Source organism: Megascapheus bottae, chromosome 21 (assembly GCF_031878675.1).
Source record: "Megascapheus bottae isolate mThoBot1 chromosome 21, mThoBot2.hap1, whole genome shotgun sequence".
In the NCBI taxonomy this organism is placed as follows: domain Eukaryota; kingdom Metazoa; phylum Chordata; class Mammalia; order Rodentia; family Geomyidae; genus Megascapheus; species Megascapheus bottae.
In genome coordinates, this window is record NC_143529.1 from 29,216,452 (window position 1) to 29,360,630 (window position 144,179).

The 144,179-nt window shown below is 37.7% G+C and overlaps 1 protein-coding gene and 2 non-coding genes across 5 annotated transcripts; 2 read left to right on the forward strand and 1 right to left on the reverse strand.

Annotated features, from left to right (window-relative positions):
• Positions 1-23,672: 23,672 nt before the first annotated feature.
• On the reverse strand, positions 23,673-107,068 carry Cul3 (cullin 3). Of its 3 annotated transcripts, none has more exons than XM_090354912.1 (16): positions 106,915-107,068; positions 84,060-84,257; positions 62,878-62,991; positions 50,343-50,503; positions 48,631-48,745; positions 46,471-46,699; positions 45,366-45,511; positions 43,241-43,417; positions 41,733-41,903; positions 40,513-40,620; positions 37,299-37,423; positions 36,719-36,815; positions 34,933-35,067; positions 32,416-32,602; positions 27,629-27,774; positions 23,673-25,346 (listed from the first exon to the last, which is right to left on the reverse strand). In XM_090354912.1, the coding sequence occupies exons 1-16, from the start codon at positions 106,978-106,980 to the stop codon at positions 25,215-25,217; spliced, it is 2,307 nt and encodes a 768-aa protein (XP_090211038.1). In that variant the 5' UTR covers positions 106,981-107,068; the 3' UTR covers positions 23,673-25,214. The 3 variants fall into 3 exon arrangements, with proteins under 3 accessions (XP_090211038.1, XP_090211037.1, XP_090211039.1); XM_090354911.1 differs by lacking the exon at positions 106,915-107,068 and adding an exon at positions 106,529-106,682; XM_090354913.1 differs by lacking the exons at positions 84,060-84,257; positions 106,915-107,068 and adding an exon at positions 83,032-83,094.
• On the forward strand, positions 79,152-79,276 carry LOC150048857 (small nucleolar RNA SNORA40). The gene has a single exon (XR_016539194.1). It is a non-coding gene; the product is annotated as a small nucleolar RNA SNORA40 (small nucleolar RNA).
• A 1,785-nt stretch (positions 107,069-108,853) lies between the features above and the next one.
• On the forward strand, positions 108,854-108,956 carry LOC150048858 (U6 spliceosomal RNA). The gene has a single exon (XR_016539176.1). It is a non-coding gene; the product is annotated as a U6 spliceosomal RNA (small nuclear RNA).
• The last annotated feature ends 35,223 nt before the right edge of the window (positions 108,957-144,179 follow it).

Genomic DNA, 144,179 nt, shown 5'->3' on the forward strand with positions numbered 1-144,179 from the left:
ATAAAATGAATGTCTTAAATGCATTGGGAAAACATAAACAGATGGGTGTAGCTCAGAGCCTGAGCTTGATTGGGCCATGCAGTTCTTGGTTCAGGGTCTCTATTAAAGTTACTAACAGAAGCGCTCCATTCCCATGGTTACATCCAAAGCTCATCTGTGAACAGATTGGCAAAATTCTTCCCACTCTGACTGTTCAAAATTTAGCAAACATACATTAAGACTACAATGGGCTTGTTAGATTTTTACTGGCAAAATTCAGTGTGAATTTGTTGGTATCATTTCTACATTTTCAGTTAAAAGAAAACTCTCTGCTCTATATAATTTAGATATCATATAGCCAAACTCATTACCTACTTTTCTTTTTGGCCCGTCCTAGTGCTCTGCCACTTGAGCCACAAAGCCACTTCTGGCTTTGTGGTACTGAGGAATCAAACCCAGGGCTTTGTGCATGCTAGACGAGCACTCTACCACTAGGCTATGCTGTCCACCCCATAACCTACCCTTTAGACCAGCTAAAAGTTGAGTAACTTCCATGGAGAAACCTATCCTGATAGTATATGTATGTATCTTATGCCAGTCCTAAGGATTGAACTCAAAGCCTGGGCACTGTCTCTGAGAGCTTCTTTTTGTTCAAGGCTAATGCTCAGTTACTTGAGTCACCATCATCACTTCCAGCTTTTTCTGAGGCGTTAATTGGAGAAAAGTCTCAGAAACTTTTCAAGATCCTCAGATCTCAGCCTCCTCAGGAGCTAGAGTTATAGGCATAAGCCCAGCCTAATAGTGGATATTTTTAAACAGAGAGCATAATTAGAATAAGAATGGATTGTATGAAATAAAAGGCAGTAATATTCTGGAATAAAATCCTATGTTTTAAAAAAATTCAAATTATGCTTTAAATTAATTATAATTAAGAGATATATAATCTTTCACTGTGGTTGAAAGGGATTCTGGTGTTTCTTCAAAACTTGAGTAGCTCCCTATCATCTACCCAAAACCAGTCCTAGCTAGTCCCCACCTCTGCTTTTGAAATGTCAGTCTTCTAGGCTTCTCCATATCACTCAAGAAAATGTGTCTTCTCATCTACTCCCAGCTCTAGGTCTTCCCCATGCTGCACAAGCCCACAGAGTAGAATATGGCATCCCAGAGGAAGCTTCCAATCCAGTCTTCACTCTGGGAAAAAATGGAGTCTTTGGCTCTTAGGTTTTTCCCATGTTCTCCTCCCTTCATATTCATTATTCTCTGTTATATAGCCCCAATCCTATATTTTGTTATACAGCCCATTATTTAGCCCCACTACCTGAACAGCTGACAAAATTTATGGTACAGTAGGAAACTTGAGAAACAGATGTTTTATGTATAAATGCACACGTCCATATATGTATATTTTGATGGGCTTGAAATTGTCTAAGAGAAATGACTATTTAAAATACATATACAAGCTAAGTACTGGTGGCTCCCACTGTCATCCTAACTACACAGAAACTGAGACCAGGAAGATTAAGGTTCCTGGGCAGCCGGGGCAAAGAAGTTCAGGCACCCCTAACTTCTGAAATAATGTCTGGATATGGTACCTGACACTTGTCAGCTACCTGGGAAGCTGAGACTAGGATTGTGGTTCTAAGGCCGTTTGGGCAGAAAGGGCTGTAAGTTGTCATCGCAGTGGAAGAAAACTGTTATGGTGGCATATGTCTGTCATTCCAGCTAAGACAGGAAGCCAAAAATAGGTCCAGACAGGAAGTGAGATCATATTTAAAATATAATTGGTACCTAAAAGAGAAGAAACGTGGCTCAACATTAGAATATCTACCTAGCAAGGACAAGGGTTTGGGTTCAAATGTCAATGCAACCAAAAATAAAATAAAATAATCAGATTCTTAGGTAGAATTCAAAAGATTCTCCATCAAAAAAATTACATATAAGCCAGGCACAGTGGCTCACACCTGTGATCCTAGCTACTCAGGAGGCTGAGATCTTGAGGATCAAGGTTCAAAGCCAGCCCAGCCACAAAAGGACCTGATACTCTCATCTCCAATTAACCTCTAGAAAATGGGAAGTGAGGCTTGGTTCAAGGGTAGGGTGGTAGCCTTGAGCTAAAGAGCTCAGGGACAGTGCCCAGGCATACATTAGAAGTTCTCTAATATAATATTGCCACATTTTAGCAAGCAATAGAAAACTTTGTGATGCTGGGTGCTGGTGGCTCACACCTGTAATCCTAGCTATTTAGGAGGATGAGATATGAGGATCATGATTCGAAGCCAGCCCGTGCAAGAATGTCTGTGAGCCAGGAGTTTGGGCTAGTGGTAGAGTGCTTGCCTAGCATGCACGAAGACCCGGGTTCAATTCCTCGATACCACATACTTGGAAAAAAGCCAGAAATGGTGCTGAGGCTCAAGTGGTAGAGCTATAACCTTGAGAAAGTCCAAGGACAATGCTCAGGCCCTGAGCTCAAGTCCACGACTGGCAAAAAAAAAAAAAAAGAGTGTCTGTGAGACTCTTACCTCCAGTGAACTACTCAGAAAAGCTGAAATGGCCGTGTGGCTTAAGTGGTAGAGCACTAGCCTTGAGCACAAAAAGGCTTAGGGATAGCAACCCCAGCCCTGAGTTCAATCCCCAGGACTAGATAAAAGTTAAAAAAAAGAAAAGAAAACTTGGTAAATATGGTTCAAATCGAAAAATCCTAGGTTCTAATTCAGTACTATGAGGAGTTCACACATTATAGTTGATTTTAACAAGTGTCTTTCTTTGATTTCTATCGCTATACCTCAACTAGTATAAATGAGCTTTATTTTGCTCATAGTTTCAGAAGATATGGCTGAACTCACACTCTTGTCCCTTTTAGGTCAACCTAGCCTACATAGTAAGACCCTAACTCAATAATAATAATAACCACTATTATTATTATTATAGGAAAAATAAAAAGAAAGAACAGTGTTAAAGTTTCTATATTTAAATAGTTTTTGGGTAGTGGCACTGTCACTGGAGTGATAGAGAGCTAGCCTTAAGCACAAACAGGCTCAAGGGATAGTGCCAAGGCTCCGAGTTCAAGCCTTACAATCAACAACAAAGAGAATTTGCTTTTGTTTTGCTTTTCTTTATTAATATTGAACTTAACTACTCAACAAGAGAAAGTAAGCTTATAAGAATTTTTCTATGTTTTCTTTGTTATAGTCTGTCAGTCCTATACTTAAACTTTTTGTTATTATAAAGGTAATGTACAGAGGGGGTTACATTTATATTAGTCTGGTAAACAGTATATTTCTTTTTGGACAATGCCATCTTACCTATCATTCTTATTTTTTAAATTCTGTTTTTACCACACATCAACTTCATAATCATCTTAGGAAAATCATTATTTACATTCCACAGTAAAATTTAAGTAGCAGAAAACAATATATTTTTTAAATGCATGTTCATTTCTTCTGCTTTTCCACATATGAGTCAAAGGTGTTCATTCATTATCCACCATCCAAAAATGCTGGATAATGAAGATTGTTAAGATTCCTCTATTGAAAAGAAATGCACAGATGAACAAAGAGTCTACAGTTTCTGACATTTAAATGGAATTTTGCAGTAAGAAAACAGGCAAATAAGTTCAAAGTAGAAAACAATGGCAATAAAAAAAAAATCCTGGGGCCGGGAGTTTGGCCTAGTGGTAGAGTGCTTGCCTAGCATGCACGAAGACCCAGGTTCAATTCCTTGGTACCACATACATAGAAAAAAGCCGGAAGTGGTGCTGAGGCTCAAATGGTAGAGCTCTAGCCTTGAGAAAGACCAAGGACAGTGCTCAGGGCCTGAGCTTAAGCCCAGGACTGGCAAAAAAAGGGGGGGCGGGAGTTTGGCCTAGTGGTAGAGTGCTTGCCTAGCATGCACAAAGACCCAGGTTCAATTCCTTGGTACCACATAAATAGACAAAAGTCGGAAGTGGTGCTGAGGCTCAAGTGGTAGAACTCTAGCCTTGAGAAAATCCAAGGACAGTGCTCAGGCCCTGAGCTGAAGCCCAGGACTGGCACCAAAAAAAAAAAAAAAATCCTTTCCTTCTCAATGAATCAAATGCTAAGCTTGTCCCAGAAAAATGAAGAATTTTCCAGAAAACAATCTTTTCTACCTTGTGGGATTAGCCTGGAAGGAAGTTTCTCCCATGGTGGGAAGAGGAAGACAAAATGCTAAGAATGGGTGCCAGGAGTTTGGCCTAGTGGTAGAGTGCTTGCCTAGCCTCACGAAGACCCAGATTCAATTCCTTGGTACCACATACATAGAAAAAGCCACAAGGGGTGCTGTGGCTCAAGTGGTAGAGCTCTAGCCTTGAGAAAACCCAAGGACAGTGCTCAAGCCCCAGGATTGGCAAACAAACAATCAAACAAACAAACATAAAGGCTGAGAATGAGGTAGAGGAGGAGGAAAGTAAATGGGATGTCTTGGTGAGGGAACCTTGTAAACTTGGTAAAGTTCCTGTTCAGGATGGAGACAAGCATGAGATGCAGGTCCAGTCCTATCCTCACCAAGAGGCCTCTGTGCGTAAAAGTGTATGTGTGCGTGGCGATGCGGGGAGGAGCAGGTAGTAATCTAACACTTGGAGTTAGGCCCCATCCTCGTTCAGCCCTGACAGTGGGGATGCTGGGCTGGCAAACCACAGGGAGGGATCAAGGCTGTAGTGTGGATTGCCAGGGCTCCTGCTGGGCTGAAGAGGGATCTACAGCCTCAGAGACAATTGAGCAAAGGTGAGAGGCAGTAAGAAGGGGTGGCCTTAACAGAGCTTAGAAAAACAGCCTATGGATGCATCTCTTCCAGAGGTCAAACACACCCAGGATACCCAGAATCAGGCAGATGCCGGCCAGTGCAGGCCCAAGGACCAATTCTCAGCTTCCTTTTTAAGGCATGAGATTCCATGGACCTTATAATACTGATATTCCAGATCACGCTGGGCAGAACAAAGAAAGATGGAATAATTCTACTGTAAGATGGTAAAGTCAGAAGTGGAGGTGGGCAACAGCAGTAGCGTGCTGGTCTTGAGTAAAAATGACAAATGATAGTAAGAGATTCTGAGTTCAAACTCCAATACTGGAATGCACAAAAAATGTCAAAACAATAACAAAAAAGTACAATCATGTATCAAGTTGAGTGAAGCCTGGCGATTGTATACCCGGAGGTGAACATACCTGGATACGAATCAAACTACAATTTAAATTTTTTTCCATCACTCAGCAAAAGGAGTTATGAGGGAGTTCAGACGTTTTCTGGGGGGGTCAGGGGTATGGTTTGGTCAGTTGTAGGGCTTGACCTCAGGGTCTGGGAACTGTCCCTAAGCCTCTTCGTGTTCAAGGCTAATGCCTTGAGCTACCACTGGAGAAACAGCACCAATTCAGAGATAAGAGTCTCACATGGACTTTTCTGCCCCCCTGTCTGCCAACCATGATCATCAGATCTCAGCCTCCTAAGTAGCTAGGATTACAGGCCTGAGCCATGGGCATCCAGTTCAAGCTTGTTTTAAGAATGGATCTTCTCAATCCCATATAGCAAAAACAACAGAAAGAACAGCACAGGAGGAATTTCAATACCAAACTTTAAACTCTATTATAGAGCTATAGTGACAAAAACAGCTTGGTATTGGCACAAGAACAGGCCCAAAGACCAATGGAATAGAACTGAGGACCCAGATACTAACCCACACACCTATGGCCACCTAATCTTTGATAAGGGAGCCAAAAAAATAGAATGAAGAAAGACAGCCTCTTCAACAAGTGGTGCTGGCAGAACTGGTTAAGCACCTGCAGAAAACTAAAGTTGGATCCTTCTTTGTCACCATGCACTAGAATAACTCCAAATGGATCAAAGACCTCAAGGTAAAAGCAGATACACTGAAAACTTTACAAGAAGGAAGAGGAGATACACTAGGTCTCCTTGGCACAGGTTGAAACTTTCTTAATAAGAACCGAGAAACACAACAAATCAAAGAAAGTCTGGATAAGTGGGACGGCATTAAACTGCAGAGCTTCTGTATGACAAAGGACATATCTAGCAAATTAACTAGAAAGCCTACAGAGTGGGAGAAGATCTTCACTAACCATACAACAAAGGCCTCATATCTAAAATAAATCAACAGCTCAAAAAATTGAATCACTCCAAAACTAATCTCCAAAGAAACAACATCCCATTAAAAGAGGGGCCAAAGACTTGAAGAGAGTCTTCTCTGAAGAAGAAACAAAAATGGCCTATAGACACATGAAGAAATGCTCGACATCTCTGGCCATAAAAGAAATGCAAATCAAAACAACTCTAAGATTCCACCTCACTCCACTTAGAATGGCCAGGATCAAGAAATCTAATAACAACAGATGCTGGAGGGGATGTGGCCAGGAGGGATCACTGCTACACTGTTGATGGGAGTGCAAACTCGTTCAACCATTATGGAAAGCAGTATGGCAGTTCCTCAAAAGGCTAAACATAGAGCTCCCCTATGACCCAGCAATTCCACTACTTGGCATTTATCCTATTGTCCACAAACAAGAACATACTAAATCCACTACCACAAAGATGTTCGTTGCAGCACTATTTACCATAGTAAAAATATGGAACCACCCAGATGTCCCTCAGTTGATGAGTGGATCAACAAGATGTGGTATTTATACACAGTGGAATTCTATGCTACTGTCAGAAAGAATGACATAGTCCCATTTGTTAGGAAATGAAAAGACTTAGAAAAAATCATATTAAGTGAAGTAAGCCAGACTCAAAGGAACAGAGGCTTAATGGTTTCCCTCATTTTTCATAATTAGGGAAACCTTGGGCTCTGCTAGCAGAGTTTTACAATAGAACAAACCTAGATACATAAAGCCATATAGGATGAAGCTAAATGAAAGGACCTCCAGGATATAGAAACAAAAGCCATATAATGAGTGATTGTTGTCCTTAATGTACTATGTTACCTCTCATCTCTTTTGCTGCCCCTTGGTTATCTCATAGTGTTACAGTATTTCACCTTAATATCTGATATATTGTACATATACATATTTAGTTATTTGAAGTCGGATACAGAAGGGAGGAAAATAAGATGAGGGGCAGGGGGGGTGGAGGGAAATGGGGACCAAGACATGAGAAAGGGTATCAATGTTTATGAGGTAATGTACTTTCTATCTGGTGAATATAATGTAACCCTTCTATTAGTTACAATAAAAAATATATGAAAAAAATGAATGAATCTTCTTATCTAGGAATCTGTCAAAATGAAGGTTCTTATTTAGTAGTTCTAGAGTAGCATACCAGCACCACCTTTCAGCATCACTAGCATATTTTGTCTTTCACTTCCCCACTCTTAAGAGAGAAAAATCTTGTTCCAGGAGTTTTACCTAGTTGGTAGAGTGCTTGCCTAGCATGCATGAAGCCCTGGGTTCAATTCCTCAGTATCACATACACAGAAAAAGCCAGAAGGGGTGCCTTGGCTCAAGAGGTAGAGTGCTATCCTTGAGAAAGCTGAAAGACAGTGCCCAGGCCCTGAGCTCAAGCCCCAGGATTGGCAAAAAAAAATCTCCAAGTGAAGGGAAAAGATCTTCCACACAGATGCAACCCACAAGAAAGCAGGAGTAGCCATATTGATATCTGATAAAATAGAGTTTTCATTAAAATCAGTACAAAGATACAAAGATCATTACATATTAATAAAGGGGATAGTCCATGAAGAAGAAATCACAGTGATAAATATCTATGCACAAAACAATTGTGCACCTAAATATGTTAAACCAATACTTTTGGACTTAAATAACAAGAAAGATTCAAATACAATAATACTGGGAGAATTTAATACCTTGCTCTCAACAAAAGACAAGTCAACCAAATAAAAGATAAGCAAAGAAACCTCTGAACTAAATGACACTATAATCCCAATGGACTTCAAAGACATCTCTAGAGTATTTCATCCAACAGTGACTCAGTTCACATTTTCAGCAGTCCATGGAACATTCTCCAAAATAGATCATATCATGGGTCACACAGAGAACCTAAGCAAATGAAAGAGGACTGGCGTAATCCCTAGCTTCCTATCTGTCCACAGCAGAATAAAACTAGTCCTCAACAACAAAACATGCTGCAGAAATCACCCAAATACAGGGAGGTTGCACAACACATTACTATATAACACCTGGTCACAGAAGAAATTAGGAAGTTCTTACAGTTCAATGAAAATGAAAACACATCATAATGGAACCTCTAGGATCTAGCAAAAGCAGCACTAAAGGAAAAATTCATAGCCCTAAGTGTACATATAAAGAAAACACGAGCTCAAATAAACAAACCTTATAATGCATCTAAAACTGCTAGAGAAACAAGAACAAAAATCAAATCTAAAACTGCTAGATGGAGAGGTAGCAGAGATTGGGGCAGAAAATAATGAAATGTTAATGAAAAATCATACATAAAATCAAATGAAACAAAAACCTGTTGTTTTTTTTTAATTAATGAAATCAACAGACACTTGCTAGACTAATGAAAAAAAGAAGAGGAAATTCAAGTCAGGAAGATGAGAGACCACACAGGCAACATTACAACAAACATTCAAGATATCCAAATAATTATAAAAGACTACTTTCAAAACCTATATACTCGCTAAAGAAGGAAAACCTAGTGGAAAGGGGCGAATTTTTAGAAACATGAAATTCCCTAAACTGAACCACAAAGATATAAACTAGCTAAACAAACCAATAATATGCAACAAGATTCAGGAAGTTATTAATAAGAAAAAGCCTAGGCCTAGATGGAGTCCCCACAGAATTCTCTAATACTTTTAAAGCTGAGCGAATACCAATACTCATCAAGCTTTTCCATGAAATGGAAACAGAGGGAGAAATTCCAAATTCCTTATATGAAGCCAACATTATAATCATCCAAAAATCAAGTAAGGATCCAACAACAACAACAAAAAAGAGAACTGCAGAAGACAATTTTTCAGATGAACACAGATGAAAAGTGCATTGATAAAGTATTAGCTGACAGAATCGAGAAACAAATTTTTAAAATCATACATTATGACCAAGTAGGCTTTCTCCCACAGATGCCAGTCTGGTTTAATACACACAAATCAATAAACGTAATTCATCACATCACCAGAGTCAAGAACAAGAACCACATGATCATCTCAACAGATGCAGAAAAAAAAGCCTTCAACAAAATACAACATCTACTCATATTAATAGCTTTGGAGAAACTAGGTATAGAAGGAATATTCCTTAAAATAATGAATGCTATATATGACAAGCCACAGCAACATCATACTAAATGAGAAAAAAAACCTAAAACCATTTCCCCTAAATTCACAAATAAGGCAAGGATGCACACTCTCTACTCCTCTTCAATAGAATTCTGGAATTCTTAGCCAGAGCAATAAGGCAAGAAAAGGACATCAAAAAGATTCACATAGAGAACAAAGAAACTAAATTATCCTTATTTGCAGATGACATGATGTTATACCTAAAGGCCCCAAAAAACTCCCCTAAACTCACAGAGCTAATCAATCACTTCAGCAAATTAGCAGGATACAAAATTAACCAAAAAAGTAACCTTTATGCAGCCAACAATGCTCAAGCAGAAAGGAAAATCGTGTAAAACAATCCCATTTACAATAGCCTTAAAAATGAGGAATTAACTTAACCAAAGATGTAAAAGATCAAAAAAATCAAAAGAAATGAAAAAAGAAATCAAATGATCTACAAATCCAATGCAATCACCATCAAAATCCCAATGACGTTCTTTACTGAAATAGAGAAAGTAATCCAAAAATTCATATGGAAGAACAAAAGACCTAGAATAGCCAAAGCAATTCTAGGCAGAAAAAAAAAAAAAAGGAATGCAGGTGGTGCAGCTGGTATCACAATACCAGACTTTAAACTACTACCATAATAACAAAAACAGCTTGGCTTGGTACAAAAGTAGACCTGAAGATCAATGGAACAGATTAGAATACCCAGAAATAAAGCCACATAGTTATAATCTAATATTTGACAAAGGAGCTGAAGACATACAGTGGAAAAATCATAGCTTCTTCAACAATTGGTGTTGGGAAAACTAAACGTGGTAATCTGCTTGTCACCATGCACCAATATCAACTCAAAATGGATAAAAGAACTCAGCATCATACCTGGAACTGAAACTACTGCAAAAGAGAGTAGGGGAAACATTAGAACTTACACGTCTTGGCAGGAACTTACTGAATAGAGTCCCATGGGCACAACAGGCAGGAAAGAGACTTGACAAATGGGACCACATTAAAATTCAAAGTTTCTGCACAGCTAAGGAGGTAGTTACTAAACTAGAAAGACAGCCAACCAACTGGGAAAAGATCTTTACCAACAATATATCAGATAAAGGCCAAATATCCAATGTATACAAGGAGCTCAAGAAACTAACTTCTCCCAAACTTATGGGAGAGACTTACACCAATTACTAAATAGGCAAGGGAGCTAAGGAGAGACTTCTCAGAAGAAGAAACAATGGCAAAGAAACACACGAGATACCATCTCACTCCAGTTAGACTGGCCAACATCTTGACATGTAGTAACAACAAACACTGGTGGGGATGTGGGGAAAGAGGAACTGTACTGCACTGTTGGTGGGAATGTAATCTAGTCCAGCCACCCTGGAAAGCAGTCTGGTGGTCCTTCCAAAACCTAAAAATAGACCTTCCCTACCAGCCATACCACTCCTGGGCATCTATCCTGAGCATCACAAGCCAGGATATGATAAGAACACTCTCACATCCATGTTTATTGCAGAACTTCTCACAATAGCCAGATATGGAAACAACCTAGATGCCCTGCAATTGATGAATAGATCCAAAAAATGTGGAATTTTACACAGCCATCAGAAAGAATAAAATAATGTCATCCGCAGGGAAATGGGTTGGAACTAGAACTGCATGTTAAGTGAACTAAGCCAAGATCAGAGAGACAAATGAGGCATGTTCTCCCTGATACTTGGATATTAAACTTAAAATGCAGTGAGATATGGCAAATGTCACAGAATTCCAGATACCCACACGAAGAGAGACCAAAAGAAGATAGTCTTAGGAGAGAATCAGAAAGGTCCAATACCCAAGAATCCCTTCATCGGTATGTAAAATAATATACATACTGAAATGAACTTCAAAGATATGGACACAAAGGACTTTTATCTTAGATTTGTTTTTTTTTTCTTTTTCGGTTCTCTGTGTTCTTTACCTTATATGTAATGTATTCATGTGCACGTCTGTGGGTGGGTGGGGAGAGGGCACAGTACACTGGCTTCAATAGTCACTGATGAAGGTGATCTATGCAATTTGTGGGTGGAGAAGGGAAGGGAATGGGAGAAGGAAGGAAAAGATGACACTATGTGAAAGGAAATATACTTAATTCTTGTATGTAAAGCTAGGCCTGCTGCATATCATCTCTAAAACAATAATAAAGTATTCTTTAAAAGAAGAGAATAGAAACACAGATCAATGGAACAAAACAGAAAGGCCAGAAATGTACTCATGCAAACATTCTCCACTGATTTCTAACAACAAAACAAATACAATTCAATATAAAAAAAAGTGGAGCTTGAAGTAGAATATGCTAAAAGCACAAAGAAAATAAAAAGAATCTAGACATAGACTTTGTATAAAAATTAGCTCAAATAGATTATATATGAAAACCTATAAAGCTTTTTGAAAATTACTTGGAAGGAAACCAATGTGATTATGGGTTTGGAAATGAGTTTTCAGACTTAACACCAAAACCACAATCCATGAGGGAAGCCAAAGCTGGACTTTACTAAAATATAAAGCTTCTGCTCTGTCAAACCCATTGTTAAAAGAATAAAAAGTTAGAGATAGCGGACTGGAAGTCAAGACTTGTAAAGCATTTATTTGATAAAGAACTTAAATTCAAAGTGTATGAAGAAAATTGAACACTTAACAAGAAAAACCCTATTTTTAAATGGGAGGGAAATCTGGAAATGTGCCTATGAGTAGATAGTCAACATCAGATGTCACGATGGGGCTGAACATTTTAGACTTGAGATTTTTAAACTTGAGTACTTTTTTATATATTTGATTCTTAACATTACACTATCACAGGTCTCTTAAAATAGAAATAACCACCCTCCTCCCAAATACCCATGAGTACATGGACCACAAGAACTCTCATTCAGCTGGGTGCACACCTGTAATCCCAGCAGAAGCAGGAGGGAGAGACTGAGGCTGTCCTGCATACACAGTGAGATTCTGCTTTGGAAACCCAAAACCAAAACAAGGCCTGTCACCCATTGCCGGTGGAAAGACCAATGGAGTAGCCACTCTGGAAGACAGCGAAGGCAGTTTCTTACCACAAGATCCACCTCTTTGGCATTTCCCAAATGACTTGAAAGCTTGATTCCATTCAAATCCATATACTAATATTTATAACAGTTTTACCCACTACAGTACAATCTGGACACAGCCAAGATAACCTAGTTGGAGAACACATGAACAAACTGTGATACTTGCATTAGGCAGAATCTAGTACCCTGGGGAAAGGGAAGAATGGGCTATCAGCCAGGCACAGAGGCTTATTCATGTTGTCTCAGCCACTTAGTGGTCTCAGGAAAGAAGATGGTGGTTTAAGGTCAGTTTGGTGGGGGGAAGCTAGAACGACCCCTCATCCTAAAGTCTAGCTGGCTATGATGAGGCATGCCGATGATCCCAGCTATAGGAAAGACACAGGTTGAAGGATCACTGTCCAAGGTAGTCAGGGGAAAAGCCTAAGACACTGGGAAAACCAAGTAAAGCAAAAAGTGCTCTAGGCATGTGGCTTACCTGGTGCAGCACTAAGGCCCCCAATTACGAAAACAAAACACAAAAAAAATCTAGTATGAGAAGCCTCATGCTATCTGGGTCCCAATCATAGGACTCTTGGGAGAACTAGAGAGGCAGTAAAAAGATTAGCATCTGTTTGTAAGCAAACAGGAAGCCAGGAAAAGATAGAGCATAAGGGACCGGGCCGCAGAATGGTGTTCCCTGGCACACACTTGTCCACACCTATAAAAGATGAACAAAGAGCAGTTTCCTGGATGTAGTAGGCAGGACAATGGCTACTATAACATGGCCATTATCTAACCCTCAGAACACATGACTATTAGCAGATGTGATTAAGAATCCTGAGTAGAAAGATAATCCTGAGCCATATATCCAGTGCAGCCACAGATAATCTTACAGTCCTGAAAAGGGAACTGAGAGGGGTCAGAACCAGACAGAAAGTGATGTGACATTGAAGCAGGGAGACAGGCATATAGACAAAACATGGAACCAACCTTAGTGCTGCCAAATGCACACTCAGGCAAAAAGAAGCCTTTGAGTAAGAATGTTCAACTTGAGACAAGACTCTAAAGTAACAACAGCAAGCAAGAGCAAATGTGTGTGTGTGTGTGAAAAGATATGTCTAGGAATTGGGAAGGACAAGCAGACATGTTTCCATAGGAAACAACTCATAGCTAGATCACAAGGAAATGATCTACAAGGGCTGGAAATCCATTACACCAGGGGAAAATGCCAATGTGACTCTGTGTAAGTCAGAACTTTTCAAGAAAATGCCAGTGCATAAACTGAAGGTGGCTAAAGTAGAGTCACATTCCATCGCTGAATTTGGCAATGCTCCTTAACTGTGTTTACATATGGTAAAGAAAATGTTTTAGTGTGTTTCAGTTGATATAAGCTTATCAACACAGAAAATTCTTTTTTTTTTCTGTCCTAGAGTATGAGAAGAACAAAGTCAGGTGCAAGCAGGTTTTTCTGGAGAGAGCTTGGTGTATGTATCATACCTGACCCTTTCTTGCTGTGCATTCTCATAAGGTCTAAGGAGCAGCCTTGCTCTTTTATGAGAGTACTAATTTCATTCATGACCTGCCTTAATCACTCCCCAAAAGTTCATCTATTACTAGCACCTTGGGTTCAACAGACGAATTTGGAGGAACACACAAGCAAACCATGGCAGGATACAGACATGCATTGAGAAGGCATGTTCTATAAGGCTCTTTTTTTATATATAAGAAGCTTTGGATTATCTGGAGACAGGGAAGGAATGATTACAAATTTGATAGGCAGGAAAATGAACAGTAATTTTGCTTTTGGTACTGGTACTGAGGCTTGAACTCAGGGCCCCTTGCTCTTGCTTGGCTTTTTCACTAAAAGCTGGCACTCTATCTCTTGAGCCAGACTTCCAAGTTTTAAGTCCAGAAGGAAATCATCATGGGACGGTAAAGCCAGCTGTGTCTGTGTGTGTATGTGAGAGAGAGAGAGAGAGACAGACAGACAGACAGACAGACAGACAGACAGAGACAGAAAGAGACAGAGATAGAGACAAAGACAGAGTAGTCTCAGGGGAGCAGGAACAAAGTGAGATAGAAGGACTGGACAGTATATTACATACATATATGGAAATATTACAGTAAAATGCTCCTGTGAAATTAATATGTAGTAATAAAAACTCAAAACAGTATCAGAAATGGCTTGGGATATTGGGGTATCATGTAGAAAAAAGGACACTAAAGGTAACTTGGCAAGGCAAAGTTGATTTCTACCAAAGGGTGCTCTATCAACCAAAACTTTAGCAGGCAAGCACACAGAGCCAGTAGGCAGCTTCCAATTTTTATCCCTAACATGGCAGGCCCAGCCCCTCTGCTCTCATTGGCTGAGCTCAGGTTCACAACCTGCAAAAGGATGTGGCTTAAATAACATGATGTAACTAAAATTTTAAAAGCGTTTAAAAGGATATCTTACAGTGCTGCAGGAAAAGGATGTAACAGATGCCAAGCTACCTAGCCAAAGCAGAAACTATTCAAAAAAATGATTCACACAAATTTAGCAGAAAGGAAGCTTTTGATAGAAAAGCAGCTTTTATTCACAGTAGGAATCTCATAACGGCCTGGATTTCTAGTGGTTTAAGGCAAAGAGGTTAATCTCATGGGGTCTGAATTGCATTCATCTCATAGTTAATTTCATGTGAGCTGAAGTCAAGCCTACGCTTTTCACCTTGGTCTTTTCTCCCAGATTCTATACTATTTCACTTATCTCCTCTTTTTGTTCATAGAATTTACAAAGCCTCTCCTTTTTATTTGCCAACCACTATACCCAAAAGGATCTTTGCCTCCTTTCTAGGCTACGTATTAATTCAATGCTCTGTGCTTAAACAAGACTTTCCTGACCCCTGGTACAAATATATACTAGCAGCCAAAAAAAAAAAAAAAAGAATCCCTCCAAAACTAGAAAAATATTTCTTTCCAAGTTTAATGCCTGTTTTCACCTTCAAAAATGTGACCTTGAAGACAAACTCTTACATTCCCTCCTTCAGCATCCCATCTTCTTAAAACAATGTCTTCCATAATAGATGATCAGTAAATACTACTTAAATTAATTCGTCTGAAATTACTGGGAGACATATTCTAATATTCTATGCTTTGTAAGTTTACATAACTGATGCTTTCATTGTTTTAAAACAGTATCAAGCTCTAAACTTAACAAGTAATTAGTGATATTCCAAACAAAGTTATGCATTCCACAGGTATACACGCCTGTGGTGGAAAGTGTGTCCCAGATGTCCTGTGTGCAGGGTGTGAGTGGGGCAGGCACTCTTCATATTCTGTGAATAGGAAAGATGATTTCACCATTACTGAATTCCACACTTAATTCTAAATTCTCATTGAGTTTTGATAGTTAGTCATGTTCTTTATAAGCCTTATTTTTTTTTAATTTTTTTAATTACAGAATTTATTAACATTGATTTTTACATCACATTTCAAATGTCATGTTTAGCAAGTAAGTATTCAAGAAGGGAATCTCTATATACAATCACTGGCACACAGAATTTAGAATATGATTAAAATTAAGCTGAGGGTTTGTATGTCATAGATACATATTAATCTATGTAATAAAACATATGTCTATAGAGTATATAGCCTATCATAGATTTTTTTTTTGCCAGTCCTGGGCTTGAGCTCAGGGCCTGAGCACTGTCCTTGGACTTTTTCTCAAGGCTAGAGCTCTACCACTTGAGCCTCAGCACCACTTCCGGCTTTTTTCTATGTATGTGGTACCAAGGAATCGAACCCGGGTCTTTGTGCATGCTAGGCAAGCACTTTAACCACTAGACCAAACTCCTGGCCCCCCCATCATAGATTTTTATGTCTATGTAGTTATGTTTATATCTCCAAGACCATGTCCATAACCTTGGGTACCCAAATGTTGAGTCATCGCTCTTGTACTGTTTGGATCTAATATCCACATATTAAGGACACCATGCACCTTTTGTTCCTTTGGTCTTATCTCTCTCACGTGATTTGCTCTATTTTCATCCACTTCCCAGAGAATGCCATTATTTCATCTTGTCTGTTGGCTGTGTAGAATTCCATTGTGTATACATATACACATATTTTGCAGTAGGGCATCTGGATTGTTTCCATCGATAAGTCTTATTTTTTATTAGTGTCCCTGAAAATGCCATGATAAAAATTTTGTGATATATTTTTTTAAATTGTTCTGGTTGATTTTAACTCCTCTATTACTAGAGGATCTTCTCAACTCTGACCAAGGAGTAATTATTCAATTATTTAAAGTGAAGTTTAAGCTACAGTTGGGGAGGAGGGAAGACATACAAATGGCAATAGCATTCTCTTGGGTACTTTAAGGCTAAGGCAGAGTACTTAAGGAAGAGCTTGGGAATTCAACCTTCAGTAAATAAGCCCCTCATTTGGAAACCAGGAATAACAAACAATCTGAGGCTTCAGAGTCAAGGCAGGTTAGCAGGTGTTAACGGGTTGACGCTGTGGGAGCAAGGGCCACATGGAGGTGCCCATGCTGAAAGATGTGGTGCCCCTCCTGTCAAGTCTAGGCATCTCTCTTTCAGGGTAGAGGCCAGGAGAAGCAGTGGGTGAACTAAGGAAGAGGCAGGGGTAAGCAGAAGGGATAAGCCCCAGCCCAACCCCAGACACTGCTGGAAAGAGAGCAGCCATGATCTGTGGAGCATGTGAGCAGGTGGGCACCTCACACAAGCAGGCGAGATGATTTTCAATACACATACTGCAGAGTGGCTCAGCAAGAAACTAGAACTCTTTGTGGGAGCCATCCAACCCTCTGTGGTCCTCCTTCAACATCTTTTTTCCTCCTCCTCCCCCTTTTTTGGGTCAGTTTTGGGGCTTGAACTCAGGGCCTGGGAGCTGTCCCTGAGCCATCTGGCTCAAGGCTAGTGCTCTACCATATTGAGCCACAGCATCACTTACTAGAGATGAGTCTCATGGACTTTCCTACTTAAGCTGATTTTGAATCATGATCCTCAGATCTCATCTTCCTGAGCAGCTAAATGTACAGGTGTGAGCCATCTGCACCTGACTTCTTTGTTCCTTTCTAAAGGAGTTTTTCCTAATAAACCTGGACTGAAACTTAATTACAGTCAACATGGAGAGGCAACTTTAAGTTGTAGTTACAGTTGCTAAAAATTGACACTAAAAATTAGGATGGGAATATAAGTTAATCTTTGGCCGCACTAGATACACCTAACTTGTACACATGTAAACATATGCATATAATGTAGCTTTATGCTTTTCTAGTACATTTAGTTTTTTTTTAGTAAAGGGAGATAGTCACAATATATTTAGTAATGATATATTTAACAATGGGAAATTAACATATAAATCCATTATTTCTTAGCAAATTTCCTAAACCTTCAGGTGTGTGGGTTTATTTGTACATGCCTATTCTTTTTGGCTAGTAGAACACAATCGATATTTAGTAATCAACGGTTTCCTAGCAAAGGTACTGAAATGAATCAGAGGCTTAAATCATTTTATTGCTGTGTGGTTTGACAACTCATGATCTTTATATGCACCCATGTATAACAGAAATTATCTCCCATCCAGCTATCTCCTAAATCCATTTCCCATTTCACGCATGGACACACATACACATGCAAAAACATTACAAAATCAAGATTTCAACGACAAGATTGCTTTGTACCCACCTCTATAACTTGTATGTTGGTCATGTTGACTGTAAAACATAAATCGTAAGAAAGACACAATTATTAAGGACTGTGGGAAGAAGGTAGTGAGATTTATTCCTAGCTAATAATTTTGGCCAGTTACATTGTATAAAATATCGTAGGTAATACTTTAATCTGGTTTTGTCTATAAATCAAAGTTTGCAGGCGATAAGGTCCGTTGATTAGAACATGCAAGAAGGCAGATCGGTAACTTGGTTCCATATACAGGAACACTGAAGGGGGCTGAGGGTTTTATTTTTAAATTGTGCATAAATGAATGCTGTTATTATTAGTGGGTCACAATGAAGTTAGCCATTTTTTAGAAAACACCAACATTGCTGGGAGTTTGGCCTGGTGATAGAATGCTTGCCTTGCACACACCAATGCCTGGGTTTGATTCCTCAGTACCAGGTATATAGAATACATGGAAGTGGTGCTGTGACTCAAGTGGTAGAATGCCAGCCTCGAGGAAAGCCCAAGAACAGTGCTCAGGCCCTGAGTTCAAAGCTCCAGGACTGGAAAAAAAAATTTGAAAAAACAATAAGGAAACCAACCTTACATGTGTGATGATAAGGGCCATTACAGTGCCAGCATGGTAACAACTGCAGCTCTACTCTTCCAGGGAGAAGTCTTATAGGGGAGGGGCGGCGCCTCCATCACTCAGACCTGCCACTGGATCCACAGCTGAATCCCATGGAGAATGTGCAGCTGGCAGAGAAGTAACTAATATTAGGCTGTGCATGTATCCATAGACTGCTTCATCAGCCTTGAGAACTGGAGATTGTAGAAGAGCTTTTATATTAGAACAGTCTAGTGGCTGTAACTAATGTTATCTATGACTGGCTTTGAACTGGCCCACTTGAATTGAACAAAGCCCTAAAGTTGAACAGGTTGCTTTAACCAGCTTACAACTTGCATTATCTTGCCAAATAAACAATCTTATCTAATTAGTGAAACTGAGTTTATAAACACTTTTGTCACAAATTTAGATGCCCAAAAGGGTCACCTCAGACTATAATCTAAAAAAAGGACACTGAAAACAACAACAAAAAACTTCCCTAAGAAAATTCTAATGTGCAAGTAGGTAAACAAAAAAAGAAAGAAAAAAGAAAAAAAAAGTAACTTTTACTGCCTTTTTGGAAAGGATGTTCAGTCTGGGCACACTACAACTATAAAGATTACAAACCTTCATGTCTTTGAAAATAACTATATCCTTCTTAATTAGCTCAAAGGAAATCTAATCAATATGCATCCACAAACTTGCATAATATTAACTCAGGCCAAAAAGGGTTTTTTTTTGTCAGTCCCAGAGCTTGAACTCAGGACCTACGCACTGTCCTTGAGCCTTCTCAAAGCTGATGCTTTACCACTTGAGCCACAGCACCACTTCTGGCTTTTTCTGTGTATGAGGTACCATGAAATTGAACCCAGGGCTTCATGCATGCTAGGCAAGCACTCTACCACTAGGCCACACTCTTGGCCTAAAAAGTAGTCTTTTTAAAAGGATATTGCAGGAAACCCCACATTTATTTTTTATTATGCTACTATGGATTAAATTAGCTGCACATTTGCTGAAATTGTATTGGAATAAAACGAAGACTTAGTCTTTTTTTCCCACTTCACACTCAAGTTTCTCAGTCTCCTTTTGTCTACCATGCCATTTTAAAGATCAGGCTAGTGATAATTTTCAAAATACAAACTATAGCATTCTATAGAAAGGGACACTAAAACAAGGTTAATTCTGAAGGTACTACAGCATGTCAATTATCTAGGCTTTTTTATATGCTATAGTTGACATACATGGTTAATGACCATCACCAACTTTTTCAGTGTAGGCCCCAGAAAAGTCACACATCAAAACCCACTAATGAGCCAATGTAAACTTTCCCAAGTATTTGCCATTGTAGTCTCCCTTAAGACTCAAATTCATAGAAAGTTCTGTCTCACTTGACCAAACCAGTAGGTATTAGTGACACTCCAACAGTCTTTAAAGTACCCCTATACTCCACTGTTACCAGGACCGTGCAGCAAGCATTTTTTTTCCATAGGAACCCATATCCATGTGTTTTCCATGAGAACAGGCTCCAGGAAGGCTGCTGAGGAGCTACTAAAATGCTCAGGAGGCGGATTTTAAACAACTCACTGGAACATGGGTGGTCAGACTGTTTTGCGTCAACTGAGCTGTATGTCACATTGGAATTTTAAAACAAAACAATATAGTTAAACCTTGTACAATGAAACACATTTAGACTAACTGTATTAGCAAAGTGCTTATCTCTACTGACACATCAGGAGAGTAGCTGCTTAACACTAGTGTTAACCTAGGTAAAAACCAAACATCAAGTGACATCAATTTACCAAAGTGGAAAATGCAGTCGTTAATACTATGATCATGATCATACCTGGTGTGGTCAGTGACATAAAATTAAGACATTTTAATTTATGAAATGCAGTTTTTTGAACTTAATACTGATTTTTAAGCACATTCGTCTGAGCTTTCCTGAATGCTTACATGCACCACAGCAGACACTGTGGGGAACCATTTACAAATCACAATTTTAGGAATTCTTCTCAAAGATGTTAGTCTTTTCTATGCTAACTGTATTTGACTATTTAAGTTGCTAGACAAGTAAGTACTACCTTGGAGTTCCTCATGTGTAATTTTAAAGCTATTTTTGCATAGCTCACTGAAGAACTTAAATACTGAGGATCAAATCACTTAACTGATATGTTTACAGACACTTCTAAAATTATTAAATGGCTTTTAAACATTCTGGCTGTTCATCTTTTCCTGAGAACTAGCTCCATGAACAATATAATTCCATTCATTGTTAGGGTCCTATAGCTTTTTGTTAAATAATTGACTTAGTATGGCTAAAACACACAATAAAGAACCCTACATAATCTGTGTACTAGAATGTAAGTGTCTACATATGTAGGACTCACTTAGGTATATAAAAACTTTTGTATAGGTAAGGAGTGGCTTTCTCTTAAGTAGATAATCCCACAATAGTAGACATCCACTGCTTCCTTTGCTGCAGGTTAGTACTAGTAAATGTGAAGCCAACAAAATAAATGCAGAATTCCTTGTTGAAATACTCACATTGTATCCTCTGTCATAGCACGTCATCTGGAATAACAGGAAAACATGTCCATCTGTAGCATAGAATTGGTTAACTTCGAGGGGCAGGATCTATTCCAGGTCCAAAATTATTTCAAAAACAGCAGTAACTTTGAGGGATGTTTGTGTAATGGCTGCCATATAGCTAATGTGATGCCCACATGAACTACAGAAAGTATTCGGTGACCTGGCACATGACAGCCTTTGTTTGTATGGCTCAGCATTACTGATTCTTTCTGCTCTTGGAAGAAGAAATTGTCATTTTGCTAACCTGAAATTTTTTTTGCATTATCAACAAAATGAGGGTGCTTATTGAAGGACTGTATGATCCACAATGTTATCAGGCATCAGCCTTGAAGAATATAACCCAGTAGCAAACATTTTATAACTTAGGAAAATTGACTGTTCCCAAAAGTACTATAGACAAAAGTAAATCCTGTTATTAGTCATTCAATACTAATATTCAAAAAAAACTCCAGAAACCAACAGTATAGCTTGGATTGACCGTATTTTCCAAGTTGAAGAACCCTATAGTATATAGTGGCAGGTATATCCTAAAGGTCATTGGTCCTTTCCTGCTATATAGCAAACCTGGTGAATAACCATGTCTCACTGTTTAATTCATTGTGGGGCTTGAATTCAGGGCCTGGGAGCTGTCCTAAGCTCCTTTTGCTCAAGGCTAGTGCTCTACCACTTTGAACCACAGTGACACTTATGGTTTTCTGGTGGTTAAATGGAGTCTCAACTGACTTTCCTGCCTGGGTTGACTTTGAACTATGATGCTCAGATTTCAGCTTGCTGAGTAGTCAGGATTACAGGCAGGCCTGAGCCACCAGCACCCTGCTGGTAAGGATTCTGACTAAAATGTTCCACACTGGGAAGCTGTAAGGTTTGCTCTCCAAGCTAACAACGCCATGCAGCATGTACTTTGTAGCACAGCATACACCTCTCCATTCCACTTTTTAAACTTACTGACTTAAAAGAATCACCTTGCAATAACAACCACGTTGTGCAAATATGTGTGTGTGCACCAGTACTGGGACTTGAATCAGGACCCGAGTTGTCCTGCTGTCTCCAAGTTTTTTCATTGGTGTTCTACCACTTGAGCTATACCTTCTCCTCCATCTTTTTGGCGGTTGACTGGAGATAAGAATCTCAACAAACTCCAGCCTAGGGTTGGAACTACATTCTTCAGATCTCAGCCTCCCGCACAGCTATGATTACAGACATTATTCACCAGTGGCTGGCTCACAACCACTTTTTACTTTGCCAGGCTGTTTCCTAACTACAATCAGCTTTCAATATTCAGATAACAAAAATAGGAAGTTGCATTGTGGCTCAAGGGGTAGGGCGGTACCTTGAGCTGAAGAGCTTAGGGACAGCGCCCAGGCAGAGTTCAGGCCCCATGACTACCAAAAAATCATCATCATCTTAGGATGAAAATGACTGCAATTATAATTTAGCGATTGCCGAGCAGAAATTGCATTTGTGCACTTGGAAAAATTTAAAACCCCTTCCTTAAAATTTAATTCATAATAATTCAGTCATACCAACCAGTTCAACTAGAACACCCAATTCTCTTCGAACTACTAAAACCCTAAGACTGGAGCACAGTATCATCAAGGCCCCAAAGAAACATCAGAACATTATGTAAGCTGAAATAATACTTAGGTTCTTGAAACAAGTGTTTTCAGTAAGCAGATTTTCCAAGGTAGCACAGCCAGCCTTCTAAGGCAACTCAGCTCTACTTCAGTTCTGTTTAAATATTCTTTGTAATTATCCACAAGCATGAACACTCATGCTGAGTCTTTGTGAACTCTTCACAAGTTTCCTACACTAAGATAATTTTAACTGTAATCATTTAAGATATTTTGTCAGTACTGGGGTTTAAGCTTAGGGACTCACACTTGTTCAGAGGCTGGTGTTTTACCACTTGAGGTAGGCCTCCAGCTCAGCTTTTTGATGGCTATTTTAGAAATAGAGTCTCACACTTCTTTGTTCAGGCTGGCTTTGAAACTGGGTATTTTGGATTTCAGTCTCTTGGTTAGCTCACACTATAGGTATGAGTCATTAGTATTTAGCAACTTACTGATTTTTAATGCTCTGCCTTGGGTCTTCAACAAAATTGTTTTAATGTCTCACTTAGGACATGTCAAATGCAGCAGTTAAAATTTTTGCATCTTCTGTGTTTGTTAACTTGATAGTCTGAACATGACCATTTCCCAACTGGGAATGGAGAACAATCAAAAGTTTCTCAATATACTCATGTTTAATATACACTCCCTTCAGGAAAATTTCAATTAGACCAGAGAGTGAAGTTCTTTACTGTTCCATGGTATTGCTCAGGCATGGCTAAGTGTCATGAGAATTAATGACTGACATTTTTCATTGGCACATCTTAATTGCATCATATAAATGTTGAAAATGCAGAGGCTGAGAGCATAAAGCTTATAATTTTTTATAATACAGATAAAAGCAAAGTTATACTCAATAAAAGCATATTTGCAAATCTAAAAGGAAAATTATAATCCAAGACGCAGGGGGGAAAATATTTATGTGGAGCTTTTAATCCATATTAGAATTCAGTTGTTGTAACTTTACCATAAATTTCAACAGAAACCATTGTCTGAAACATACATTCTAATAAATGTATCAACAGCATTGATAGTCAATGGAGGGTTGGCTATTTTAACTTATTAGTAACATTTCATTTTCTAACAGAAGACTATAGTGGTTTGCCCCAATTACATATCTGAAACATTGTCTTACAAGAACAAAAATGAAACAAAATTAAATAAAATTTAAGATAAAAATACTCTGAAGTGAAAGCAAACTATAATCCTTGGCAGATCAATCAGGTAAAAAAAACATTGGTGACAGTTGGAAGCACAGAACAACATGAGTCTTCAGCACAAAGCACATCTTTGCAAACATGAAATGATGACTCGTCAGAGGACAAGAATCATCAGGTCTGAAAATATTGCTCAATCATTTTCCAAAACACAGCTGCAAGAACTGAAGATTTCATTAAAACTATCAAGGTAATCATATTTATTGCATCTTTAGACTGCATTTTGAAACAAAATTAATGTACCACAGCTTCACCAAAATATATATTTAAACTGTGTATAGGGAGGGGCCTAAGATATTTATGGACAATGTGTAGACTACATGTGCTTTTCAAAGGGGCTGAATTAAATATAACCAGCTGCCAACTTGTGCTCTGACGTACTTGAATTAGTGGGTATGTGTATCCTAAATTCATTTATTCTTTGCTATAATAAATGAAAACACCACCCTATACAATCCACTATTAGCAGTTAAGTACAACAGCAAAAAATTATTGTACAATTTATACATACTAAAATATTTTCTTTCTCTAGAAATAACTCAGAACAAAACCTAATCATTATAAGACTTCATTTGGGAAATCTCAAATTACAATAGGGAAAAACCAAATCAGAGTATGTACTGAGCCCAAAACAAAAGTTCTTGGTCATAAGGCTATAAGATTAGTAAGTGCAAGTGGAGGATAAAGCATGCTCAAATTGAATGCTTGGGTCATTGTATATATTTAATCAAACCTTTAAATTAAACAAGACTAGCTAAAGAAATGTCATAAGCAGAGCAAGATAACTAGGAATTTGTATCTCTTTTGTCGTTTCTGTTACCCAACTTACACAATGCGCAAAGTGCTAATAAGCAACACTACAGAAACACATTTACGTCAACACTGAAGACCTGGGGAATGAAATCCAACAATTTTATTTTAATGAGCTGTATTTTCTAAATTTTTGTTTTATTTTTCCTGCTTTCACACAGTATTGAGAACAGAACGCGGCACATTCACATTTTCCCGAGGAACTGTAAAGATGATCTCTACAGGGATAAACGTTGAAAAGCCTGAAGCTCAATCAACTGATGTTGAAAACTCTCAAAGGGAGTAAAGGCTTGATCTGAATGGTCTAGAACATGTACTGCAATTTAATAGAAGAGATGGTCGTCTTAATATTAATGATTTAAAAGAACTTCCCAGTCCATGCGAAGAGTACAGTCCGAGAATAAACTGAATTTCTGAACGCATTTTATGCTACGTATGTGTATACTTTGCGATCCTCAGGTGTTCGTGCCAAATATTCTCTCTCAATAAGTCCTTCAATACGTTTCTTAATAACAACTGGACTTGGTAAGAATCGAGCCTTTAACTGCTGAGTTACCTACGAAAAGAAAAGGGCAAAAGATTCTTATCAGAAAAGTTTCATCATCTATAACAGCTCCATATAAACACAGAGCAATTCATATTGTCAAACTTTAAAGATATCATCGGTGACTTAAAAGTTTAGAAAATTTAAAGGTTTTGGTTGAATGTAATGAATGGCTAGAACAAACCCCTTTTTATCAGAATGTGAAATCACTCTGATAATACTATCTACTGACACCGTGGTTACTTTCTCAGTTCACAGAAATAAATATACAAATGGCCTATGCATTGTGTGTCAATCATTTTGTATTATTTAATTCTCTTTACTCCAAAGTAGGCTGTCCTATTTAATGAAGGAAGAAAATAAGGCAGAAGCAACATGAACAGAGCCATAAATGACAGAGCCAGCAGAGATGAATTTAAACCTTTGTGACCTCAAAATAACCCTACTTCTCTTGTATATCATCTACCCATCCATAAACTAGGTTGTTTATTTTTTTCCCTTTAATTGTGGACCATGTGTTCTCCCAAAGCCAGAGTGGATTGAAATTCCTTGAATTTCTAAAACTAAGTAGCACTTTAGCTTGTATCACCAAAGCTATCACCCTTCTAGAATTACTCTTCTCAGCCCCCTGGAATTCCCAGCTCCTTTAACATTTTTCTCCTTCCTTACAGGGAAAGTAGGTTGCATTCTAGACCATTTTAGTTGTAGTTAATGTAATTGATTCCTATGCTTCAAACATCTTTTGATCCAATCTATATTCTGTACCGACCATTTCATTTTCAATGTACTAGAGTCTCTGCTGAGTAAATCTGAGTAGGGTCTGTATAGGTCAGGAGTCAACACACTGCAGTCAGAGTCTAAACATCATCTAATGCTTAAGTTTTAAAAAATGTCACTGAAATATACAATGCACGTTTGTAACATGTTGTCTATCTGCTTTCATTCCACAGATGGCTATTTACGAAAAGTTTGGCCAAACTCTGGAAAAGGCTGCTTAATACAAATTTATAGATGTGTCGAATTCTTGAACACCACTCTCCAAGACATACTGCTTCCAATTTCTGACAAGCTTCTTAAGCTCTTTGCTTTAAGTGCTGTATCTGACATAATCTTACATCCTCTCTCTCTCTCTCTCTCTCTCTCTCTCTCTCTCTCCCTCCCTCCCCCCTCCCCCCTCTCCCCCTCTCCCTCCCCCTCCCCCCCCCCCCCCTCTCTCTCTCTCTCTCTCTCTCTCTCTCTCTCTCTCTCTTCCTACCCACCCACCCACCCACCTATCTATCTATCGCCAGTCCTGGGCTTTAGCTCAGGGCCTGAGCCCTGTCCTTGGACTTTCTCAAGGCTAGAGCTCTACCACTTGAGCCTAAGCACCACTTCCAGATTTTTTCTATGCATATGGTACCAAGGAATTAAACCCGGGTCTTCATGCATGCTAAGCAAGCACTCTACCAGTAGGCCAAACTCTTAGCCCCACATCCTATTTTTTTTTACACAAGGAAGAGACTAGTTTGAAATCCCTCTAATTCCCCTCCACTCCATATTTATGCATATCCACATTTTTTTTTTTGCCAGTCCTTGGGCTTGAACTCGGTACAATAAAGTCAACTACACAAGAAACTATTAACTGATATCCAGACTATAAACATATAACTCTCTTTGTGGTTAGAAACCAATCTTTAGTCACTTAGGCCAGAAATCTGAGTTGCTCAACGTCTGCCTCATTTTTTCTCTTCTATTCATCTTTGACTACGTCAATGGCTGTTCATGGTCTTCCCCCTCTTACATAATACAAAAATGAAGTACTTAATAAATGATAACTATCACTAATTTTCAGAAATACAAGCAACTTTAGTTTACAGATTTTTTTTTTTTTTTTTTTTGCCAGTCCTGGGCTTGGGCTCAGAGCTTGAACACTGTCCTTGGACTTTCTCAAGGCTAGAGCTCTACCACTTGGACCTCAGAACCACTTCTGGCTTTTTTCTATGTATGTGGTACCAAGGAATCAAACCCAGGTCTTTGTGCATGCTAGGCAAGCACTCTACCACTAGGCCAAACTCCCGGCCAAGTTTACAGATTTTTAACCATGAATTTTTTCTTTATTCTTCACACATTAGCAATTGCATTATGAATATCTTCAGTTCTCATAGTACACACAGACTGATGTTTGGGTCTGCTATCAAGTGAGTGTTTTTTAAATGTGAAATGTATATGATGAATCCCAATTAACTGAATACTTTCCTAACATCTGTAACGCTATTTTGCCTTTTCAGTACTAATCAGTCTCTCAGTGTGCTTACCTCTGCTACTAACACATTGTGTTGCATCTTCTTTCTAGATTTCATTATCCTCACTATAGCAGCTTCTATCTCATGCTTTCTGTCATCGTCTACTTTCTGCCTCGTTTCTTTCCTTTCTGGGTCAGATTCACCTTGTTTGGCAGCAACTAAAACAGAAATAAAGGTGTTTACCATAAGTATAATGGGCAAAATGGTTTACATGAAAACTTAATATAATTATTAATATACACACACATGTGCTTATTCAAGTATTCAGCAAACAGTCTATGTTCAGTTGTAAATTACTTTTTAAAAAATTATGATTATTAACTTTAGAGAAAAAACTTTTCTTTTTGCATTCATCATCTTTATTCTGAAATTATAATCTCCAGGAAGATAAAATTGTAAACCATGTATTAGATTTTCTTCTATAAAACACAAACACACACACACACACACACACACAAGTAAAAGAGCACCAGTCATTTTTTTGCACTTTCCCTTTTCCCCCCAAACAATATAAAAAAAGATCAAATGAAACAAAACAAAGCAATAACAACAAAAATGCAAAATTAACACTATCATCATTCTCATCATCACAACAAAAAACCCATGCTGTGATTTCCTGGAGTTTTTTTCAACAAATAGTAAAATGAACTTATTTTTAAATTCCTTCCATTGAAGAAAATGGTAGCTGGATATTTTCAGTAGTAAAATGAGCAATAAATATCCTTTTGCATTATTGTGACTTCTGCACTGCATTCCACTGATCACTGAGTATTTTACCATCATGACATGAAGTTATATTTCACCAAAAGTAGCTCAGAGAGGTGGGCATCTGTTTAATGCTAACTCTTAGACATCAAAGTGAAGAAGAACCAAGTACTGTCAAGAGTTTGTTAGATAAACAATTGAAAAGCACCACAAAGATTATAAACAGCAATAGGAAAGTAATTCACCTGCACCTCTTGCCAAAACCTTGGCATAGAGTCATTACCACACATATACACTATATTCTAATCTATAGGATAGTCTGCCCTTTAATCTGCAAAGCAACTGATGGGGGATGAAATATAGAAGACCCTTTCTTGTACAATTCTGCTCTAACTAAAGTAGCAGAAAAAGAAAACTGGTACCTTCTTTAATGAACAAATGACATACAGAAGTTATCTACAAAGAAGGTTTCCAAACTGGAAGATTACAACATAGTAGCTGGAACTTTGGTGACTTAGACCTGGGCACGTGTTGAAGCCATGAGATACAAGACTTAGAAATCATTCTGGTGTGCATCATCATTCAATGGTTTCCAATTACAATTCTTAAAAAAAAATATTATTAAGAATAGTACTTTTAGCTAGGTGCCAGTGCTTTATGCCTTTGAATCCAGCTACCCAGGAGGCGAAGAGATGAAGAATGGCCGGTCGAAGCCAGCCCGAACAGGGAAGTCCATAAAACCTTTTACCTCCAATTAACCACCCTGAAAGATGGAAATAGAACTGTGGCTAGCCTTGGGGGATGGGGGGGCGGGGAACCCAGGCCCTAGGTTGAGGCTCCAGTTGGGGATGAGGGTGGGGTGGATAGAATAGAACAGTACCTTTGCAAAGATACTATTTCAGAAAAAAGAATACACCAGCCCTAAGTTCAGACTCCTAGTAGGGTGGGGTGAAAGGGGGTGGTGGAGAGACAAACAGTACATTTAGTGACCTCTGATAAGATAATCTTAGGAAAAAGGAACCCATCAGATGAAAATAGTCTAAACAAAGACAAGAACACTTTTCTTGTAAACCATTAATATTCTGGGAAAAAGTTATAGATTTAATGGAAGAAAATAAATGTGGAAACCTTCATAGGATCATGGATCTATAAAGAAATACACAGAAGACTGAAACAGCTGAAAACAAATATTGGTGGCATATAGGTAATGAGAGACTGTTAATTCTCCTGACAGAATAAACATTACCACGGTATCTTAGTCAAAGGAGGTATGTGTTGAAATACTAGAAGTGTTAAGATGTGTATACTTCAGTACTGTCAACTGTGGTAACAAGCATATATCTACATACATGCCTACAAATACCAATAATTACACAGAGAGAGAGAGAGAAAGGAAAGAAGGCTAATGTGTAAATACTTTAATGATTGTTTAGGCGAACATATGTGATATCCAGGATGTCCATTAAAACACTAACTGTGTTTTTCACCTTTTTAATGGGTTTGAAATTAGGGAGAAGAAAACAGAAAGCTAGAGAGAAAAACTCTTAATTTTTAAATGATCTATTTGGTTCATTCAGACTTGGCCAACTAAGGAGGTGTACTTCTTAAATTCCCAAAGAAAAATGAACAGGAGGATACTGCACGACAGACAAGGCCAGTAGGGTATTTCTAAAACAGAGGGGCTCACTTGGAGCCAGGTAAGGCAGCCCTCTGCATCAAGAGCAGCGTAGGAGAAGGCATGGCCAGATGTGACACACCTGCATCCACATGTACTCTGTGGGGCAGGAGGCATGAAAGGGGAGTAGTCATGGAGATGATGGCCACGGCCAACTGTGTGAATGCTGATTACCAGGATTTTTGTGGGGGTCAGAAGCATGGCCTACTGGTAGACTACTTGCCTAGGATGGATGAAGCCCAGGGTTTGATTCCTTGGTACTACACGCACAGAAAAGGCCAGAAGTGATGCTGTAGCTAACCTTGAGAAAACCTAAGGTCAGGGCCCAGGCCCCAGGTCCTCCCTGAGTTCAAGCTCCAAGACAGGCCAAAATAAATAAATAAATAAAATAAATCCTTCTCGTTGCAATTCTACTACTAAGGTAATTATTATAAGGTAGAACAGTATAAATATGTATGAGTTATTTGCATATGTTGCTTCTTTAAGGAAAGTGGTTACAATATTTTCCAGCAAAGGAAAGTTACCACTTAAAATGTATGAGCCAAGATCTCCTTTAAAAAAAAAAAAGGCCAGGCACAGTGGCTCACGCTTGTAATCCTAGCTACTCAGGAGGCTGAGATCAGAGGATCAAGGTTCAAAGCCAGCCCAGGTACAATAGGACCAATAGGACCTTGAGACTCTTATCTGCAATTAACCTCTAGAAAATGGGAAGTGGGGCTTGGCTCAAGGGTAGGGTGGTAGCCTGCCTGGAGCTGAAGAGCTTAGAGACATCGCCCAGGCTAAGTTCTAGCCCTATGACCCCTCCCCCACAAACATCCCTCAAATGAAAAGCTATTTTTTGGGGGGGGGGTTGGGGGACAAAATTTTATCACTGAAAAGAACTTTTTTGGGGGTGGGTTTTAGGCTCTATTCCTGAGCTCAAGACAACTGCCTATTCTTGAGTCAAATCTCATTTCCTGTATTCTAGGGGTTAACTGGAGATAAGAGTCTCAGGTTCTTTTGTGCTCAGTCTGGCTTTGAACCCTGACCTTCATATCTCAGCCTCCTGAGTAGCTAGAATTATATATAGCCTTTCCTTCCCGGGCTGGGTTTAAACATTGATCCTCAGGATCTTAGCCACCTAAGTCCTAAGTTTAAGATAACAGGCATGAAGCCACCAATGCTGGACTTATATCTGAAACAAACTAAACTACCATAGACATATAAAATTCTCCCTCTCCCTTTCCCCCGCCCCCCCTCCCCCTCCCTCTCCCTCTCCCTCTCCCTCTCTCTCTCACACACACACACACACACACACACACACACACACACACACACACACACACACACACACACACACGATGTATGCTGCATTACAGTAAAAACTAAAACCATAGAGACTAATTTTTGGTAATATCAATCCTGATAATATTAATGTGGGACATGGCAATTCAGGTATTTACCCACTTATATTTCTTCCAAATGTAACATAAGTAAGCTCTGAAATCTAAAAAACATGCCCCAAATTTATGGTCCCAAAGTTTTGTACTAAACAGAAAAAAATGGGTTTAATTTCATCATACATTTAAGCAGTTTCACTGTTAACATTCAAGCATATCACAACAACATAATCCAATTTATAAGTTTAAAATGCTATGTTTTATATTTATGGGACAAAGAGGCAACACCTGAATAGTTATCACCCCAGTTCACTAAGCACACATAAAGAATTGGAGTCAGAAAGGAAAACAAATATAAGTGTACCCATAAAGTTCGAGTACATCGATAAACAATTGTGTACTTAACAATGAGAATTTTTACTCTTTCTTTAATGTACAAGTAAAATTTTAACATTTTAAAACATCATTTTATTACATACATGTATTAGCTGTAATGGAGGTATCTGTTAGCAGTACTAACACAAATTTTTTAAGCCAAGCAGCAAAATGTGTTAATATCTAGCATCTGCCTTCTTTACACAGAAAACACAAATCTTGCATTAGGTTATATATGTAATAGGATGTTCTGTGTCAAAAGGCCATACAAAAGCTGTTAAAAAAGAATAATCTTTTGTAGAACTGCTTTAGAAAGTAAGTTCTGCTGCTTTACAATCTTTTGTATAAGATCAAGTGTAGCAAAAGTTAGCTTCCATTAAGAACAATTTCTTGTAAGCCCTAACATTCTTAGTTGTGTTTCATTTGCTGAAGAACACATGGAGCACTATGGTCCCACTAGGAATCAGTTTTACCACGCCTGGACTCAGCGGCATGTGCCAGCAGCAACACCAAAGAAAGCTGCTTTACTTCTCTCAACTAAGGGCCAAGCAGCACCAGGGGCATTCATTCTCTTTATTACTTTTTAAAGAAAGAAATAGAACAGATCATTTCTTTCTACAGAGAAAAACATATAATTTTTCAGAGAGAAAAATAATTTCAGATACCTGTTTGAATCTTGACTCTGTGTAGTTTGGATGTGAATTGATCATTAACTGTGAATATATGACCATTTTCTATTTCCTTTGACTTAGGTTCTTTTGTAAGAACCCGTTGCGTTGGTTTACCACAGGCGAGGGATTGTAGGGCTCTAACAAGCTCTCTTTCAGGGATATCTGTCTCCTGTTGAATTTCCTGAAATATCATCAGATTGACAAAATTAAGGCTTTTTTTTTTTTGAAAGATTATAGTTAACTTGCGAGAAAAAAGATCAAGCAGTTACGAGAGGGGAATCACATTTTTATTTATTTATATTTTTTGGGTGGGTCATGGGGCTTGAACTTGCAGGGGTGCTGTCCTTGAGCTCTTTAGTTCAAGGCTACCTCCCTATCCCTGGGCCTGGGCGTTGTCCCTGAGCTCTACAGTTCAAGACTACCGCCCTACCCTTGACCCAAGTCCTACTTCCCAAGAGGTTAACTGGAGATAAAAGTCTCCAGTCCTTTTGTACCCTGGCTGCCTTTGAACCTAGATTCTCAGACATCAGCCTCCTGAGTAGCTAGGATTACAGGGTGAGCCACGATGCCCAGCGGAGACACAGTGATTTACAACTAAGAATACTCTAACTAAATATTAAGAGTTGTCACTAAAATCTGATTATCTCAATCGAGAAATGAAATATCACCCTGAAGACAATACTAGGAACTTGCTTCAGAATTAAGAAAAAATGCATTGTTAACCACAGGTTACTTTTAGAGGTATTTTTCTGTTTTCAAGTTTTTCCACACATTCACTTTGCTTAACAATGTGCTTTCATAGAAAGAAACAAAGTAAACATAAGCTCGGGCCTTCTATCATAAAATCAAAATTCAGAATCTAAGTTGACAATACCTACTGTCTGATGAAGTGAACAAGCTAAATACCTGAAAACTAAAAGCAAACCCTTAATGAATCTGCTCTGAAGTCCAGATGAAGAACTTTAGGGTGCGAATAATATCCACCAACAAAGAGAAAAAGGGAAGCAGTTTGGGATAGAATGGCATGCAGTTTTTAATTTTCTTCTCAGGTTGATGGGGCAAGTTGCATACTTGTATGATTTAGTCCTCTGTTACTTTAAAAGTCAGGACCTCAAGTAATATACATTTCACAGATCATGCACATTTCTTTGCCTCAAATAATCTCCGCATTTATAATTGTATGTATGTGTGCTTGTAGGTTAGTATGTATGGATTTTGCATACCAATATGGAGGCTTAAAATCAGGCTTACTCGTCTAGCTTTTTCACTTATACCTGGCACTCTACCACTTGGAATCATACTTAAATTTGGCCTTTTTGCTGGTTAATTGGAGATAAGAGTGTTGTGCACATTTCTGCCTGATTGGCTTTGAACTGTAATCCTTAGATCTCAGCCTCTGGAATATCTAGGGTTACAAATGTGAGCAAACAGAGCCTCACTTTAGTACTATGTTAAACACATGAAATAGAAGTTACTCTAAAAATATTAGTGTTAGTATTACAATATGATTATACTATGCACATAATAAAGTGATATCTATTTTATTCATATTCAAAGAACTAAAAATACTTAAGTGATATTAAAAAAATTACAATCGCTCGTAGAGCTAACTACAGCAATTCAAAAATGCAACCTTCTATGACTTTCTCCATTCATCTATATCTGGCACAAATTAGTATCTTAATTTTTATGCATGAACACACCCATTTACATTCCAATATTAAGTATAAAAGAATCATAAGCTGGACTCTTTTTCACTGATTTTTTCAGATTTCCCATGTTAGCAACAAGATTTAACTAGAGGAATTCCCTACTTTTGTTATGATAAAGAGAAGAATGAGACTCTTATCCTATTTTATTTTGATCCATATATTTCTGTACTTTTAGCATGATTAAAAAAATTTTTTTGCATTATTAAACTATTTAATGCAAACAAGAAAAAGCATCTTTGTAGAAAGAACAAACAAAAAATGAACTGAATGTCACTGAGAAAATTAATGGTGTTTATTTTATTTTTTATTGTTGGGGTAATGTATAGAGGGGTTACAGTGACATTCACCAGGTAGTAGGTGCATTACTTCTCACAGTGATACCCTTTATCATGTTTTTGCCCCTATTTCCCTCCCCTCAACCCCTCCCAATTATCTTATTTCTCCCCTTCCCTTTCTATTTCAAATAAACAAATAAACGTATATACAATATACCAGGTAACTGCAAATTTTTAACAAGGCCAGTATTCCAGATACATTCTTTCTCAATGCAGCATTTAATTGCTTTTCAAGTTGCTTAAAGTTAACTGAAACGGAAGATTATTAAACATACCTATAATAAAAATAGCTACTGAAGATAAAAACTCCATCTCAGTTTGAAAAGTCCTATAAATGATGTTTGAATAAGGTACTTAACACTTGGTTAATCAATATTCTTGGTACTCCATCACATAATTTGTGTATAGAAACAAAAGCTATTCCCTAGAGAAGATCCAATAATATATATAATAAAAATTCATACCTCAAATGTATATTTTTCTCTATTATTAAAGAGCATTAATATGGTCATCTGGAAAGTGGAGACTTGCAATATGTGCTTCCGTGTATTAGAGCCAGTAACTTGTGCACCTCCAACACCAACTTCAGATCCATCTTCCTGTTGGTTTTTTTTTTTTTAAAAGAAACAAAATACAATTATCTCAGGGTAAAAAGTGTTTCAGAAAAAAAGTTCTAAAAACTTCCTCCTACTACTCCCTGAAATAAAACTACTTTACTCACTCTTATATTAAAAGGAACCTATTATCATACACATACAGAGATTCTTAGGACTTTTTCATTTTCCCCTTTGTGAAAATTTTAATGCAGCTGAACAAGTAACTAATCAACAATTCCCATTCCTTTACATTTAAAGCTCAAATAATGTTAACAGTACACAGTGGGATGATAATCAAAATGCACTTATGTATGAAATGCGACTAACAATTTTGTTTCTTTTCTAGTCATAGCACTGAGAGACCAAAAATGTCAGTTTCTGCTTTATGACTTAAGAGGTTTAAAGTGTAGCCTTATGTCCTCAAATAATTAACAAGGGCATGTCTGAAAAATCCACTGTCAAAAACTTGACTTAGAAAGACCCCAGTTCTTTACTCTCTGTTTTTTGGACTTCCCATTCGTGGTTAAATATGTCAAATAATTTTCTACCAAGTAAATTGTTAGACTACACGCATTTCAAGTAAAAAAAATTATGGTACTTATATACTTCCAATGATACTAAAACATACTTTGTTCTTACACTAATATGCAAATATCAAAGCATTAATATTCTAAAGTTAAAATCTAAAATAAAATGTTATTGGATGCATATGTAACAACCAGGGAATTTTTTAAAATGGTTTTCTAGAACACTTTGTACTTCACTTTTATGGGAAACTTGAATCATACCACATTAATGATAATACTGATAATACCCAATTACTACAAACCCCAATAATTTAAGTATTAAAAATATTGCCAGGTGACAGTGGCTCATCCTGTAATCCTAGCTATGCAGGAGGTTGAGGATCTGAGGATTCCAATTAGAAGCCAGCCCAGGCAGCAAAGTCTGTGAGACTATTATCTCCAATAAACTACTCAGAAAAAGCGAGAAGTGGTGCTGTTGCTCAAGTGGTAGAGGACTAGCTAACCTGCCTTGAGCAAAAGAATTTCAAGGACAGTGCTCAGGTGCACAGTTCAAGCCCAGAAGCAGTAAACAGATTAGATTAACAGACAGACAGACAGACAGACAGATGGATAAAATAAGCCGCCAATGTGCATTATAATTTTTTAAAACTGCACTAATATTTATGCCTGACAAATCTCAATTATCATTCTCCTGGTTTTGATTCATTAAAAACAAAAATTTTTAAAGAATATTTTTAAAATTTTATGTTTTCAAATCAACTCTACATATTATTTTATGCAATATGATCTTGAGTTTTACCTCATCTATAAAATTCTCAATGAAATTCAAGCTTTTTTGAATAAGTTTACTCAGCTCGATATAAATCTCAGATCAGTTATACAGATTAATTTTTTTTTTTTTTTTTTTTGCCAGTCCTGGGCTTCAGCTCAGGGCCTGAGCACTGTCCTTGGACTTTCTCAAGGCTAGAGCTCTACCACTTGAGCCTCAGCACCACTTCCAGCTTTTTCTCTATGTATGTGGTACCGAGGAATCGAACCCGGGTCTTCATGCATGCTAGGCAAGCACTTTAACCACTAGGCCAAACTCCCGGCCCATACAGATTAATTTTAATTCACTTAGTATTTACCTTTTTTACTGGACCATAAAAGGTGGCATTAAGATCAGCAGAACCCATATGATGCTGGAGTGTGAGCTGTCGACCACTGTGTTTGGCTAAGTAGAACCTTTAGTGGATCAAAACAGGTTTAGAGAATCATGCAACTCATGTCTTTGATATAAAATTATAAGACAACAATCGTTTAACGAATATATTCATCATATCAAACCTCGGAATGAAGTTCACTCCCAACTCTTCACAGAGAGGAAACTGAGGGGCACTTAAGATTTTTAACTGTTGCTCCAACATACTAATTCATCCCTGTTGTGTGTAAGACCAGCTTCCTCCATGGTAATCCAATAATCAGTTTTATTTATAAGCCAGTGAAAGGCATTAACTCTAAAAAAAACTTTCTTACTAACCATGATTAGTGCTGTAAACAGAATATAAATAAAATAATCCTGACAAGATTTTACTGATTTTTACATACTAAAAGTATAATTTATTATGAATCGTGAAGTTAATAATGGGAGTATATTCATTTTTAATTAGGAACATCAAGAATGTTAAAGTCTGTTTTAGTTGTAGACAGTAATTTATGCAAGCTTACCTTCTAAATATCTCAAAAGCATGTCTTGGTGCTGGTGGGATGTTGCACTTTGGTGTGGCTGACTGAGTGGGCCAGTATCCTGTTGTGAGAACCCGTACTGTAAGATCAACACCACCTAAAGATACCTATGTAAAACAGAAAGGGGAAGTCCCCTAAAATTAACTAGGGTTTGTTTACCATTCCATGCTTGTGTTATAATTATCAAAGTATCTATAACACAATAATGATCTCCATGCCCAAAGTGTAGTAAATCAAACAAATTTGGGGGCTTTGACATATCTACAACTTCCTAAAGTTAAATAATCCCGGCAAAGAAACAATTACAAAACTTAGAATTTAAAAAAATTTAGGTAAACTGCAAAATCTGTAATATCTTTCATTTTAGTTTTTTATACCATACCAAACAAAAACATCCCTAACACCCAAAGTTCAACTACACTGATGAAAAGTTCTTATGTTTTAACAGTTAATGCAGCTCACATTCTAACAACCTAGCACAAGACACATTTATATAGCATGCTGGAAACATCATAAATAGGTATTTTGTTCAAAATAAATTTCTAAGGAATTTTTAAGCATTTCAAAATATGCTTTCATGGATAAAGTATGACTTATATTACAAATCTCTTTTTTAAATTTGGCAATACAGCAATTATTTTTAAAAGGTATAGATGAGTTTACAATATCAAGAAGCATCCATATTCATTTCTTCACGTTATCTATTAAATGATCATTCTATTTTAAAGAAATTGAAACTAAAAATCTTAGGTGGTGCTGAAAAAAGAGCATCAAACTAGAGACTCTGATTATCACAAGCTAAGATGGTAAACTGAAAATTTGCAAAAAGTTTGCAAAAAATTTGCAAACTGGAATGTGTGTTACTATTTGAACAATCCATTCACCCCTTATCAAGTACATATGACCTATCAAATTTCAAAGATGGAAACACTACAATTCCTTCTGAATATGTACGTATCTCGTTCCTTAATCTCCTTTAAGAAGTTATTTTCAAAATGTTACTTTTAAGCCAAGTGTTTCCTGTTTCCTTCTACAACTATTCACTTATGTTTATGATCAGAATTAAGAGTTCTCGCATGGCAAAGGCTTTTGTCCCATGGACTGCTATATCCCCAGTAAATAGTATAAATGCTTAGCTGCTGAACACTTGATGAATTATTCAATTATTAAATAGGGAACACACTATGATTCTTGCAGTGCTATTTTGAAACCACTTGAAAAATAACAAGTACACAGATAAAAGTACTAGTAATATCTGTCAGGATATTTTATGGCTCCTGGATATGTTAACAAGATGGCATGTAGATTTTCTGCCCTCTTTTATAGCTACGCGCAGTAGTAGCTCATGGCTATAATCCTAGCTACTCAGGAGACTGAGATCTGAAGATTGCGATTCAAAGCCAGCCCCAGCACTTTAGTCCATGAGATGGTGGCAGCATTGAGCTGAATAGCTCAGGGACAACGCTCAAGCCCAAAGTTCAAGACCCATCACTGAATTTTTCTGTTTATTTGGTGTGAGGAATCGAACCTAGAGCTTCATGCATGCTGGACAAGAACTCACCACTAAGCTACATTCCCAGCATATACTATTTTTTCAAATAAATTAATTTCAACACAAAACATAGAAAAACATGTAAATGCTCTTATTTTAAGTCTCAACTACCATAGACATATTTTAGACACTTCCTAAAACAACAGGTTCAGTATCTATCCAACACAATTTTCACAGAAAATTCATCCTTACAAGGTTGGCGTTCTCTAGCTTTCAATACTTATTTGTTTTGCCAGTCCTGGAGCTTGAACTCGGGGCCTGAGCACTGTCCTTGGGCATACTCAAGGCTAGATCTCTACACTTGAGCCAAAGCACCCCTTTTAGCTTTTTAAAAAATATGTATGTGGTATGTATGGAGGAATTGAACCCAAGTCTTTGTGCATGCTAAGCAAGCACTCTATCACTAGGCCAAATTCCCAGCCCCTAGCTTTCAATATTTATATATGTATAAGATTTAAGAAAAATTATTATAGAAAATAGAAAGGCCTAAGTGGATTAGAAAGGCCTATCAGTGGATGGATTCAAGTAAAACAATTGAAGAAGAATCGAGGATAATGCAATCACTCAGTTCCTCTCCACACACATTTCTGCTTTCCAGATTTCTATGCTATAGGTTCTTTTCTACTATTAAATCCCATTTATGAGGCAAAGTATACAACTATTCAGAAAGGACTCAGAATGCTTCTATCTATATACACATGCTTAGACACAAAGTTATATTCTCCTATCTTACATGTGATGGGCCAGTGATACCAGTAGAAATGAAGACTTCTCATTTAAATATTGAAAGAAAAGCCTCTAAATTTGTTAATGATTCTCAAGTTCTTTAACTGTCAAGTAGTAGGTGGTCACGTACAAAGAAAACTTTAAGTGACTATTTAATTGTCTAACTAAAAATAGAAGTTGCTCAGCATCTTATAAGGAACCATAACACAAAACACAATGATAACACAATGTGTTGATAACACAAAAAACTGATAACATTTTGTGTTGATAACACACAAATATCTGAATTTTCAGTTTATTGTTCTCCTGTCTTAGGATATGAGGAACTATTGAAGTAAAAACGCTTCCGTAACTATCCCAAAATAACTCAAGGATAAAGTAAGAAATGTTAGGTAGCTTTCCTAAGCTCTGTATTCTTTCTACAATTTATGATAACAACAAAAAAATTATTAAATTTTCAATGCATTCCTTCAAGCAGAAAAAATAAGCTTAAATTTTAGGAAAGTTAAATACATTTATTTGAGATAGGAAAAGGAAGGGGGGAAAATAAGATGAGGGGAAGAATTAAGGGGAGGGAAAAGGGGATAAAAACATGAGAAGACACTGCAGTGCACTTAAAGAAATGATTCCAAAAGACCAGCCATTTGATTATGAATAAAATTTCCATTATAGGGCTGAGAGTTTGCCTAGTGATAAGAGTGCTTGCTTAGCATGCACAAAGACCTGGGTTAGATTCCTTGGTACCATATATATATATAGAAAAGCTGGAAGTGGTGCTGTGGCTTCAGTGGTAGAGTTCTAGCCTTGAGAAAAGCCCAATGCTCAGACTCTGAGGTCAAGCCCCAGGATTGCCGCCCCCCCCCAAAAAGAAAAGTAAAAAAAAAAAGTTTTCACTACAAAGACTTTAAATAGCCTTACCCCAGTTGCTTGTAGATGTTGCCTGAATTCATCCATAGTTGTGTTTGAGATGCTCATATCCCTAAACATTCCTTCCAGTTTTGATGTGAACTGACATCCACATTCAGTCTGTGGAGGAAACACAGATATATACAAATGAATGGATTTTTCTTTAAAAACTATTGAAACATTTCCCCTATTGCCAACCTTCCTCTTAGCTGCTGTATGCATGTGGTTACTAAAATGAGTAGTTCGTGGTTTAGCCCATGAACCTCATGATCCTCCTGCCCCATCCTCCCATGGCTGGTGGGCCCAAAGGAGGATATTCTTAGGAAAGGATCAGAGATGTACAATGGCTATATGCATGTGGGAACTCCAAGAAATGGAAATAGGACGCTTTATTTATTTATTTTGGGGCCACAGGGCTTGAACTCTGACTCTGGGCCTGGGCGCTGTCCTTGAGCTCTTCAGCTCAAGTCTACTGCCCTACCTTACCCCTGGGCCTGGGTGTTGTCCCTGAGCTCTTCGGTTCAAGTCTACCTCCCTACCCTTGAGCCAAGCCCCATTTTGTGGAGACAAGAGTTTCAGATTCTCTGGCGCCCGGGCTGGCTTTGAACTTTGATCCTCAGATCTCAGCCTCCAGAGTAGCTAGGATTGCAGGCGGAGCCACTGCGCCTGGCTGCCTCTTGTAACTTCGCTTCTTGGTTTTTTCTCTTTGCTACTATTTCTGATTTATCTTCTGTCTTATATTTCAGTTTATCTGTTTGGAGAAGGTAAGGAGGAGCACAGAAATGGTGGGATAAAGGGTGAAAAAATGCAGTGGTGAAACTCACTAGACACTATGTTGAAAATGAACTATACAACTTCAGGGGATGAGGGGTCAGAACAGAAAAAAATGGGAGAAAAAGGTGACACTTTTCAAAAAGAAATGTATTCATTTATCTGACTTACATAACTGCAACCCCTCTGCAAATCACCATTATAATAAAATTGTAAAAAAAAATTAACTCAATCTACATTTAATATCTCAGAAACAAGCACTTAAAAATCATGGATGGAAATGTCACAATGAAACCTCTTTGTACAAGGAATGTAATTTTTATGTAAAAAAAGAATGTAATTTTTATGTAAAAAAAGAAGAAAAAAATCAAGTCAATGATTTCCAGTCCAAGCATTGGCGCGTCATAATGTAACAGATGTATGTTAAATGCAATCCATTCCCTCTTAAATATATACTTTACCTTTAATTTAGATATCATATTCTTCTCCGAGTCATCAGAAACACTTTTATTTGTGAGAAGTCTCCTTGCCAGGTGTTGTTTATAATAACGTTCAAATACATCTTTTTCTTGCATAAACCTAAAAAGGACCATTGCCTTATCCAATATGGTTTCTACTTCTTGTTCTGTTAGCTGCAAAATTCATTAAAACATGACTTAATAATTATATAGCGATAGTTATATGAAAGCATCACATCTCATGTACAAATAAAAGGGATTTGCTTTAGGAATATACCTTCTATACAGCTGTAATAAGGGATGACTGAGAGCGTAAGATTTTAGTCACAGAGAATATTTTAGAAACTTTTGTGTAATATATAGGCAGAACTATATAGACAAAAGGTAGTTCCCTTTAAACTAAAGAGAAAAATAAAAATGTTAAAATCCAAACAATAAAGACTCCTTGCCTAGCCCGGTATCTATGGCTCATGCCTGTCATCCTAGCTACTTAGGAGGTTGAGATCTGAGGATCAAGTTTCAAAGCCAGCCCAGGCACTAAAGACTGTGAAATTCTTATCTCCAATTAACCTCTAGAAAACTGGGAGTGGCACTGTGGCTCAAGGGGTAGGGCATTAAGCTTGAGTTGAAGAGCTCAAGGACAGTGCCCAGGACCAGAGTTCAAGCACCATGACTCAAAAAAAAGACTCCATTATCTCCCCCCCCCCCCATTTTTGCCAGTCCTGGGCTTCAGCACTGTCCTTGGACTTTCTCAAGGCTAGAGCTCTAGCACTTGAGCCTCAGCACCAATTCTGGCTTTTTTCTATGTATGTGGTACCGAGGAATTGAATCCAGGTCTTTGTGCATGCCAGGCAAGCCCTGAAGAGTAAGGTAATGTGTGATTTCTATGTATCCTTAGTAATCAAAACTTTCTTATAACTGCTGGCTGTATAATTGGTAGCCATTTGCTATTTTTTCCTTTGTCTCAAATTCCAAGATGAAGCCAAGAGAGAATAACTCAAATACGCTTAATCTGATGTTCTGTGCTCCCATATAACCTCAAGTTGCCAAACTAAACTTCTGAAACTAAACCTGCCAAACTAAACTTCTGAAACTAAACCTTAATACATAATTTCAAACTATTTTCAGTGGACTATTTTTCTAACTGTTCTCACAAATTCCCAGAATGCAAGTATTTCTAATATATGACCCTTAAGAACTGGATGGAAGCAAGCAACAGCCTGTTTTACCAGAGAGTTTTTCAGATTATTGTCATTTATGGTACATCTAACTTTCAGGCAAAAACTACATCTGTTTTTACTAACTACAGCTGTTCAGTTGATCTGTATGCCATTTATACACAAAGTAGCATCAACTGTCGTCTTGACAGTCAAATATACTTACTGTTCAATGGTTCACAGCTTAATTTTGCATTTATAAAATTCCCTCATTTTTAAATGTCCTATCCTAGCAACAAATAAAATCTACTTCCCATAATCTATAAATATATTTTCAAATACACTAATACTTACCCCTTTGACTCCCTTTTTCAGCTTATCATCAATAAATAATGAGAGGTATTCAGGAGACCTGGAGTTGAGGTTGAGAAAATACTCAAAGTCACCAGCAATAGTCTGTTTAAAGAGCCGGTCGTTATTGAACGATTCCTGGAGGAAGCGATCAAACCTACTCTTCAGATCCAATAAACCCTTACAAATAAAAACAAAGAAAAGTACAATGCATTATAAACTTTTCCCCTAAATGACAAATACACTTTTTTTTTTTTTTTTGGTGGGTCATGGGACTTGAACTCAGCCTGGACACCGTCCTTGATCTCTTCAGCTCAAGGCTACTGCCCTACCCCTGGGCCTGGGCGCTGTCCCTGTGCTCTTCAGCAGAAGGCCACTACCTTATTCTTGAGCCAAGCCCCACTTCCCGTTTTCTAGAGGTTAACTTGACATAAGAGACTCAGGTCTTTTTGTGCCAGAGCTGGTTTTGAACCCTGATCCTCAGATCTTAGCCTCCTGAGTAGCTACGATTACAGGCGTGAGCCACCATGCTCAGCACAAATATACTTTTGAGTGCATGTTCTGCCTTAATTTCCTTGGTAATAAACGTGGGTTCAGAGTTATGTATACAGTCTATTGGATTGCTGTCCAGACTATATCTAAGCCTACATTTAAAATGTCAGTGGTGATTGTTGGTGAGAGTACAAACTCGTTCAACTATTATGGAAAGCAGTATGGCAGTTCTTCAAGACTAAACAGAACTCCCCTATGAACTAGAAATTCCACTACTTGGCATTTATCCCATCGTCCAGAAACAAGGACATACTAAATCCACTAGCACAACAATGTTCATTGCAGCTCTATTTACCATAGCAAAGATATGGAACCAACCCAGATGCCCCTCAGTTGATGACTGGATCAAGATGTGGTATTTATACACAATGGAATTCTATGCTGCTATCAAAAAGAACGACATTGCCCTATTTGTAAAGAAATGGAAAGACTTAGAAAAAAATCATATTAAAGTGAAGTAAGCCAGACTCAAAGGAACATAGGCTCAATGGTTTCCCTCATTTGTCATAATTAGGGAAACCTTGGGCTCTCCTAGCAGAGGTTTACAATAGAACAAAACCTAGATACATATGGCTATATAGTATGAGGTTAAATGAAAGGACCTCCAGGACATCTGATATATTGTATATATGTTTATTTGGTTACTTGAAATCAGATAGGGAAGGGAGGAAAACAAGATGAAGGGCGGGGGTGAGCTTAGGGAAATGGGGACCAAGACATGAGAAAGGGTATTAATGTTTGTGAAGTAATGCACCTTCTATCTGGTGAATATAATGTAACCCTTCTATTACAATAAAAAATATATGGAAAAAAATGTCAGTGGTAACAGGCAGAGTCCATCCTCAAAAGATACTGTTATGAAAAGGCAGCACCAAAACCCCAAACTTTTTGCTCTCCTATCTTGACCAAATCGATCAACTGAAGAGACAATTAAGCTTAAATAAATGCATTAAAGAAACTGCATTAATACAAGAATAACATGGGACAAAATTTACTCACAAGACTATTCGAAAAATAACAGAGTGTGGAGACAAAAAGTATTTAGTTAATAGGCTATTTGGCTTTTTCCAAACACTTTAAGGCATTTTCAGCAGTAAACCACACATCAAACATGTTCACTTTAATTGACATTATATTATTATATTATATTATTATTATGATTATTTGCCAGTCCTGGGGCTTGAACTCAGGGCTTACACACTGTCTTTTGGCTTTTCTCAAAGACAGAGCTCTACCACTTGAGCCACAGAACCATTTCCAGCTTTTTTCTATGTATGTGGCACCAACGAATCAAACCAGGGTCTTTGTGCATGCTATGTGAGCATTTTACCAATAGGCCATGCTTACAGCCAAACTGACATTATTTTTCACAAGGTCTTGATAAGGTCAGCAACAAAAGGCAGCTGCTGCGTTTGGCACCATGATGTAAATATGTACTGAAAATTTCTGAAGTATTTAGGATATGTATTAGTTCACCAATGGTACAATAAAACTAAGTATATAGTACATGGCTTAGCCAAAGTACCTGTCCAAGTGACTTTTATCATCGACTTAAAGAGAATCTTTGCTTGTTTACCTGGATATAGTCTACAGGATTTTTTCCTTCTCCTTCTTCAGAAACAAGGGCTTTGCCTTGCTCCCTCAAATAGGAACTCATACATTCACACATTGTCTTCAAACCATTTGGCACACGACTAAATAACTTGTACATGCAAGCAAGGTCTGCAATCACAAAGAAAAAACAAATTAGCTAAACTTAAAGTGATAAAGATTCTATTATTACTATCCAATGACTACATGACTACTGAAATAAGCAATGTGAAAATTTAGGCTATATGTCTCTTTTATTAAAAGTAGATTTAATATTCCTAAAATCTGCCTAAAAAAACAGAAGAACGGCAGAGACATTTATTTTAAATAACTCATAAAAGTACAAATTAGGCTGGGAGTTTGGCTTAGTGGTAGAATGCTTGCCTAGCATGCATGGGTTCGATTCCTCAGTACCACATGCTTAGAAAATAGCCCAAAGGTGCTGAGGCTCAAGTGGTAGAGCTTTAGCCTTGAGAAAGTCCAAGGACAGTGCTCAGGCCTGAACTTAGGACTGGGGAAAAAAAAAAAAAGTACAAATTTTAAAGCATTAGAAGCTCAGTATTTTTCTAGGGTATTGATCAATTACCTAAATCATTTTCAGGAAAGAAAGTAAATAGCTATTATAAAAAAAGATGGACTGGGAATGTGGCTTGGTGGTAGCCTATTCCTCAGTGTCACATACACAGAAAAAGCCAGAAGTGGCACTGTGGCTCAAGTGGGAGAGCCCTAATCTTGAGCAAAAGCAGCTCAGAGACAGTGCCCAGGCCCCAAGTTCAAGAACCAGGTCTGGAGAGGAAAAAAAAAAAAAAGAGAGAGAGAGAGAGAGAGAAACAGGAAAAACAACAGCAAAAACACGAAAAAGATGAATTTAAGAGAACTTCAGATGAATGAAGTAGGGAAAAAGTTCAAGATTGAAATTTATTCATGTATAAGGATATAAAGTTTTAGCATTAAATCCTATCAACACAATCAGTAACAACTTAATAATAAATATCACAATTTCTAGAAAACATTCATAATCAACTTTAATTCTAAGAGAATTAAAAAACTGCTGGTAGAAAAGTAGTTATTTTTCAATAGATAACACTTACCTTCTGTCTTTCCATTTTTCAACATATGTACTAGACCAGAGTTCTCCATTTCTACTATAGTCTTCATGTGCTTAGAAATGAGTTCCCTCTCCACCACCTTTACAATGGGCTCTTCAGTTGATTTGTCAAGGCAGTGCATTACCCGTTCTATTTCTTCATTAATTCTAGCTTCTACTTTCTTTATATATACTGAAGCACTGTTTTCTGCTAAAAATTTCTGGCTTTCCATCTGCAATTAAAAAGCATGTTATTAAAAGAACAAAAATAGGGCCAGGAGTATGGCCTAACCTGCAGGAAGCCCTGGTTCGATTTTTCAGCCACACGCGCGCGCGCACACACACACACACACACACACGCCAGAAATGGTGCTGTGGCTCAAGTGGCAGAGCGCTAGCCTTGAGAAAGCCCAAGGGCAGTGTCCAGGCCCCGAATTCATGCCTCAGACTGGACAAACAAAAAGATGTGTTTTCTGGAATTTCTATAGTGTTCATCATATATCAGTATAAATAGCATGACTCATTTTCATGTTACATAATTTCTCACTAAACAAACTCCTATCATAGTCTGCCTTATAGTCCTTAAGCAGTTATTTACCTAAGACTAAATCTGTAAGCAGCATTTTTAAGCCTGGCTAAACATAGCTAAAATATTTCAAACAGAAGTATGTGACTCCAAATGGAAATGGGTATTTTTTAATGTTTTACAGTAAAATTATAATAAGGATTTTGTTTGGCAAAAGTTTTCCTGGCATACTGCTAGTTACCAAGTTCCATTCCCATCATAGTCCCACAATCAAAGGAGGATACATATGAAGTTTTGAAGAAGAATTTTCCCATCAGGATTAATCATATCTTTAACAGAAATCTCACTAGGTTATTCTAATTGATTTTATCCTATTTCATACCAGGACAAATGACTTAAGAATAAGACATACTGATATAAACATTTTCAGTCTTAGCAAATAGTTTTAATTAAAAAAAAATAAACAAATACCTAAGCATTAAGAACTGAACAAAACACTCACATACAATGCCATTAATTACTAAAAACAGTATGTGTAAGTGCTCACACAAATGCAGGCATGCATGCAAATTTTTACCACTGCAGCTATTATAGTAATGTATCAGAACTGAGAAATTTCCAAACTAGCTCCAATTAGGTGATACAGGGGGGAAAAAACCCACTTTGATATAGTAGAAACTAAGTTCACAAAGCAGTCCAAGTGCATAAGTGTGCCCACAAAATTCCTAGTGATTTGGGATAAGGCAGCAGCAGGTCTACCCTTTGCTCCTTCATGGGTAAACTGACACCTGAACTCCATCTTCACATTCATCTAATGGTTCCTATGAATGTTCTACTGATTACTAAGTTAATAGTTCTACATTCTTCTTTTTAACCAGTCCTGGGGCTTGAACTCAGGGCCTGAACACTGTCCTTGGGCTTTCTCAAGGCTAGCTTGAGCCACAGCACCGCTTTTTCTATATATGTGGTACTAAGGAATCAAACCCAAGGATCTGTACGTGTTAGACAAGCACTCTACCACTACTCCATGCTCTCGGCCTTTACATTCATTTCTAAAAATCTTTAACAAAGCTGTCAGGGTAACACTACAAAACTGTGAAAACACTCAGATAGTTGCAGATTTCAAAATGGATTTTGTTTTTCAACACTTTTTGTAAACAGTAGTCAATTATTGTTAATTACATTACTTCATTACAAATTGTTTCTAGTGTAGACAATTTTTTAATTTAGCTAGGACAAGTTATTTATACTTTTTAGTTATTTATCCATAATTCCACCATCATTAAAGGCAAATATGCACTACCAAACTGTACATATCTGCTTATTTTGTGAGGACCAGAGCTACTAAAAATGTACAACTTACTTCATTAGTGATATGTTGCCTATATTATGTAATTTGTAATTAAAAAGGCATTAAGACTATTTCCACGTTTATATGTCTTGCAATACATACTTTTAAAGCAACACAGGTAAGTTCAAATTCTTCAATTTGTTACCAACAAGTTTACTTAATGTGAGAATGTGGAACAGAATGCTTACATGGCTGTTTTTGTACTATCTATTCCAATGGGTTTCAGTCAAGAGGCTCAAATTATGAATTCGTAACTAATTAAATTTATTTACAGTGTCACTAATTACCTGGAAAAATTCTGCAGACATTTCCAAAAAAGGAGCCTCAAAATCTTCTTCATAGACTGATCTTCCTTCAAGACCTAAGATCATTAACATCTGGCAAGCATTTCTTATTGCGCCCCTGTTAAAAGAAGTTAAGCACATGATAATAAAAGTACATTAGTACATTACAGACTCAAAAGAAGATTTAAAAATGTGAAAGTGGATACACATACCTTTAGGACACCAAAATTTTTATCAGTGACCTATCTTCCGGTAGTCTATGATTTAAAGTTTTGTTTTTTTTTAAAACTGAAAACCAGATTTTGACAGTATAGTTATTTATCAAGTGTCTTATCCCATTGTAACTCACAAACTTTGAAGAAAATATATTAAGATGTCTAAATGTATTGTTTTGTTTTTGGTGCCAATCCCAGGGCTTGAACTAAGGGCCTGGTACTGTCCTTCAGCATTTTGCTCAAGTGCTCTATTACTGGAGCCACAGCTCTAGTTCCAGCTTTTCAGTGTTTAATTAGAGTTAACAAGTCTCACAAGCTGGGCACAGTGGCTCATGCCTATAATCTTAGCTACTCAGGAAGCTGAGATCTGAGGATCTTGGTTCAAAGCCAGCCTGAGCACAAAAGTCCATGAGACTCTTATCACCAATAAATCACCAGAAAAACAGGAGTGGTGCTTTGGCTCAAGGCGTAGGGTGGTAGCCTTGAGCTGAAGAGCTCAGGGATAGTGCCCAGGCCCCGAGTTCATCTCCTATGACAGACCAAAAAAAAAAAAAGTCTCACAGACTTTGCCCACCCAGGTCAGCTTCAAACCACAACACTCAGATCTCAGCCTCCTGAGTATCTAGCAGGCATGTACTTTCCACTAATTAAAAACAAACAAAAAAAACCAAACAGAGCTAGCAGTGACATCCAGGAGTCATTATGTTGAAAAGAAACTATATTACTTGTGTGTGGGTAGGGAAATAGGAGGGAAAATTGGAACAAAGCCAGGAAAAGGAGGGACATTGTCCAAAAAAAATGTACTTACCTGCCTTATATAACTAGAACCCCTTAATACCTCACTTTTATAACAATAAAATTAAAACAAAACACAGAGAGGTTGTTTATCAAAGCAGGAAGAAGGTAGACAGATAACCTAGGCTATGCTTCCAGCTACTATTGAGCAATCTAAGTTTTTATACTGAATGGCCTTTTGGGGATCCTAATCAAAAGCACTAATGCTAAAATACAGCAACACCGTATATGTTTCCAGCTAACTCTTGGTCTGAAAACAGAGAATTCAATAAGGCGATCTATGTTTCAAACCTCTTCCTAAGCAATATTGGGAAAAAAAAAAAACAACTACATTGCAATTGTATCAGGAAAAGTCACTAAATGTAACTATTGGGAATAACAGCTCTTAGGCATTTTAGACTAGGTTTTTGTTCAAGGTAAGGAGACATCCAGAGAAGTCACTAACACAAGGAATAAAAATGTTACTACACAGCAAAAAGAAAAGATACAAAATGTCAACATGGCTATTATGTTTCGACAAATCTGATACATAAAAGATGACATGAGTAAATTCTAGGTAACTGTTAAGGATGAAAGAACATTCTGAACATTTTTACTAGTGCTTAACACCGAAGCTTTGTATTTTAATAAATCTATGACAGTGACTCTATTTTAAAGAAATAACAGCTATTAAGGAAAGAATCCCAATAAAGACAAGTGATATACCTGTCTACGACTTCTCCTTTTCGCTCTCTAGCAATCATATCCAATAGAGTTTGTCGAAGATGGTCTCTAATACACCCATAACGCACAACTTGATCTCGAAAAATAATTAATCCCAAATTGTAGACATTCTCCACATTATTTTGTTGTACATATACACGGTCCTGCAGTTAAAACAAATGAATATAAACCTGAGTAGAACCTTTAAGACACAAAAGTCATTATTGGTACCTCCAACAATAAAAAGTAAATAAAACATTATTTAAAAAACAATCTTTTCTCTGGTGAAAAACACTTCAAATTACCTTAAGCTTTGTGGAATTTTGTAGTACTCCCAAGTTAAAATTACATCTACCTTCTTAAAGCTTATTATACTTCAAAGGTTCTTTTAACTCTACATGAAGGCCACATCCTTAAAGCAAAAGGCGAATGAAATAGATCCATAGGACTTAGTTGACTGCCACTAGTAAATAGTGTAAGGCTCTAATAAATCAGAACCACAGTCCTTAAAAATCAACATGATTATACAGAAAATAGATAATCTAGAATTATTTGTTGCATAGTGTATCATTTGACATCCTTATTTGCATCAAAACAAGGGAAAAAAACTAATTTCAATGCAGGGAAGGCTTATTAATTCCTTTCTGTTCTTAACAAGGATCTTTATGAGCATTGCAGCAATCTGCCAATATGTACCAGAAAGTTTGTGCTTGCTTACCCCAAATACACTAGAAAGACAACCTGTAAGCGTTCACTAGAGTCTTGGAGGCGTGTACAATGAAAAAAGTTGCTATTTGGACTTTCTAAAAAACTGTATTGGATGTAAAGCAACAGAATGAACATGAACAGAGCTATTAACAGAAGGATGTTATTGATCAACCTTCCAGTTAATTAAATTTTCTTTATGCAGCCTTCACTTAACACAGCATCAGTCCTCCAATCATCTCTTTCCACGCATCTTACATAAGACACACATCTACAAGTCAAAGGAAAAGCCTCTTTTGTTAGCAACTTCAGCGCTCTTGTTTCTAAGTTCTGTATAATCTCATCATAAGCTTTTTCATGAACCAACTCTGAAATCAAATATAGTGAGTTCAAATTCTTCATTGATGCGTTTTCTATTATTTCCAACCTTAACACCTTAAATTCCAAGTTTGTCTCTTTGTTTTGATGGTTCTTACTTTTTCCTAACCTCTTCTTTTCTTTTTCACTTCTGGACCTGGGACTTCAAGTCTGGACCAGGGTGCTGTTCTTGAGCTTCTTTTGCTTAAGGCTAGCATTCTACCACTTGAGCTGCAGCACCCCACCAGCTTTTTTAAAGTAGTTTATTGGAGATAGAGTCTCATGGGCTTTTCTGCCTTGGCTGGCTTTGAACCTCAATTTTCAGATCTCAGCCTCCTGAGTAGCTAGGATTACAGGCCTGAGCCAGTGGTGCTAGGCTGAATGTCTTAGTTATTGCTGAACCTCCTACTGTCTTGTGATCTTCAGTTCCAACCCTTCCTGCCTGCCACCTTGACTCTGTCTTTTCAGCAAAAATCAGGTTTATGCAATAAGAACCGTCATAAACCTCATAATCCAAAAAGTAGCAAACACACTCTTAATTATAAAATGGCTGTTTAATTAACTACTTTTCTGAAAGTAAATTTCTGTGGCACAATAAAGCACGCACACACACACACACACACACAAGAATCCTTTTTACCGGATGCCATCAAAAGCAGTATCTGGTTGGTTAACTAGAAACAGGTAAATTATCACATGGATGTATAACCCCTCCCTCCCCAAACACAATTTGAAAGATACAAATGTTTACTCTAATACCAATACAATCTGCGAAAGGGGTGCTAGGGTTAGAAACCAGGGCCTCACATATCACTTACAACTGCATTAACATCCCCAAATTCTGAGGTGTAAACTTTCTTTGAACATGAATCCTATGATTTAAAAACTCCTTCCTACATGTACATGTAACATTAAAAAAACTTGCTTAACATTCCTCGTTTCAGTTTCATTAAGATATAGCATGAACTAGAGAAATGTTTGAAGTAATATAAAATACAAATGTAAATTCCTTCTGTTTTTTTTTTTAATTTCTTCATTGCTGTATTTTTGTTTTATTTTTTGCCCATCCTGAGACTTGAATCCAGGGCCTGAGCTCTGTCCCTGGGCTTTCCTCAAGACTAGCATTCTACCACCTATGACTTTCAGCTTTTTCTATGTATATGGTGCCAACAAATCGAACCTGGGTCTCTCTACCAAGCACTCTATACCACTAGGCCAGGAGTTTGGCCCTCATTGTTGTTTTCAATCACTCACGACTCATTCAAATCAAGATGAGCAGTAACAACACCAAAGGAATTCCATTTTCAAGCCACTTTAATGTATATAAAACCAAGAACTTGCATAAACAAATTTGAAAAAACACAACCAAGTTTCAGTAAGCACACAAATCTCAACTAGATTTACATAGTATAAGTTTTCACTACAAAGCAGTCTAACAACAGTAAAAGAACTTCTATCAGTCTGGATGATTTATAGGTAGAAAAGTTCTGGTAGTTAACACAAGTTTTTTTTGTTGTTGTTGTTTGGTCATTGTGGGCCCTGAACTCTGGGCTTGCCCACTGCCTCTGAGTTCTTCAATCAAAGCTACCCTCCTGCCCCTTGAGCCACAGTGCCACTTCTGGTTTTCTGGTGATTGAAGATAAGAGTCTCCATAGAGTTTTGTGCTGAGGCTGGCTATGAACTGTGATCCCCAGCTCTCAGCCTCCTGAGAAAGTGGGATTATAGCTGTGAGCCACCAATTCTGCATGCAAGTTCTGTATGTTTCAACTAGAAACAAGTCTAGGAGACATACAGCCAATTTTGAAGAAAGGAAAATATATATGTACATAGTTTAACATACACCTAAGATATTATCTTTTTTTTTTAAAGAAATTGAGTATTTTCCTTTAGATTAAGATAATGAAGTAACTAGGTCAGGTTTTACTGCTTATTTTGGTGAAATGACTACCAAGAATTACAGAACAAATGCAATCTTCAAAGGGAGGGCTTTATTAATATTTTAATGCTTATTTTTAATACTGCTTTACTGGGGGAGTTGAACTCAGGGCCTCACACTTGTTAGGAAGGTGCTCCATCATTTGAGCCATATCTCAGCCCTATTTTCATATAGAATCAGTCTCCCACGTTTGGTCAATCCAGCCTTGACAGAGATCACCTTTGTTATATTTTCTACACAGATGAGATTACAGGTATGGACCAACTACTGATTTTAAGGGTCTCACAGACTTTTTGTCCTCAAGCCTCAATTTTCCCCCGTTCAACTTAGCTGGAATTATAGGCATGAATACATCTGGCCACTTAGTTTTCATAAAACTCAATTATGTTCCATAAAACCATTCAGCTTATAATTTACAGTAAATAAGTGTAGTTGTGCAATCATACCTATAATCCAGTTTTATAGTATATCCACCATTCAAAACCTGAGACAGTAAATAGCCATTTACATTCCTGGAACCACGACTTTCTGTCTATTCCTCTGGACATTTATAAAACTATCATATGATACATAATCTTTGTGTCTCTGATCCCATTCACAAAGCTCTGTTTACAAAGCTTGTTAATGCTGCTATCCTGTTTGTTACAGTGCTAAACAGTATTCCACTACATGTATAAACCATATTTTGGCTACTCTATTCATCAGCTGGTGAACATTTTGGTTTGTTTGTCTTCTTCCCTCCTATTTCTCCCCACCTCTGTTTGTCTACTAAATCTGTACCTTTTTGATGACATGCTTTCATTTTCCTTGGTGAGTTATGGCAGTGGAATTACTGGGCCTGGTAGAAATTACCAAGCTGTTTACTAAAGTGAATATTTCGGTGACAGCAAGATTTTGGATATGGGAATTACAATAATGCTAAGAACATTGAATTATGGATTTTTCATATGATCCTAGGCTGCCAGCTCCACTGTTAACTACTACTAGATTTTGAATAAGTCATTTATTCATTCTGGCCCTCAGTAAAACAAAAGTTAGCAAAAATAATCTTTAAGTTTTTAATGATTTCTTTAGACCAAAACTCATGTGGATAGGGTTAAGACATTTTCACCACTACCACCACCACTTCCTTTTGTACTTATGTCTTCACTGGCCTGAGTATTCACATTCTGAATCAGTGTGCAGCTCTCACAGAAGGTGACTGAGTACCTGACTACCTACAATGTTTGATATCTCAAGCCTTGTGGCAAAAAGGCAGGGAAGGATTGGATACAGTAAGGGTAGGGGGAGGGGGAATATAGAAAGCCAGGAATGATAACACAAGCAGACCAATGTAACAGCAATACACACAATATGTTGGAAATAGCCCAAAACTATAACCTGGAGGAGTGAGGAGGTAGGAAAGTGGGAGAAAAACATGGGAGGAACTAAGAACATCCAACAAGAAAATGTACTCACTACCTTAAGTATGTACCTGTAATCCCTTTGTATATCACCCTGACAATAAAATTTTTAAAAAAAACCACAGGCAGAAGGTGTAGACAAAATATAGAACACTTAAAGCTATGGGAAAAGGAAAACACAGATACTTTAGTATAACAGCCAACCCATTTAGCTTCCGATTTGACACTGCATTTAAATATGTACAACTAGAGTATGAGGAACAAAGAGAATTGTGTAAATTTGATCAAGGTATACTGTAGGCATGCATGGAACTATCACAAGGAAATCCCCCTGTAACATATGCTTATGAAAAAAAGAACTCTGAATAAGGTAACAGGAAAATACTTCAAATTACAGTTATAAACAATATTTCAAACATAATTACCAAGTAAAATTGAGGCTATAATAACAGTAATTCCAGTGCTCATGTGTACATGTTAAACAGTATTGTAGGCACACTTTTGCAATAAACTTGTGGTAACATATTGAAATATTTGCTGACTGAGCATTTAGTCTTTCAACAGTATTTTAATAACAAATTTTCTTAAGAGCACCCCTTTGAAATATTGTTGATTATATACAATGCAGTATTATTTACTGTAGCTCAAGTCACTTAAAATCACTGAGAATTTTACTTTTTCCATGTTTTTTTCTTCTTAAGAACTCAGCACTGCAAAACCTCTTACTACCTAGTAATAGATGGACAAGACTACTAAAATGGACAAGATTAAGAAATTTTCCAAAATACCAAAATTCGTTAAAGAATAACTTTAAACTATTTTAATCGGGCCAGGAACATGATCTAGTGTTAAGAGTACTTGCCTAGTATGCACAATGCCCTGGGTTTGACTCCTCAGTATCACAATACATAGAAAAAGCTAAAGTGGTGCTGTGGCTCAAGCAGTAGAGTGCTAGCCTTGCAAAAGTCCAAGGACAGTGCCCAGGCCCTGGGTTCAAGTCCCAAGAATGGCAAAAATAAATAAAATATTTTAATCACAGTCTTAAACCAATATGTGATTTTGTCTGAGCCCAACAACCACTTATCTACTGCAGGTTGCTATTTTAAAGCCAAAGTACAGACATTTTTGATATGTTTTGAAAGACCTATCTGAAAGCCTAATGAGTCAAACACTATACTTAGTTAAACACATTGAAAATCAAGACTTCAAGTTGGGCAAGAACCTCCACAAACTAGATCGGCCCAATCTTGGAACAACAAGATGGAACCAGTCATGGGATGGGTACTACATCATGTCGTCATTTTATGAAGGTGGGTAGAACTAGGACTCTAAACATGATTTCACTGCCAAGATAGCTTGACAAAGTCAACTTACAAATACTTCATCTGTAATATAATTCTATCGCACATTATTCTAATCTTGGAAAAAAAATCATTTCTGTAAGAACAATTGCCCTAACGGCTTCAAAGGCTGGACAAAAAAAAAAAAAAAAGAAAGACAGCCAGCCAGGTAATGCTGGCTTACACCTGTAATCCTAGCTACTCAGGAGGCTGAGATCTAGGACTGTAGTTCAAAGCCAGACTGGCAGCAAAGTTCTTAAGACTCATCTCCAATTTAGAGCCCCATCCTGAGTCAGAAGAGTGCCGAGACAGAGTTCAAGCATCAGGACTACAACAATAACAAGAGACCCTTAACATGACCTTTATGTAACTGTGGGACCAGTGTCTATATAGGATTTCAGGTCCCTGCATCCCTAATAGATGAGAACTCTATAAAGCATAGTGATTGACACCATCTTAGCAAAGACATGTCATTTCATTCTAACAGCTGTGAAACACAAATATATCTAAAACATTAACTGATACATAAATAAACTGCATGCAAAAGTATGCTCAGAGATGCAGAGATGCAGTTCTTAAAGTAAACTTATGTAGAGTCAAAAAAAAATGTCTCTGTAAGTGGCTCAAACAGCCCAAGTGTTGCACTAAAATAAAAAATAATGTTTAGAAAAAACTTAAAAGTCTTTCATTATCACTGTTTCCTAATGTGCTTCATTTTGGACAAAGCTTGCTCAACTTAAAAACAGGAGTTTAGGGAGCAAATTTTAAAGCTAATCTTTGGGTCTCACTCAACTATAAATATTCAGTGGTTCTTTGGTTTAATCTTAAAGTTTGAAGGAAATCTTTAGAAAATGTCTGGTTTATTAAAGTCCAATAGTTTTCTACTTTCGATAATACAATATTAGTATTAGTATCATGCATCTGCACCTCACTGGCCAGTTCTATTTATGGCCAATGATACCTGTTCATTGAAGTAAAGTTAAATTGTTATGGAATATTGTAAAAGACGGCTTATTATTTCTTGTTACCATAGTATGCATCAAATTGTGTTCTATTTTTTTTTGCAATAGGAAAAGAGAAACATGACAGTTAAAAAAAACTCTTACAAGTGTTAGTATTCTGATTGTGTAAACTACAGCTAAATTCTGAGATGCTAAACTTGCAGTTAAAAACAAAACAAAGATGCAAATCTATTCCAAGCCTGTGAGGCATGTTTGAGCCTGCCTTAGTGAGCTTAATCACTAAGCAATCTTTTCTATTTTAAAGTAATAAAGTGCTTTCTGTGTTCATTTTCTAAGTTATGAAATACACAGTGACAATGTGAAGGCAGGAAAAGAAAACAGTCTATTTAATATCAAAATTTATACTGCAGAATTAAGAGAAAAAGTCTTATTCTATTAGTTTTTATAAAACCGAATAGTGCCTATATTTTTAAAGAGCACCAATAAGGTAATGAAATAACCAACTGTACAGAAAACATAGTAGACCTGATATAGAACAGTATACAATAGTTTATGACATGCCCCCTCCAAAAAACCCCCAAAAACCCCAGAAACAAAAAACCACCCTTGTATGAAGACTTACACAGGACTCGAGCTCAGTCAGCTTCCACCACTATAAACTGGGCTCAGTAGTTCTGCCTCAGATTTGGAGCTTTCTCAGTGCTCTGAAGGATTTTAATAAAAACAATGTACTAATTGTTAGGGAAAAAAACTACTAAAATAATTTCCACTGAACAAATGTCTATCATGTCTACCAAGTCACAAGACAATAAAACTCTTACACATGCCAAAGTTGTACAAACTGCACATTAAAAACTGCTATTTTAGCTGCACAGGGTGACTCATGGAGTTAAAAGAGTCTCACAAGCCGGGTGCAGTGGCTCATGCCTGTAATCCTAGCTGCTCAGGAAGCTAAGATCTGAGGATCTTGGTTCAAAGCCAGCCTGGGCACCAAAGTCCATGAGACTCTTATCTCCAATTAATCACCAGAAAACTGGAAGTGGCACTGTGGCTCAAGGTACAGGGCAGTAGCCTTGAGCTGAAGAGCTCAGGGACAACAACCAAGCCCAGAGTTCAAGCCACATGATAGACCAAAAATAACTCAAAACAATGCTTAAATAGCTTAAATTTTTTTAAAAAAAGCCAAAAGATCAGATAAGACAAATGCAAAAAAATAAGACAGGGAATTTGAGCCCAATCTAATGTAATTGCATTAAATAAAAATGAACTATCCAGGTGCTTGGTGGCTCACAAGCCTGTACTTGCTACTCAGGAGGATGAGAGCACCCGAGGATCCTTTTTCGAAGCTAGCCCAGGCAGAAAAGCCCATAAGGTACTTAGCTCCAATTAGACACCAAAAAAGCTGGAAGTGGAGCTGTGGCTCAAGTAGTCAAAGACTAGCCTTGAGCAAAGAAGCTCAGCGATAACTCTCAGGCTCTGAGTTCAAGCTCCCGGTCTCTGTCTTTGTCCATCTCTCTCACCCACATTAAAAAAAACAAAAAAACAAAACAATAAAACAACTCCCAAAACAAGACAAAAAAGAATTAAATGCTTTGATTTAAAAAAAAAGAGTCTTAAAGTGTATTACTGTATTTTCCAAGTGAACATAATTTAAGATATAAAAAAAATGGGAAGAAAATTTTATTGCAAAAACATTAACAAAAAGGTTAATATACTTTTAGGTTACACAGACTTTTACTGAAAACCAATAGTTGTCTATAAAAATGAAAGTCAACAGAACATTAAACAATCATTAAGTTAGTATTTACTTTCTAACAAAACCACAAAACCCATAAATTAAGAGCAACAAACCTAAAATTCAGTCGAGAAATAAGTCCAGAAAAAACCCTCCTCCAAAAAAAGTGGAGAATAAAAGGATGTAAAAAAAACCTCATTAAGCGGGGTGCCAGTCGTTCATGCCTGTAATCCTGGCTGAAATCTGAGGACCCTGGTTCAAAGAGAGCCTGCACAGAAAAGTCCTCATGAGATTCTTACCTCCAACTAACCACTCAAAATGAGAAGTGAGGCTGTGGTTCAATGCGGTAGGGTGCTAGTCTTGAGCAAAAAGAACTCAGGACAGAACCCAGATACCGAGTTCTAGCCCCACAACCAGAAAAAGGAAGAAGGGGAGGAAAACAAAACAACCTTGTTAATAAATCTGACCAAACTGGTATTTATATAATTTTTACTCAATTCGAAGTTAAAAACCTATCTTAAGCCCAGATGATTCATGTCTATAATCCTAGCTATTTAGGAAGGTGAATCATGAAGAACTGTGATTTGAGGCCAGCCCAGACAGAAAAGTTTCTTAGGTTCCACCTCCCATCCTCTGATTTAAAAACAAAACAAAACAAAAAAGTGAAAAGCTGGACTAAACACATACACGTAGCCTAAGTGGTTAAGTCCCAAGTTTGAACTCCTGCACAACAATAAATAACTTAAAAACTGCTACTCAAAGACATCATTAAATAAAAGATAATACCTTGAAAATCCGTATCTGACTAAACTTTATCCAGAATTAAGAAATGCAAACCAATGGTTAAGAAAAAGACAAATTCACTTAAGGGAAAAAAAAGAATGAGCAAAAGAATTTGTGTACTGCTATGCTATATATAAGTCTATCCACATGCAAGCTGAAGATTTTGATAAAACACTGACAGATTATCAAATGGACAGAATGAGTACAAGGATATCTAAGATTTTCTAAGTACTTCAATAATGGTTTCAAATAACTTCTGATGAAACCAGAACTTCCACATTAGAAAACTGCTCAATGAAAGAGCAAAACAGTGCTGGTATATAACACATACTGAGTAAATACTTGCTAAGTTCAGCTTCACAGAAAAAGAAGAGATATTACTTTGGCTCAAACAGAATCTGAGGACTGAAGTTCAAATCTAGACTGAGTAGGAAAGTCCATGAGCCTCTTACCTCTAATTAACCATAGACAAAACAAAACAAAACAAAACAAAACAAAACAAAACCACCACCACCAACAACAAAAACCCAAAAGCTGAAGCAGAGCTGTGGCTCAAGTGATAGAGCACTAGTTTTGAGTAAAAAGCTCAAGGACAGTGCCCAGACCCTAAGTTTAAGCTCCAGTACAGACACATAAAACAAAAGAAAAAAACATAAGGCTTGGATCTATCTACTTTGTTTATATAGCAACAATACAGTGTCTCAATCCTCAATGGTTTATCTTTCTAACTTAAATTTCTTTGTCCACACAATGAAGATTATGCCACTAAAAGGTCAAGAATATAAAGCATTAGCAAAGTGATATAACTAATAAAAAGATAAGATGTTGTTATATACTCAGAGGAGTACTTTTACTTTTCAAATAACTTTTATTGCTTTCCTAAACTATTGCTTTAAAATTACAACTACACATATGAGAACTAGATGAATTAATGTTACGTGCTTAAAACATTGGTGGGTCAGAATTCTAACTTCCAGAAAGGTAGGAAGTAGAGTTTTGGTCCAGTAAATAATTTCACAGGTAAGTAAAACAGTCTTAACCAGAAAGGTTAAAGCACTTAAGCATAATAATGCCAAAGAAGTCTCTTATTCATCACTTTTTCTACTTCAAACTTCTCATATGTATTGGCAGTAGTCTGATCTATGTGTCTTTTGTTCCAACAACTGTTCTAATCTGGGAATGGTGGCTCATGCTTCTAATTCCAGCTACTGGAGAAATAAAAATTGTGTCTAAAGTTGTTGAGAACCCCATCTAAATCAACAACCTGGGAGCAATAGTCAACTCAGACACACAGAATATAGGAATATCAGGAATCTAAAACTGTCCTCAGCAAAAAATTAAAAGCCTATCTGCAAAAAAAGTAAAAGGGTTGGAGGCATGGCTCAAACAATAGAGCACCTGCCTAGCAAGTGCTAGATCTTACCCCAGTACTGTGGGTACTCTAGACCAGGACACATGACACATGTGTTAAAACCTTAGCACTCTTGGATGGCAGAGATAAATAGTTCAAGGTCAGCTTGTACTACAAAGCCAGACCTCAAAAAAAAAATGTGTTATATCACTTACTCCATGCTGAGCAATATCAGATCTGAACACTTGTCCTCCAAAACCTAATGTGAAGGATTGCTAAGCCCTCACCACACACCAAAAACTACTTCCAAAGAGACATGGCTTAAGGTATTCATGGTACTATTATTTCAAACAGGAGCTGAAAATATTAATAAGTACAAATAACAAAATGAATACAATTATGCACCGAAGTATACATGAGCAATGCAGAATTAAAAACCCAATCATCTCTAAGTTCTCATCATATCGTCAGACCTTGAAGGGATGACAAATCATCCTTGACAGGTGAACCAACTGCATAGTGTCCTCAGTTCTGTTTCTTACTGTGCAGTATCTTTGGTAACTGCGGTATTCTTACTAATGAGCAATTTCACCTAATTCCTTGCAGATGCCAAATTTTCAACTCCCATGCCACCAAAATCCATTCATATAACATGAGCAAATCTTAAATCTCATCACTACATAACCTCAGATAATTCTGGCACTGACGTTCATCTTTTTCTTCCATTTTTTGTTATCTTTAAATAAGACTCCCTCTATTTTTACTGAAGCTCTAAATCTACTAATTTTGACTTCTTCAACATTTCAGTTGTGATCTCCATCCCCTATATTGGAAATCCTACTGCTATAAGGCTGCCAATTATCCTGTAAACAAGTACAGATTTTGCTGATTGGATCCACTATTCAAAATTTATGAGAGACACCTACATTATTATACCCTCACATCAACAGAATCCATATATTTCTACCTAGTTCATACTGTTGCATAGTGAGTATCCTAAATGGTTCCCTGTTATTAGTTTCCTATTGCTGCTATAAAATCTATTAAAAACTGTAATAAATTCAGTGGCTTATTTACCCTTTTTAATTCTAAAATGAAAAGGCTAAAATCAGTGTCAGTAAACTCTAGTCAAGATTCTGATTCCTTGTGAAGCCTGAAAGAAATCTATCTTTTCTCTTTTCAGTTTCTATGGCCATTTGTATTACTTGGTTAGAAGAGGTTCCTTCTCCATCTTCTTAGGACACCTTTCCAATTTCTATGTCTGTCATGACTTAACTTTAACCTTTCTAATTCCTCCTGAGCCCTACCTGTGAAGACAACTGGGATAACATTGAAGTAGGAAAATAGTGGAGGACATCTCATCATGTGATTCTTAGGCACATCTGTAAAGTTTCTTTTGTCATAAGGAACATTTCCAGGTTCCAGAAATTTGTCAGACATATTGGAAGACAGGCATTATTCATTCAGCTTGTAACACTCTGCAAGCTCTCAATAACCTATATGATCTGTCTCCGTAAACTTACAGTCTCATTTTCTATTTTAGATGAAGGATACTAAGCACCAAAAGGAATTCTGGAGCTTGCCTCTACTTTTCCTCCTTATCAATCTTTGATGACTTACCAAACGGCTTAAACAAGTAGTGACTCATCCTTTCCAGGTTACTCTCAATACATTTAAACTTGTCTCTTAAAATTTTAGAACTTGATACTACTCTACCTATATTGTAAAAATTCAAGTATAAAATATATCTTTAAATTTTACCATAAAAAGTTTTATGTACAAAATTTTTATTTTCTAAGATTTCATTTACATAGGCTGAGGATAGCTCTTGCAAAGGAAATGTTTATTTAAGAAACAGAATCAAAACCCCTTCTACACTGAATATATCACCTGAGTAAATCTGACAGGAAATCATTGCTTCAAGATGCTTAACAAGTAAAAATGAGACTCAACTACCTCTACTTACCATATACATTAAGATGTCTCGAATCATCACCATAGCTGTTTGATGATCATTCCAAGCTTGATTTAGTGTTTGAAGAAAGTTGTTATTCAATGAATTTAGTACATCTTCTCGTACCTATTAATAAAACAGCTCATTAGTTTACACAATTGCATTAACACACAAACACTCATATGTATTTGCTTAATTTTACATCAAAAGCATACAGAAATATTTTAAGCTACCAAATGTGCACAGTCCAGACTTCTCTTTTGCAATCTCCTAACACTTTGAACTAGCAACATCATGGTTAGAATAGGATCCTAAACTCTTGTAATAAACCCTGTACCAACTAAATTTCCTACTATGCCTTCCTTCCTACATCTCTGAATAAAAATTTAAAGTACTGATACCTCTGTGACAAGACCAAAAAAAAAAAAACAAAAACCCCCTCAGGACCTCTGTTTCTTTGCATGTGAACTGGTGTCATTTTTTTAGGATTTGTGTCAGGACACCTAATATAGTGAATACATTTAGGATAATGCCTCACATTAAGTAAACACAAACATAATTAGCAGAAACTGTGCTCTGCCATTGATCCTACCTCAACTCACACAGGTCTTTTTTTAATTCTGCTCAAATTTTATATAACAGATAGGTCTCCCCTTCCATTCCATCTCAAATAATCCTCATTCATCTCTTCTTCCTTACACTTAATTTTTCTTCCTCGTACTCAGTCCTTGAAGTCTGATATGCCTCCTTAATCCATCCCTGACAAAAAGACTACTTAAACTCCAAGGCTTTCTTTCCATAATGTAATAATCACCCCCTCTAGTAAGAGGTTCCTGACCACTCTTTATCCTGCCATGCTCCTGGCCCAACAGGAGAATTTGCTAGAAAAACGGGACCTAGAATGATGAAGCAATCTGTCTGTGCCCTAAATTCTGTGAATACTGTGAGATTAGTCAGACTTCCATACTTATGAATTCCACATCTGAAGAGTCAAGTAATTAGAAATCAAAAACACCTATGAAAAAAACCACTGCACCTCTACTAAACACATACAGATCTTTATTCCTTGTCATGATTCCCCAAATAACAAAATATAACAGCTTTTCAGAGAATTTACATCGTATTAGAGAATTCATGTAATTTATTGCTGACTTTAAGTACACAGGTGAATATACTACTACAGGACATATACAAGTAATTCCCCATTTTACAGAAGAGATTGCACATTCATGGATTTTAGTTTTCTTGATTATCCCGTACCCAATTCCTGGAGAATACCAAGAGATGACTACTATATTTTCAACTTCTATAATTATTCCAAAATCTAACCAACCTCGTGGACTATTTGTATTTTTTATTTTTTGCAAGGGGAAGGGGAAGAAAGTTTAAATGCAGGGCTTTTCACCTGCTTAGGTAAGTGCTCTTATACTTCTACCCCTTTTATGTTTTATTTATTTAGAAAGTCTTATACTTTTTCATTGGCCAGCCTTTCTCTATTTCCTCACAGCTAGAATTACAGGAATATATACTATATCTATGTTAATTGTTGAGATGGGGTAGGGGGTATCTCATTAAACTTTTGGCCTAGGTTGGCCTCAAACAACAATCATCCAGACTTCTGTGTCCCTAATAGCTGGGCTTACAGGGCCCAGAGAGATGACACCCAGACTTGCTTCAAATATTGTTTGTTGTAAATAATCTGTACTTATAATCAAACTTTTCAGGTTTAGAAGAATTTGAAGTCATGATGCTATTTGATAATATGCACTGTGTGTGCTGATATATAGGTATTTACAATAAAATGCCATTCCACAGTAGATCAAAGACTCAGAAAACAGTCAATGAACTGTATGAGAAAAATTTTAAAGGGAGAAAAGATGTTTATTTGTTTTGCCAGTACCGGAATTTGAACTCAGAGGCCTACACTTATTGAGTTGTTGCTCTGCCTACTGAGTCATGCCTCCAGAGATGGAATCTAGAGACTTTTCTGCCCAGGCAGGCTGTCCAAGCCACTGGATCTTAGCTTCTTGAAAAGCTAGAATTATAAATGTGAGCAGGGGCCCTGGGCTAGTTTATCCCTTGTATGCTGGGGATATGGAGCTGGAGGAACAGCCCCATTTTAATGACATAATAGTACAGAGTCTAGACTATGTTCACTATGAAATCTACTAGCCTATACCACATAATTTAGATTATATATTTCATACATGGTTTCTAACACCAAGCTCCCTGAAGCTAACTCCTGATAACTGTTCCATAAATATGTTGACTATTACAAGTTACAAACTCATATATTAATAGTTTATAGTACTATGTTAAACAAATACTTTTATTCAAAAATGGGTATACAATTGTCAAATTATACTGATAAATGGATATAGTGAGTTTACCCCCACAAAAGCAAAATGTGATGCATTAAATCCAAGGTCAGATATGAATTCCAAAGTAGCTAAGACAAAGAAACAACCTACCTACCAAATTGGTGTCTACAAGTTTTCACCAGGTTTCTTACACTTGGATTCAACCACTAATTTACAAGTAGCAATTAAGTTAGAATTGTGACAATGCAAGATGGTTGTGGTGGTACATTTTTGCAATGACAGAACCGCACACACGCGCGCACACACACACGCACACACACACACACACACACACACACACACACACACACACACACACACACACACACACACACACACACACACACACACACACACACACACACACACACACACAATACTGAAGATCCCAGGATATGTAACCACTTAATTCTTGGGGCTTCCAGGCCTGGGTACTGTCCTAAGTTCTTTCGCTCAAGACTAGTACTCTTAACACTTTGAAACTCAGTGCTACTTCTGGTTTTCTAGTGTTTTATTGAAGTCTCAGCACTTTCATGTTGGGGCTGTCTTTCAACTATGATCCTCTCAGATCTCAGCCTCCTGAGTAGCTAGGATTACAGGCCTAAGCCATCAGTTCCTGGCCATGTCATTATTCTTAGTTGTTATTCTTTGTTATAACATTATAACAGCAAGTTAAATGTAAATTATATTAAAAATTATTCTGATTTTTTGGAACATATTTCAAATTAGGAAATGATTTCCAAATGTACTTGGCACATTTGTCCAATGAATGAAAAACTAATCAAAATACACACATACAGAAGCCCCTGATGTTATAAAATAAAAATACTTCCTTCAAAATTTCTTTATATAATATATATATAATTTTATATATATAGGTAATATAGAGAGCAGTTACACAAGTCAGGTTGGGTAGATTATTTTGCACACAGTGCCTGAGTACCACTGAAAATAAAAGTGTTTCCTAAATCACTGATTTAAGCATTTTAGAATAAAAAATACTAAGTACAAATATAATAATTTTTTATACCTGACTTTCTGCAAAACACAATGAGACCAACTACTACAATGTTTCCTAAGTGACTAATCAATACCAGTGAAACGTGAGTGGAATGGCAGTAATTAAGAGCTAACTTTTTATTATTTTTGTATGTGCATACAAACTTATATAGAGATAAAAGTCATAAAGTTATTGCAATTTCTTCTTAATTACCTAGGTCATGCTATGTGCAAAAGAATCTTCCTATAGCATTTCTGTAAAAAATATTTTCTCTCTAATACACAAAAAGTAATAAACAGAATGCAATAAAATCCAAGATGAAACAAAAATTCAGCTTTTATGATTGGTAAAACATGCTTTAAAAATACTGTTATATAAACCAAATGGACTTTAAGTGAAAAGAAACATTTTATTAAGATCAAACACAAAGTTAAAAAAGAAAATTAGGGCAATAGATGAGTATGTGCACTAACACTGCCAATATTATCCATCCATTAACCATTATTATTTTGCGCCAGCAAGGCCAATGGAAATAAATCTTACAGAACACAAGAGGACTAGAGGATCATCAGTTATACTGGTATTATAATGAAAGAAAATCTATACGGGGGTTGTCGACAAACACAGTTGGTATTTGGAAGGGGAGACAAGACATTCTGAAGATCTGGGACCAACTATAAAAACAACAACAACAACAAAAAACCCACAAAAAAAATGAGTGCCCAAAAGAACAATGAGAAAAAGTAACACAGAACAGGGGATCAATCTGTAGAGAACTAAGATTACTTGAAGAACTTTAAAAAATAAATTTTAGTCCAGACAGTGACAATGAGAAGACAAGTCTCTGGCTGGGAGAAATACCTGTAAGAGATTTATCTATAGAAGACCAATTTAGCAAATGTGCAAAAGGCCTGATACCTATGTAAAAATATATAGATGCCAAACTACCACAGGGAATTACAATGAAAATAATATACCACTAAAAAAGGAAATTAAAGCAGAACTAAGGAAATGGAAAAACCTCCCATGCTCCTGGATTGGAAGAATCAACATTGTGAAAATGACAATCTTGCCAAGGGCTATCTACAAATTCAACGCAATACCCATCAATATCCCAATGGCATTCTTTAAAGAAATAGAAGAGGCAATTCAAAATTTCATATGGAATAATAAAAGACCCCGTATAGCAAAAACAGTTCTTAGCAGAAGGAGGAATTTCAATTCCAAACTTTAGACTCTATTACAGAGCTAGAATTCTCCAAACAGCTTGGTACTGGCACAAGAACAGGCCTGAAGACCAATGGAATAGAACTGAGGACCCAGATACTAAACCACAGACCTATGGCCACCTAATCTTTGACAAGGGAGCCAAAAAAATAGAATGGAAGAAAGACAGCCTCTTCAACAAGTGGTGCTGGCAGAACTGGTTAAGCACCTGCAGAAAACTAAAGTTGGATCCTTCTTTGTCAGCCTACACTAGAATAACTCCAAATGGATCAAACACCTGGAGGTAAAAGCTGACACACTGAAAACTTTACAGGAAGGAATAGGAGATACACTAGGCCTCCTTGGCACAGGTCGAAACTTTCTTAATAAGGACCAAGAATCACAACAAATCAGAGAAAGGCTGGATAAGTGGGACTGCATTAAACTGCAGAGCTTTTGAATGGCAAAGGACATAGCTAGTAAATTAATTAGGAAGCCTACAGAGTGGGAGAAGATCTTCACCAACCAAACAACAGACAAAGGCCTCATATCTAAAATATATCAACAACTCAAAAATTGAATCACTCCAAAACTAATCTCCAAAGTAACAACCATCCCATTAAAAAATGGGCCAAAGACTTAAAGAGAGTCTTCTCTGAAGAAGAAACAAAAATGGCCTATAGACACATGAAGAAATGCTCAACATCTCTGGTCATAAAAGAAATGCAAATCAAAACAACTCTAAGATTCCACCTCACTCCAGTTAGAATGGCCAGGATCAGGAAAACGAATAATAACAGATGCTGGAGGGGATGTGGCCAGGAGGGATCACTACTACACTGTTGGTAGGAGTACAAACTCGTTCAACCACTATGGAAAGCAGTGTGGCAGTGCCTCAAAAGGCTAAACATAGAACTCCCGTATGACCCAGCAATTCCACTACTTGGCATTTACCCAACCATCCAGAAACAAGGGCATACTAAATCCATTAGCACAACAATGTTCATCGCAGCACTATTCACCATAGCAAAGATATGGAACCCACCTAGATGTCCCTCAGTTGATGAGTGGATCAATAAGTTGTCCCTCAGTTGATGAGTGGATCAATAAGTTGTGGTATTTGTACACAATGGAATTGTACACAATGGAATTCTATGCTGCTGTCAGAAAGAATGACATCGCCCCATTTGTTAGGAAATGGAAAGACTTAGAAAAAATCATATTAAGTGAAGTAAGCCAGACTCAAAGGAACTTAGGCTCAATGGTTTCCCTCATTCGTCATAATCAGTAGAAACCTTGGGCTCTACTAGCAGAGATCTGCAATAGAGCAAAATCTTGATACATAAGGCCATACAGTATGAAGCTAATTGAAAGGACCTCCAGGATATTGAAACAAAAGCCATATAACGAATGATTGTTGTCCTTAATGTACTATGTTGTCTCTCATCTCCTTTGCTGTCCCTTGGTTATCTCATATTGTTACAGTACCCCCCTTTGTTATCTGATATATTGAATTTATTTGTATTAGGTTATTTGAAATTTGATAGGGAAGGGGGGAAAACCAAGATGGGTAGGGGGTGTAGGGGGGAGGGTAATGGGTACCAAGACATGTGAAAGGGTTATCAATGTATGTGAATTAATGCACCTTCTATCTGGCAAATATCACGTAACCCTTTTACTAATTACAATAAAATAAATAAATAAATAAAAGGCAGAGTCAACTGAAAAAAAAAAAAACTAAGGGGCTGGGAAAAAGAATTATGGTGATTAGCTTGGGTCATGAAGGAAGAGCAGTCAGTTTATTTTGGAAACCCACACAACAGATTCACACCAAACCTTATGTAAACTAAAGACTTTGTTAAACTATAAGCATACCAATGACTAGGTTCACTGACTAACATCGCACCATAAGAAATGGAAAGTTGCTATACTTTCCTCTTTATTTGGATGTAAAAACGTTTCTGAGAAACGAAGTCTACTTAATACAATCCAACTTGGAGTCAACCAAAATCCAAAGACAGATAAAAATTAAAGGCAACTTTAGGTAATTTTGACACAACATAAGGGGTTAGGAAACTCCCAACATGAATGAATGAATCACTCATTCCTGTATCTTCCTTCTGTACAATTTCTTCAGTGTTAATGTTTTTACATTGTTATGACAGCGTTCAAGCAATTAGATGTCTGATTATTTTTAAAAGCCATTAATTACTTCAATACTAATCTGTGCTTCAAGAAAGCAATAACTACCTTGCAGCATATTTTCAAAGCATCATCTGTAAGAAAATAGGCTATCTACAATGAAGAAGCAAGCTGAGAATTCTAAGCAACTGCCAAGCTGATCTAACCATGATGTAAAAATATAAAGTTGGACTCTCATCAATTTTTTTTGAAAGCTTTGTTGCGGAGATCTTGTTAAAACAAAACAAAAGCTATCAACTAAGAGAAAAAATTACTTTTATCCAGAATTTTTAAAAAGGGCAAAAGTCTTGACCAGGCATTTCACCAAAGAAAATACACAAAAAGCAATTTTGCATACCGACACATGGGTGCAACATTACTCATGGGAAGATGCAAATTAAAACTGGATGACCCATAAGAATGGCTAAAATAAAAGTGAGCCAACAATATCAAGTGCTAGCAAAGATTTGGAGCAAGTGGAACTATGAGCACAACTGGTACTATGAGCACAAATGTACAGTCTGTGCAGGAAAAGTTTGGCTGTTGTAAGATAAATATACTTACCAAATGACTCAGCAAATGTAGGCATTTAATCTCAAGAGAAATGAAAACTTATGTTCATAACGACTCTATACACAATCATAAAAAGACATACTTAAAAGTGTCTTTCAACAAGTACATAGGTAAATGGATAAGGAAATTGGCATCCATTTATATAATAGAGTACCACTCTGCTTTAAAAAAGGAACAAGAGAGAACAAATTAGTGGCATTTCTAACAATATGATTCAGTATATCAAAATTATTATGTTGAATAAGGTTCTAGAAGCATGGCTCAAGTAGTAGAGGCCCAGTTCCAATTGCACAATCTCACACAAACACACACACACACACACACACACACACACACACACACACACACAATTGTGGAAAGAAACCAGTTGCAAAAGATTAAATTATTGTTTTACTTACATAACATTCTTTCTTTTTTTTTTTTAATGTTTGGGTTGTTCTTGTTTTGTTTAAATGGCAAAGGTTTCACTCAGAAGGCAGATAAAGCTGGCCTACAACTTGGTAATCCTCTTGCCTTTGCCTCCAGGGTAGCTTACAGGTGTTTAATATCATGCCAAGTTTCTAAAATGTTCTTGAAAACACAACAGCTATCTTTCATAGTATGAAGGGGTACATCAGGGAGTCTATGGAGTTAAAAGCAACTGCTCTATATCCAGGATATAGTGGTTACATGAATCTATCCACATGTTACAATTCAAATGACTATACACAAAATAAAAGCCAATTTTGTTACATATTAATCTTTAGAAATTTGTAGTAATTACTATTCTCAAGGCAGATCCCATTAGCATAAACTGTGTCACAAACTTTGTTCATAAAGCAACTTAAATGCCAAGCAATGTCAGAACTGTTATTTTGGGTATACTCAAAAACAATCTAAATTTGTTACATTGTTCTTTCCATGAAATAGATAGCATTTTTCTTTGCATTTTCCAACATTATATCCTTAGGAAAGATTAAAGTAGAATTAAGACAAAAGAAATCATTTTGCAATGTTATAAATCTCTTCACTGGTAAGTTAATATCCAAACTGGGTGCTAATAGCTTATGCCTGTAAAGCCAGCTCAGGTTAAAACCCTGAGTCCAACACCCTCCCCATCAACACTGATTAAAAAACAAACAAAAAACCCCTCAAGTGCAGGATCCATACCAAATGAAATCAAAGTGTGGGTGAGTATGGGAGTTGACAAGAATCCTCACTGGGAGGGACAAGCATGAGCATATGCTCAGATCCATACTGAAGCATCTCCATGGACTGACAAAAAGCTGAAAACGGGAATTTCATCTGTACAGTACCCCTCGGCAAGGATCCTCTACAAACATTCGTCATGTTAACCATTAGCAAAAGGATGTTCACCCTTTAATTTCAATACATCAGGCAAAATTCCAGTCATCCCATCTAAAATTACGTATTAAGGTAAGACAAAGAAATCATCACATAAGACAAAGACTTTTAATTCTAAACTTCATCCAAAGTAGAACAGGGAACACTGAAAGTTAAAGACTCTCTTCTTATAACCCCTTTATACATTACCTGGACCCCCCTCCCCCCAAAAAGTCTCAAAATTTAGGACAAATACTCAAACGCTGTAATCACAGACATTTATACCTAGGGTATTATTTATATATTTCATTTTATAGAAAAATATAAATTATGCACTAGAAACATGGAATAGGAAATGGTAACATAGCTTACATGCTAATGACACAAAGAACCCAAAAAAGTAAAAGAATCAAAGTGTGGCTCAAGTGGTAGAGCACTTGCCTAGTAACACAAAGTCTTGAATTCAAACCTTAGTTACACACACACACACACACACACACAAGTGCAAGAGTTGTAACTTTAAGAGATGTGCCTTTCTAGATATCTGTAGTATTTTAACATTCATCCAAAAGCTAAAATATTCAAAATTATTATTTGCAAACAAGCGTGCACAAAACAGTTACTATGACCCTGACTAAATCACTTTATCTAGTCTACGTCCCTCTTACCTATGATTGTGACTGAGCAGATCAATGCATCATGCTCTAGTGAGATGACTCACTCAATAGAGAACACTGTATTACTCCTCATTATTTATGTAAGTTTTGTATGACATTTTGAATGTTCCCCCTCCCCCCCGACCTCCTCCCTACTTAATTTTAAAAGGACTAAACCATTTGATACCTTCTAATACTTTTCTGGTCTAAACTAACTCTACAACATGTTGCTTGTTTCATTTGATAAAGCCAATGTAATATACCAATGTGCAACATTTACTGTGATCTATAAAAACAGCATTTGTCTCATGTAACAACTTTTAAATTTGAGCATTGTGCTAATAATCATCTGTAGTCATGATTAGCTTTTTTCATTTTTGCAAATTTTCCAGGTTAGTAAATTTCAATTTTTTTCCAAAGAATATTAATAGAATTCTAGTGGGCCTGAAAACAGTTTTCACTTTATCAAATCTGAATGACATGGCACAGATTTAACAATAAAAATGGCTTACTAAAGCAATGATCCTAATGGGAGGCAAGCCTTGGGATACAGGCCATCTCTATCAACCTGACAGCAACAGTCTGAAAGAAACGCCTCTAAAACTCTTTTGACTCAACTTGAGCATCCCTTACTTGAAAGGTTAAGAAGACACTGCAGTGTGTTCCTATTTTCAGAGAAAGAGAACAAGTGTACACCTTACACACCCATAATGAATGATGGCAGCACAGGATTATAGATAAATGTTATCCTCTATTTCTACCTCACTGAAACAACTCTTCATTCTTTGAAAGGTTCTTACACACCCATAATGAATGATGGCAGCACAGGATTATAGATAAATGTTATCCTCTATTTCTACCTCACTGAAACAACTCTTCATTCTTTGAAAGGTTCTTAATAGTCAAAACTCCAATTTACATAAACAATAGGAACATTGATTATATTGTCAACCTAAGTCAACTGAATATATATATTATGATAGCATATGTCCTCTTATCCTGATTGCTGTCAGAAGGTTTTTCTGGACTTTAACTCACCTACAGTTGGTAAGATAGCTTTAAAGATTTTACAAAGACCATAATTCTTTAAATTTCAAATCAAGGGCTGGGAGTTTAGCCTAGTGGTAGAGTGCTTGCCCAGCATGCACAAAGTCCTGGGTTCGATTCCTCGGTACCACATACATAGAAAAAAGCTGGAAGTGGTGCTGAGGCTCAAGTGGTAGAGCTTTAACCTTGAGAAAGTCCAAGGACAGTGCTCAGGTCCTGAGCTCAAGCCAAAATTAAAAAAAAAAAATTTCAAATCAAATATGCCTCACTTCTTACCTTTACTCTTTTCTTCAAATGTCATAAAGAAATGAGGTCCTAGTATCACGTATCAACTACTCAAAGGTAAGTCCTTCCCCAACCTTATCATTCTAATACTTATAACTGCTTTCAATAAGCAAAGCCAGATGCTAGGCACTATGAAAGCATATAAGATGTTATTATTCATTTTATGATTTCTACAGGGACATAGGAGGAGCCTAACATTAGTATTAATATGATTTTAGGAGGTAACTTCAGAGCGGCACACAGACAAGATGTAAAGCTAATATATTTTCATATTCATACATAACCTGCAACATGAGAGGTATATTTGATACCAGTTTTAAGAGATGCATTCTTGGCTCAAATTTTTTTTTTTTTAAAAAAGCAACAAACCTTAGAAAACTACAGCTTCAAGTCCAAAAGAATATCATTAACTGGGGGCTCATGCATATAATACTAGCTAGTCAGGAGTCACAGATCTGAGGATCATGAAGAAAGGTAATTCTTGACAAAATGATTCTATTACAAATGATCATTTTTAAAGTATTTCAACTCATAGGGCCAGGAGCATAGCCTAGTGGTAAAGTGCTTGCCTAGCATGCATGACGACTTGGGTTCAATTCCTCAATACCACATATACAGAAGAGGCGAGACGTATTTGTGGCTCAAGTGGTAGAGCACTAGCCTTGAGTAAATTGTGTCCAAGGACAGTGTCCAGGCCCCGAGTTCTAGCCCCAAAACTGGCAAATAAATAAATAAATAAATAAATAAAATGTTTAAAAAAGTATTCAATTCCCAATGATTAAGATACTAAAAGATACACTGAAAGTTATCACAGTAGTATCAGTTGAACTCTGCTCTGAGCAACAGTATCTATGCTGCTAAGAGTTTAACTGTGAATAAAGTAGTAAATATATATATATGTACATATGTATGTAAATCATGCAATGTAGCCATTACCATTTCTGTTCTCTTGGATACCATGGGAAAAAATGAGACAATTTCACAAAATCACTATGTGGCTTGTAGCAGGAACACCTGAATCTCAAAACAAACAAAAACCTACTAAGGTACATGGATCGTCCCAAAGTCATACTGAGCATTTAAACTGTAGTTTTCCTATACCAAAAGATAAAATGAATCTTAGCAATTTATGGTTACAAACTACAGTAGTTTCTACTGGACAGCTGGTATTATGAGATTCCAGTTCAAAAGACAATAAAATGCAAATGATAGATAAAAATAAGATACAAAGATGAATGAAAGGCCCTATAGCTCATGCATATTAACACCACTAGAACACGAAGTGAAATTGGGCAGTAGGAGAACAATTGCTCTCACAGACCTTGTATTTACCCAGCAAATTATACAAGAATTGGCAGTTCTTGGTATTAAGCAGTATCACCGACTCTCTTAACCCTTCAAAGAAAGCCACTGTTCATCCTCTAGATTCTCTCTCAATACCCGTCACTCTCATACCCAAGTAACTCACTCCATATCATGCCAAAGGATTTTATATCTAGTTCACAGCCTTGCTTTTCTTTGATTCCTATCACCATCCCAAACCACTCCAATCTTTAACATATTTTTTGTTTTTTCTAATACCAGCAAGTTAGAAAAAAACTTCCAGAGAACTGAACTGTCAGTGTAGCCTTGAAAATGGTGCTCAAGCTAACGACATCTCCTCTGCAGTAAATCTCTTTGAAAGGTTAAAAATAATAGCTATTTATTTCACCAGTGAAATTAAGACTGAACCTCCAAACAACATTTCGCAAAACTAATTTAATTCACTTTTAACACTTTCATTTCCTACAAATATACTTAACAACTTTTTCTATTTCACTGATCTACTGAGTATATACCATTTTCCCTACAAGGACTGCATTTTGTCTTTGATGACATGATGAATCTCTAAGGTCCTGCCCCAAATGATATCTGCTTTGTATCTCATCCTGAAACCCTCAGCAAAGTAAGTCCCCTTCAATTCTGATTACCACACTAAAACTTGCAGCTTCTCACTTGCAGGCATCATGTCTTACTTACTTGCTAGTGGCCAAAATATTTATTATCTGCGGGGTTAGAATTGAATCTGCCTTTGTTAACAAAAAATCTTATTCTTAACTCATCAATATTCTTAATTTCACTCTATTATTGTATTTATATAGTAAACAAACACACATTGAAAGTCTTTCTCATTCGTATTTGCCTACCAAAGGGAAAAACAATCAAAAACTTTTAATATAATCTACTTAAATAACTGGCCTACAAAATGGTTCATAGCTTACCTTAAAATTACCAACTTCATTTCCAGAGGCATTAGTAGTACCCTCACATACCATCTTAATTTACCTATAAATGAATATACCATTTAAAACACTTGCTCTTCTCCTTCCCCCTCCTAAAAATGAAGAGAAAAATCAATACATTCAAAACATAGCTTACACAAGGATGTCATTTTCAGCGTCCCTACATACAAAAAGATAGAATGTTATTTGTTCTACAAATAAGACTTCTCAGTTTACAAAGAAATTGGAAGAAGAAAACCATTTAAAAATTCAAGCTACTTGGCTGGAGGCTTGTCTCAGTGGTAAAGCCCCTGCTCAGTAAGCACAAGGCCTTAAGTTCAAACTCCAGACCCTCAAAAAAAAAAAAAAAAAAAAAAACCCAAACCCCCAAATCAGAAAACAATGTGTTCCCTTCTAGGTTCCACTTTCCCTACTTGCAAAACAAAGAGCTCAGAATTTAAATTAGGACTCCAAGACACAGATCCAAATACATAAGTCCAAAGCACAAAGGCACGGATCATTGCTTGATATATTGAAACGCCTAAATCAGTCACTGGCACTTTAATAGGTCCCCAATTGACAGTTTTCAGAAGAAATTTGTTCTGCCTTCTCAATCACTGTAAAAGATTATTCAAATAAGCTATACAGATAGGAAAACTTTGAGAAAAAATTGAAATAAATTTCTTTATCAATAAGAAATTGTTTCTGGAATTTAAAAGTTTGTTATTTTTTTTTTTTTTTTGCCAGTCCTGGGCTTAAGCTCAGGGCCTGAGCACTGTCCTTGGACTTTCTCAAGGCTAGAGCTCTACCACTTGAGCCTCAGCACCACTTCTGGCTTTTTTCTATGTATGTGGTATCGAGAAATCGAATGGGGTCTTTGTGCATGCTAGGCAAACACTATACCACTATGCCAAAATCCCGGCCCATAATACCCTTTTTCTTTTGCTATTTTTTCCCAGAGGAAAACAAAGTTTCAAAGTACATGAATTAGCTTCCATAGGCGTATTTGTGAGACTATATTATTTATCACTGTACAGTATTGCTTTGAAAGATGACATATCTAAGAAACCTGTTGAGTATTACAGACAATAAAGTTCTTGCCAAATTAACACTAAAGTTCCCCCTCTCACTTAAAAAATAACTGTAATCACTTTAATTTACACACATTATGACAGTGTATGAATCGTAGGCTTCAAAAACTATAATGCTTCTAAGTACTAGTAATATAAACAAGCCAAGTATGATGACTCACACATATAATCCAGCAAATGTGAAACAAAGGTGCCTGGTAAATTCCAAAGCTACCCAGGCCTAAACAGCAAGTGACAATCGAAGAGATGACTCTATCCTTAAACTGTCCACAAGTGAGGAAACTACTCAATATTTCTAAATTCATAACTGTGTCTCAACATTTGAAATACATGCATGAAAATAAAATATCCACGAAACGCTGCAACTGCTAGATGAACTGAGTCTTAAAGTACCATTAAACTGAGGCCAGGTGTGGTAGTACACAAAGGTAACCCCAGCTACTCAGGAGCAGAAGGCAAGAGGTTCAGGTTCACTGTCCCAAGGCCGGTAGGGAAAAGTTAGGGATTTGTCAAAAAAAAAAAAAAAAAAAACCAAACAAACAAGGTAAAGCAAAGACTCAGGTCACATGGTAGTCTGAGGTTTAATGGTAAAGCACTTTTCCAGCAAGCATGAGGTCCTGAATTCAACCATAGTGGTGGGGTGGGGTGGGGTAAGGGAGCCATCCATTAACATCCTGGCCAATTTCATTCTCCACTACAATCTTTCATCTATCAAAACACATAAATATTTGAACTCCTCAGGTTCCAGCTTGGATCTTTTGTCTCTGATCTCATTAGAATACCTACCAATATCACCTTAACTATCACCTATGTATGTTCACAACCCCACATTTACATTTCCAGTTCAATCTTCAGAACTGTATTTGCATACTCAGTTTTACAGGCATCTTAAAACTTATCTGTCCAAAAAGTAGAATCACTCACCAGCTAGCTGTCCAAGACTCTAAAACCTAGAAATTATCTTGGAATCTTCCCTGTCTTACTGTTTATCATCAATGAGCAGGTTATCATTCCTTCCGTGCATTAAATATGTCCTGGATCTGAAAACTTCTCTGTTACCACTGTCAATACACTATCACTTATCTCAGCCACAGCATTACTCCTTTAGTACCCTCACACTTCACTCTTGAGTTCTCCAGTTTTCAATACAACTACCACTATAACATTTAAAAAGTTGCACCACAGCGTGTACTGCTTAAAATTCATGAATGGCTTCTTACCATACATACAGGTAGTATAAAGCCCTTCTGCCACTGCTTCAAGGCCTGCCTGGCCTTCTGTCCATTCTTAAACTCACCATTCGCAACAAACTTTTTGCCGTGGTCTTGCTCTAGGATGGCCTGATGCCTTTTTATAAAATAAATTTTTACTGGCATCCTGCCATACTCATTCGCTCACATATTCTCTACTGCTGCTTTTGTATTACAGCAGCAAAACTGTGGAACTGTGACAGAGACTGCATGGCTCAAAAAGAAGAGACAAAAGTAAAACCCCAAACACTGGCTACCAGGCTCTTCATAGGAATGTTTTACAATACTCTTTTCTAATGCACACTCTCACTTTAAGACAAGATTTAAACACTACCACTGCATGAAAGCACCCTTTCTTGACCTAGGTAATTGACCTAGCCTTTTTCTTCTTGTTAATCTACTACAGTAGGTTTTTGTATTATTATATTTAATACTGTATTTTAGAATCATCACTGTTTATTATCTGTTCCATGAGTGCCACGATCAGGTATGTTCTGCTTATCAATACATGTGTTATGCCAAACTCAGAACCTGGCAAATAGTAAGTGAATTTGGATGTTGAATTATTAGGGTGTCTCTGAAGTTCTGACAAGGTGAAACATAAAAGTTCTCATAATCAGAAAATAACCTTTTTTCCCCTCCAATATTACCATGTTTACTCAGTAAATTTCTTTAGAAAACAGGAGGAAGAACCGTGAAACTGAAATGTTTCCCAAATTTACAAAACTATGATTTTTTTCATACAGCAAGGCACAAAGGCCACATCACACCCTGCATTTTGAACTTTAAGAATGCTACCAATTCCCTGGGTCTGTTTCCTTAAAGAAACACTACTTTAAAGAAAAGTTCACCAGAAGTGAACTAGAAAAATAGCACTTAGGTTTTCTGTGCCTATTTTTATTTGAGGAAAGTTATTTCCAAAGCCAATAATCAACTTATTTTAACCCCAGTGACCTCTTTGGAACTTCCCATCATCTGTTCTCTGTCTGGTGTACTGCTCTATTTACAAGAACAAAACAAAAAGGTCAAAACTTTCACTATTAAAGTTCATGCAGCACTTACATGTCTTTAATTTGTAACAAAGCTTTATAGACAGATGCAAACAGTAAGTCCTTTCTTGGAACCCAGAACTAACTCATTGCTGAGTATGAGTTTTGGTACATGTAAGAAGGAACATGATTCCTACAACAGTTGGGAAAGATGGGAGGGTAGGGCTATACTGTTAACACATGAAGGTTGGCTCTGTGAATAAAGCTGACGTACAAGCTGAAAAAAAAAGGGGGGGAAAAGTCAATACTTTTACTCTGAAATTACGAAAAACTAGATGAAAAAAATCAGCCCTGATTCTATTTTAAAATTATATTTCCTAGCCGGGAGTTTGGCCTAGTGGCAGAGTGCTTGCCTAGCATGCATGAAGACCTGGTTTCAAATCCTTGGTACCACATACATAGAATAAAAGCCAGAAATAGTGCTATGGCTCAAGTGTTAGAGCTCTAGCCTTGAGAAAGCCCAAGGACAGTGCCCAGGCCCTGAGTTCAAGGCCCAGGACTGGCAAAACACACACACACACACACACACACACACACACACACACACACACACACACACGCATACGCACACACACTTCCTTCTAATTCTTTGCCATAGAAAGATGGGTCCTGCATATAAACAACAAAGCACTATTTGTATATTTATATGTACACAGAAACTGTATGTATGTAAAAATATGTTAAAACAAAATGAAAGCAGGGATATCACCTGGTTCCAGAAATGTAATTGACACATGGAAATAAATCAGAATATATAGAAAATAGTCAAATGAATATAAAAGAAAAAAAATAATAAAGAATTTATCAGATTCTAGAGCTGTATCAATGAATATGTGCCAGAAGAAAATTCAAATCTAGCATAGACTTTTAGTACACTAACTTTGAATACATGTCTTGTGAAGGTATTATAAAGAACTACCTACATTTTGAGATGTTAGTTGAATATTAATGTTTATCTATAAATTCATATGTTGAAGCACAGCCTTCAGGAGGGACTAGTAACAAGAAAAATCTACCTACCTACCTATCTTGATCTCTGACTTCCCAGAATCAGACTGGTGAGAACCAAATGTTGCTGTTTAAACCACTCAGAGCATTTATCATGGTAGCTCATGGTAAGACAAATATAGGATCTTTTTAACAACTTAGAATCTTTTCAATATCTCATGCCACTATTACAACTTCAGTATCTTCTAAAACATGATTCAAAATTCATTCATTTAAACAATGATCTCCAACTCTGGCTTCCCGTCTCACATTTTGCATGAAGCATTTCTCAACCATAACACATAACACAGACACCTGTCTTGAGACTACAAAGTATTGTTTTAAAAAGAAAAAATAATGCATAATAATAGACACACTCGTCGATTCCTCAGTATATTTTTCATAGAAAGTATTCCAAAACTCCATGTTATAAATGTAGAACTCTTTCCATAAAGACATGGTTCATTAGATTCAAGTTACTTGGAAGCCGCTTGCCAATTTCAGCACCTTACCCCTTAATCAATTAATTCCTTCCTCAGAGCCGATCTAGAGAAGTATCTAAGGGCTCAGCCTGAAGCCACAACATCTGAATTCATATCCAGTTGGGTTGTTTACTAAGTGTAACTGGTGGATGGTTGGTTATAAATTACCAATTCTCTGTGCCAGTTTCTTTCTTTGTAAAACAGAGATAATAGTATCTTTAGGTTGTGACCAGTGGGCTTAATATGCAAAAAAGCAATCATAAAAGAGATACACTGCCTGGCAAGGTGGCTCGTGCCTGTAATCCTAGCTACTCAGTAGGCTGTGATCTGAGGATCAGAGGTTCAAAGCCAGCTCAGGCACTAACGTCCAAGAGAGTCTTATCTCCACTTACCCACTAGAAAACTGAAAGTGGTGCTGTGGCTCAAGGGGTAGGGCAGTATCCCTGAGCTTAAGAGCTCAGGGACAACACCCAGGCCCAGGCTCAAACTTCAAGCCCCATGACCAAAAGCAAACAAACAAAAAAAAAATCGATAAAACTGGGCCTAACACACAGCAAATACAAAGTAATAGTTATGAAACAGCTGGGTACAGTGGGTCATGCCTATAATCCTAGCTACTCAGGAGACAGATCTGAGGATTGGGGTTCAAAGCCCACCCGGGCACAAAAGAAACAGACTCTTATCTCCAATTAACCTCTAGAAAACGGGAAGTGAGGCTTGGCTCAGGGGTAGGGTAGTGGCCTTGAACTGAAGAGCTCAGGGACAACCCCCAGGCCCAGGGATAGGGTAGTAGCCTTGAGCTGAAAAGCTCAGCGACAGAGCCCAGACCAAGTTTAAGCACCATGAGCCAACCCCCCCCCCAAAAAAGTTATGAAACATATAACCACTTCCTAAAACTTCTGACAAATTTGAACATGCCTCTTCTATATTTACTTTTCCACTGTTCTTAACGCCCATAATCTTTCTATGTGTAAGACCTCAGGTGTTCAAATTTTATACCCTTCAATGACTTTAAGCAAAACACTTCTTTGCATTTTTAATGCTAAACTTCTTAAATCAATCTTCATTTCACAGGGCTACATTATCATAATTTGCTCCTTAGTATTCATTTGTCTTGGCTTTGGACTTTCCATTTTCTGCTCAATATATGCTACCGAATTCGTTACTATGTCCAGTTCTGCTATAGCTTTAAACTTGTGTACTACATACCATGAACTTGAGCATGTTATAACTCACAATTTTTCCCACACATAACATGCTTTCATGGGAATTTTCCAGCTATAAGAGTTGCCAAAATAACATAGACATCTAACAAAATCTATCATCACTTCAAATCATTCCAAATCATTTCTCTACTCTGGACTTCATAGGAACCAAATTCTGACTTCTCCTCAAAATTTTTCCAGGTTTTGTCTTTATTCTAGTAAACCTTCTCTGAAGTCTACATTTTTATTATTATCACATTAATCTCCAAGTATTGTTACACTATCACTCACTTTAAATCTTCCAAAAATCTCTCTCTCTCTTTTTTTAAATCAGTCCTGGGGCTTGAACTCAGGGCCTAGGAACTGTCCTTGGGCTTTCTCAAGGCCGGCATGCTACCACTTGAGCCACAGCACCACTTCTGGGTTGTTCTGTGTATGTGGAATCAAAGAATCAAACCCAGGGCTTCCCGCATGCTAGCCAAGCGCACTACCACTAGGCTACATTCGCGGCCCCCCAAATCTCTACTATTCAATCCATTTTTTTTTAGCTTAGCATTCAAATTCTGTATAATCTGTTCTTGGAGTGCTTTGTAATGCTTATCTGTCACACCTCTGTCAAACAAGTTCACTCTTTATAATAATATGCTGTCACCCTGAAATGACTTCTCCACTGTTCATATGTTCCCAATTATTTTAGGCTTAGTTCAGTTTCTTCCTTTCCCACAAAGTACTATAGACCAGGTAATTTCTCTTTCATGTGAATTTCCAAAATTATTTATCTATACAACGTATTTGCCACATACATACACAATGCTTCACAATGTTACCTAAATATTCCATCTCTAACAGAAAAGCATAGACAATCCTAAGGATAGTACAGTATATCCCAGGATTCCTGTATTTCTTTATTGAAAGCTCTGAATAAATAATAAAGCTTCAACAAAAAATATGATTGCATGAAGAACACAATCACCTTATTCCATTAAATATTAAAGTACTTGGGTCATGAAATCCCCACCCCCTTGAAGAGAAAGGTAATATAAAAGGAAGAAGTAGAATGTTGTGATTTTATAGCTACCACAGCAATAACTGATGAAAGTCATCAATGAATGCTAAAATCGTCACATGATAGGGTCCTAAAGGAATAGGTTATTCAAGAAGTTCCAAATTAAACTGAACAGATTATTAATTACAAAGGGAAAAATGGTACCTTCACAGTGAAGAAATCTGGCGAACACCAAGTGATCAAAGTTAACATCACCAATAATGGGATAAACTGACATCATGTGCCTCCTGATGTGATGCACTGAGGACACAACATCACTATGTATTATTCCTGCCAAAAATGCATAACCTGAAACTAGTCATGAGGAAACAATCAGACAAACCAAAACTGAGGGATGATCTATAAAACAACTGACTTATCCTCTTCAAAAACGTAAAAGTGCTAGAAGAAAGAAAGCCGAAGGAACTGTGTATGTGATCCTGGATAGAATCCTGGAGCAGAAAACCAAGGACATTACTGCTACACAGGATAGCTGGTAAAATGTGACTATCAGCTGCAGAACAGTACATATAAATAGTTGATTTTGATCACAGTTCTTTGATTTACTAAAATATTGTTATTCTGAGGTGAAAGTTTATAAAGCATTATATAGAATAAATGAAATCTAAAACTTTTCCCTATCATTCAAAAGCAGTAATAAGAACAAAAACAATTGGAAGAGTTGCAATACTGTGGCAAAATGTTAGCAAATGGTATATAGTACACAAAAGTTCTTTATACTACTCATGAAATAAAATTACATTTTATTTGTAGTTTTCTTTACAAAACTTGTTCCGAAAAGTGTATATACTCTCTTGGGATCATAAAACCATTTTTTATATTAGTCTACCACTAATTTATCTTGAAAAAAATTCATTTACCACAGAACTTAAAGTGAGTAAAGTCAGTTTCTATTAGTGAATATAGTTTGTTTTTCATATATACTAAAAAAGAGAGCTAAAATGGCTGGTAAAACTTTGTTAAGGAAAGTTAATTTTAGGTAACATTAATATGCACTTGTAAATCACTGAATATTTGCTTTACTGGGTATGATTAAAGATTATAAACTTCATTACAAACTATCAAAAATGCTTATCTAGTCAACTTTAAAGTCAAAATTACAGTCAAAATATAATATAAAAAAATTTCTATAGTTAATATTATATTAGCAACAGTCCTTTAAAGTTGGATACCTTATTTATGAGATGTTCGGTAACAACTTCTCTTAGTCCAGTGTAGAGCTTTTCTCCATGTTTATGCAAAACCATTGTATATGCATTTCTATATAGCTCCTCAAAACTAAGACCACTGTTATTCTTACGCTGGATTTCTTGAATTGCATTTTTCAGAAGGTCCCAAATGCTGTTTACGTATTTTTCATCCATGGTCATCTGTAATATCCAAAAGAGAGAAGAGACAAAAGAAAAACCAATGGTTGAAATGTTTCTGCAACTGGTGGTATTTATAAATCTCATGAATTATAAGGATGGTAGTAACCTCTTTTTAAAAAGAATTGAATTTCTAAAGCTGATAAATGTAATTTTCCCCTAATCTTTTACCTCTTCCAGTTTTACCCATAGAACTCTTTGCTTTAAATAACGTCATCATCTATGTACCTTAAACCTACCAACACACTTCAACTTTTCCATGTACTACTTGAAATGCTGAATTCCAACAGCACATGTCCTTTTGCGCTCCTTACATGAACCTATACAGTTAGAAGTAACACATACCCATATTTACTTAACTGAAGCCGAAATTCATGACCACTAGCCTCAAGTGAACCCTTCCTAAAACTCACTACTCTAGTCTACTGATTCCACTTTTTCCCTCCTGATTCCACTCTTCTAGATAATTTCACACTATCCCCTACATCCTCCCTCGAGGATAAACAATTCCTAGTCTACTAGGAAAATAGAAAACAATCTGAAGAAGCATTGCAGGAAGTTTGATCATAACTCAATATGATCATGTTGGTATAATATGTTAGTTCTTGTGTACAAGCACCAAGTTCTTGTATCTAAGGGAAGTAACAGGTGGTACAAATAGGAATCTCATAGGAATGTTTAGAAATGTACAATTTCAGGATTTCAGGCTCCACCCGGGCCCCGACAAAAACCTTTAAAACCACACACACACACACACACACACACACAGAAAAAATAAAGTCTGACAAAATACTTCCATGTTAATTAATCTGTAAGGTGGCTTTCTTTACCATTTCACTGTAACTTCTCTCAAAAAGGCCCTCTAATCAAATTTCATTTTGTCAGAGCAGATCACTCTTCCTTAAAATAGATTCCTAGTGTGTGGGAGGGTGTTCATGGCTATAATCCTAGGTACCTAGGAAGCTAGGAGACTGTGGTTCAAGGCCTGTACAAAGTTTCTGAGATCCATTCTTATTCCAAAGTTGAGTGGAGATCACCTGTCAGCTATACAGGAAGCATAAATTAAGAATACCAAAAGGTCTAGGCTCCCTAGGGCAAAAACAAAGACTCTATTTCAAAAATAACCTAGTGGCACAGCTTGAGTGGTAAAGTGCCAGCCTAACAACTATAAGGCACTGAGTTCAAGCCTCAGTATCACCAAAAGGGATTCCTCAGTAGTCTGTTTTGCTGGATCTACTCATTACTAAAATCTGTAATCCAAAGTTCAAGTTCTGGACCTCTGGTCTATCTACACTTAAGTTTCTAGGTGAAGTGGATCGCTTCTACTCTCATGGCTTTAAGTTAACCTCCAGTTTTATATAGCCTTTTGGCCTTTTCCCTTGCATATCCAAGTCATATACCCAGCTACCTACTCAATTTCTTATGGAATGCCTAATAAGCCTGTAAGTTACAAAGTACTGTGTAAGTTCTTATTTTTCCCCAGACTTTTTGCCTTGTAGTCTTCCAAATGAACAAATGTCTACTTCATCCTTCTAGTTACTAAGGAGACAAAGATATTATCTTTCCTCTCTTCATCTCACTTCCAGTCTGACAGGAAATACTGTTGTCTTCACTTTCAAAATACATTTAGGGTGTAACTCCTGCTCACTACTTTCCATTGCCACCATGATGGTCCAAACCATCATCAAATGATTCAAACACCCTCTGCACACTTCTGTCTGCTATAAAACATGAATAAAATAATATCACTCCTCTGTTCAGGATCCTCAAATGACTTATTTTCCTTGATACCCAAGTCAAGTAGAACTAAAGTCAAGTTTACTATGTCTCATGAAGCCTTTTTCATGTTATTACTTCTCAATTCATCTCTTTATTCCTTGATCACACTATTTCATGCACACCAGACTCCTTACTACTCCTTGGAACACATAATCAAACCGTTTCCAGTATCCTGGTATTTGATACTCCAGAATGTTCTTCCCTTGGATATGCGCATGACCAAATGACCCAAACTTCTGCTTAGTTAGTTCACAATGAATCTTTAAATGCCTACTCTATGGATAGTATTAATATCCCTTCACTACTGACCACCCAAATTCAACCTCATTTCTCTTTGTATTTTCTGAAATGTCAGCTCCTCAAAGATTGTGTGAGTGTACATATATACATACATATGTATATATAAACACAGTGTATATAAATACATTATACATATGTACACACACACACACACACACACACACACTGCACAAGTCCTAGAGCTTGAACTTAGAGCCTGGGCTGCTTGAGGGGCTCTGCCACTTGATCCACAGCTCCACTTCTGGCTTGTAATTAAATGAATCTAAGGACTCTGCCCAGCTAGCTGTGAAACAGGATCCTCAGACCTCAGCCTACTGAGTAGCTAAGATTACAAGCTTGAGCCACCATCATCTGGCATAATTTAAGCAGCTGTAATTCCTCAGTACCTAACAAGCACTGCTGAGTGATTTTCTGCTGATATATGACTAGGAAACCCTTGAATTGGGTAACATTGGTCATAATGTAATTAAGCACTATACCTTCTCACCTGAACTAGATAAAAACTACTGAGCTAGTTCAATCTGTGCCAAAACTGATCAGATAGATATGAGAGTGAAAGAACAAGTTCTCTCGTTCTAGCTGGATAACAAAAAAGATCAGATGAATTGTAAATCAAGAAAATCCCTAAACAGGTGGTTCAAATCAAGTCTTATTTTAATCTTTTATGTTGAGTTTTATTTTTTAATGCTTTAATATATCAGTTTCTTTTTTAACCCAGTCCTAGGTCTATCAATGACTTTTACACAAGTGATTTTCAAAGAGTGTATTCCTATAATTAAAATGCTATGCATTTTTTAACCAGATACCCTGAATAACATTCATGTAAAAAGATAAAGGTGTGGTTCTCTATGAAATTTTTCACACACAAAAAATTAAAACCCACAAAAGTAGCCTATGGTCTCAAATACCATGTACAATCTGGTTTTAGTTTGCTCACAGAATATATCTAAGTTATAAGTAAGCTAAGACATTTCCTGAAATTAAATAACAATATAGATTATTCAAAACAACTGCAAAGAAAGAAGTATCCATTCCAGAGATTCCTATATTGCTACTAGTTGAGCAACATTTCAAATCATCTTTTTAAGATCTTTAAAGACCAACATAAACTAGAAAAAACACTCAGCATAAGTAACTAAGGTTTCTAAGAGAACCGAAAGAATTTTTAGAATACAAGGAGGAATTTGAATGAAAGAAATAATATCAATTAAGATGCACTATAATTAAAAACTGGCAAATTGAATAGAAGCACCGTTGTACAACTAAAGATAATAATTTAAGAAAAAACCTTTTTTTTTTTTTTGCCAGTCCTGGGCTTGAGCTCAGGGCCTGAGCACTGTCCTTGGACTTTCTCAAGGCTAGAGCTCTACCGCTTGAGCCTCAGCACCATTTCTGGCTTTTATCTATGTATGTGGTACCGAGGAATCGAACCCGGGTCTTCATGCATGCTAGGCAAGCACTTTAACCACTAGGCCAAACTCCCGGCCCCAAGAAAAAAACTTTTTAAAAGTTGTTTCATAAGCCAGGTGCTGGTGACTCATGCCAGTGATCCTAGCTACTCAGGAGGCTGAGATCAGAGAGTATTCCCCATGAGATTCTTGTCTCCACTTAACCACACAAAACAAAAATTGCAAGTGGAGATGTGTCTCAAAGTGGTAGAGCACTAGCCTTGAACAAAAGAGCCCAGGGACAGCAACCAGGTCCTCAGTTCAAGCCCTACAATCAATTCAAAAAAAAAAAAAAAAGAGTTGTCTCACACTATATGTATGTTCTATTATTTTGTGTTCATATCTCACAGATGCAGCAATCTTTAGGCCAAAGGATACCTATGTGTCTTTTAGTGACTACTAAATACTTTCTAACAAAGAAAAAGACATTAAGTAACTTCCTCAAAATCACAGAGCTAGTATTTAAATTTATATTATCCCCAAATCCAAATCATTAGACTCACCTATTTCATTGTAGTAGCATGGAAAAGCAGTATAAGAATGTGACTCACTGATTATCTGGGGAAACACAGTACAGCATAATAGCAGAGAATACAGGTTTTGCTGTCAAAAGACCCATGTCCATATGTATCATGGCCCATTACTCAGTAGCCATGTGAACTTGGACAAATACTTAAACTCCTTTAAGCCTTGATTTCCTCATTTTTAAAAATGGGTTTAATAACATTATCCATCTCAAAAGACTGTCATGAAGGCTAAATAAGACAGTCAGTAGATATGGATGGGTTTAATAACATTATCCATCTCAAAAGACTGCCATGAAGGCTAAATAAGACAGTCAGTAAATGTGGCTTAGAAAAGCCCAAGATACAATATAATCTATCAAACTCTAATCTATCCTAAACTCTAATCAACATTCATCAAATACATATCTGAAAGGAATGTAACTTTTAAGCTTTGCAGATAGATATGTACACAAGTAAAAAAGCACGTGAAAGATAAAACTTTGTCACATGAAACATAATGTAATTTTCTTTCAGAAACGTGATTATTCTTTTTGTCTCCTTTTCCTAAAGTCATATAAACAATTTTCGGCCCTATTACTCTCCTTTGCATTTTTTATTCTCCACTCTGAGTCTCTATGTATTTTCATTCATTATCATGGTTACAACTTCTCATGCATAGGTTGGCCTCAAGGGAGTCTAAACTGTGTGCATTTCTTTTCTAGAAAAGAAAAATTTTTCTTAGTATTCTAACTTTTTTTTTTTTTTTTGGCCAGTCCTGGGCTTGAGCTCAGGGCCTGAGCACTGTCCTTGGACTTTCTCAAGGATAGAGCTCTACCACTTGAGCGTCAGCACCACTCCCAGCTTTTTCCTATGTATGTGGTACCAAGGAATCAAACCCGGGTCTTCAGGCATGCTAGGCAAGCACTCTAACACTAGGCTAAACTCCCAGCCCTGCTTTTTTTTTTGGGGGGGGGAAGGGGGGAAGGCACTCTCCTGTGGCTTAAACTCAGGGCCTAGACCCAATCGCTGAGTTGTTGTTTTTTTTTTTACTCTACCACTTGAGTCACAGCACCACTTTTGGGTTTTTCTGTGATTAATTGGAGATTAAGAGTCACACAGATTTCCTGCCCAGGATGGCTTTGAACTGCAATCCTCAGATCTCAGCCTTCTAAGCAGCTAGAATTATAGGCATGAGCCACCACTGCTTAGCAAGATTTCCTAGTTTTAACCAAACTTCCAAAGCACACGTTTTAAAAAAAGATAACATTACTGGTTTATGTTAATGATTCTCCCTTCTATATGACCAATCTAGATTTCCCCCCCAAACCTAGAATTATTTATCTTCTACCATGTATCTCCAATGCTCCAGACCTTTCTCCTATCTTTAGTTACAACAACATATGCCACCTAATTTTATAAAACAGAAGCATAACCCTACATTTAACATTTGTTCTTATCCAAACCCTTCAGTGAAGATGGGGGTAAGAAGTTCCTTCAGGAGGAACACATTTTGCAAGATCTAGCTGCAGTTTATCTGTTGCTGTTACAGAACCTTGCTCCCCTTACTTCCCATCCAAACTTTTCTTGAGGTTCCCCTTCTGCTTATTTATCTGATTCATTATGTGTTCTCTTATACCTAGCTCGGACATCATAGACTCTAAGAAACTGAATTGCTCCCTGGCTGCCTCAAAATGAATGATTCTCCCCAATTCCATAGCACTCCAATGTATCTATCTCATATTGGGCAATACTGCATCTTCTTCAAGGTTATGAGATTCTTAACTTTCTTCACATTTTTATCACTTAGATGATGATAAACAAATGTCTACTGAATACTTCATGTTATTTCGAATGCAATTTTGAAAATGTGGATAGTTACTAGGAACAATAGTATGGACAATCATTTGAATGTGCTTGTCTAAAAACAACCTAATTTTTAAACATCTTTTTCAAATGAATTAAGTATGACAGCAGACATTTCTTAAATGTACTTATCAAAAAAGCATTCTTCCTATTTAAAGACTTCAGAAAGCTGTTGACTTATTAATAAATATTAATATTAAATGTATTGATGTTATCTGGGGAAAAAAAAAGAACAGAATATGCCCTTCAAGAGAGATCAATAAGCTACAGTCTTCCTTTCTCTAAATAAACAAGTCCCCCAAAAAACCCACAATAAGTGAAGTAAGTTGCCAGCAGAAATCCCTCCATATACACAATTTGGTCCTGGCATCAAATGCAACAACACTAGCAAAATAATTGTTACAGATAAGCCTAAAATCTCCTACTGGCGAATCCTTGATAAACACATTAATTATGACTGAGAGGTTTTTTTTTTAAAGATTAAATGTTCAACATCAATATGTTAACAATAAAAACATAAGCTACACTTCACAAAGGTATCAAATTTAAAGGCTCCAATTTAAGTATGTTTCTTAAGTACGTTTTCTCCTAAAGTGGCAGTCTAATCAACTGTTTGAGCAGGATTTTAATTTCATTAATGACACTGATGAGGGTGACAGTAATTGCAAAAAACAAAAAACACACCTAGTGTAATCTTAGCTCCTCCGGAGGTTAAGATCTGAGGATTGTGGTTTGAAGCCAGTAGGATGGAAAGTCAGAGTCTTATCTCCAATTACTCACCAACAAACCAGAAATGGAGCTGGCTCACAGGCAGGAGCTGAGTTCAAGCCCCAGGACCAAAATACACACACACACACACACACACACACACGCGCGCGCACACACACGCACATAGAAGGAATGTGAACATCAAGGCTGCAGCTTTGTTCTATTTTAAAACAAAACAATAAAATAAAATGTACATACACACATATGCACATTTAGTATTTGCCAGTTAATTATGAGTTCCATAAACAACCTTTCCCCAAGAAACTCAAGTTATAAAGTGATCAGAACACATTTATTTAGTAGACTAAATAGATTTTTTTCTTAAATAATGAGTTATAAAGAATTAAAACAAATATTTTCAAAACTTACCATACCTCCTCCCAATCCAGAATTGTTATTTCCTCATTTGTAATTGCCCATAAGAAAAATGACTCAAAAAGATTTCCTTTAAAAAATACCTGACTGTTCATCTGCATTATCTCAAAAGATAACTTCAAAATGCCCGATCTCAAAAGCAGATAAGTCTGTTATATACTTATACATCGTCACAGTTCTGTAATTACCAAAAGTTGGACAGAACTATATCATAAGACAAACTGAATCTGAGCTGAAAAGAACTGTGTTCTTTGCTTCACTATATACAAAGCACAAGAAGTCTTTAGTCCTTTGTATCATCTACATGAAGAAATTTGAAATAGGGTGGGTGGGAGAAATGGGTGAAAATGTGAAATTCCAGGCAATTCAGAATGACACAGCTAGAAAAAAATAAAGAAGGAAAAATGCATGACCTTATTTTCAAGCTTCAGCCCCAAAAACAATTTCTTTGGGAATAGCAGTATTCTAGACAAATACAAACATTGTATAAGAAAGCTCCAGCTCAGAATATATACGGTCTCACTTCCTTTTTTATTATATACATGGTATGATGCCAAGTGACATTCAAAAGAATTATTTGAACACAATCTGTTTAACAGTTAATAACAGAATCTTACTTGATGACTAATAATTCAATAACATAAGACATCTATAATAATTCTTAATCACTGTCAACCATCAAAAATGGCCATAGTTCCAGACTTTGGGGCCAACAGCTCAATTTGGCACAGTCTTTAATAAAGTACATTATTAAAACTTCCTAAACCTCACTTTTCTCATCCGTTCTTGGCTTGAGTACTGCTGCACTCTGAGGCAACTAAGCGTTTATGAAAGCATGTGGCATGGAGGATGTGCACAACAGATATGTTTGCTTCTTTCTGCATGATTTGATCCTGGCTTCATCAGGACTTTACCACACAATAGACATACGACCTTGTTAATTACTTAAAATGAATGTAAAAATATTAATATTTGTTTGACTATTTCTCTTTACAGTGGAAATTATGAACTGGAAGTATAAATAAAGAGGAAAAGAGAAAGATTATCAACTAGAAAAGCATAGCAGTTTAGAACAATTCCATGAAATCAGAAACTAAGCCTGATCTAGTCAACTGGCCCTAATATCATTTAAATACAGGACAGCGTTAGTATCTATAAATTCAATCAACAGGATTCAATTATAATCAGCATCCTTAATATATGAGAATACTCCAAAATAAAGCTGTTTAGGAAATGTAGTATTTTTTTCATAAACACAAAGTAAAGATCAAGTATCCAGAGGGAAATGGGGACGGAAACATGAGAAAGGGTATCAATGTTTGTGAAGTAATATACCTTCTATCTGGTGAATATAATGTAACCCTTCTATTAATTACAATAAAAATATATGAAAAAAAGATCAAGTATCCAGATTAGCTTACCAAAGTCCATTAAAATTACAGAATTGGCTTAAGAGTATCAACAATAATCAACCACATGTAAGCATATACATATATCATATGTATATATGGATAGATAACATTTCATCATCTGAATGACATGACCAAAATAAGAGGCAATCATGTAAAAAAGCAGAGGTTTGAGTCCAGGACCCTTATGGACACTAAAAATCCAAGGGAGTTCAAGATCCTTATACAAAATGGTATACACACATATCCTCCCTATACATTAAATCAAGTCTAGGTTACCCTCTAACTATAGATAATGCAATGTAAATGTTATGTAAATAGTTGTATTACTGGGAAAGGCAAGAGTCTGTACATATTGTTATACACACAATTTTATACACACGATTTTATACAATTTTTCCCAAATATTTTTGGTCGCCTACTGGTTAAATGGGAACTATACTATACTCTCACTGAGGCAATTTGTTGGTGTCTGATTTTTCATCACAGATAAAATAAAAAAAATCGTGAGCGGGCTTCCTGAACGCAGTAACTCTGCAAGCTTACTCACAATTTGCTGTACTTCATAATATGTTATTAAATCTGAAATACTACAATTAATAGGTCACATATAAAATTATTTAAACATTTATCTGACAAAAAAAATAATGGGAGAAATAGGAATCATGTACTTTATACATAGAATCTCCAGATAGTTGCTGTAATATTAAGGAGGAAAAAAAATCGTATAGAAAAGTGGTTAGTTGGATTTCATACTTCTAAAATCTAAAATTATTTATTTTAATCACAATTATAGCACTGTTATTACTTTTACTTTTTTTCCCCAGTAGCTGAAGTCACTAAAATTTGGTTTTGAAAATGAATAAACTTATCAGCTTTAATCTTTTTTTTTTTTGGTCCCTGGAATCAAACCTACTGCTTGCTAAGGCAAGCACTTTGCCACTGAGCTACATCCCAGCCCCTTTACCAACTTTTCTTAAAAAAGAAATTCTATAAACTGAGATGGGATATTGGTAGCTTATGTCTGTAATCCTTGCTACTTGAATCTAGGATTGTAATTCAAGGCAATCAGAGCAGAAAAGTTTGTTAAACTTCACAATCTAGAACTACTGTGTGCAAGGGCACTCACTTGTCATCTCAGGAAGGACAACAAGCCTAAAGTGGCTTAGGGATGCACCTGAGTGGGAATCAAAGCCCTAAGGAGACCCTATCTCAAAAAATAAATAAGGCCGGGCACCGGTGGCTCATGCCACCACAATGTAAATCCAGCCCAGGCAGAAAAGTCCCAAAGAGACTCTTATCTCCAAGTAACCATTCAAAACTTGGAAGTGGAGCCATGGCTCAAGTGGCAGAGGGCTAGCCTTGAGCACAAAGGGGCTCAGAGACAATGCCCAGGGCCCTGAGTTCAAACCTCAAAACTAACAAAATAATAACAATAATAATAATAGTAATCAAAAACAGGGCTTTGAAGGCATGGCTCAGGTGGTAGAGCAACAAGTTAGTATGACTCTGAGTTCAAATCCAAGTATAAATAGGAAATAAAATCCTCTAAAACTTAAAAGAAAAATGTTTAAACTACCACAGTTATTTTGTCTTTGAATGAACCTAACTGTAATCAGATGTGATGACACGACAAGGCTCATTATATAAAACTCAGGGGGTGAAGGTGTGAGGGAGAGGAAGGAGCAGTATTGTTTTTGTATGTGGGTCACCGGGTTGTCCCAGAGCTCTTCAGCTCAAGGCTACTGCCTTACCCTTAAGCCAAGCCCCAGTTCCAATTTTCTTAGGGTTCATTGGAGATAAGAGTATCGGGTCCTTTTGTGCCTGGGCTGGCTTTGAACCATGCTTCTCAAATCTCAGCCTCTTGAGTAGCTAGGATTACAGGCATGAGCCACCACGCCTGGCTGAGCTCAGATCTAGGACTGGATAGGCAGGTGCTGGTACCAATGTAATAATTCCAGTCTTTGGTTTTGATCCTTTATTAGGCTTCCTCTTCTAGCCAAGGTAACTGGCCTAACTCTCAGTTAAAAAGATGTTCCATCAATTTTTCTACCTGGAGTTGACCACAAACCACAATCCTTACAATAACAGCCTGCCAAGCAAGTAGTATTACAGGAATGAGTCACCAGAGCACAATTCTATCATATAAAATCCATATTAAAAAAAAATCTGCTATGGAGTCTGCTTGAAACATCTCTCGTCCTCTCTTTCACTCTGCCACACACACATATACACACAGTATGCAAAACCTAGTTAATTTCCTTACTGCTTCCTATCAGTACCTAACACTCATCACCAAAGCATGATACTCCTACTTTAAAGAGAGATAAATCTAAGGCTGAAACAAAGCTTATCAAATATCACAAAACTAGAGCAATGGAGAAATTCAAGGGGCCTAACTCAAGTGTCCTTCCACTCAAGCTGTCCATGCCAACTTAAAACATGAAGAAGCTCAATAAGAAATGATTTTGAATTAACTATATCACTGACTATACTGGTCAGAATCTGGTCTAGAGAAAAGAACTTACCAAAAATCACACACACACAACCTTTTTTTTTTGGGGGGGGGGGGGGGGGTTAGTTGTGGAGCTAGAACTAAAGGCCAGGGCATTGTCCCTAAGCCTCTCTGTGCTCAAAGCTAGCATTCTACTATCTGAGTCACATCACCACTTCAGGTTTTTGAGTGGTTAACTGGAGATAAAAGTCTCACAGGGACTTTGCCCTGGCTGGCTTCAAACCATAATCATGAGTCAGCAGAATATGGCTCCCCCAAATCTTATTTTAATCGTAATTCTTCCATAAATTCAAGTTAGGAACATATTTCTTATCTTAATCAGTCATGAACATAGCCCTTATCTGTCTCCACATTCTCATTTGTTAAATAAAAAGATTCTTTCTAAACTCACAGTGAAAAATAATTCAACAGTATTAAGGGGTGGGGCCAAAAGATGATTAGGTTTTAATAGTGGAGCCTTCTGAATAAGATCAGGTAATATCATACAAAAATTGAAGGACTGAATCCCCTCTGCTTTCTGTCCTGAGACACAGCATTCTTCCTCTGCGGAGCATGCCACATCCAATTGCACCTTGGGAACAGAGAGCCCTCAATGCACCAGCACCCTGCCTGTAAACTTCCCAGCTTCCCAAAGTCTTAGCATTCCATCATGAATCTTTACACTTTCATGAGAAATAAATTATTAATATGAAGTATCTATCTTTGTGCTTCCGAATCATTTCACTGTTTAATTTCTTATTTTGGTATATTTTTTCTTTTTTTTTAAAGTCTAAAAGGTTCAGTATTTGGACTTTCTAATAATTACATTTTCTAGGTTGCAAAGGGCAAACATAATAGCTACAAATTCTATTAATTCTCCATCCATCCGCCAACAGTTTTTACAGAAACATCCTCTGGATTAACAGCATTAAACTTTACTTTTTAATTGTCAGGAAATGTATAGAGGGGTTACAATTACATTCGCCAGGTAGTAGGTGCGTTACTTCCCACACACTGTCCTCATGTTTTTGTCCCCATTTCCCTCCTTCCACCCCTTCCCAATCACCTTGTTTCCCCCTTCCCTTTCCTATTTCAAATAAACAAATAAGCACATATACGATATACCAGATAACAAAGTCAAGATACAGTAACAATATGAATATTTTAGTATACTCTTGCAAACAAAAATTAACTATATTTTAAAAATGCAAACTATTTTTTCATTTTTTTACAAAAGCAGTATTATCAGCCTTACGATTTAAAATTGGAAAGACCTTGTTTTCAAAAAAATAAGTCAATTCATGTTTTTCTTTTTTCTTTTTTTTGCCAGTCCTGGGCTTGGGCTCAGGGCCTGAGCACTCTCCTTGGACTTTCTCAAGGCTAGCGCTCTACCACTTGAGCCTCAGCACCACTTCTGGCTTTTTTCTATGTATGTGGTACCAAGGAATTGAACCCGGGTCTTCGTGCATGCTAGACAAGCACTCAACCACTAGGCCAAACTCCCAGCCCCCATATTTTTCTTTTGATTGTAATTCTGGTCACCTTATTTGCTAAGGTCCCCTTTTAAGCAATTTATATATATAAATGTCTGAAAAATACAATCTGAAATTTTTTTAACTTCTATTCACATACAAGAGGCTCATTCAGCTTACATCTCTCTGAAGAGCTAGAAGTTGATGAATTCTTTTTTTAAAAAACATAGTACTGCTCCAAAACCTCTGGATCTGCCTATGGTCAATAATTTAAACTAATCTCCAGTATGCTCCTATTAAGAAAGTAAATTAGTTCAAAATATTAAAATCCATTAACATTGCAGTGTGGCATTACAGAAAGGACATGGAATTTTGTGTCACACACAATCACAGCTCTATCCTTTTCTAGTTTTCTATATAATTGTTTGATGAATCTCTGAACTCCATCGGGATTTACAATAGGCCTAATGTTAAACCTAAACTGTTTTGAGAATTCAAGGTAATTCAAAATTCCTTCAAAAAATAGCCTAGGAGCCGGGAGTTTGACCTAGTGGTCAAGAGTGCTTGCCTAGCATGCACAAAGACCTGGGTTTGATTCCTCGGTACCACACACATAGAAAAAGCCAGAAGTGGTGCTGTGGCTTAAGTGGTAGAGCTCTAGCCTTAAGAATGCCCAAGGACAGTGTTCAGGCCCTGAGTTCAAGCCAGGACTGCCAAAAACAACAACAACAATAATAAAAAAAAAACCCTAGCTCAAAGAAAATATTCAACAAGTTGTAATTATTCTTTATTATAAAGCAAGGCCTTTTTACTGGAGATTAAAAAGGCAAAAACATTAGTTTTACAACTTTGGAGAGGATGAAGTAAATTGAAGTGTTGTTTAAGTGTTAAGCTAGAAGATGCTTCAGGCAGAATAACTTGCAAAGCACTATGTTAAAGAATTTTTGTTTGTCTGCTTTTTGATGCTGGTACTGCAGGTCTAAACCCAGGGCCCCGGCACTGTCCATGAGCCTGCAGCTCAAAGCTAGTACTCTCTTAGCTATACCATTTGTCTTTTCGGAAGTTGATTGGAGATAAAGAGTTTCATGGACTGTCTTTCCTCAGCTGACTTCAAATCAAAATCCTCAGATCTCAGCTTCCTGAGTATCTAGGGTTACAGGCACTGAGCTACCACTTCTAGAAAAGTAGCTCTAAGAAATTGTTCCCTTTGAAGTTTATTCACTCAGCAGTAAATAGCCAAATTGCAACTTATAAATAGCAAAGTTGAGTCAATTTGCTTTCTCTCTCATTCTAAGTCAATGACAGAAGTCAAATTAAGAAGTCTTGTGCAATACCCACTTGCACATTTACTACTTAATATGAGACAAACTAAAGAATGTCACATTAGTGTATTCATTCAACATTGCCTTCTCTATATAAAGTAAATGTTTTCTAATAGCAAACAAAGTAAGGCAATTACAGAGTTTGAAATTTCTTACTATTATCAAATTAGGTACATAAAGCCTCATTCTTAAAGAATCAGGACTACTCTACTGACTAGTGATTTTAAAGCAATAGTTAACAGAGTTTTGTGGCTTATTTTACCGAATTCCATGTGCAAATGGCCACACAGGAACAGCTCTAAATAATCAAAGGGAGATTTCAAAGATACCAACTCTAATCTTTATGCTTAGCTGGACCCTAGAAAACGTTCGTTCAAGATCCCTGAAAGAATCTGAATGTGAATGTCCTAAGAGAAACAACATATTTTCGTTGAAAATTCTAACATTATTACTTACTAGAAAGCAGCCTTTATTACTTTTTGAAAAATGTCCACAATTCCCACTTAATATGAAACCAAAGAGTATTACATTAGTGTATTAATCCAACATTGCCTACTATACACTGAATAGTGTTATGCCGTACCAATTAAGACCAATAAAAACTGGACAGGATGCCTCCTCTAACAAAATTATGTCTTTAAAAAGGAAATGGTCAATGCTTTCTTATTTTCTGGACTGTAGAGAATAGTAGGAGAGTGACCATGAGGAGGAGGATAAGAAAGAGAGCTGAGCTTTTAACTACCACCACTGTTTTTCACAGTGAAGCTGTGAAGAGGTTTCTGGAAGAGAGATAAGAAAATTATCAATAAATAGCTTAAGGACTGTGATTAAAATTACAAAAGGCTCAGTAGGAAAAGGGAGAGGGCGCTTACAAGGAACACAGAAAAACTGCCCTGAGGCACTGACAGGCCGGCTAAATTAGAGACCAGGGTCCTTCAGATTGTCTCCAGGAGAGCATAATAGCCTAGAAAGTATTAGCAGTGAAGGCTGATGCATGGAATTACCCAAGATGCATTTTTGCTGGTATGTCTGGCTGGTGTGTAGGGAAAATAGGAACAATAGCACCATGGCTTGAGAAAATACACAAGTCTTCTTGACATGCACAGAACATACTACTGTGAGAAAGAAACAACCAGCAAGAGAACAGAATTACTAAGTAACAGCTTACAGTTATTATGTGCCAGGAACTACTGTAATATGTTTACATGTAGTAACTATCTTTGAACAGTCTTAAGAGGTATGCATTACCATTTTGTCCTTTTATAAAAGTGACAACAGTTAGAAGGTACATGGAATGAATAACAAGCTCCAAAAACAGAGTGAAAATCACTACAACAAAGATGCCAGCATTGTTTGATCACCACCATACATCCAAGCTTGACATACAGTAAACACAATAAAACTATCAAAAATGGAATAATTTCCATTCACATATGCCAGTGGACAAAATGAACAGAGTGGCAATGTCCAAAGAAAGTATTAAAATTTTCAAAATCTGAGGGAACCTGAGTAAAAAGTTAATAACTGGTTTGAGAAGAAGAGCATTTCTCAAGTTTCAGCCAAAAGAGAAAATGACTGATGTGGCAATAAACACCACTGGGGCCCAAAGGCTGACAGATTATAAAGTAAACAGGCACCTCACTTCAAGAAGGTAAGCTTGTTGCTCTAGGTAAAGTTAAGACAGCTTTCACATGGTGGAAAAGCAGAGAATTCTGAGAACAGACAAGATATATGGGAGTTATTAACCCACAAGGGAAGTAGAGATCAGAGGAGTTGGAAAAAGTCATGAAGGATGAAGTTCAGCTAGTATACAAAAAATACTGGGACCAGAGAATAAAGTCTTCTGAAGCTCAATTTGAGGTTAACACCAACACATTACTATTCAAAGACCAGGGAGTGCTTGCCTAACATGCATGAAGACCAGGGTTCGATTCCTCGGTACCAAATACATAGAAAAAAGCCAGAAGTGGTGCTGAGGCTCAAGTGCTAGAGCTCTAGCCTTGAGAAAGTCCAAGGACAGTGCTCAAGCCCTGAGCTCAAGCCCAGGACTGGTATTAAAAAAAAAAAAGACAAAAAGCCACAATATCATTAATGATGTAGTAAAAAGAATTCACTTGGAGTTACAAAGGTAATTCTAATACTGTACAGCAGCAGTTGCATTGACAATCGATCACTACATGTTTCAGCTTAGAGAGCTAGTAGTTTTTCATTTAATCAATCAGTCTCTAACCACCCACACTGTGTTAAGTGCTCTGTGGTTCAAAATGGTGCCTCATATAAGCACAGAGTAAAAGCCACAACCTACTACTATAGCTCAAGGTGGTAACAAGGGGAGGAGGCGTGGGAAAAGAAAAGCAAGATTATTTTTGATGAACATTTAATGAAAAATTAAGATTTGTATAGTAAAGGAAAGCTTATGCCTTCTGTAATACCTTCACTATGCAAGAATCATACTGGAAATTTTTCTTGAAGTCTCTCCCTCCCAAGAAACAACAACACCATTCCTCTATAGTGACTCAAAGTACTACACTTGTATATGTGTATGTATACATACACAATAACATTAACATGTATGTATAAATATATATATTTATTTGAGACTGGACATCTTTTCAAAACGTAAAAAGTTGTACAAAAGGGTGGGGAGTATCACCTATGTTAGTGAAACATTTCAATGTGATTCACAAAAAACTATTCAATTTTATTGTTTAGAGCTATGTACTAGGTATGAACCTAAAGTTTATTTTATCACAAAACATGTTAGATTACTTCTCTTAGCATTCTCACTTCATAGAAAAAAACATGTTAGAAGAGATGAAGTAACAGAGTGCAGCTAGAAAAGGTGTTCAAATCCTGGGAGTGCAGAATCTGTACTCTTAAGTTATTCTCATCTTTTTAGTTACAGTTCTCATACATATGCTCAATATGCAACTTTAAAATGAAATTAAAACACCTTCTAGACTATGCTCATTCTCATTCTTACAATCAAGGAAATGAAAATTAAAGCACTGAAGTACTATTTTTCATCTGTGATAGTTAAGATACACTATGTGGCCAATATAATAGCTACAAGTAACTTAAAATGGCACAAACTTGGGACATTCACCATTAAGCCCAAGTGCCTAGGTTAGAATCTCTAGTTCTGCCCTCTTGCACAGAGTAACTTTACATGAATTATTTAACTACTAGAGGCTTCTTTCATAAAACAGATGACATTAAGTGTTGCAGAGTTGTGTGAATTAATCAACTTTAGACAAGCAAAGCACAAATAACAATGTTTGGTACATAATAAGCATTCAATAGGCGTTAGCTTTTCCTTTTCTACCTCTCTGGGCATGGATGTGGCGGCTCATGCCTGTTTTTCTAATTACTCTGGAAGCTGAGATCAGGATCAAAGCTGAAGACAAGCAATGGCAGATAGATTACACACAAAAACAAAACAAGGGCCGGGAGTTTGGCCTAGTGGTAGAGTGCTTGCCTAGCATGCACGAAGACCCAGGTTCGATTCCTCAGTACCACATATATAGCAAAAAGCCAGAAGTGGTGCTGTGGCTCAAGTGGCAGAGCCCTATCCTTGAGAAAATCCAGGGACAGTGCTCAGGCCCTGAGCTCATGCCCAGGACTGGCAAAACAAAACAAAACAAAAAACCAAACAAACAAACCTCAATGAGCAGCTGGGCACAATGATGACTGACCTGTGGTTCCAACTAGGAAGGAAGAGGACTACTGTACAGGTCAGCCTCTCCTGCTAAGACGGGGAGTAGGTAAGGGAAATGACCCTGTTTGGATAAAGGAGTGTGGAAATGGCTCAAGTGAAGGAACACTTGCCTAGCAAACAAGCACAAGGTCCCAAATTCAAACTTCTTTTCTGTTTTGGGGGTTTTCTGGGCAGTTGTGGGGCTTGAACTCTGGGCCTGGGCATTGTCCATGAGCTCTTCAGGTCAAGGCTAGCACTCTACCACTTGAGCCACATTGAGCCACAGCACTATTTCCAGTTTTCTGGTGATTAATTGGAGATAAGAGTCTCAGGTGTTTTTGTGCCCAAGTTGGCTTTGAATGAGGATCCTCAGATCTCAGCCTCCTGAGCAATTAGAATTACAAATGTGAGCTACCGGCTCCAGGCCCAAACTCAAACTTTAAATAACACACACACACATACACATACATACATATACACACACACACACACACACACACACACACACACACACACACACACACACCATGCACAAAGAAAAACCAAACATGAAAATATATGTGCTGTAAAAAGCTTTTTTTAAAAAGGCAATATATAAAAATACATATAAAAAATTAAGAGCACCATCAAAATGTTAATTTTTTATTTCCAAGTGGTAAGACTCCAAGTAATTTCTATTTAAAGACATATTTATCAAGTTTTCTGTCATTTTTATAACTAAAAAAACTATTAAATGAATTCTTTCCTGACAGACTATTACTGGACTGTTTTCAACATACACTGAGACTAATTGCAATGCATTATTTTATCTCAGCAATTTGTTCTTACTCATAGTACTTCTTTTTTTAAGTTGGCTTTACCATAAGCAAACATAAAATACTTCCAAAGTTGCATTATTTAAAACTACAAACTGTCTAGTTAAAGATCTTCTTTCCAATCTTGAAAAAATAATTACCTCTCTTATCCAAATAAAAGGCATATTGCTTTTTCTAGTGATAATTATATATATTCTTCTTGGACAAATTCTGTTACTACTTACCTACCTCAAATGAACAAATGACATACAAGAGCTTTTGCTGTCTTGTTGTTGTTGTTGTTTGAATGAATGAACTTTGTAATTAATGTATTATGAGAAAGCTCAATATTCACATGATGGCTTATGCCATTAAAAGTTTCTATTATTTTCCAAGCTCCACTCAACTGGTTAAAACAACAAGGTAAAATAAACAGTAATAAACAGTTTCATTCTCTTTTTTTAAGCTACTAACAGCAAATACAGTACTAACAGACATAGCTTGGCTGTCCCAATACTATTAACATATCAGTCTAAAGTAAGCAACATGTTCATGAATCTATTACCTCTCACTCCATAATTTCTCCATTAAGAAAGTACCCCAGAAAGTGAAAACAAATGTATTGCTAATTCCCTGCTCTGTGATTTTCAAGAGTATTATTCAGCTCTCCTGTACATGCAGACCAGGTAGTGCTAAGCAAGTTTTACTTGAAAGAGAGCCTATTATGAAGATCAAACTGCTCTCTCAAATCTGGCTAGTATTACTATAGTAATACTATAGTAAAACAGAGGGGCTGGGAGTGTGGCCTAGTGGTAGAGTGCTTGCTTAGCACATACACAGAAAAAGCTGGAAGTGGTGCTGTGGCTCAAGTGACACAGTTAGCCTTGAGAAAGTGCCCAGGCCTAGAGTTCAAGCCCCAGGACTGACAAAAAAACCCAAAAAACCCAAAACAAAAAAAAAAGTAACAACAAAAACTATTAACTTGTTCTTCTCTGTTTTTATCTCTTTGTGCCTTTAAGTATATCACCAATAATTTTAAAACATCTCTTCCATTAACGTCACTTTGTGGGTTCCACCCCAAAATAATCTGTATATCCTATCATCTGCTCTCCATACTAGATAGGCGGAGCTCATCTAAAATATGAAGTGCAAGAAGTAAGTCTTTCCTTTCATAGATTAAATACGTTCCATAAACTAACAACTGATAGTATTTCCTGGACACTCAAGAAAGAAGCAAATCTTAACAAAAAAACAGCAGCTTTCTCAATGTCCCCTAAATTCTAAGGCAAAGCCAAGAAAAGCAAATAGGAGAAGATAGCATTTTCATTAAAAAATTACCCTTCCAAAGCTGGGCAGGTGACTCAAACCTAGACACTTAAGAGGCAGCAGAGATCTGGAGACATAAAGAAGACCTTACCTCAAATGCAAAAGCAAAAAGCAAGGGGAGAGTGCCTTGAGTCCAATCCTAAGTATTACCAAAAAAAGACAAAAACCAAAAACAACCAATTCAAACCAAGCCTGTAGAGCTCTTGTAGAATGAACAAACACCAAAAAGCTCGGAAGTTAGGACAATGGCAACAGGGGAAAGGTTTCTTGGACTGAAATTATCTGTTCCAGGCCTTTCACAACTATAACCTCTTTTCATTAAAAAAATGTTTTTGAGGCCCTTTGTTATTTTATGTATTATTAACAAAAAGGCATAATAAGGTGTATGTGTCACAGAGAAAAAGCTTACAAATAAAGTTCTCCTCTGCCAACAGAAATCCTCTTATTGTTCCTGATCTTTTCAAAAAATCATTTCTTCTGTGCTATTTAAAAATGTTAATTTAAAAATGTTAATTGTGGCTGTGTGCTGGCAGTTTATTTCTGTAAATCCTAGCTACTCAGGAGGCTGAGATCTGAGAATTGTGGTTCAAAGTGAGCCTGAGCGGAAAAACTCTTATCTACAAACAGTTTCCAAAAAAGCTGGAAGTGGAGTTGTGGTTCAAGTAGAAAGCACTAGTGGAACAAAGACAGTATCCATGCCCTTAGTTAAAACCCCAGAACAAGCACCAAAAAGCAAACTTTGCGTTAAACTGCTCTGCTATATTTTACTCTTTTGAACAGCAGTGACAGCGTATTTAAAATATGCACTCAGAAAACTAAAAACAATCTGTTTTAATGGTGAAACTCTACTTAGTGTAGCTTCACACCATCTATGAAAAATGTTTACCTACTTTGTCAAACAATTCCAAAGCATCATTTCACTTTTACATAATTCTGTAAAAGAAAATTTGAACTAAAGCACAGATCTATCTACCCAAATAGTATTACATATGTATAAACATAAATCTTTTCTCATGAACTATATATTTACAACTTCTGACGAGCAATTCAATCAGAAAGTAATTATACACAAAGATTGCTAATGTGAATAAAGGAAATTTAAGGTCTATAAATATACACATTTACCAAAGGATAAGACAGTGAAGCATCTATCTCATCACTAATGCATGTATCTATTCTAATTAATGACTTAAACAATGAAAACACTATGTTCAGAAATGTAATGGTTATTTGCAATAGGAACTATCTGCAAGTGATGTTAATAGTTACAAGGTAATAATGAAAAAAAATGTTAAGCTTTTAGGAAGTAGTAGGTATTCACCACAAATACCAAACACCATTTTGCTCCTTATCCCCAACAGCAGAGATCTTGGTCTTTCAATCTATACAGGTAAATCACAAACTCTTAGGAACAAAGTACTACTCAATCTCTGGAAGCAATGAAAGATGGCAAAGGAAAATAGTTAAGAACTAAGTGGGCAAGTCTAAAGACAATAAAGAGTTGGTTAAAATCTGGTGTGTTAAACTACTGACATCAATTTTTTTTAACTAATCCTAAATTTTGTTAAAAAGAAAAAAAAAGGCAAGATCTGACTATCAACAGGGTAGTTGAATTACAATGAGTTGAATACTCACAAAACGAATGCTAGTTAGTACTTCTTTTGCCAACATTTCTCCTTCTGATATAGTTTTGTACACTTACTTAGAAAAACAATTCCAAACACTCAAGCCTCCTTTAAAGGGGGCTTATTTATTTACATAAAGCCCTAAATTTCCACACACACATTAATGTAGTTCTTGCAATTTGAGAATTCTGAATCAGGCATTTCTTTCCTTTAAAAATTTAAAAATTCAATAAAGTCTTCCTCAAGTTCTTTAGAACCAAGCTACCTAATTAAACCAATCAATCATATTAAGGTCAGACAGACAGACAGACAGACACAGACACAGACACACACACACACACACACACCCCACAATACTGTACTTAAGAAACAGCATGCTTAGGAAATGAATACAAATGCTCTTCCCCCGCCCCCACCAGATACAATGAATCTAACAAGACTTTCTAAGTTTTACTTTTTTAAAGCTCTCCAGCTCCATTACCCAGTTTTCTCTATCTTAACTTATACCTGTTACTGGGGCGACAGGAGCCAGTAGGTCCAGTTCTTTTAACAAGAATACATTTTAATTGTCTGCCATGAGCTAGCTGAAGCAGGTATGACATCCCAAGTTATGCCCTCATCCACTGAACCCCAAAAGCGTCTGACTCAAAAAAAAAAAAAATGGAAAAGGGAAAAGTTTCCCCAACAGGATACTTTCTGGTGTCGTTTAAAACTGCGGTTTAAAAAGCAAGGCTGCGTGGCTACTCTCCTCCCTTTTCCTTTTGGGGCTTCCAAGGCGAAGAAACGAGGAAACCGATTGTCCAGTCTGTCCTGCTCGGCTTCCCTCCCACCCCCACCCCGCACCGCGAGCGGCCCAGGCAACTCCTTCAACAACAGGAGTTTGTCAAGTGCTCAGATGAAAAGGGGCTACAAAAGACCCATCAATGGTGGTGGACCAGCACCGGGTAGTCCGTGGGAGCGCTGTCACGGCGTCGGGGAGAGGCTGACGGCTTCCCCGGGAGGCCGAGGGGCCCCGTCCTCTCCCCATCACCCTAACACCTGGGATGGGGGTCGTTCTCCAAGCCGCGGTGCAAACACACGCGAAAAGTTAACGCACATGCCCCACGCCGGGACTTCGGTAGTCTCCATCCATCCCTGCAGGGTTGGAGGCGCGGAGGCCGAACGGGAAGGAGTGCAGGGAGCCGGGCCTACACCCCATCAACGCGGGAAGGTGCCGGGACCGGGCGGCGGCCCCGTCCGTCGCCGACGCCCAAGGCTCGGTACCGGGCCCGGGCGCTGGGCACGGGGAACGGCCCGGGAGGGAGGCCGCGGCGGGGCCCCGCGCAGCCCCGTTGCCGGGAAGGCTCGCGCCCCGCGGCCGGCGGCGTGGGGGAGGGGAGGCCGGCCTGCGGCCTGTTGGGGGGGAGTTCAGCCCGGGCCTCGCGTGCGGCTCCCGGCCGGGTCCCCGGCCCCAGGGTCCCGGGCGCCGAGCAGGGGACTCACCGGAAAGGCCCGGATCCGCATCTTGGTGTCCTTCCGGCTGCCCGTGCCTTTGCTCAGATTCGACATGGTGCTCGTCCCTTCCCCGGCGGCGGCTGCGGGTCGCACTCCGAGGCGCCGGTGTCACATTGAAGGCGGACGGGCAGGCGAGGGGCAACGCTGGGGGCGGCGGCGGCGGCGGCAGCGGCGCGGCCCCCGGGCTGGGCCGGGGCGCAGGCCGGCCCTGGGCGGCCGCGGCGGCGGCGGCGGGGGCGGGGGCGGCGGCGGCGGCCCGGGCTCCGGCGGCTCGGGCTCGGCGGGGGGCTGCGCTGGCGCGGCGGCTCCGCGGGGGCCCCCTCACGCCCGGCTCGGCTCCCTTTATCGCGCTCCTCCGCGATGGCGGCGGCGGCGGCGACGGACAAACATCTCACTGCGCAGGCCGAACGTCCTCCTCCTCCTCCTTCTCCTCCTCCGCCTCAGCGAGACGAGATCCGGCCCGGAGGGTGGAGGGGGGAGGAGGGAGGGAGGAGAGCCGGAGTGGAGATGGGGGAGGGGGTGGGAGGACGGGAGGGAAGGCGGGCGGCCCCGGCGGGGGGGGGCGAGGGGGGGGGGGGGGACGCAAAGATCTCGCGAGAAAAGGACGAGCGCGCCGCTCCGGGTGGGGCGGGGCGAAGCCCGGGAGCGGGAGGACTCAACGCGAGGAGAGGAAGGGGAGAAGAAGAAAGGGGGGGGGGGGGAGAATTGAGGGAAGGGGCGGAGCCAGACGGACCGGGAGGCGGAGAGAGGGCGGGGCTGAGAGCGGCAGTAAAGCGAGAGAAGCCAGCGGGCCTTTTGGAAAAAGGGACTTCGGAGACCCGGTTCTGGGCAGAAGTGGCTGCTGATTGGTGGAGTACCCAGGGGGCGGGAGTAAAGGAATCTGGTCACGTGGGCAGTGGGCGGGGGAAGTTCCGGTAGACCGAGCCCGGCTTGTCATAGGCTGGTGCTGGGCTGGGCCGGGACGGACTGCGGGGCCGGGAGAGGCTTGACTGAGCCTGAGCGTGGGGTGCTAGGTGGGTAAGCCGAGGCGCCCTCCGACTGGTTCCTGTGTGTTTCTAGGGCATGTGGACTGCGGATGGGGTACTTGAGCCGAAGCCAGACACCGGAAGGGAGAGTTGGGGAGGGTGGGGATTACCGCGCCGCTCCGCGCTCCGTGGGACTGCGGGGCGGTGAGGCTCAGCCCAGCGCTTGCTGAACTGCGGAAGCGCCGCCGCTTCTTCCCGCCGGGACACTTTCAGGAGGACCCAGGGAGGACCCGAGTGAAAAACCTGATTCGAAACCCTGTCGTCTGGCAGCTCCAAGTCCGTCCTTAAGTCTGCCATGATCAATGGCACTGCAAAGCTCTCAAGCCTCCGTGGCTGACTCCATTCGTTACGTATTTGGAAGAATTTTGTTGCTGTTTTGGGGGAGGGTTGTCACGTTTTGGTAAAGAAAAAAAAAATGGAGCTCGGTTTAGTTTTGCTTTTCCTTTCTTAGGAATCCTCCTTCCTGGTTTGCCTGCTGGTTCAGTATGCTGTGCTGTGGCTCTTCACGGTTCCAGCTCTGAAGTGGGAATGTCTGAGCTCCCGCTTAAAAGTTGTGGCTCTTCCCCTTGTGATTTTAATTACTGTGGGGAGGGATGTCTACATTTGAAGGCTAGGGTTTTTTTTTTTTAACACTTTCAAATGCAAACTCGAGAAGCCAGCCCAGGGGAAAGTCTCCCACTAAATGTCAAAAGAATGGGGCTGTGTGGTTCAAGTGATAGAGCACTAGCCTTGAGCCAAAGAAACTTAAGGGACATTGCTTGTGTTCAAGTCTCAGGACCAGCGCCAAAACAAAAACAAAGGTGTGAATAAAGGTTGAATTTTCCCTGCATTCATTTCTGACATCTGAACTTGTGGGTGTTCTACTTTGTTGGTGTGCCTCATTGAAAATACAGTATAATGCTGTCCCATTCAGCAGCATATATACCAAAATTAGAACTACATAAATAGTAGCATGGGCCTCTGCACAAGGATGACATGCAAATTAGGAAGCATTCATATTTTTTTTAAGAAAATATATCCTCACACTGTGGTTTTTTTAATCTAATCAAAACAAAAGCTTAAGGAAAATGTTACTTAAAGCAACATCTGTGGAGATACTCAAGCTAAAAATAGGCCACTGAGAATGAGTCAATAAGGTAAAATGGGAGAGGCTCCGAATTCAATTTAAGATAATATGAGTCTTGCACAGGAATTTGTAATCTGTATGCTAGTTTGGTCTCTGTGCCCATAACCATTAGGATATAATGACAGTGGGTTTTTTTTCTATTGTTCGCCTGTCATGTGGCTCAGTTTTCTTGTAAGAATTCATCTTCCAAGGGCCAGAAGCACAGTTCACGTGTTTGACTCTGACCTGTACCACTTTACCAGCTGTGTTGTACTGTTTTGGGCAAAGACTTGACTAGGCCTAGAATTTCTCATTGATAAAATGGAGAAAATAAGAATATTTCTCCCTCCAAAAAAACTATGAAATTCAATTGAGTAAATAAATTTTGAAAGCTCTGAGAGTGATGCCAGCACAAGGTACCCACACCCCACCTGCTGGCTACATTAGAGACATAAGGCCAGCATTTGGTTCTCTTTGTTCAACAAGTAAGTTTCTAAAAGAAATAGCTGTATCCTCCTTATCAAGTAGATCATATCTCAAAGCCAATTTGCAGTGTGGATTTCAAAAACCAAAGAAATATTTTTTTAGTAAGCTGGAAGCCTATAAGGGTTGAACTATTTTGGCTAGAACATGATTTAAAAAGGACATCAGAGCCTATCCCCTATGAAAGAAAAAATATATAACCTCAGAAATGGAGGGACATTATTTTTTTTGCCAGCCTTGGGACTTGAACTCAGGGAATGAGCACTGGCCTTGGGCTTTCTCAAGGCTAGGTCTCTACCACTTGACCCACTGCACCACTTCTGGATTTTTCTATGTATGTGGTACTGAGGAATCAAACCTGGGTCTTCATGCATGCTAGACAAGCACTCTACCACTAGGCCAAACTCCCAGCTGGGACATTATTTTTTTAAATAAGGAATGATTTTTTACATTGATGAATTTACCCTTATGATAAACAGTAGTCTGCACATTTTTTTTCTTTTCACCATGAACCTAAGAAAACACCACTGACAAGCTTTTAGAAATGTGCTGTACCAAGATCTAGTTCTATTTCATTATAAAGCAACATTATCATCCTTTGTTTTGTGAGCTTAGTGCTACTTATACAAAATTTCACTACAACTGATGCTTTCCTTAGGCTTTTGACCATGAAGAACTAGAAAAAAATCTTCAATAAAAATTGTTACTGGGAATCTATTGCGTGTTTATGTACTCATACATCTATTCAGTGAGTATTTATCAAATGGCTACAATATATATGAGAGACATTACTCACTAGGTTAGATAAAATAATTGAAACCTGCCAACATATTTAGTCCTTTTTCACATCTCAAAATTTGGAACCCACAGACCCAAGATGGATTTAGCAACAATTTCCTATACACTTCAGTACAGAAATCAGAGGGAAGCAGCACCCTCAAAATGTGTATGTGCCTATATACGTATCATGGTTCTGTGCCAAGTGATATTCCGTAACTTGCAAATAGAAAATGAACTTTCATAATGGCAGCTTGTCTGCTAACTGCCACCTGACCTATCAGAATAGGGACTCACTAATCTCATGTGTCTGACAGTTGGTATTTCTGTCAGCAGGAATGCTGACAGTGACCTAACATGGGAAAACAGAGGCCCCATTCCTTTTATCCTTAGCAAGCACGTGCAGGCTGACATGCAATTTGGTAAACCCACCTCTTTTCCCAGTGTGAAAAAAAAGGCAGCATGAGGCACTGAATTAAAGGAAACATGGCCTCTTCTTTGCCATGAGTTCCTAGGTAGCCAGGATACCAAGTCACTGAAATAGCTGTCACAGACCTGTGGATTTGATAATAAATGTATTGGGGATTAAATCAGCTCCTAGCCTACCAATTAAAGATTTGTTCAATGGCTTTGAATAGACTAAGACTGTGTTAAGGAAAGATTAATGATTTTCAGATTAGGAGATGAAGATGTAGAGATATTAGTGGCTTTTGAATAGAAGAGCTGGATAGTCTATTTTCTTCCTTGTCCTCACTAGGTAACTGGTAAGCATAGTCATGAGCTGTGGCTTAGTACACATGTAGGGTAGTAGTATGTGATTGTGCATTTTGAGATGATAGGTTATTGGTGGGGGAAGCGGGGAATAGAGTAGAACACTGGCAGTCTAATCATAGGCATTTAAATACATGGAAACTTTTCTCTGTACTTTTTCTATTTTGACATTATTTTCCTTATATCATTGAGACAAGGAGCATATGAGACCTATCAATAAATGAGACAAGCTACATCTTGGACTAAAGAAAAATCTTCAATGTCTGATATCACAAGGCCCCTTCTGTTTTTTATCACCTTGTCATGAAAAATAAAATCATCACACTGACAGCTATAGAAACTTCCTAGTTGACTTGTACAATGTTCTGTTTATTCCATATTTACCCAGAAAATTTATACTTTGAAAATAAAAATATGTACCTAACCAAATAACAGACTATAAATTCTCAATTAATAATTTATAAGTATTACATCTGTGTAGTTATACTTTGAGGAAATGAATTTTCTTTTATTGATAGTGTTATAGCAGTAACTGCATCAAGAAGCCCCCAAGGGACAATTAAAAATATGTATCATTTGTAACAAGTAAAGTTTATATAGAAATTTGTAAGCCATTAGCTTTCTGTTTGTGAAGTAAATTAACTTTGAGATGAAATACCAAAAAAAGAGCCATGCAAGTAAATAGTACAGGGCTTTAGTTAAATTTAGTAAATAAAATATAGTAACAGCCACCAACAACTGTAATAAAATAGCATTATCTTTAAACTTCTTCAATAAGCTATTTTTTCATAAAAACACCTGGTAGAAATAAAAATCTAAGTAAAATAAAGTCATTCTCTTCCCCGAGAAAGTTATTTTCTTCTTCCTCGGGGAAGAGAATAGCTACTTTTAAAAGGACAAAAGACATACAAATTGCTAGAGTCTGGAAATTTAAAATTTAGTTAATGTCAAAGTCATTGGTGGCTCATGCCTATAATCCTAACTACTCAGGAGCCTAAGATTTGAGGATTGTCGTTTAAAGCTAGCCCAGGCAAGAAAGTCTGTCAGCTCTTATTTCCACTTAATCACCCAAAAAAGGTGGAAGCAGAGCTGTGGCTCAAGTGATAGAGCATTAGACTTGAGCAAATATGCTCAGGGGCAGTGCCCAGGCCCTGAGTTCAATACCCAAGACTGGCACAAAAGAAAATCTTGATGTCTATATCATAAAATTGTTGTATGGATGACAAAATATCCAACTTTAAAAAATGAACACAAAGCAGTATACCCTGATACTCACTTCATAGTATCGTCGTTATTCTTGCATTGTGTTCTTTCTCTCCAAACTTAGAAAACATGTAAACTTCAATCATATGATTCAAACATATGAATCATATGAAACATATGATTCAAAACATTATTTCTGCTCTTGTATTTCTTTTTCCATTGTGATGATGATACTTGTTTTGTAAAACAAGGCAGCAAAGTAGACCTTCCTTACCGCATTACAACAATAGCAAAGTCATATTTCACATTAATTTAAACTACATGGCAAATCAATTCCTTAAATTGCTGAAGAGAATGATGCTAATTTATCTGAAATATTTCATCCTCTGAAGAAAGCAATTCTTCCATAATTATGTTCAGAATTTTAGAAGTAATAGAATGATCCATGTGGTCCCAGTTTGGTCAAATTTTTCCAGTTATTTTGAGTAAGTTTGTATTGCTACCACTTAATATTACACTAGCCAGTGCTATTTGGTAATGAATCACCATGGTCAGGAATAGAGGATTAAAAATTAATGAAATTCAGTCAATATTGTTCTTTGTAGTAGGCTAGCAAACCTTATAGCAATACCTGAACATTTTTAATCTGAATCAATGTTAGAGAAACATCAAAGCACTATAGTAGATGAACAATTGTAGATAACTGGTAACTATTAAGGTTGTCCATAAAAAATAAAATGTATCTGGAGCCACTATATTGCTTTGCACTACAGGTGACAGAAAAACAACTAGCATATGCAATAATCAGGTCTATTGTCTCATGTAACAAGAAATCCAGAATTAGGATAGGATTGAGGCATAGTTACATCTAGGCTCTGGTCCAGCTTTGTAGCAGTATTCTTGATCTCCTCCTCCTAAGCTAATTGCAAACTGGCTACAGTCATTATAGCTATCCTTTACTCAACATTGTCCAGACCAGAGGAACAAGGGTCTATTTTGCAATCTAGGAAATGGGCTCTAAAGGCACTCATCAGAGGCATTGTCATGGCTCATTGGCCAAGACTACATGCTTAATTGATCTCATTCAATGGCAAGTAGTTGTATGTATTGCTAATAATAGCCATTGGGGAAGAATAAATTCTGAAAGTCAGATCTATCGTCCCTTAATGTGAAGCATAGCAATCTATGTTCAAAGCGGTTTCTCATGGCGACAACTGAGTTGAGGGAGTAGTAAGGTCAAGTGTGTGTGTATGGAATGGAACATCTGGCTAATGAAATCATTTTAGTCTGAAAATCAATGAAAAATAACTCTCACCACAGGTGATAAGATAAAAACAAATCACGTCCAAGAATAAAAGAGAAGCTAGTCAGGAAGTGATGCCATGGGCACACATGTTTATACAGACACTTGGATGTTCGTTTAGGAAATAAAGTTAGAGGTTCCTCTTTTAGTGGCACTTTATTCCCTGTTATCTTCTTTCATGTACCCCATCAACTACAGCAGCCAAAGGAAAATGAGAACAAAGTGGCCACCTATATATTCTCATTTCATATTTGTTTAAAAACAAAATAAAACATAAAATTACAAAGAGCCTAACCTTATGTAAATTAGTCAAATGGTAAACTATAAGATATGGTATGGAGTTCTCTGTGTGACCTCTGAATACTGCGGTTGACGACTTTATGTACTTCTACCCTAAGATAAAGCTTTGGCTCTCTCTAAACTACTTACAAAGATAAATGCTTGTGAAAAGGAGATTATTACACTGTGCTACCAAAAGCTAGCCTTAATGATTACACATAAAAAAAAATAAATTGCCTACAATCAGGCAACTTTCCCTTTTCTGGTGCATTAAGAATGCTCATTGTGCTCTGAAACTTCAAATATTAGTTCCTCTTACAGAGGAAGAAGTATGTACTCAGTAATACTATTTCTTTGCTAATTCTATTAGCTACTTTGGTCGCATGATGACAAAGTGCTTCACAGAAATAACTGAAAGGGAGGAATCACTTGTTTAAGCCTGTGGTCTCATAGGCTTTAGTCCATGGTCACAGATTGCTGACTCTGAGCATCACGGGGGAGGGAGGTCATGGAGGGGGAATCTGTTTACTACCCAGTGGACAGGAAGCTGAGAGAGGACTCAGTTATAACAAAGGCATGCCACCAGTGACCTACTTTCTCGACTAGTCACTACCTCCTAAAGTTTCTAGAACCTCTTAGACTATCACTACCAGTTGGGATCAAGCCAAGAGCCTAGGAAGGACATTCATATCCCAGCCTCTAAGTCCATCTTTTGCTCTAGCTTGGCTCCTAAAAGGCAGTTTAGGATTTTGATATTCAGTCTACTTCCTGTTCATTGACCACAGGTTGGTTTGTCACAAATAAAATTCAGGATATCTTACAAGGCTGAAGTGACATACTAGTTCATTTTTTTGACTGTCCTTCGGTAGTGAGCAGGTATTTAAGAAGTGTGTGTCAGGTTGGGCAGCTCGAAAGTGTTTATACTTGGGCAAAATCTCTATAGATGCTTGTGAAACCAATCAAACTCATAATTACATCTTTATTCTTTGGTAGCATAATTGTATGTATCTCCAAATATATGAAGAGTTGATGTAATCATGAGATTGACTTTGGAAATTGAAGTTGGCAGTTCAGATCAGACCTCTTCTTAATGTAATGCTCAATTTAGTGCTTCTTTTCTTTTGGAAAGTAAACATCTACTAACTTCCTAAAAGCAAGATCACATGTAAAGTAGAGTCTGGACTTTTTATTAGTGTACTATGGAATGAACACCTACATGTCCGTTTTACTTTTGCTTTGCTCATTTCTTCCTCTGAGAGTGTCCTACAGTTGAGTATTACTAGCAATGTGTACAAGAACACTGGGTTCAGATTTAAGCTCTGTGCTAATCAGCCAAACGACCCTGGGCGTGCCTCTATAAAAAAGGATATTCAGAGTGCCTGCCTTTGGAGGTAGTTGTAAGAATAAAATAAGCCAAGGTGCATTATATTTGTGTGTGTGTGTGTGTGTGTGTGTGTGTGTGTGTGTGTGTGTGTGTGTGTGTGTGTGTGCGCGCTCTAGCTGGGTACCTTGCAAATAATAAGCACTTAGAAAAAGTCTGCTCCTGATTCATGAAATCTTCTTTTCTACAGGTAAGAAGGTCACCTCAGAGAAATTAATTAACTTCATATCTGACAGAGGTCAGAGGTTAAGTATCTTATTTAAGGTCCAATAAGTAAATCACAAAAGAGATATTCAAACCATTTTACCTATTATAGTTGTTTTGCCCAACTCTAGAGTTTGTATATTTTACAACTCTGTCAATTTTTTTCTATTGAATCATTTATTTGAGACACCTGAATTCAATTGCACAAGATAATAGAATAAAATGTCTAAAAGTTTGGGATCAAATATGTTTTTTCTTTGATAAGCCCAAGGGGTTAATGGCTCATACCATAAACCTAGATACTCAGAAGGCTGAGATATGAGGCTCATGGTTCAAAGGCAGCCTGGCCAGAAAAATCTGAGATGCTCATCTCCAAATAACTACTAAAAACTGGAAGTGAAACTGTATCTCAAGTATTAGAGTGCCGTTTGAGTGAAAAAGCACAAGTGCTTTAGCTCAGTGCTCAACCCTGAGTCAAAGACCTAGTACACACACACACACACACACACACACGCGCGCGTGCATGCGCCGGCACACACAAATTCTTGGTGTCATTTTGAGCATTTGGTGTCTACACACAGCTAAGTGAATGAACAACAAATGGAAAATATATGCCCAAGACTCAACAAATTACCTTGTTGCAACTCAGAGCTATGAGCTGAAAACACAGTAACACCCATAGCTTGGCAAAATGAAGCAGTTTACCCCAGATCATATTACTAAAATAAAGCTGTGGCAGGAAGTAGAGGTAGCCTACACCAAACTCTTTTGTACTGGTACTGTGCCTTGAACTTGGGCTCTATTCCTTAGCTCTTTTGTTCAAGGCTGGTGCTCCACCACTCGAGCTACAGCTCCATATCTACCTTTTTGGTTGGTATTTGGAGATAAGAGTGTTACAGAATTTCTTGTCTAGGCTAACTTCAAATGATATTCCTTAGTCTCCTAAGTAACTAGGATTTATAGGCACAAGCCACACACTCTCATCTCTAAACTAATCTTTTGTCCCTCTTGTTTCAATAAAATTTAGTGTGTCCAAAATGATTTCAGTATTTTACACAGAAAACCTTTAAGTGACCAGAACTTAAGAACCTGGCTCAATCCTCTAGTCTCTGGTATGGTAAATGACATGAAATTGGGAATGTAACAATCAAACCAAGCCAATAAAGCAAACATATTTGTGAGCTTGATTTAGGCTGAGCAATGCCACTTAAAACTTTCCTGTTCCTAACTATATTACTGTGTGTACTTTAAAGATATAAATTAACAAGGAGATGTTTAGTTTTACTGAGGGGCTTGAACTTAGGTCCTAGCCACTGTCCCTGAGCTTTTTGCTCAAGGCAAGTGATCTACTACTTTGAATCACAATTCTACATCCACTTTCCTGGTAGTTACAATCTGATGGACTTTCCTGTTCAGAATAGCTTTGAATCACAATCCTCAGATCTTATCCTCCTGAATAGCTACGATTACAGGCTTGAGCCTCTAGCACCCAGCAGAAGCAAAGTAAATTTCTTCAAGTCACCTGAAAATGTAGATAAAGTATCCAACTATGTTTTATTGATTAATTTTTCACTAACTACAGTGGAATTTCTTTTTATCACATTTTATTACTTAAAGATAATGACTATAGATATACTGATATAGTTCAGCCCATAAATTAGATTGTCATTCAACACTAGGATTTTAAATGCATTCCAATGCATTCTGCTATAATTCTGATTTAATGTAAAATATACTAATCACTTCCAAAATGCGAAAATAAACATAATTTTATTGTATATTAAAGTTTAGCTAAAAAGGGATAAAAGAACACACAAGTAATGAAATCTATTGCACAATACACAGGCTGACATGTTTAAAGTATACTGATATTTTCAACTAAATCTGAATGTCACCAGCAAAGGGAGGATTGTTTACTAAATTTAGATTCTGAAACTGACATTTTCCAGTACAAAATGTCATTTTCAGAATCTAGGGAGTGAGTATATAGGTGTACATTACACATTCTTTCAACTTATTATGTGTTTGAAATTTTCAGCAATAGACTAGGAAAATTTTGGAAGCATTGGTTATATTACTTAGTATCAGACTTCAGATAAAAAGTTCAGAACATGAGCTGTGCATCTTAGCACTTGTTTGTAATTCTTACACTTAGGAGTCTAAGGCAATAAGATCACAGGTTCAAGGCCAGCCTAGGCTATACTGCAAAAACCCTGTCTCAAAAAAAAATTTAAAAAACCCAACATAAAATAACCAAACCAAAACAAAAATCTCACATTACATGCGATTGATGCATGAAGAAAACAGAATTAATAGTAACATTTATTAAAAATTATTATCTGTAATGTACAGAAACTGAAACTATCACTTGTTATCTCACTTAATACTCACAAAAATCATGTATTCGTTTCCAAGTTAGGAAATGGGTATAATAGGTGGGAGAGGTAAGTAATATCAAGAGGTACATCTGAGATGAGACCTTTGAGTTTGTTCTGAATCTATAGCCAATGTTGTCAGATTCTGGATTTGGAGAAGGAGATATTTGACCTGGAAGCTTTACAGATTTTCCCATTTAATTTGCTCATTCCTTAATACAAATGATATAAAAGTCTAGTAACATTAGGATCTCAGAATTTTCACTCTTTGATTAAGGCATTTCTCACAAATCATGCTGTTTAAATGCAGTTGTTTGTTACCAAAAGGACTAACATTCCTTTATGTAACAAATACCCATAATGCATGTAAACTATAATTTGATATATAGCATTTATTTCAGTATCAAATACTCTATAAACAGGAGTACACTTATTCTATAAACAATGTGTAAAAATGTGTAATAGTAGTTTAAGTTTTCAAATGCACTGAAATCATGTACGTTTGTTGGCCAGAAAAGAAAATTCATGAAATTCTAAAATAATTCTCAAGACATTTTCTTTGAAGTTCAATTTCAAATGTGTAGCTTTTCTTTGTTTCTTATTTCTAGTAAGGAAAACCAGTTTAAAAGGAAGATTTAACAGGGAAACATTAAAAAACAAAAGGACATGATTCTAAGACATTTTCCCATTAACTATGAAGTTCTAATCTAATAGCCAAATGTGGATTTATTATATTCATCCAGAGAAAATGTACTGACATGCTTTATAAACCAAAAGGCAAAATAAAAAAAGCTAATAACAATAAAGCATTTTAATGTTATGATTTGGTTTTGCCCAATAGTATTTCTGTCAAGAATAATCACACAGTTTTATTGTGTAATAACACAGAACATCTTTTTTTAATTTCAAAACACAGGAGGAGGTTTGGAAGGCATTCTCGTTGAATCTTGACTAACATCACTGCTTTTTTAAAAGAATATTATCACACAGGTAATGTACATAGGGGTTACAGTTACATAAGTCAGGTGATGAGTATGTTTCTCTTTGCACTGTGTCACCCCTTCCCTTATGCTCTCTCAATTTTTCTCTCCCGTCATTCCCTACAAGGTGTAGGGCTCATTTTCTTCATAGTACCTAGAGAGGACCACTACTGCATTTGTTCATTCTTTGTTTCTCCATTTGCTGACACTCTTTTACCCTCCTAAAGACAAATAAAGAAACAAGACAAAAAGAAAAACATCAACAAAGAAAACTTCTTATTTCCATTTCCTGGAGTCATAGTCTTTATTTGCAGATGATCTTCACAAGGATTTTTGTATAACATCCTTGAAAGACAAATGCTATCTGTCCGTGGAGCACTGAGCATACATACTTGTCATTAGGAAAGATTTGGCTTCCCTATCTCCTGGGTTTCCATCTTGTAACAAGCCACTGTGTGTATTTGGCCATTTATCTGAACTCATCTATATTGTCTTATGGGAAATGGGCTTTGGTGAAGCAGTATCCTTGGTGATACTCTGTCTAAAGAATGTGACAAAGTCTTGCATCTCTGATCTAATAGTCTTGTGTCTTTTAATAGCCTTCATCAAAACTTGTGGCAGGCTAATTAGCCACTAAGAAGCAAAAGCTTAGACTCTTTACTGTTCTTGACAAGAGTTAACAGGGAGACAAAGAGTATTCCTCCTTTCATGTTTGAGACGGTGTTTGTAAAATATACATCAATATTTTGGAAGAACAGTCAGTATACTACAGTGAATAAGGCTCTGTAGCCAGACTCTGCATTCTAATCCTGACTAGGGCTTTCATTGGTTTAGACTCCCCTAGAAATTGACCCTAAGACAAGGCGATGAGTGAGGTGATGTTGGTTAGGGTCATTGTTAAGGAGTGAAGAAGGGAGAAAAGTAGCTGGTCACTGATGAATTTTCAAGTAAGTGATGGCTAGAAGTAGCTAAAGTTTAATCCTAGTTGCGATCCCTTAATATAAAATGTGAATGTCAGAGAGATCCTATCTGAGGGGTAAGAGAACTCTACCTGGTTGAGGGTCTCTGGGTTTGCATAGGTACTGATTATATTCTGGATGTTGATTTGCTCTTGGATCTACTAGGTTTCCTGCATAACATGTATGTGGTAGTATTAGGCTCTGGCAGGTGGAAGTGAGGCCTGGGCACACATCATGTGGAAAGTGGCCAAGGGAATATAGTTAGTACACTCTCAGCTTTTGTAACAGACAGACTCCAACAATGAACACTCACAAAGTTGCTCATACCTCTGTATGGTTATCTCATTTGCAAAGTAGAATTTACCATAGCATCAAGCAAGCAAGGATGAACACATGCAAACACTTAAAGGTTCCCTACATACAGAACACTGGCTATGGCGTTTCAAACGTTGGTGGTTGTTATAGAATAACACGGCATTCACTCATTCACTGAAAGTTTGTCGATGTCAATCTCTGATAGTCCTTCACATCATAAAGTTTGGTTTTACTGAATTCCTGCAATGAACTCTTTTACCTTCAAGGTATATTTATGTTTGACATTTGTCAAGGGGACATATTGTCTGCCACATGGGAGGCACCAAGAAAGATGTATTTAAGACCTACTCCTATTTAAATTTCCTTTGAGAATTTATGGAGCTAAACACTCCTGAACTCTTTGATTTAAAGATTTACTGCTCTGTCAGAGAAACTAATTAAATCTTATTTGAAGTTGTCAGTAATAAGGCAACATTAGACTCATTTTTTTTGTTCTCCTATAATGAGACTGAGACTATAAAAGGGAAATGTGTCTTAGATTCTATTTTCTAGCATTATGTATCATTTATACCGGGCTCCTGTGAATTAACATTAGAACTGTAACTATGGAATTCAACCAAAAGAAACACTAGTGAATTTTAATAAGCTACTTACCTTTCAAGTAAGGTAAAGTTCTACCACTTAGTAATACCAGGAGGAAATTATAGCTTATTGGAGAGACCCAAATCTATGCCCAATGATGTTACAGACATCTTTAAAGTTGTCTATTTTTTTGGTCCCAGAAACATCTCTGATTTCTGCTCTGTGTGTGTGTGTGTGTGTGTGAGTGTGTGTGTGTGTGTGTGTGTGTGTGTGTTAAAGCTCAAGGTTCATTTTAATAATAAAGCAATTTCATTATTTAATGATAGATGATTATTTGCTTACACTACTATCTTATCTTTTTGCACCATCTTTGGATCCTTTCCAGATACCTGGGGTTCTAGTTCCAGACTCTGATTGCCCATTGTTCTTGTGTAAGGACTAATGAAGCTCATATTTCCTGGATATGCTCTGAAGTAAAATAGATTTTCTTTTTCCCACATGAGTTGCTCTCCCTTTCTCCATTCTGTATGGGATCCATTGTTTTTGTTTTTGCTTATGTTGGATCTTATATTGGTCTTGGGAAAGATAATTTTTATCTATTTCTTTTTAATTTATTTTACTTCTTTTATTATCTTTCAGTAGTTAAACAAAAGGGTTTCAACTTAACAAACCAGTTTAAAAATACATCTTGATCAATGTCACCCTAAAATCTATTTCTGATAAACTCCTAATGATGGAATAGATTTTTCACAATGATATGGAACCTAAATGCTTCCTGAGAATATAAAACATCTGGAAATCTGTTTAGAACATTTGTATGTGTCTAACAGCGTCTACATGGACACATTTTTTTAAGCTACAAAGAAAACCACTAAAATATAAATGCTACAATCTGACAGGAGAGTTATATATCTACAACTTTGCATAATTGATATTTGTGGTTTGATGAGCCTGGTAGAATGCGTTAAATGTGATGTCATATGAATTGTATTGAACCCAGGTACATTGTTGGAAATTCAACACTTGTTAGTGAGGTTGACTATTTCTGGGCACTAGTACAAGTCCTAGAAAGAAAGATTAGTTACATGTTTTCTTTAGTGATGACATGAGTTAAATAATATACCTTCATATTAAATTTGTCATCTATTCAACAAGGTTCTATCAAGTGTAAAACTTGGACAATGTTGACAGCTGCCAAGCCCACATAATAGTTACACAATTTCCATACTGAGAAAGCATGCCACCCAGTTAGTTTGACTTGTCCCTGCTTCCTTCTTGGGAACCTTTCCCTATTGTTTTTGAGAATGGGCCACAAGCCACATGGTCCTACTCTCCTGACCACAGCTGATTAGGATAGAGATGAAAGAGACAGACAGAGATAATTGCATAAACCAGTGATAGAGACCAGTAGCCAGTGAGGGAGGAAGATGGAAAAGAAAGAGAATGCACACATCTTGATTCCAGAAAACTTTCTAATTCCTTCTTCTAGTTCTAAGTGGCTCAGACATGCTTGGGCCTACACAGGGTAAGAAAGAAGACAGATTGTACTGAAGTTTATTCCAATAGAGATAGAATGTATATGTAAGCTACAGATGTGATTTAATTTTTTCTACTAGTTATGTTAAAAATAAAAAACAACAGTTGAAATCAGTTTTAAGAATCTGTTGTTCAGTGCACAGTATCTACAATATCGCCATCGGACATGTAATCAATATCCAAGTTGTCAATAAGATATTTTCACATGTCACCTAATTCTAGTGTGCATTATACACTTCAGAGAACAGCAGCTTGGACAAATCATGCTCCAAGAACCTGATAGCTGCCTTGCTGCCAAGCACATGGACAAAGCAGTTACTAAGGAACAACTGTGCTGTCAAACACTACATTGCTACCTGACATTGGTGGCTCATTCCTGATCCTAGCTACTCAGTGGACTGAAATCTAAGCCAGTCTGGGCAGAAAAGTCCCCATGAGACTCTTACCTCCAATAAACTACTCAGAAAAAGCTAGAAGTAGCACTGTGGCATAAGTGGTAGAATGCTAGTAGCCTTCAGCACAAATAGGTTCAGGGACAGGACCCAGGCCCTGAGTTTAAGTCCCATGACTGTCAAAAAAAAGAAGAAGAAGAAGAGGAGGAGGAGGAGGAGGAGGAGGAGGAGGAGGAGGAGGAGAAAGGGAAGAAGAAGAAGAAGAAGAAGAAGAAGAAGAAGAAGAAGAAGAAGAAGAAGAAGAAGAAGAAGAAGAAGAAGAGGAGGAGGAGGAGGAGGAGGAGGAGGAGGAGGAGGAGGAGGAGGAGGAGGAGGAGGAAGAGGAAGAAGAAGAAGAGGAGGAGGAGGAGGAGGAGGAGGAAGAAGAAGAAGAAGAAGAGGAAGAAGAAAAAGAAGAAGAAGAAGAAGAAGAAGAAGAAGAAGAAGAAGAAGAAGAAGAAGAAGAAGAAGAAGAAGAAGAAGAAAGACTACATGTCCTGGTTGTCTTATATCTAAGCATGGCCAATATGTTAGTGAGATCTTTGTTACTGTCATAAGTATCTGAAAACAGACACTTAAAAGGAGGAAATTCCTACTTATTTCAATTCATGTTTTCAGAAAAGGCTTTAATCTATGGTTGGCTGGCTCCATTGCTTTGGGTCTAAGGTGAGATGGAATTGTCATGATGAAAATACATGGTGAAACAGTGCTGCATACTTCATGGTAGGCCAGGAAGCAGACCAAGAGACAGAGGGGAGCCTGGAACAACACACAGATGCCAAGGATTATTACAAATACTCAACAAAAATCAAACAACTGAGTCTAGAATGGGCAGAGGACTTGAACACATAGAAACACAAATGTCCCATAAAGATGCTCAGTATCACTAATCTTTAAGAGAGATGCAAATTGAAAACACAAATACTACCCTATACCTATTAAGGTGGCCACTATAAATAAATGTGTCAGAAAAATCACAATTGTTGGAGAAGATGATGGGAAAACCCACAAACTCTTTCTTTGCTATTGGTTGTCTTTTAAAAAAGTTAAAATGCAATATATGGTGTAGAAGTTTAATTTCTGAGGCTATATTCTAAAAATTGGAAGCAGAATCATGTAAAAGATACTTTTACACCCATATTTGCAATGGAACTATTATTCCCATCACATAAATTATTGGATCAACCAGGTGTCCATTGAGGGTGAATAGATAAGCAGACTGTGGCCGATGCTAAAGGATGGAATAATACTCAGCTGCAAAAGGAAGACAATTCTTACCTACACTGCAGCATGGATACACCTTGAGATCATCCATGAATAAGCCCATTGTAAAAACTGAATTTCCATGTATGTAAGGCATTCATCACATTTATAGAGACAGAAAGAAAAATTGTGCTTAAAGGGATTTGATAAGAAGAAATAGAAACGAGTATTGAGTTTCATTTTTTTTTTGCCAGTCCTGAGCCATGAACTCAGGGCCTGAGCACTGTCCTTGGACTTTCTCAAGGCTAGAGCTGTAGCATTTGAGCCACAGCACCACTTCTGGCTTTTTTCTGTGTATGTGGTACTAAGGAATTGAACCCGGGTCCTTGTGCATGCTAGGCAAGCACTCTACCACTAGGCTAAACTCCAGGCCCTGAGTTTCATATTGACATGATAAAGAGAGTTCTGGACACAGAGGGCAGTGATGGCTGTTCAGTAACAGATATACCTAATAATACTTAGCCAGACTTTTAGAAATCACTAGGATGATGAATTTTATTGCATGTATTTTCTCATGATACCGAAGTTTTAGTTAAAAGTGTTAGTTGAAAAGAATTAAGAAAATATGATTAAAGCTTTCAGAATTCTGAACCTGTAAATCATTACTTCCAAGAACTTTTCAACTTCAAGAGAAACATCAAATAAAGAAAGAATATGCTTAGGAGAGAATCACAAAGGCTAAATAGCTATGTGCCTATGATCCTATAATAAAATGATATTTATCGAAAAGAACTCCAAAACATAGAAAGAAGAGGTGTGTTACTTTGTTTTGTTTTTGTTTCTCTTTTGTTGCTGTCTTTGTGTTCTGTACCTTTTGTCTTGTATGTAAGTTTGTCTGTTGTGAGGAGGATAAGGGAGGAAACACAGAAATGGTGGAACAAAGAATGAACGAATGCAGCAGTGGTACTTACTAGACACTATGTTAAAAATGAACTATATAACTTGTGGGGGGGGGCTGGAGGGAAAACCTGGGAGAAAGTGAGGGAAGGAGTAAGGCTGTTTAAAAAGAAATGGACTCATTAACTGACTTGCATAACTGTAACCCACCTGCACATCACCTTTATGGGAACAACTTTTAAAAAAGCAAAAAAGAAAAAGAAAAAAAGAAAGAATAGTTGCATAATGGTAGAATGGTAGACTTAAACTTATTTTTCCTTTGGCAGAGGACAGAGGTCCTCAAAGGCTCTGTATTAAGTCCTACTTATTTTTCTAGAGGGTAATTCTGAAGCATAAAGTGAAATACCTTTCCCAATCAGTTGTCATTAGCTCTGTAATCTACAATAGGATTTTTCAACCTCTGCATTGTCATTTTTGGCAGAGCAATTCTTCAGCTTAGGCTGATTTCTGGGATCCCCAAATCTCTACCTGCAACTTCTCCCAAAGAAGAGGTGTGATAACAGACATTGTCCAAGATAGCCTGGGAACAAAATTGCTCCCGGTTGAGAACGTGCTTCTAGAGTAGTGACTAGGAGAGAGTGAGAAATAGGGAAGCAGGCAGGTTGTGACAAGTTACTTAGCAAGGCTAGGATTGTCCTAGCTGGGGCTGATTGAAAAAAAATACCATGGAAGACTTTTCAACCGAGAAGAGGTTATGGTTTCAAGGCAAACTTCAATGGAAGCAAGAGACAGCACAACACTTGATTCAAATCAAGTTGAAAGGGAGCTTTATTTTTAGATTCTGGGGCTCTCATGTAAATGAGACACAGCTGGAAGTGGAACTGCAAACTGGGATATTGCCAGAGATTTCAGTTGCTTTCCATGGCTGCATTATTCTCTCCTGTACATAGCTTTCCAAGAATGTACACTGCTCTCCTGCAAGCCAGCTTTCTCTGCTAACTCTTGGCCTCTACCCCTCCTTAATTTGTTTTGTATAAAACTTTAGCATGGCATGGTGTTGAGTCAAGAGGAGACCTCCTTGAACATTCTACCTAGCTTTCTACATTGAATAGATAGGGTTGATCTCAAATTTCCAGAGAAGAATCTAATTGGTCCCGTTTGGGTCCCCCAAAATGATTAACCCAGTTGAGCGTAGAACAGGAACATATGATTAAAAGATGGTCACCTGCACTACTGAAAGAGGAAGTGGCACAACAAAGGTTCAGAACAAAGTAATTCTGTATAGATTCAGTGCATTTTCTAGATGAATTAGACTGAGGTTCAAGGAACCATTATATCATCTGGATTTATTGTAGCTGAAGGTCATGTACAAGTAATGTGGTTATGATGCTGACAATATGGCCAGATATCCAATTATGAAGGAATTTAATGATAGACTGAAACATTTAGATAGAGTACCCCTAATATTTAAGGATACTTCATGGAGGAAAGCTATCATTGTTTTTTGTTTCTGTTTTGGATTTTCTTTTTAAGGCAATGTGTTTGGTTCTGGGAAATATCTATGATCCAGAATCAGCAGTTGAATTTGATTTCACAAAAAGAATTTTACAAGATTTTTTTGATAGAGAAATCAAGATATGAACAAAAGCAGATAATAAGACAACTAGGAAAAGAGTGCTTAGTAGGATAATAGGAAAGATAGAGCTGTCTGGTATTTTGATGTTTTAACATGAATTTGGTAGATCATCAGAAACAACCTAAATGAAACTGAAGGCAAGAAGCTCAGAGTCATTTCATTTTAGCTACAACACTTACACTGCACTTTTTCTATGGTCTCAGCACTGTTGCAGGCAGCTATGTGAATGAGGTATGGTAAGTGAGCATTTTGTCCACTATTAAACATACTAATTCAAAATGTTTAGCTGGGTGCAGTAGCTCATGCCTGTAATCCTAGCTATTCAGGAGGCTGATATCTGAGGATCACGGTTCAAAGCCAGCCCGTGCACAAAAGTCCCTGAGACTCTTATCTCCAATTAACCACTAGAAAACCAGAAGTGGTGCTGTGGCTCAAGGGCAGGGTGGAAGCCTTGAGCTGAAGAGCTCAAAGACAATGCCCAGGCCCAGGGGTAGGGCAGTAAATTTGGGCTGAAGAGCTCAGTCCCAGAGTTCAAGGCCCATGACTGACAGAAAAAAAATTCTAGTTAAACATATGAACTTTCTTTTAGGGTTTATGCACAACTTAGAGTTACCTTTGGTCTTCATGCCATAGGTAGGAGAGTTTCCCTTACACTTACCCACTAGACTCCCCCCCCCCATCTCCCAACAGGTCTGCCTAACTCTAGTCTGCCTGGGAGCTGGCCATCCAACAAGAAACTGATTCTAGATTGTACAGCCATTCATCTGAGGACATGCAGAGAGTCTTGGACACTGCATTATCAGCCTTAATGTCTACACTGCAGTATCAAAGTGTTTTGTAAACTACATGTCTCTTTGGAGGATAAAAATCTATTCCAGGATTTAATAAGCCTATCTCTTGCTTCAAATTTAATGCTAATGGTAAGCTAAAAAAGATTTTCGGTGACAGATAATTAGTGATAATGGTGATTACCGGCCTTTATATAGTCTTGCACCCAAACAGATGGCAGAGAGTTTTAAAAATGGATGTTTTAAAGCATAATTTTTCCCTCTTTTTAAATAAAAATACCTCTTGGGTCAGCAATAGTTTGTACTTAACACACTGCCTTATGCTACTTTACAACTAAAGAACGATTTGTGGGTATTTCAAGTAATTAATTGCTCAGCAATTACTGTTGAATGAGCCACCCTGAATACATTATGAATGTAAGAATATACGTTGGCCTTGTTTATTTTCATTTCTTACTACCATCACATGGATGACTTTCAGCAGATGCAGATGGCTTAGCAGGCCTTTCTCTGGTGGCCCACCCAGCTGGCCATCCACCTTCGTCACTAGACTCTTATAGCGCATGGGAGTGGAGCCAAGGCTGAGAACTCAGGACATGTTTAGACATTCTCTTTCCAGAGGTACTTTCTGTGAACTTTGTGCTGGGGCTGGCTTTGAACCCTGTGATCCTCAGATCTCAACCTCTTTTTTTTGTGTATGTGTGGGGCGTCATGGGGCTTGAACTTGGCCTGGGCACTGTTCCTGAGCTCTTCAGCTCAAGGCTACCACCCTACCCTTGAGCCAAGCCCCTCTTTCAGTTTTTTAGAGGTTAACTGGAGACAAGAATCTCAGGTTCTTTTGTGCCCTGGCTGGCTTTGAACCTTGAGCCTCCTGAGTAGCTAGAATTACAGACATGAGCCACTGGTGCCCAGCTTGTTTTATTTTTTTTAAGATTAATTAATATCCTAAGAGTAGGATATTAATTTAGAAGAAATAAGTCAAGGGTTTTCTTTAATGAGAAGAATATGAATTTCTATACTGAACTGCTAGACTAAATTTCAAAAGGAACCAAAGCCTTAGCTTTCTGAGTGTCTGGTTTTGCAAAAGAGGCCCTGGGGAGGGAAGTGGGAGGAGAGCTGGTGGCTCCTTCCCCTGTTTGCCCTCTTTTCCTCCAGTGTCTTTTCCCTTCCTTATCTTCCACAGCTGGGGTTAGAATTCAGCTCCTACTCTTCATATAGAAAGCAGTGATGACTGGCAGAGACAATGGAAGGAATAATGCTAGGATCCTGGGACAAAAGATCTGGATTAGCAGCCTATAGCCTAGTGACACCAAGAGTGCCATTCTATAGGCGTAGCTTCAACTTCTTCCTACCCAACGAACAATTCTCTTGAACAGGAAGTAAAATCCTAAACATAGCATATGGGGCCCGGCATGTATGCAAATCTTAACCATGTTAAATGTTGTTTCTGTCACTGATGTTGACAGCCTAGTGTTGTGGAGTTGACTTGGCTATTTCTTTAGGGAGAGGTGAAAATTTCCGAGAAAAAGATAGTTTATAGGGCCTAGGAGGGGCAGGAGTTAAAAGGAGCAGAGAAAAATGAGAGATCCAGGTAGGGCACCCTCTGAGAGTCCCAGATGCCTCTTCATTCAGAGAATCCCTACCTCCATCTCCCAGGAAGTGAGAAATGAGAATTTGGCTCTCAAAGAATCATCAGAACTGAACTCCTAGATGAAGGGTATAATGTTCAAGTCCACTGCCATCTCCATACAATACTATTCATTGTAGTTTTGGAGTAAGCCTAGATTCCTGCAGGTCAACATCTGCTTCTGAAGCTACACATTCAAATGTCTTAAGGAACCACAGAACTATCTCAAATGTCAGAGGCAGCCAAGTGTGTAAACTTGAAGACCTACAGATTCAAATTATTTTCCATAGCAAATGAGTCTGTCTGTATATCGTTCTTCAGTTTTATTTGCAAGCTGTGGATTATTATTATTAGTCTATCATGGGGCTTGAACTCCAGGCCTGGGCCCTGTTCCTGGGCATATTTTCTCTCAGAGCTAAATGTCTACCACTTTGGGCCACAGCTCCACAGTTTTCTGGTGGTTAATTGGAATCTCACACACATTTCTGCTCAAGCTTGCTTCAAACCTTGATCCTCAGATCTCAGCCTCCTGAGTAGCTAGGATTATAAGCAGGAGTCATCATGCTTGTAAGCTTTGGATGAAATTTTTTTAACTCATAGTGTCTGTGCATTAGGCATGTACTCTACCATTTGAACCACATGTGTTGGTAGAACCTTCCAACAGTGCTTTGTGTGGTCACTTAAGCCAAGGGTGCCAAGATAGTGTCTATAAGCAGGAGAATATTGGGTCTTCATTCTGTATATAGCCACTTTTACTCCTATGGGCTCTCTCCATGGGATATAAAAGTCCAAAGTACCATGCTGACATCAAATACTAGAGGGAAAAGAGAGGGATATGTCTGCTCTGTGGATTACATAACAATTCACTTACATTGGGTGAAACACAACTGTAATTATCTTGCACCTATATGAGATCAGCAGATAAGAAATGGTTTTGTGTCTTGATCTAGAGTCTCGGAGTCTAAACAGTGATATTCCTAAGCCTATTACATTTCTTGTGTGTGAAACAGGTCCCTGCTATTATGTCTAAAATGAGGTTATGTGTTGAAAATATAATTTCTCAACTTTCCACTACTGACCTAGCTACTTACTATCTGCATACATTTCCTTTAGAAATCACCACCAAATAGTTCCCTTTTCTGAAAGTTCAAAAGCTTTTAATCTCACTTCTCAAAAATTCTATTTCCCAGATATTTTCTAATGTCTTTGGTTTTCCTCATGAGTGATAAGATGAATACCTTTTGATTATATCTATCAATGTTCCCTACTCTAATTTCAGGAGTGCCTGTACATTCTTAGATTTTATTAAAACACTCCTTTATCCATTGTAATTGAACTGAGCAAGAACAATTCCAATGCCTGGTGCATTCACCCCACCTGGTGCTTGGTTGGTATTTTTATCCAGAACTCACTTACAAGAATACATTCAACACCCATCCTATTATTGCAGGTGCTTTCTGTAGTTGGAAAGATGGGCATCATAAGCCAGCCTCTTCCCATGGTCTATCAAATCCATTGATTTGCAAGGAGCCCTTTCTATACAATTCAAATATATCCATGTACACCAAATAGGAAGAACCAGAATAAACACTGGCTGCTTTTGAGACGGCAAATTGGTGATGTATTTAAGAATATATGAAACAATTAAGAATAAACAAGCTAACATAAGAGACCTCTTTAGTAATATTAAAGAATGAAAGTCTTAACCCTTTTCTCCTCCATGATATGTGACTATTAGAAGAAGCCACAAAAAGTTGCAAAATAGAATGATCAGGGCCTCTCAGCTACTCAGATCATATTTTGTTAGAAGCAATAGGACACACACACACACACACACACACACACACACACACCCCAAAAGACATTTTTCATAAGAATTGGCTCATGTGGGTAATGAAATTGAATAGTCCTAAGATCTGCAGGACCTGAAAAAATCGACGTTACAGTTTCTGTCCAAAGTCCGGTAGACTAGAGTTGGAAGGAGGAGTTTCAGCCTGAATTTAAGGGCAGAAGAAAAATCCAGTGCTGAAATTTAGGCAGGCAGGAGTTCTTTCTTCCCCCAGGGAGGGTCAGTCTGTTGCAGGTAAGAATTAGAAGCAATTACTAAGTTCATACACAGGACAGACTGAATTATCTTTCGTGCCTGCTATGAAAACAGATTTTACTAATGCAAATAACTGTGTAAATAAAACCATTTTGACCATTTTACAGAAAGCTTCAAGTCAAGGGCTGTTTGCATGTAATGTCCTAATTACAAATTATTTTTAAAATCTCATTATAAGAAGAAAAAAAGCATTTCTGTAAAAGCATTCTGTAATTTAGGCTGAGTCTCTAATGACCACCATAAGGTTGAAAAAGGCAAAATCTTGTCACACAGCATAAATGGCTGGACAAAAAGGACTAGCTTTGAACTGTCTTTGCTTTACTCTGCGGTTAATAGTCATCTTTTTGGGCTAAACGAGAAGCTGGCTATACTTAGAAAAAGTGAATTATAACAACAATTTCAGTGCTTTTATTTCCTATCGGCTTCTTTCCTCTTAATGTACAAAAAGATTCCATCTTTATTACAGGAAAACAATAAAACACAGGAGACCAAAGAAGCTAAAACCACACAGTGTGCTCCCTCAGAAGACATTGGCTGACAGCCCTCAGCCTCTTCTCTTTATATTTCTATACCAACCAGTGGAAATGGAAGCATTATATATATTTATCATTTTCACCTTCATATCTTTCTTTAAATATACTTCATGTATTTTTAATTTTAAAAATTCACATATTTTGACAGTACTGGAGTTCTGAACTCTGGTCTTGGGGGATTCTAGGAAAGGACTCTATGACTCTAAGCCATATCTCAACCCTCTTAATTTTTCAGATAGGGTCTCCTGCTTATTTATTTATTTATTTTTGCCAATCAGGGGCTTGAAATCAGGGCCTGAGCACTGTCCTTGGGCTTTCTCAAGGCTAGAGCTCTACCACTTGAGCCACAGTACCACTTCCAGCTTTCCTATGTATGTGGCAATGAGGAATTGAACACAAGTCTTCATGCATGGTAGGCAAACACTCTACCAGTAGGCCAAACTCCTGGCCCCTGGGTCTCCTGCTTTTGCTTTGGCCAAACTTGAACCACGATCCTCTGGCATAGCTGGGATTACAGATGTAAATCACTACATCTGGCTGTTCTGTGAAATGGGGTCTTGCTAACTTTTTCCTTAGGCTGACCTCAAATTTTGATCTTCCTAAATATACCTTCCAAATAGCTCTGATTCCAAACATGAACAATCATTCCCAGACCCCCACTCTCAGTTTTTAATTTATGACTCCATGTTGTTCCTTTGGATAGTAAGGACAATCATACAATAGCAAATTTATTCTCTAATAAAAATAATGAAACTTTTGCCAAATATACTTTTGGTCTGATTTGTATTTTGAATTTGTCCTTATAACATGACCAAATTATACACATATATACACAGGCACACACATGTACTATATATGCACATGAACCACACATATATTTAAATATCATATACATAAGGCACACACATAGGCACACAAATACACAGGCATACAAAGACTAACATGCACATATACATATATATATACATACATATCGACACAGGAAATACATATACATGAGTGTATATGCATGCAAAGCTACACACATGCATGCAGCTGCAATACCCACATGTACATAGGTATGCATGAACAACACACACACAAGGCGCGCAGACATAATATACATTTGTATACATGTGTACACATACTCACACCATGCAACAATACATATAGATACACAAACACAAGCACCCATATACCCAGGCACACATACCCACATGTTCATGTGCATACACACAACGCATGCAAATGTTCACATGCATACATAACACATGGCACACATGTGTTCACATACACAAACAAGGTGCATGCATGCACACTGGAACACACACATGCAAGCGCAGCTACACACTCACACATACACAAACAGGCTCACATACATGGACACATCTTTACCCAAGTGAGAGTGGCTGAGAATCAACAGGAGGTTCAGCTCTAAGAGAAAAGTAAAGCAATACTCTGGACAGCCTGCAGCAGCAGGGAGGGCACTATACTAGTGGCATCTGCTCTGCTCCTGACCCTGGGCTTAGGGGTGAGTGTTCTTCTCCCATGTGGCCATCCTTTCCCCATATCTGCTTACCAGAAGGACCTGCTGGTATTGTCAGAAATCTGCTATGACAATTCTAAGTATGTAAGAGATATAGTCATATATTGTTTTCTTTTTGAAGAAAGAACATTTTCACTTTTTTCTGCCAGTCCTGAGCTTGAGCTCGGGGCCTGAGCACTGTCCTGGGACTTTTTCAAGGCTAGAGCTCTACCACTTGAGCCTCAGCACCACTTCTGGCTTTTTACTATATATGTGATACCGACGAATTGAACCGGAGTCTTCGTGCATGCTAGGCAAGCACTCTACCACTAGGGCAAACTCTCGGCCCACATTTTCACTTTTAAGAAAGACCACTAACCTGGAAATCAAGAGACTTGGAAGTACTGACATCAGTAATGAAATATTTGTACGCTGTACTTGTGTCTAGTATATTCCTCATTGGACATCCATCATCTCTATTTGGTTTCAGAAACTCGACATCATTCCTGTAAACCCTGGCTGACCATCCCCTGGTCTTGTTTCCTCAGCTTCTAACCAATTGTTACTATTTTTATGCATTTCATTTACTCTGGACATAATGAAAGTGATGTTATGTAAACATGGCTTTGGAACCAGGCGTAGTGGTACACACTTGGACCCTCAGCTACTCAGGAAGTAGCAATTGGGACCATCTGTTTTAAAGCCAGTTAGGGCAAAAACATATATGAAACTCCCATCTCAACACAGAGCTGGCTGTGGTGATTTAGACCCATAATCCCAGCTACACGGAAGGTGAAGGTTGGAGAATTTCAGTCTCAGGCCAGCCACAGGAAACAAGACACTTCTTGAAAAAATAACTGCCGTGGTGGGGGGCAGGGAGAGAAAGAGAAGAAATAGGGTTGGGAGCATGGTTCAAGTGTGAGACAAATCTGTCTTTTCTATCAATGTGTGTTGTTTAAAAGTTCAGGTGTCAGTGGCTCAGGCCTGTAATCCTAGCTACTCAGAAGGCTAAATTCTGAGGATTGAGATTTGAAACCAGCTCAGGCAAAAAGCTTTCCATGAGACACTGATTTCCAACAGACCACTCAAGAAACCAGAAGTGGTATTGTGATTCAAGTGGTAGAATGATAGCCTTGAGCACAAATGGGCTCAGGGACAGTGCCCAGAACTAAGTTCAAACTAGCCTTTCGAGTTGGAGCCCTCATTCCTTCATGGCACCCCAATATCCTGAACCACCCTGGACCTGAGCCAAGGTCTTCAATTCAAATCCTAGCACTGCTAAGAAAAACAACAAAACAACAACAACAAAATAAACAAAAAAGAGGGGAAAACAAGATGATTGGGAGGGGTTGGGGAAGGGAAATGGGGACAAAAACATGAGAAGGGTTATCAATGTGTGAGAAGTAATATGTGAGGAGTAATATAAATGTAACCCCACTATACATTACAATAAAATAAAAAAGTAAGCAACAACAACAACAACAAAAACAAGTACCCCCTAAAGCATATCTGGCTTAAAAGAAATTGGTAATGTTTTCAAGTTTCATCCATGAAGCAACATTTGTGAACACTTTCAGTTAATATACCATCAAATGGTTATAGCACATTTTGTTTATCCATCAGTTGATAGGCATTGAATCATTTCTACTGTTGGGTTGTTATAAACAATGCAGCTACAAAGATTATGGGATTGTGTTTCCATGCGATACTTCAGAATTTGTGGTGCATTTTCAGATCTCTTATATCATTGGGTTTCACAAATACTTTTGTGAGATAAAACAAGTCTTACTATTTCCATTTTATAAACAGGAAAGCAGATACTCCTAAAAATAATTACATAATCCATGTTGAATCAGCACCCTAATCCACTTTCTTTTTATTTTGAGGCTAGCCTCAAGATCCTTCTGCCTCACCCTCCTAAGTGCTGGCATTACAGGTGTTTGCTCCCATTCCTGGCTTTCCAGTCCTATATCTACATTTCAATGACATTAAAGGCTATCACTATCCTCAAGGAAAGATGAAGATTGAGGTTGTGTACTTGTAGCTTTTACAAATGAAAGTGTTTACATGTGCCTATTGGAAAAGCAATATCTATATGAACTTCCAGATTCTGGAAAAAAAAAAACCTGTTGCCATGTGTTTTTGCCCTCATGGATAGTTAATCTTATGTTGTTACTGTTTTTTGACTTTGTTACCTGGTATGTTGTATATACGTTTAATTGTTTATTGAAAATAGGGAAGGGAAGAGGGGGAAACAAGATGATTGGGAGGGGGTGGGGGAAGGGAAACAAGGACAAAAACATGAGAAGGGGTATCAGTGTGTGAGAAGTGATGCACCTGACAAATGTAACTATAACCCTCTAGACATTATCACGACAAAAAAATGTTGCCATAACAAGCAGTGCAAATTTTCTACAACAGAATTAAAATAGAATTATTTCTGTACCCTTGGATAGGAACAGACATTTTTGTTCTCTAGTTTTGGGTGATTTTACTTTCAAGGAAAATGCAAGGACAGATTGTATTTGTTTGCAGTTCTAAGGCTTCCCAGAAAGAAGCATGGCTTCAGATTATTATTTTTTCCTCCTAATTATCATTCCTCTTGGAGACTTGTTTATGACTTGATTTAAATCTTAGCAATGTCTATTAATATTTTAGTTCTGGTTTCTGACACACACAATAGTATTATTCATGTAAACTGCCAAAAGCATTCTGAGTCAAACCTTACGTTAATACATCCTTTCTAGATCTTGAGTCTTCAGATATCCACATTTTCAGTGGATTTTGGAAATGGTTTCAACCAAGTTCCTCTGCAGCACATGTATTCATGAACTGAAAATTTCCTACCCAAAGAAGCAGCATCTGTTCCAAGAAGCAGACGCTTAACACACAAACCACAATGCTGTGTTCTGTTGTCCCTGCTGGAAATGTCTTTCCTGTGTTGTATCTTGAAGGGTTTGGATTCTTCTTCCCCTTCTCTGACTTACAGACTTACTCTCCTTATGTATCAAAACTCAGTATTCCAGGACCAGTGCTGGTGGCTCATATCCTAGCCAATCGGGAGGCTGAGATCTGAGGATCAAATCCAGCTTCAGCAGGAAAGATTATGAGACTCTCCTCTCCAACCAAACATTGAAAAGCCAAAAATGAAGCTGTGGATCACGTGATAGAGCATCGACCTCGAGTGCAAAAGCCAAGTAAGAGTGCAATGCCCTGAGTTTAAATCCTAGTATTGGCATGAAACAAACAAATCCCCAGTCCCTCCCAGACCCCCAAACTTTTATTCCATTGTTCACACTGTATTGGAGTATACGCTTTCTCTATCAGATTGTGTGTTACTTAAATGTTTTTTGTAAATCTCTAAAACACAGTAGCAATCCTAAGATAGTCACACAATGAAGATTCATTGATCTGGATTGATTTTGTGATTTGGTGTTTTGCTGATAATGGTATTTGAATTCAGGGCGTCACCCTATCTTGCAGACACTTGATTATAGATCCACATCTTCATCCTCCTCCTCTCCCCTGCACTTGTTTTTGTACTGATTAATTTTTATTTATTTTATGCTAGCATCAGGACTTTAACTCATAACCGCATTCTCTTTTTAAACTTTCTTGGCTGGTGCTCTATTATTTGAGCTATGACTCCAGGCAAGCATTTTGCTGGTTTAATTGAAGATGGAGTCTCACAGACAATTTGCCTGGCTGGCTTCTAACTCAGATACCTTAGCTATCAGCAATGCTGTCAGAGCTAGTATTAGAGGCCTGAACCACCAGCACTTAGCTTGCACTGCTTATTTTTGTGATCTGTTCTCACTTCCTGTAGAATCATTCACAACCATATTCACTTCCCACAATAGCTAGAATGACATATGACACACGTCCTGCTTCTTCTGTTGGGACAGAGCCTCATGAATGTTTACTAGCTGGATCAGCTTAAACTGCTGTCTTCCTGATCTCTGCTTTCCATGTAGCTGGGATGGCAGATGTGCAACATTTCACAGAGTTATTGGTTGAAAGTGGGTCTTGTAAATGTTTTTTTCCCCAAAGTTCTCTTCAAATCTTTCCTCCTAGACTCAGCATTTCAAGTAGCTAGGGTTATAGGCATTGGCTGTTAGTGTCTGACTTGGGTTGATCTTTTTAATAAGATTTCAAGAATTCTTGAGTTCTGACTTTGAAAATTATGAAATCATGATCAGCATTACTGCCAACGGACACCTCTTGCACTTTCATAATACGAAGGATTAAGCAGCACTTATAAGATTTATAGTCTCTAGGAGCTAGACCCAGTACTTAGAAAATGAGTGAATTCTATACAAAGTGGGAGTCAAGTCATTTGATTGCAGAAGCAATATGAATATTAGTCAAGACTCCCAACGCATATACATGCAGTTGGTAGGATGTGGACGTGTGGGCTGTGTGGAAAGATTAGAGGTGGGAGATTGAGTCATGTTATGAATTAGTTTCACAAGGATCACTTAGTCTCTCCTTCTCCTGAACTGATGAGCAATTCTTTGGCAGGAGTTCCTTATAGACTAGATATGGTTGCACCAGATAAAGCCTTATGGATGTGTTCAGTGTTTTGGGCCATTAGATAGGTGGATCTGAGGAGCTGCAGGGGTATGGCATCCGATCACAAGACAGGTACGATGCTGAAGACAGAAACATCGGCCACTTCAGTGAACAAAGTAAGGGAAAGTCCAAAAGCCTGCAGTTATATTCTTGTGAAGGGTAAGGACAAAGATGAAATACAAGTATATCAATCTTTGTGCCGGATGCCAGTGGCTCTGTGCTGTAGTCCTAGCTGCTCAGGGGGCTGAGCTCTGAGGATTGTGGCTTGAGGCATCTGAGCTGACTGTTTCTTCTGCCTAAAAAAATCGTTTTTCCAGACACCTCTCCCCAAAATGTAGTCCTCTGAGCCCCTGAGCCCCTCATCTTGCTTTATGCTCTCTCTTTTAAAATGCTGTTCTGGTGTTGGAATTTAGGGCTGAAGCACTGCCCCTTAGTTTTCTCACTCAAGACTGGTGCTCTATCACATGAGCCATACCTTCGCTTCCAGCTCTTCGGTGGTTCATGGGAAATAAGGGCACTTGCCACTGCAAGGAAACAGGGAAAGACAAAGTGTCAACTAAAATCAAATGTCTTATCTGAGATGCCATGGAATGTCCCGATTACCCCTGAAATGTGGCATTGCATGTCATTACCACCTTTGAGGGAAAGAAATAGTTCCAACTATACATCTTCTGGTGGGAAGATCTGTTGGTATGCATACATTGGACTCCACCTAGGTCATTGTAATGTTTGAGAATATAGGAAACTCAAGTGGCAGAAAAAGTCATTAGCTTCCCTAAGCAGAAGCCAAATCATAAGAGAGAAGTTTGGCTATCTAAATCCATTTGTTCTTCTGTTATCTTTCTCTGGCTCTTTGAGTTGTATCCATCTTCTGACTGCTGGTGAATTTGATGAAATACTTCCAGATATACCGTAGAAGAACAGCATCATCCATGAAGACACATGCTTCTGAGGAGCAGGTAGATACTTAGGGTAACTTTTCCTCATAGCTCATCAGTGAATATTTTCACCTGCTTGGTCACCAACAAATGGGCTTATCCTCAGAAAGCCCAAGTGGGGAGGCCATGATGGAGAGACAAATGGCAATGTCAACACACTCTTTCTACTGGATTTTGCTGAAGGTATGCACCATGTAGCTTATGAACTCATTCTTTTATATCTGGAATGTGCCATGGTAGCTGGTACATATTGGTTATTCAGTAAGTACCACTATATAAATGAACTAATAAATGATTGCCCAGAAAAAATGTCAAATGTGATCTATATTTACCCTACAGTTACAAAAAAAGAATCCAAATAATTGCCAATTTCTGAAATGCAAAGGGAGGCATTTGTTAAAGAATCCCCTCTGGAAGGTACAGCTGAGAATCCACTAATGTAATCAGGACTCCAATTACATCGGCTTTTATAATAGACCAGATGTCAGTCGTTTGAATAACATTTGGCAGTAAGCAGACATAAGTGCTATATATTTTAAGACAAACAATTTGGGTCATGAACCAAATGAGTGTCCAATTTTTCAGCCTGTATTCATAGGTTTAGACTCACTTTGCTTGGAGAAGGGTAAGAGATAGATTCTTTGGATTAGTAATTTGCAGTTCTTTCTTCCAGATGTTATAATTATTGGGCTCTCAATAGGAACTTAGCAGAAAGCAACCAGCAGTATCACTTATGAAGTATTTATCTGTTACTTCTGTTTTTTGGGGTTGTAGCCTATTTCATGACATTAGTGAGATCATAGAATCCTGCGAAACTCTTTATAATGTGAACAGTTCAACAAATGGGTGTCTTTGGGAGGAGCATTAACCTTTCATGGCAACAAACTTCAATACTTCCTCATTACTGGCTCTCTCTTCACACTCATCCAAAAGAAAACAAACAAGCCTGGCCTCCACCTGGGTTATTGTACATCTACAAAAGGTCAGTGGTACTTTAATGAGGTGTGTGGCAACTGTGCTGGTACAAGCCCAGAGGTCACAAGTTGGCAGCTGAAACTATTTTGTTTTGTTAGGCAGGCACAACTTGTTTTGATTTTTTGTTTTTTAATATTTAAATTTAAATGCCATTAGGTAAGCATGTTCTTATGTATTCAGTGAGACTCACCATTCCAGATTTGATCGACATTTTGTCCAGTACGTTTCCAGCTTCTGCTGACACTGACCTTGTCACCAAGACTAAGCCATAGAAGGAAATAGAGATTGAGACAGAAGAAGCTTATTTTGGTTTGTGTAAGGAAGTACGGAGTACTTTTTCATCATTTCACGGTAATATAGTCATTAGCATTTTAAATCATTGCTTCCAGAACTAGATGAAACTGATTTTGGAATGAGCCTCAAAACTTGGTTCTTGTTGACATCTGCCCATATTAAACAATGATGTAGCTTGACTTGAGCCTTAGAGGGATCTCTTGGGACTAAACCAAAGACATTAGCATGCTCTCAGTTGTTTGTATTTGGATGTGTGACTTTGGCGAGAATAGTTTTGAGAATGTACACCCAACACTGAGAGCAGCTTTCCTCCCACAGCTCTTGAATTAATTTTATGGCATTTCAAATTATTTACAATTATTATGTAATTCAAATTATTATTTATTATAAATAATTTATTATTTATTGTAGTTATATTATTGTATTGTATTTATTATTATTATTAATCTCATCTACTTTCTTTCTAGATTTCCCACCTGGATTATACTGGGATTTCTTCTTCTTGTAATAGTACAGACTTATTCTTTCTTTAATAATTTTATATCCATGCATCCAACTCATTCATTATTTGTTGAGCAACTACTCTGAAACTTTTGATCCAGATACACCAATCCTGGCATTCTTTTTTTTTTGCCAGTCCTGGGCATGGGCTCAGGGCCTGAGCACTATCCCTGGATTTTCTCAAGGCTAGGGCTCTACACTTGAGCCACAGCACCACTTCTGGCTTTTTTCTATGTATGTGGTACCGAGGAATCGAACCCAGGTCTTCGTGCATGCTAGGCAAGCACTCTACCACTAGGCCAAACTCCTGGCCCCTCAATTCTGGCATTCTTGATTGAAACTAACTTTGGGTGATCACCTTTGCAACATGAACACAACTTATTGTAAGTTAGTGATTTAGAAGGTAATGAATTGAGTTGAGGAAGTATTAAAGATCAAAATAAATTAAAAACCTAAAAAATTTCAATTTAAGAGATGCTTAGAACATTAATTTTAGGTATTTGAGTTTAAGACTAAGTATTCTGTTTTAATCCAGTTGTTTCCTAGATACCCCAATTGAATTAAGCAGGGTATTAAAATAAATTTTTTTGTTAAGAAATTATTTTAGGCATAATAAGGGTTTGGACCTCCTTCTAAAATTGATGAGACGGTTTTTGAATGTAGGAATCATGTAATCTGGTTTATTTTTATCAGGAGTATTTGCTACTTAGAAACTAGGCTGGAAGGGTTAAGATGGGAAGGGAACAAGCAAAGGAAGAGTTGGGAGGTAGTTCCAGTGATGGGAATGTGGTGGCTGTGGTGTGGTTGGAACTATTGGCAGCTGAGATGGAGAGAAGACGACAGGTTTGAGAGAAATGTGGAAGATCGGAGAAGACCAATGCAGAGGAAATGAAGGGAGGGGCTGAGGAAGTGGAGCTGTAGTAGAACAGTTACTTAGCATACAAATGGTTGTGGCTTCCACCCCCCGCCCCCCAGTGCTGAAAAAGAAAAAAGGAAGCATTCAAGGAATACTTGCATATTATTTTGGCTGAGTATTTGTCAGTGAGGGGGAATCCAGAAATCTGTCTAGTGGTCTTCTGTTTGCGTAAGGGAGCCCATTTAGTGTTGCAGGGACTAGAGAAATGAGATTTGCATACGCTCTCATTAAGGCTGGACAAGTGGAATTAAGCAAGAAAGATACTGCTCAGTTCCTGAACCTTTTAGTGTTAATTCTTTCTTATGCCAATGATAGGAGACTTAGAAACTGTTGTTGAATTCACCTCCAGTGGTCCCAGTTTTTTGTTTTTTTTTTTTGCTCTATTCTCATTCACTTTTCCTCCCATACCTCAGCTCTAGAGGTTTGTATCACTTGGCATGGGTCCTGGAGGCCAAGATCTGTCTTCAGGCCACATTTTTTCCCCTGATCTGATGAATATGAAATTCCTTTGTATTCAATCTCAATCCCAAATGGGGACCAGGGGCTCCTTTCCCCTATTATGCCTCCTTTTTCCGGGGAATGTCTTGAAGAAAAGAAGCACTGTAACTTTCATGGGCTCATGGGTATAAATCCCCAGGCCTAACACTTCAGGCTCACTCAGCAGGAAGCTGATTTCTCCTAGCCAGTCCATGGACAAGAGTTTCCGCCTCAATTCCTGCATCTGTAAGAAAGGGCTAGTAATAATTATTATTACCTCTCAACCTTATGATGAAGACTTAATTCATGTGGTAGCTTACTGAAGTTTGACTTGGAGCCCAGAGTTGAGACCTCTGGGCTCCTTTGCATCTGGAATATGTGCCCATGAGACATTGGAACAGGTGTCTCAACAAGGTTAAGACCCAAAAAGAGTGTAACAATGGAACTGACTTCCTATACTTCTTATGAGAATTTCAGGAAATACATAATTCAGAATGCTTCCAAGTGTGATTGGAGTTTGAGTAGGGCACTTTAGATCAAGGATAAATTAGAAGCACTTCATGCCTGTCTCTTATGAAAGAAATAATAACTCTCTTTATGAGAGAAATAATAAAACATGTTCTAACTGCATTTAAAAGTTAGCTATCATTTGAAATTCAAGGGCATCCTCCACTATTCTTGCTGATTGTATTTTCCAGAAATAATGAATCTCTGGGATTCAAATGAGAGGATCCTGAACTCTGATGCCATGGGGTGGGCAGGCGGGGTACAGGAGTGAATACATGGGAAACAAGCTCTGGAAAATCCAGAGCACCCTAGTCTGCTGGGATAGGAGTGTCTTAGCCACAACTGACTGGCAGTACCCATCTGGCCATATGCAAATTATTGAAGTGAAGTTGGGAAACTGGAATTTTTTTTAGATCTAATTTCTGGAGTTGTATGTTAAGGTATTAACATTACCATTTTAAGAGCTCCTTTGCTTAGTAAAGAATGAAAGACACACATGTTCTATGGAAGATAACCTGTTCCAGTCCCTGGGTTACTGGTTTAGAAAAGCTAATGTAGACTTTTGCAGATTACTTTGTGAAATTAGGCAGACATGGGATCATGGGAAGGTCAGTATAAGTAGAAGGTGGTTTAAACCTGAGAGGCCCTGGTGTCGGCAGGATCAGCACAGCAAAAATTCTGTGGGACAGGAGAAGGACTGGACTTGGGAGTGCTTGGATACTGTGTGGATGAAGCTCAAGATATTCCCAAATACTTCACAATCTGATCTGGGGCCAGCAACAATGCCATACGTGTCTGCACTTTGAATACCCAAGTTGTTTTTACTTCCTCTGCAATCAGGTTACACAGAGGCAGTATTGTTCAAGTCCCTCTGCTTCCTGGGCCTGAATTGCACCTACTGAGAATGGCTATGGTCTCATGAGTAGTTAAGCAATGGTTCACTTTTATCTGGAGACTGCTGTAGGCCTTATTGGGCACAGATAATCTGAAGGATGACTTTCCTAGAGCCAGATAGGTAAGCCTGAGGCTAAACTGAATGACATAACAAGGAGCCAAGACAATGACATGCATAAACTTATGGATGCTTTATCAGACTTTAACTTACCTGGTTGTAGTTTTCATTATGAAGCAAGGCCTAGGAAAGGCTTTGTGCTATTTCTGTCAGGGTCCTTTATCCACTGGCAGAGAAAAGAAAAGTACAAAATCAGTGGGAGAAAGATGAAATCTTATTAATCAATACTAATGTTTGAAATGACAATCAGATACTTGATTGATTGATTAATTAATTAATGACTTATTCCAGTTTTGAAGCCTGAACTCAGGGCCTGAGTACCATCCTCAGCTTTTTCATTTAAGGCCAATGCTCTACTTGAGCCATACTCCCACATCTGACACTTTGGTGGTTAATGGGAGATAAGAGTCCCACAGATGTTTCTTCCTGGGCTGACTTTGAACTGTGATCCTCAGATCTCAGCCTCCTGAGTAGCTAGGATGCAAGCATGAGCCATTGGAATATTACTTAAAAGTTATACGACCAATCCTAGTTGATGAACTGTTCTGAATTTTGCCCTGACAGAGGAGCACTTAGCAACAGTTGGAGACCTTGGTTTTCATAATGAAGGGAGGAGGGAGGAGGGGTTTGCTACTGGCATGTAGTGGTGGAGACCAGGGATAGTTCCACACACTCTGCTGTACAAGGAACAGTCTGTCACAAGAAGGAACCACCAGGCTGAACATGGCAACAGTGACAGGTCTGAGAAATCTGCCATTGTCTGAAACAAGAATTCGTATGTGTGTGTCTATATAAGAAGGAACATTTACAAATGAAACTAGAGACATGACACGAAGGTTGACACATGTATGCACTGGCTTACAGGTATGTGCATGTCTGATTACAGCAAATCACCATCCCTCATGAAAGTTTACCATCAGGGAGAAGCTCACCTGTTCTTATAATAAAGAAATATTCTCACTATAAAGGAGATGATTAGAATTGTACATACAGGCCCTCCCCCCCAAAAGATGATTATGTTGTATATAGATAGTGATCATACAAACAAGCAGAATTTGTA

What these genes read in the sequence shown, in the direction of transcription:
- Cul3 (XM_090354911.1), bottom strand. Translation starts at nt 106,630, where the DNA reads ATGGGGTGTAGGCCCGGCTCCCTGCACTCCTTCCCGTTCGGCCTCCGC. An exon ending in GAAGTCCCGGCGTGGGGCAT is followed by an intron (nt 84,258 to 106,528) that starts GTGCGTTAACTT and finishes TGGATATTACAG; the next exon opens with ATGACCATGGATGAAAAATA. An exon ending in CCGAACATCTCATAAATAAG is followed by an intron (nt 62,992 to 84,059) that starts GTATCCAACTTT and finishes TTTTATTAATAG; the next exon opens with GTACGAGAAGATGTACTAAA.